General features: G+C 49.6%; 4 protein-coding genes and 2 long non-coding RNA genes across 11 annotated transcripts in view; 4 read left to right on the top strand and 2 right to left on the bottom strand.

Moving 5' to 3' along the window:
- The window catches only part of LOC135983060 (uncharacterized), a 10,983-nt gene extending 5,135 nt beyond the window's left edge, over positions 1-5,848 (top strand). Inside the window, exon 2 of the long non-coding RNA XR_010600550.1 lies at positions 1-5,848. This exon is cut by the window's left edge and continues 845 nt beyond it. This is a non-coding gene — a long non-coding RNA (uncharacterized LOC135983060).
- A 17,771-nt stretch (positions 5,849-23,619) lies between these two features.
- LOC135983059 (myb/SANT-like DNA-binding domain-containing protein 1) lies at positions 23,620-29,467 on the bottom strand. Its single transcript, XM_065592442.1, has 2 exons — positions 25,372-29,467; positions 23,620-24,377 (listed from the first exon to the last, which is right to left on the bottom strand). Exons 1-2 carry the CDS (start codon positions 25,946-25,948, stop codon positions 23,902-23,904), a joined length of 1,053 nt encoding a protein of 350 aa, XP_065448514.1. The 5' UTR covers positions 25,949-29,467; the 3' UTR covers positions 23,620-23,901.
- A 7,258-nt stretch (positions 29,468-36,725) lies between these two features.
- GPR61 (G protein-coupled receptor 61) lies at positions 36,726-45,704 on the top strand. 2 transcript variants are annotated; one of them, XM_042861855.2, is made up of 3 exons: positions 36,726-37,061; positions 37,140-37,481; positions 43,827-45,704. In XM_042861855.2, exon 3 carries the CDS (start codon positions 44,250-44,252, stop codon positions 45,597-45,599), a length of 1,350 nt encoding a protein of 449 aa, XP_042717789.1. In that variant the 5' UTR covers positions 36,726-37,061; positions 37,140-37,481; positions 43,827-44,249; the 3' UTR covers positions 45,600-45,704. The 2 variants fall into 2 exon arrangements, with proteins under 2 accessions (XP_042717789.1, XP_065448513.1); XM_065592441.1 differs by having other exon boundaries at positions 36,992-37,481.
- An 11,268-nt stretch (positions 45,705-56,972) lies between these two features.
- Positions 56,973-92,527, top strand: GNAI3 (G protein subunit alpha i3). The gene is made up of 9 exons (XM_005311003.5): positions 56,973-57,243; positions 76,842-76,884; positions 77,002-77,143; positions 79,286-79,443; positions 86,019-86,147; positions 89,064-89,193; positions 90,022-90,175; positions 91,063-91,261; positions 91,362-92,527. The coding sequence occupies exons 1-8, from the start codon at positions 57,126-57,128 to the stop codon at positions 91,251-91,253; spliced, it is 1,065 nt and encodes a 354-aa protein (XP_005311060.1). The 5' UTR covers positions 56,973-57,125; the 3' UTR covers positions 91,254-91,261; positions 91,362-92,527.
- On the top strand, positions 57,250-74,291 carry LOC135983058 (uncharacterized). Its single transcript, XR_010600549.1, has 2 exons — positions 57,250-68,126; positions 68,432-74,291. It is a non-coding gene; the product is annotated as an uncharacterized LOC135983058 (long non-coding RNA).
- Positions 92,528-96,761: 4,234 nt separating the features above from the next.
- Positions 96,762-139,923, bottom strand: GNAT2 (G protein subunit alpha transducin 2). 5 transcript variants are annotated; one of them, XM_042861856.2, is made up of 11 exons: positions 139,819-139,910; positions 122,405-122,562; positions 116,740-116,933; positions 115,446-115,646; positions 110,738-110,780; positions 109,322-109,463; positions 108,145-108,302; positions 106,449-106,577; positions 105,969-106,098; positions 97,504-97,657; positions 96,762-96,969 (listed from the first exon to the last, which is right to left on the bottom strand). In XM_042861856.2, exons 4-11 carry the CDS (start codon positions 115,561-115,563, stop codon positions 96,779-96,781), a joined length of 1,065 nt encoding a protein of 354 aa, XP_042717790.1. In that variant the 5' UTR covers positions 115,564-115,646; positions 116,740-116,933; positions 122,405-122,562; positions 139,819-139,910; the 3' UTR covers positions 96,762-96,778. The 5 variants fall into 5 exon arrangements, with proteins under 5 accessions (XP_042717790.1, XP_042717791.1, XP_065448511.1 ...); XM_042861857.2 differs by lacking the exon at positions 122,405-122,562 and having other exon boundaries at positions 139,819-139,838; XM_065592439.1 differs by lacking the exons at positions 122,405-122,562; positions 139,819-139,910 and adding an exon at positions 120,727-121,573.
- Positions 139,924-141,090: the final 1,167 nt, after the last annotated feature.

Genomic DNA, 141,090 nt, shown 5'->3' with positions numbered 1-141,090 from the left:
GCTCTAGGAACAAAGGATTATTTTGGGAAATGGTCTGAATCAGAGTTTGATACCGACACTTGGCCCATTGTTAGCTGGCAGTATCTGGCCATCATTAATTAACTGTCCGGTGGTAGTTCAGCCAGGAAGCGGCACGGGGTGATTGGAGCTAGGCCTATCCTGATGCTTGTGAGATGACCAAGCCCAGCCTGTCCACCAGCAGATGGTGTGTCCAAGAGTGGGTGTGCTCAAGTCTGCACTTTCAGCAGCCCGCTGTAGTGGTGTAACTACAGTCAACTAATGTAGACGGGCCAAACCACACTGAACAGGGATTTGCTTTCCTTTCCCTGCTCTTTGGAACTAGGGTGCAAATCCTGGGTGCAAATCAAAGCTCACAGTAGTTCTGCTTCTCTAGCCCACCACCACCTAACTCCTATTTAGCTTTCTTATCCATAGATCTCAAAGCCTTTTACAAAGGAGGCCAGTATCACTATCCCCATTTCACAGATGGGGAAACTGAGGCCCAGAGCCTTGTCGAGGGTCACCCAGTGGGCCAGTGGGCAGAGCCAGGACTAGAACCCAGCTATCCTGGTGAAACTGAAGCACAGAAAGGGGAAGTGAAGTCACTCAGAGGCAAAGATGGGACTAGGGCTTTAGCTACTAGACCACACTCCCTCAGAACAGACCACACTGTATCCTTCCCTAATGGAAATAGTTTGGGTGACTTTACAATCAGTGAGCAAACACTAATAATGCCTAGTTTTTATATAGCATTTTTGATCAGCCTACAGGCCCTTTACAAAGGAGGTCAGATTCATTATACATATAGGGAAACTGAGGCACAGAGCGGTGAAGTGACTCACCCAAGGTCCCCCAGCAGGAAGACACTTTGGGCCAGATATTCAGCAGGTGTAAATGGGTGCCGCTCTGTTGATGGCAATGGAGCTACTCCCATTTACACCAGCTAAGGATCTGGCCCATTTACATGTGGCCCCCTGCACCTAGGAGCTGGACATGCCAGACCCTTCTCAGAGCTGCCTGAGGTAAGCGCAACCTGGAGCCTAGCCCATTTACACCAGCTAAAGATTTGGCCCTTTCTTTGCTGCTGTGCTTGCCTGTTTGCACACAGGCAGCGGTGGGGTGGGAATGGTGCCAAGGGGGCTTAAGGGCCAGCTGGAGCACCAGGTGTTTGGCATTTCAGAGAGCCAGGCCCGTCAAGATCTGATTACTGCAAGAGCTGCTCCCGAGCTCTGTTTAAAGCCGTGCCTGAGAACAGCCGCACAGCTTGTTATTTAATGATCAGTTGCAGTGCTGGTGCCAGCGTGCTCCGTGGGCAGCAACAGGATGGAAGCTATGGAAACCAGGGGGAGGGATGGGCTCAGGGGAGCAGCGAGGGGGGTGCACAGTGAATTGGGCCCAGAGAGCAGTGACATGGCAGAGGTGCAATGGAAGGACAGGCGTGGCATGGGGGGAATCATGCAGAGGAATGGAGTGGGGGCTGCAGGTAGGGGAGTAGAAGAAGTGGGGCAGAGAATCAAGCTCTGAGAGGTGGCCGGAGTGTGGGGCAGGCTCAGGGGAATGAGACCCTGCAGGACCCAGTTTCAAACCCCTCCCCTGGTGGGTGGTTGCACAGAGCACTGGGTGGAAAGGTTTTGTTTCTGGATAAATTGCAGGGGCAGGTTCCCTCTCTCTGAACCCTGAGGGGCCTTGTTTCTGTCTCTCTCCCTGGCTGGCTTTTCTGAGCAGGATGGGGTGGTGGGGTGCAGCGCTTGCTCTGGGGATGTGCTGCAGACTGTGGGTGTTCTCAGCTGGCACAGGGTTCAGAGCCATATGCATAGCCGATGGTGACGTACCCTCCCCATAAACACCAACGCTGTGTCCTCCTCTGGCACCTTCTGGCTGGGAATCCTGGCCATTAGCTAGTTAACCCTCTTATCACATCAGTATCACCCCCATATCCAAATGGGGAAACTGAGGCCAAGAGTGGGGCAGTGAACTGCCCAAGGTCGCATGGTGTCCTGACTACCAGCTCCTTCCTTTATTATAGCCACTAGTCCCCTCTCCCCTCCCACAGCTAGGAATAGAACCCAGAAGTCCTGACACCCAGCCCCCACTGCTCTAACCACTAGACCCCACTTCCCTCCCACAGCTGGGAATAGAACCCAGGAGTCTTCACTCCCAGCTCTCCTGCTCTAATCACTAGCTAGTATCACCTCTATAAACCTGGGCTCTTCCTCATGCCCTGTGAAGCCCATCTGGTTCCACGTCGTGGAATGGGAGCGGGATCAGGCGCCGAAGCAGGAGTAGTAAGGAGGCCGGTGTCTGCAGGGGTGGCAAGGAACCTTCCCAGGGATTGAGCCATGATCACACAGCCATGATCTAGTATCTGCAGAAAGCGCTCCCTGGCCCAGCACTGGCCAGGGGTGCGCTGCAGATTTGGAAGCTCATGGAGCACTTGAGTCAGTTCTTACAGGCCCTCCTCCCATTGTAGGTAGCACTGGAGAGCAGGGACCTGTAGCCAGGGCCGGCTCTAGGTTTTTTGCTGCTCCAAGCAAAAAAATTTTTGGCTGCCCCCGCACCCTCCTGCTGCCCCAGCCCTGGGTCACTGGTAACTCGCTCCCAGGGCGGGTCATTCAGCAGGAATTTTGGATGTGCACAGAACACAGACAGGATTGGTTCCCATATGGTTACAGAACTGCAGTAAAGTGGAACAATTTTCAGCTTGTGTGATTGAAGGCTATCTGGATGCCTATTATAAGACTGTCCTACATAAATGAGAAAAAGTTGAGGTGCCTTTATTATTCTTTTCTTCCATTCTTTGTTTCTATGGGGAATTTGCCAATGCAATATCACTGTCTTCCTTTTAAACAAATAAAACTAAAACTTAAAAATAATAATCATAATAAAAAAAAAGCAATGGCTGTTGAAAATAGCAATTCCAGTCCTAATCACACTGGGAAGCATTTCTTGCTCAATTTATTCTACTTTTTCCTACAGCAAGTTACAGTGGATCAGTATATTTGATTTGGGAGAAATGAAGTAACAGCTGCCCAAATTGAGCTTGAGCACTCCTGAATTTTGAGGGTGTTCAAATCTGGAAGGCAGGTGCTGGATTCCCTTTCTGAATATTAGCTAAATCTGGAAAAGAAAAGTCAATTTCTGCTTCCATGGCTCAGAAGTGTAAATCCTCCTACGTGCCTGGTACTGTATCTAAAGCTGCCCAGTCTAGTAGAGCCTCCCCTCCCTTACTTTTCATTTTAAATTCTAGTGGGATCCACGTACCTGCCTTGCTAGGCTTCAGATAGAGAGGTGCAATGTCCATTTAGTCCACCCAATTCTTTCTTTGGGGGAGAGCCCAGGGCTGGGGCGGCAGGAGGTGCGGGTGCGGGGGGGAAAGAACCCAGGCTGGGGCAACAGGAGGTGCAGCTGGGGGGAAGAGCCCAGGGCTGGGGCGGCACGGGGTGTGTGTGTGTCGGGGGAAGAGCCCAGGGCTGGGGCGGCAGGGGGGAGTGGGTGGGGGGAGAGCCCAGGGCTGGGGTGGCAGGAGATGCAGGTTGGGGGAGAACCCAGGGCTGGGGCGGCAGGGGAGAGTCCAGGGCTGGGGCAACACAGGGGTGCGGGAGGAGCCCAGGGCTGAGGTGGGGGGTGGCAAAAAACATAGAGCTGGCTCTGTTCCTACCATTTACAGCAAGCTGCAGCATGAGGTTTCAGTTCTACACTCCTTCCCCCTCCCTTTCCTGTTAATTGTGGCCAAATGAATGCTGGGAAATGTAGTTCTTTCCCTGCTCCAGGGCTGGCTCTATAGGCAGGGAGCTAACCAAGGAACTACAGCTCCCAGGGCTCCCTGTTGGTTCTCAGCTCTCACTCTGGATTCTTGTGCCCCTGCAAATTTGCCGCCCCAAGCACCTGCTTGCTTTGCTGATGCCTAGAGCCGGCCCTGCCTGTAGCTAGCTGAGCTGCCCACAGTGAGCCCCAGTGGGGAACCCACTTGGCCTGTGTGGCTCTCCAGGTACCTGCAAGGCTCCCCCGGCTAGCAGCAGCCAGGCCCCGATTCAAAATCATTAGTAAGACTCACACAAAGAGGTGAGGGGAAGGAAAGGTGGTGCTGCACATGGGCAGGAGAGAGACAGGCTCTGGGGCTGGGATTGTTGGGGAACGGGGTACCCCAGCACATGTAGGGATGCTGGGTGTCCAGTTTACAACCAGAACGCCTGGTCGAAAAGGGACCCTGGTGGCTCTGATCAGCACTACTGACCGGGCCGTTAAAAGTCCAGTTGGCGGCGCAGCAGGGCTAAGGCAGGCTCCCTGTTTGCCCTGGCTCCGCGCATGTCCCGGGAAGCTGCTGGCATGTCCCGGCGGCTTCTAGGCGTAGGGGCGGCCACAGGGGTTCCACACGCTGCCCCCACCCCCGGTGCTGGCTTTGCAGCTCCCACTGGCCGGGAGGCAGGCAGGGGCAGCGCACAGAGCACCCTGGCCCCTCCACTTAGGAGCTGGACATGCCAGCCCCTTCCCAGAGCCGCCTGAGGTAAGTGCCACCTGGAGCCTGCACCCAAACCCCCTCTCGTGCTCCAACTCCCTGCCCCAGGTCGGAAGCCCCTCCCACACCCAAACTCCCTCCTGGAGCCTCACCCCCTCCTGCACCCCAACCCTCTGCCCCAGCCCAGAGCCTCCTCCCACACCCAAACTCCCTCCTGGAGCCCATCCCCCCTTACCCCAACCCCCAGTCCTGAGCCCCCTTCTGCACCCCAAACCCCACATCCCTGGCCCCACCCCGATGCCCACACCCCCAGCCAGAGCCGCACCCCAACCCCCTGCCCCAGCCCTGAGCCCCCTCCTGCACTCTGAACCCCTCAGCCCCATCCCAGAGCTCGCACCCCCAGCTGGAGCCCTCAACCCCTCCTGCACCCCAACCCTCTGCCCCAGCCCTGAGCCCCCTCCCACATCCTGAATCCCTCATTTCTGGCCCCACCCTGGAGCCCGCATCCCATGCTGGAGCGCTCACCCCCTTCTGCACCCCAGCGTCCTGCCCGAGCCTGATGAATGTGAATGGGGGGAGGGAGGATGGAGTGAATTGGCCTCAGAGAAAGGGTGGGGCAGTGGCAGGGCCTTGGGGAAAGGGCAGGGCTAGGGTGTTCGGTTTTGTGAGATTAGAAAGTTGGCAACTCTAACACATGCCATGCTAGGCCCAGAGCTCAGCTTTGCAAAAGAACTTTGCAGCTCCTATTTAGCTGGCTTTCTCCCTTTTCTCTTCCACTATCCCTGCTTTCTCCATCACCAAATTAATGGCCAGGAGAGCTCAGCATGCTGGATGCGCGCTGGGCCCTGTGGGCTTTGGAGAATCTGGCCTTTATTCAGGTACCTAGTGGGGAGATGATCTCTGTGGAAAATCCAGCCTCAGTTGTGGACACTGAGCATTTGAAAAATCTGGTCCGGAGCTCTTTGGAAAATCTAGCTTGGCTTTTTCCCAGCGGAAAGAGAGCCCAGCTCCTACATCAGCAACGGAGCAGCTGTGTTTGCAGAAAGCCAGCAACACATGCAGGTACCAGCCCTAGGGAATGGGAGCTTTCTGTAAACACGGACTGCAGGTAACTGTGCGCCTTGGCTACAGATTCACTGCAACCATTAGCAAGGGTGACAGGTTTCAGAGTGGTAGTCGTGTTAGTCGGTATCAGCAAAAACAACAAGGAGTCCTTGTAGCACCTTAGAGACTAACAAATTTATTTGGGCATAAGCTTTCATGGGCTAAAACCCACTTCATCAGATGCATGAAGTGAAAAATACAGGAGCAGGTGTAAATACAGTCCTTGCCTACAGGCAGCCCCCCAACCTGAATCAAATACTCAACAGCAACTACACACCACACCACAGAAACACTAACCCAGGAACCAACCCCTGCTACAAACCGCAGTGCTAACTCTGTCCACATATCTATTTAAGGGACACCATCATAGGACCTAACCACATCAGCCACACTATCGGGGGCTTGTTCACCTGCACATCTACCAATGTGATATATGCCATCATGTCCCAGCAATGCCCCTCTGCCATGTACATTGGCCAAACTGGACAGTCTCTATGCAAAAGAATAAATGGACACAAATCTGACATCAGTAGGAAAGCACTTCAATCTCCCTGGTTACTCAATAACAGACTTAAAAGTGGCAATTCTTCAACAAAAAACAACTTCAAAAACAGACTCCAACGTGAAGCTGCAGAACTGGAATTCATTTGCAAACTGGACACCATCAGATTAGGCCTGAATAAAGACTGGGAGTGGTTGGGTCATTACAAAACCTAAACTTAATTTCCCCAATACTAATTTCTCCCTACTGTTACTCACACCTTTTTGTCAACTGATACAAAATGCCGCAGCGTCTCCTCAGCAACACAGGCTACCACACGCACCTCCAACCTGGCCTCCGCTCGCTCTGCCGGCATCGCAGAGAACAGCAGACAAGGTCAAGGGCTCAGTCCTTCAAGGGAGATCCTGGGCCTGGGGTATGTATGAGAGGCTAGAGCCCACAACTCCGGGGTACAAACCTTGGCCACCAGCTCTGCTCCGCTGGTCAGCGAACTCGCCACAATCAGAGCAAAACTTGGCTGGGTGGGAGCCAGCGCTTTCGAGGGCTGTCCCCAAACTGTGGAATGAGCTTCCCCGGGAGCCAGCCCAGCTCCCACTCCTAGTGCACGGCACCTTTCTTTGACCTGCCTCCTCTACCACAAACACAGAGCAACGCATGTGTGTGAGTGTGTGTGTGTCCATGTGCGTTTGTCCATGTGCATCCATATTCTAAAAACATTCCCCAGCCCCCCAGGCACTCCCCATCACACATCTCTCCACCTGGGACGAGGAGCAGAGGACAGACAGGTGGCAGAGGTCAGTCATGCGTCATACATGGCTGGAAGGCACTCAGATACATGGTGATGAGCTCAGTACTAGAACCCAGACAGAACAGACCAGGAAGAGTAACAAGAAGAGTTTCTTCAGGTATGTTAGCAACAAGAAGAAAGTCAAGGAAAGTGTGAGCCCCTTACTGAATGAGGGAGGCAACTTAGTGACAGAGGATGTGGAAAAAGCTAATGTACTCAATGCTTTTTTTGCCTCTGTCTTCACAAACAAGGTCAGCTCCCAGACTACTGCACTGGGCAGCACAGTATGGGGAGGAGGTGACCAGCCTTCTGTGGAGAAAGAAGTGGTTCAGGACTATTTAGAAAAACTGGACGAGCACAAGTCCATGGGTGCTAAAGGAGTTGGCAGATATGATTGCAGAGCCATTGGCCACTATCTTTGAAAACTCATGGCGATCGGGGGAGGTCCTGGATGACTGGAAAACGGCTAATGTAGTGCCCATCTTTAAAAAAGGGAAGAAGGAGGATCCGGGGAACTACAGGCCAGTCAGCCTCACCTCAGTCCCTGGAAAAATCATGGAGCAGGTCCTCAGGGAATCAATTCTGAAGCACTTAGAGGAGAGGAAAGTGATCAGGAACAGTCAGCATGGGTTCATCAAGGGCAAGTCATGCCTGACTAACCTAATTGCCTTCTATGAGGAGATAACTGGCTCTGTGGATGAGGGGAAAACAGTGGATGTGTTATTCCTTGACTTTAGCAAAGCTTTTGATACAGTCTCCCACAGTATTCTTGCCAGCAAGTGGAAGAAGTATGGGCTGGATGAATGGACTGTAAGGTGGATAGAAAGCTGGCTAGATCGTCGGGCTCAACGGGTAGTGATCAGTGGCTTCATGTCTAGTTGGCAGCCGGTATCAAGCGGAGTGCCCCAAGGGTCGGTCCTGGGGACGGTTTTGTTCAAAATCTTCATTAATGATCTGGAGGATGGCATGGATTGCACTCTCAGCAAGTTTGCAGATGACACTAAACTGGGAGGAGTGGTAAATACGCTGGAGGGTAGGGATAGGATACAGAGGGACCTAGACAAATTAGAGGATTGGACCAAAAGAAACCTGATGAGGTTCAACAAGGACAAGTGCAGAGTCCTGCACTTAGGACGGAAGAATCCCATTCACTGTTACAGACTAGGGACCGACTGGCTAGGAAGCAGTTCTGCAGAAAAGGACCTAGGGGTTACAGTGGACGAGAAACTAGATATGAGTCAACAGTGTGCCCTTGTTGCCAAGAAGGCTAACGGCATTTTGGGCTGTATAAGTAGGGGCATTAGCAGCAGGTTGAGGGATGTGATCATTCCCCTCTATTCGACATTGGTGAGGCCTCATCTGGAGAACTGTGTCCAGTTTTGGGCCCCACACTACAAGAAGGATGTGGAAAAATTGGAAAGAGTCCAGCAGAGGGCAACAAAAATGATTAGGGGTTTGGAGCACATGACTTATGAGGAGAGGCTGAGGGAATTGGGATTGTTTAGTCTGAAGAAGAGAAGAATGAGGGGAGATTTGATAGCTGCTTCCAACTACCTGAAAGGGGGTTCCAAAGAGGATGGATCTAGACTGTTCTCCAGATGACAGAACAAGGAGCAATGGTCTCAAGTTGTAGTGGGGGAGGTTTAGGTTGGATATTAGGAAAACTTTTTCACCAGGAGGGTGGTGAAGCACTGGAATGGGTTACCTAGGGAGGAGGTGGAATGTCCTTCCTTAGAGGTTTTTAAGGTCAGACTTGACAAAGCCCTGGCTGGGATTATTTAATTGGGAATTGGTCGTGCTTTGAGCAGGGGGTTGGACTAGATGACCTCCTGAGGTCCCTTCCAACCCTGATAGTCTATGATTCTATTATTCTAAGAGCAAAGGGGATGTGAGAGAGAACTGGAGTGAGACCCACTGTGATCCAAGCACAGGGGCAGCATAGAGGGGCAGAGTGTGCCCCTGGATTGGCCAGCTAGCATGTGGGCTGGGGAGCTGTATAGCTGGCTGGGGTGGGAAAGGGCCCAGAGCTGCAGATGGCAAAGCAGCCCATGCTACCTGGCTGGAGCAAAGGACGTGCTCCACCCACATATCCTCTGCCTCCCCTGTTCCCCACCCGCAGATACTTAGGGGGCGATGCCCTCCCGCATGCACGCTGCCCCCAGGGGCACTGGTGCACATCCCGGCACAGCACTGTAATACACATGCATGCAGCAGCCCCCCAGTAGTGCAGCAGGCTGGCTGGGAGCACGGGACTCAGAGAGGAACAAGGCCCCCTCATGCAGGGTGGCTGGCTCAAGGGAGTTGGGGCCTTTCCCTGCTAGGGCGCTGGTTCCATCTGATGGCTGTTTGGGGGGAGTCTCAGTCCAGTTCCGGCTGTCAGGGCCCCTCGTTGGTAGCCTGAGGGCCATGGAGACTGTGCTCTCGTCCCCCTCGGGGGGGGGGTCTGTGACAGAGTGCTGGCAGGAGCACCCTGGTCACTGAGGCAGTTCTGTCGCAGAGAAGATGACAGGATTAATTGGAATGAATTAAGCTGAAATGGAGGCGATTGGTAAGGTCATTAGTGCCATTTGGGGAGGATCTATACTGGGCAGCAAGAGGACGTATAGGGGAGAGCCCAGAGGTGAGCTGGGCATGGCAGATAAAGTTTGGGGGAGGGCTGCGCTGTGTTCTGCAGTGAGTGGACTCTCAAAGTGCCCATGAGTAAAAGACATGGACTCTGCATGTTGTGAATAAGAGCCCAGGAAAAAGAGCCAGGCAGTGTGGCACAGCACAGTCATAGAATATCAGGGTTGGAAGGGACCTCAGAGGTCATCTAGTCCAACCCCCTGCTCAAAGCAGGACTAATCCCCAGACTGAAATTTGCCCCAGATCCCTAAATGTCCCCTTCAAGACTTGAACTCATAACCCTGGGTTTAGTAAGCCAATGCTCAAACCACTGAGCTATCCCTCCACCCAGTCCTCCCTCTACTGGGGATAACTATTCTCTGGGGCTGCTGGTCAGTTCTCCCCCCACACCCCAACACACCTGCCCCTTCCCCTGATCTACCAGCCCAGGCCAGCACGAAACCATCAGCTCTGATCCCAGTGCAATCTGCTCCCTGCAGTCAGGATGTCAGCACAGCTACATCCCCGGTGGGCCCGGGCTCCTGCTGCGCCCTCACAGCACGTGGCTGGGGACCTGTCATGCATGACAGGGCTGTGCCCTGCACAGATGGAGACCCCTCTGGATGTCAGTTGCTCAGTAAACACCCAGCGGCTGGCTCATGCAGGGGACATGTCATCTGCTGACCCTGTGCAAGCTGCTGTGAGCCTGGAGCTGTCGCAAGAGTGCCCCCTGCAGGCTCTGCAGCACAGAGCAACTCAGCCAAAGAGGCGTAGCCCCATAAGTGCCAGGACTGGGGGATGTCCCACTAAAGCAGGGCTGCTGGGGTGTTTGCTAGCATTGTGTCCCCGAGGAAAGGATCTGGTTCCTGCCCTCTGGTCCTGGGAGAAGCAGTCACAGCAGAGCGTGTCTGCTATGGGATTTCTGCAGTTGCTATGCCTGTTCACCCTCTGCCAGGCAGCCGGCTCTAATGCTGATCACCCTCAGTCTGTAGCTGTCTCCTTTCCCCCACAGCCCTGAGGCTGGAGGCTTGAACAGAGGAGCTGGGCTTTCTTTGGCTCTTGATGGCACAAGCGTCAGTGAGCAGCTCCTGCTTTCCAGCTGCGGGAGCCAGGAGCTGTCAGCTAAGCAGTGCCAGTAGGGCACAGCGCGCTTAGTGCTGTACCTCCTGTGGTTAGCAATCAGTCACTGACATGGTCGCCAGGTTTGTATAATTTTTGGTGGTGCCCAGAATGGGTCCAAGCAGAGTCGTTCCGTCCATAGGACGGATTGGGGCAACCGCCCCGGGCCCCATGCTTAGGGGGGCCCCACACTTCAGGGGGACCCGGGGTCTAGGGTGGCCTAGGAGGTTAGCGGGGGGCCTGGTGCCAGCAGCAGCGCGCAACTAGGCCCCAGCCTGTCCCACTCTGTCAAGGCTTCTTCCCCACTCTGAACTTTAGGGTACAAATGTGGGGGCCTGCATGAAAACTTCTAAGCTTAACTACCAGCTTAGATCTGGTCCGCTGCCACCATTCCCAAGTGGATTCCCTTCCCTGGGAAGCCTTGAAAACTTTTCACCAATTCCCTGGTGAATACAGATCCAAAACCCTTGGATCTTAAAGCAGGGAGAAATAAGCCATCCCCCCTCCTTCCTTTCACCAACTCCTGGTGAATACAGTTCCAATCCCCTTGGATCTTAAAACAAGGAAAAAGCAATCAGGTTCTTAAAAAGAAGGCTTTTAATTAAAGAAAAAGATAAAAATCATCTCTGTAAAATCAGTATGGAAAATAACTTTACAGGGTAATCAAACTTAAAGAGCTCAGAGGACCTCCCTCTAGCCTCAGGTTCAAAGTATAGCAAACAAAGATAAACACTTTAGTAAAAGGTACATTTACAAGTTGAGAAAACAAAGGAAAACTAACATGCCTTGCCTGGCTATTTACTTACAAGTTTGAAATAGGAGAGACTTGTTTAGAAAGATGTGGAGAACCTGGATTGATGTCTGGTCCCTCTCAGTCCCAAGAGTGAACGAACTCCCAAACAAAGAGCACAAACAAAAGCCTTCTCCCCCCCAAGATTTGAAAGTATCTTGTCCCCTTATTGGTCCTTTGGGTCAGATGCCAGCCAGGTTACCTGAGCTTCTTAACCCTTTACAGGAAAAAGGATTTTGGAGTCTCTGGCCAGGAGGGATTTTATAGTACTGTACACAGGACAGCTGTTACCCTTCCCTTTATATTTATGACACACTCCATCCTGCCCTGCCAGCTCCCGGTGTTGCTTGGGGGAGGGGGCAAAAGCCGGAAAGAGGCAGGGCAGGGGCTTGGATGAAGGGGTGGAATGGGGGAGGGGTGGAGGTGGAGAAGGGGCGGTAGGGTGACCAGATGTCCTGATTTTATAGGGACAGTCCCGATTTTAGGGTCTTTTTCTTATATGGGCTCCTATTACCCCCCACCACCTGTCCCGATTTTTCACATTTGCTGTCTGGTCACCCTAAGGGGCGGGAAGAGGCAGGGTGGGGCCGGGTCACTCGCTGCTGCCGGCACCAGGCCCCCCGCTAGTCCCCGAGGCCACCATGGACCCTGAGTCCCCCTGAAGTGCGGGGCCCGTGGCAGTCCACCCTATGGACGGGACAGCTCTGAAAATATAAGTCCGAACATTGGGGAGCTGGGCCCACATTCCTGAATATTGGTGGAGCATGGGCCCATATAACTCGCTGCCTATGCTCACTGAACTGGGCTCCAGCTTTGCCTGCAGATGGCACCGAACCTCCGCCCGTGCAGGAGGTTGGGGGGACTGGCTCTCCAAGCTGTGCTGCTCCTTGTCCATCTGTGGATGCAGGGATCCATCACCAGGGGGAGGGGGATGCAGGCCACAGGGAAATATCTTGTGTCCCCACCAGCCCTGCAGATTATGCCAGCAACGTAGTGCAGCTCGGGGCTGTAGTACAGCTCTGTGCCCCCCCCCCCGATGGGAACCCCTTTACAGGGTTAATATAAGCCAAGCTCTGGCTGTTTCTCTGTGCTGACCACCCTGGCGCTCAAATGCTCTTGTGCCTCTAGCCTGGCTACAGCGGTCGGTCACTACAAGCCAGGTCATTTCCAGAGCACTTCTAGAGGAGTCTGACCCAGCATCTGGCCCAAGCTTGGGGAAAGTTCACACTCCAATCCAAAGTGTGCAGCTGCTCCTCCAACTGTGATGGCCAAAGCCAGCCCCGGCCTAGCCCGTAATGGCATTTGGATCTGAACTTTGCAGCTAGGCGGCAGCTTTAGCTCTTGCCGTGTGTATCACTGGGCAGGTAAGTTACCCTGCCCGCTGCCCACCTACAAGCCCCTGGTGCTACCGAGGCTGCTTGCGGGGCTCGCACAGGCGAGGATTTACCTGCTGGCCTTCGTGCCAAGACTGCGGTAGAGTTGCCGCTACAAAGGTCATGGGCGTGAGTGGGAATCTCTCCATTGACTCCAAAGGGACTTTGGGTGTAGCCCTATGGGAGTAGGGTGACCAGATGTCCCAATTTTATAGGGACAGTCCAGATTTTGGGGTCTTTTTCTCATATAGGCTCTTATTACCCCCCACCCCTGTCCCGATTTTTCACACTTGCTGTCTGGTCGCCCTATCTGGGAGAATCAGTTGCTCACTGACTGCTTGGGAACAGACCACAGGGTCCTAGCTCCCCCATCCGCCCTGGGGAGCTGGGCTGCAGCTCCTGGCTTACACCACAGCACAGGCGCCGACTTTCTTCTTTCTGGCAGGGTGCTCCCCCCGGCTCCACCCCAAGGCCCCACTGCCACTCTGTCCCCTCCCCCCAAGGCCCCACCCTCACCATGCCTCTTCCTGCCCCCACTCCACCTCCTCCCCTGAGGCCCCGCCCTTGCCCTGCATCTTCCTGTCCCCGATCCACCCCCTTCCCGAGCGTGCCCCGCCCTCACTCCACCTCTTCCCGCCCCCACTCCACCCCTCCTCCCAGCGCCTTCCGCCCACCACCAAACAGTTGATCGGCGGGTGGCTGGTGGATGCTGAGCACACACTATTTTTTTTCCATGGGTGCTCCGGCCCCAGAGCTCCCATGGAGTTGGTGCCTATGCACTGCATCTCCTTCCTGCTCTCCCCCAGCACTGGGAGCCGACCACAGGGCCACGTGGTGAGTCAGGCATTGCTGTTAGCTGTGCCTGTTGCAACAAAGGCCCGACGCCAATACCTGGGATGAGCCAGAATCCAGCTCCCCATTCCCTACCTCAGTCCTGCCAGCCACAGAGCGCCCCCAGTGAGGTGACGGTGCCAGTCGTATCTGGTGTACATTTCTAACAGTGAGAGCGATCAATCCTGAGAGCTGACCGAGGGTCATGGTGGGTTCTCCCTCACTGACCAGATGAGCTGTTTGTCTCAAAGCTCAGCTCTGGGAATGACTGGGGGCAGTTCCCTGGCCTGTGATATGCGGGAGGTTGGACGAGATGATGACATTGTTCCCTCTGGTCCTGGAATCTAGGAAACCTCTGCATCCCTCTGCAGTGACCCCTGCTGGCTAGTGCAGGGCTTCGGTCTAGACACTACGGACCCTTCTCACACAGCAGGGACAACTCTCCCAGCACAGGGCCCAGCACTGGGGGCACAGGTCAGTAGCATGAAACTGACTGAGGCGGATTCTTGTGGCTTCAACAGACTCTCCCGCAGTGTGTTGGGGGGAAATCTGCCCCCAGTCCCAGAACCCCCTTGCACCCTGTGCCCCAGACGTGGCCTGTGGCCTGGTGCCCACTGAAATAAAGCGTGCCGGGGGTGCTGAAGCTGCAGTAATGCTGCCCCCCTGTGGCACAGTGCTGCACATGCAAGGTGGAATGCCCAGCAGAAGACTTGCCCCTGTTAGGAAAATGGTTGTCTGTCTGTTCTCGTGTTCCCCCACGATTCCTACCCTGGCACAATATCACCCCGGCTTCAGTGTTGCTAAGCCGACTCCTTCACCGGCATTTACACTGGCAGGAATGGATTCTTCGAGCAGGTGGGCAAACCTCAGCTGAAGCCGGTTAAATCACTTTAAGCTGGGTAACATTTTATAATGGTATCGTGCTATTATCCGAAGCATGGTAGGGGAGTGGATTTGGTCCTGTTATAGAAAGGCTGCTTTAACCACTGGCGTTTGCCTTGGGATTTCCTTTTTGCGTCCCTGACAGCCTGGATGAAGGGTGACCGAGTGGTTACAGGGCTCTGGAAACCTGCATTCAGTTCCATGCCCTGCTGCACACTCCTTGCGTGACCTTGGGCACGTCACTTAGGGTATATCTACACCACAACACAACACCAGCAGCTGGCCCAGGTCGGCTGTCTCAGGCTCGTGGGGCTTGGGCTATAGCGCTATCGAACTGCGGTGTGGATGCTTGGGTTGGAGCCTGAGCTCTGGGACTCTATGGGATGGGGAGGGGGCTCAGAAGCCAGGCTCCAGTCTGAGCCTGAGCGTCTCCATTGCAGTGCTATAGCCGTGCAGCCAGAGTCCAAGTCACCTGACATGAGCCAGCTGCCTTTGTTCCACTCAGGGCAGATGTACCCTTAGGCTCAGATCCTCAGGTGCCTAACTCTCATTGAAATCAATGGGCCTAAGTGCCTCTGAGCATGTGGGGCTGATTTCCCCTCCGCACAATGGGGAGAATAGCCCGGCTCAGCCTCCCAGGATGAGATGTATGGCAAGTCACAGGCAGTGATAGTACCGCTCTGCTCAGCATTGATTAGGCCTCATCTGGAGGACTGTGTCCAGTTTGGTCATTGCTGTGTAGAAAGGATGTAGAGAAACTGGAAAGGATCCAGAGGCGAGCGAAAAAAATGATCAAAGGATGGAATCATGAGCGGTGGGTATCATAGGCTGGGGAGGCTGTGCCTCCCCAAACAGCCAGGCGTGGCCCCGCCCACACTCTGCCTCCAGATCCCTCCCCCGCTTGCCGCTCGCCGCAGCTCCAGTCTCCCTGTCGTGTGGCCCCGGCTTGGGCCACGCCGCCCGCCCTCCCATCGCTCTGGGGCTGGGGTTGTGCTGCCTGCCCTCCTGGCGCTTGGGGGGGGGGTGTGCCTCTGGGCTCCAGCGGGGGGAGACACGGCATGGGTGAAAGGGGCGGGGCTGAGGGCTAGCTTCCCCCGGCTGATGATTCATGCGCCGCCCATGGATGGAATGCAAGTCCTATGAGCAAAGGCTGAAGGAACTGCGTGTTTAGTTTGCAAAAGAGGAGATTAAGGGAGGACTTGATAACGGTCTTCAGATACTTGAAAGGCTGCCATAAAAAAGATGGAGAAAAGTTGTTCTCTCTTGCCACAGAGGGCAGGACAAGAGGCAATGGGGTCAAACTACAGGTATAAATACATGAAAGGATGGGGGTTACTGTACCAAGTGTGAGGTCAGTCTAACAAGATAAATCAATTAACAGCAGGATACCAAGGGAGGAAAAATAACTTTTGAAGTGGTAAGAGAGTGGCCCATTACAGACAGTTGACAAGAAGGTGTGAGTAACAGTAGGGAGAAATTAGTATTGGGGAAATTAAGTTTAGGTTTTGTAATGACCCAACCACTCCCAGTCTTTATTCAGTCCTAATCTGATGGTGTCCAGTTTGCAAATTAATTCCAGTTCTCTCTCTGACACCACATTCTACAGGCCATTATCCTCTGACCCCACTGAGGATTACTATGTAGCCATGTTGCATCTGACGAAGTGAGTATTCACTCACGAAAGCTTATGCTCCAATACGTTTGTTAGTCTGTAAGGTGCCACAGGACTCTTTGTCACTTTTTACAAAAGAAACTACACCATCTGCTCAAGAAACTCCCTAAAGAAGCACAGGAACAAATCTACACTGACACACCCTTAGAGCCCCAACCAGGGGTATTCTACCTGCTACCCAAAATCCATAAACCTGGGAATCCTGGATGCCCCATCATCTCAGGCATTGGCACCCTGATAGAGGTTTATCTGGCTATGTAGACTCTCTCCTCAAGCCCTACACTACCAGCACTCAGCACTCCCAGCTATCTTCGAGACACTACTGACTTCCTGAGGAAATGACAATCCTTTGGTGATCTTCCAGAAAACACCATCCTGGCCACTATCGATGTAGAAGCCCTCTACACCAACGTTCCACACAAAGATGGACTACAAGCCATCAGGAATAGCACTCCCGATACCATCACGGCACACCTGGTGGCTGAACTTTGTGACTTTGTCCTCACCCACAACTATTTCAGATTTGGGGACAATTTATACCTTCAAGTCAGCGGGCCTGCTATGGGTACCCACATGGCCCCACAGTATGCCAACATTTTTATGGCTGACTTAGAACATCGCTTCCTCAGCTCTCGTCCCCTTACGCCCCTACTCTACTTGCGCTACATTGATGACATCTTCATCATCTGGACCCATGGAAAGGAGGCCCTTGAGGAATTCCACCAAGATTTCAACGATTTCCACCCTACCATCAACCTCACCCTGGACCAGTCCACACAAGAGGTCCACTTCCTAGACACTACTGTGCTAATAAGTGATGGTCACATAAACACCACCCTATACTGGAAACCTAGTGACCTCTATACTTACCTACATGCCTCCAGCTTTCATCCAGACCACATCACATGATCCATTGTCTACAACCAAGCTCTAAGATACAACCGCATTTGCTCCGATCCCTCAGACAGAGACAAACTCCTACAGAATCTCTATCAAGCATTCTTAAAACTGCAATACCCATCTGGTGAAGTGAAGAAACAGATTGACAGAGCCGGAAGTGTACCGAGAAGTCACCTACTACAAGACAGGCCCAACAAAGAAAGTAACAGAACACCACTAGCCGTCACCTACAGCCGCCAACTAAAACCTCTCCAGCGCATCATCAAGGATCTACAACCTATCCTGAAGGACGATCCATCACTCTCACAGAGCTTGGGGACAGGCCAGTCCTCGCTTACAGACAGCCCCCCAACCTGAAGCGAATACTCACCAGCAACTACACACCACACAACAAAAACACCAACCCAGGAACCAAACCCTGCTACAAACCCCGGTGCTAACTCTGTCCACATATCTATTCAAGGGATACCATCATAGGACCTAACCACATCAGCCACACCATCTGAGGCTCGTTCACCTGCACATCTACCAATGTGATATATGCCATCATGTGCCAGCAATGCCCCTCTGCCATGTACATTGGCCAAACCGGACAGTCTCTACGCAAAAGAATAAATGACACAAATCTGACATCAGGAATCATAACATTCAAAAACCAGTAGGAGAACACTTCAGTCTCTCTGGTCACTCAATAACAGACCTCAAAGTGTCAATTCTTCAACAAAAAAACTTCAAAAACAGACTCCAACGTGAAGCTGCAGAACTGGAATTAATTTGCAACCTGGATACCATCAGATTAGGCCTGAATAAAGACTGGGAGTGGTTGGGTCATCACAAAACCTAAACTTAATTTCCCCAATACTAATTTCTCCCTACTGTTACTCACACCTTCTTGTCAACTGTCAGTAATGGGCCATTCTCTTACCACTTCAGAAGTTATTTTTCCTCCCTTGGTATCCTGCTGTTACTTGATTTATCTTGTTAGACTGACCTAACACTTGGTAAAGCAACCCCCATCCTTTCATGTATTTATACCTGCTCCTGTATTTTTCACTTCATACATCTGATGAAGTGGGTTCTAGCCCACAAAAGCTTATCACCTGGATCAATCGGTCTTCAGCTGTCGTTAAGACTGCACCGATCACATCACGTCTGCCATTCTTCTCCCATTCTTGCCTTTCTTCTCCATGTTCATCCAAAATGTTTAACGATGTCATCTTCCAATCTTCTTGAAGGCCGACCAGGTGGTCTTTTCTGTTCTCGTGGGTACCACTCAGTAATGATTGTGGTCCACCTATTGTCTGTGAACCAGGCTATGTGGCCCGCCCATCGTATCTTATTATATCTGCTTTCCACGACAATATCTTTCACACTGCTGCATTCTCTAATCATTTCATTTGGAATATGATCCAGAAGGGAAATTCCCAACATAGCTCGTTTCATTGCCCTTTCAGCTACCGACAGCCGCTGTTCTCTCTTCGTCAGTGCCCACGTTTCACTGCCATACAGCATGGCTGGCAGCACTGTTGAACTGAAGATATTTGTACATGTGGTCTTGTTGATTTTTCCTTTGAGGACGTCCTTGATGGAATTAAACGCACACCATCCTGCCCGAATCCTTCGCGAGAGTTCTCCGTTCATGTCTTGGCGCATATTAACTTCTTGGCCCAAATATATGTACTGTTCCACTTCTTCAATTTCTTCTCCTGTTACCATTATTCAGGCTTTTTGTAAGACGTCTGATCGCATGTATTTCGTTTTGCAATGGTTCATTTTCAGACTGACCTGACTGCTTTTCTTGTCGAGTCTTCGTAGCATGCTCTGCAGTTGGTTGGTGCTTTCAGCAATTAGTACGATGTCGTCCACAAATCTGAGATAAGATAATCGTTCTCCATTTATATTAACACCACTCCTCCAATTGATCTTGTTCACGAAAGCTTATGCCCAAATAAATTTGTTAGTCTCTAAGGTGCCACAAGAACTCCTCATTTTTTTTGCTGATACAGACTAACACGGCTACCACTGAAACCTTTCTACAAACTGAAGCTCTAAACAAAGGACTGAATGACCCATCCAAGCTGTGGATGTATCCTGTCTTCCGACAGTGGCCAATGCCAGGTGCCCCAGAGGGAATGACCAGAACAGGTAATCGCCAAGTGATCCATCCCCTGTCGCCCATTCCCTGATTCTGGCAAACAGAGGCTAGGGACACCATCCCTGTCCATCCTGGCTAGTAGCCATTGATAGACATATCCTCCATGAACTTATCTAGTTCTTTCTTGAACCCCGTTATAGTGTTGGCCTTCACAACATCCTCTGGCAATAGCTTTGGGTGCTTCAAGTGCAGAAAAGTGGGGCACATAAGGAGGTTCTGCCCCTTGAGAGAGGGCAAGTCCCTGGGGGCAGATGCTGCGGATCTGGGAAGACTGGGCATATTAGAAGGCTCTGTCCCACCAAGAACTTGACTCGGGGGGCAAGGATGTTAGCCTGGGGAAAGGCAGGGCCCCAGGAACAGGAAGCTGGCCGAGTTCTAGCTGCAGAGGCTGCGGGCTTGTTTGCACATGCACTGATGTAGCTACACCGCTGCAGCTCTTAGTGAAGATGCTACCAATGCAGATGGGAGAGCTTCTCCACTCAGCATGGGTTCTCCACCTCCCCGAGAAGCAGTAGTTCTGTCGATGGGAGAAGCCCTCCTGCCCACATAGTGCTGTCTATACCAGGAGCTCAGTCAGTGTAACTGCATCACTCAGGGGTGGTGACTTAGCTATGCTGACAGGTCTGGCATGTGGACCGGGCCTGCGTCTGGAAAGCTATCTGAGGCAGGTGGAGGTTGAGAGAAACAGCTTTACCGATCAGCGAGCCAGGGTCGCTGGCCTGTGGAAGGAGTACCCTGGGCTGTGCTGGGCAAGGGTCGAACAAAGGGGGAATAGAAACGACAGGCTCTGCAGCCTTGGCAGTACCAGCTCCCAGTGCAGTGGCCAAGCTTCCGTGGTATTGGAGACCGTGGCCATTACGAGTCTAGTTGCTGTGAGGGACAGGTACAAAAGGGAGTTGCAGGAGGCACTCAGAAACAAACAGCAGCTAAAAAGAGACCTAGAGGAGACCAGGCTGCGTAAGAGAGGGCCCTGCACAGGCTGGAGCTGATGGTACCAGACAGTGCAGCGAGGTTGTGAGGTGAAGCTAGCTGCTGTGGGGGAAGCCAGGCCGTATGCCCTCCCAGGCAAAGAGGAGAACGGGGGCAGGGAGGAAGAAATGATGCTGAAAGAGGTGGTGGAGAGGTTCCAGCTCTCCAAGACAAAGAAGGTATGCCCAACAAGAGGCAGGCTGGGCTCAGAAAGTGCCCAGCTGAGAGAGGGGCCAGAGGGCTGGCCGAGAGGAAAGCAGCCTGTCTGGGCTCAGCAGAGGAAATAATAGGGAGATGATGTAGCACCTGCCTTGGGGATAGGATGGCTGCAGGGTGGGAGGACTGGTGCAGGGTGACCAGCCCCTTTAAAGGGAAATGGGCCAGCCCCCTCTGTGCCATAATTAAATAGATGCTTCCAAACAGGGGCCTCATTTGCTATGGGGCAAGGGGAAGAGTCTCCCCCACCCGGACCTTGGTTTGCTCCCTGCCAATGTTTCATAGGTCTGTACACTCCATTATGTCTTCCACTCTCCCTCCACCCCTCAGACTTGCAAGATATAATCATAGAATCTTAGGACTGGAAGGGACCTCTAGAGGTCTGTGACAGGTTTCCCCAGGGTGCAACCTGAAACCGGGGTACCACTGAGTCCTCTGGCAAAGCGACCTGGGCTCCCTCTCTCAGGCTAGGTCTACACTACCGGGGGGCGGGGGGGGGGTGTCGACCTAAGATACGCAACTTCAGCTACATGACTAGCGTAGCTGAAGCTGCGTATTTTAGGTCGACTTACCTGGCTGTGAGGATGGCGGCGAGTCGACCGCTGCCGCGCTGCCATCGACTCTGCTTCCGCCTCTTGCCGCGGTGGATTTCCGGAATCGACAGCAGAGCCATCGGGGATCGATTTTATCATGTCTTCACTAGACGCGATAAGTCGATCCCCAATAGATCGATTGCTACCCGCCAATCCGGCAGGTAGTGAAGACAAGCCCTAACTGTGCTGCTGTGACAAGCTGCAGACTGCTCTCCGTCCTGCTCTCCCACAGACATTCCCACAGGCAGGGACACACCCAGCTGCAGTTACATGAAGGCTTCTCCCCAGCCTAGGACCCCAGAGCTGTACCATCTTGTCCTGATCAAAAGCCTGACCACTGGGTTTATTACCCAGTCCATCCCTCCCTCCATGTGGAGAGGACAATGCAGCAGTTTTTGTTCCTGAGCAGATTCCCCCAAGCACTTCAAGCAAAACACACTGTTTTAGGTAAAAATATAAAACAGATTTATTAACTACTGAAAATTTTAAAGTGATTATAAGTAGTGAGCGTACATATATAAGCAGATTACCTAAGGGTATGTCTACACTACGAGAGTAGTTCGATTTTACTTAAATCGAATTTTTGGAATCGATATTGCAAAGTCGAACGTGTGTGTCCACACTAAGGACAGTAATTCGACTTTGTGAGTCCACAGTAATGGGGAAAGCGTCGACATTGGAAGCGGTGCACTGTGGGTGCACTGTGGGCAGCTATCCCACAGTTCCCGCAGTCACCGCTGCCCATTGGAATTCTGGGTGGAGCCGCAAATGCCTTCTGGGTAAAAAAAATGTGTCGAGGGTGCTTTTGGGTAACTGTCGTCATCCGTCCATCACTCCCGCCCTCCCTCCCTGAAAGCGCTGGCGGGAAATCAGTTCGCGCACTTTTCTAGTCAGTGACAGCGCGGACGCCACAGCACTGCGAGCATGGAGCACGCTGCGACCATCGCTGCAGTTGTGGCCGCTCTCAACGCCTCGCAGCTTATCATCCACCTTTCCCTGAGGCAGATGCAGATAAGTCAGGCGAGGAGGCTACGGCACCGCGGTGAGGGCCTGAAGTCTGAGAGTAGCACAGACCTCTCAGAAAGCACGGGACCCAGCGCCGAGGACATCACGGTGGCAATGGGTCATGTTGATGCCGTGGAACGGCGATTCTGGGCACGGGAAACAAGCACTGAGTGGTGGGACCGCATAGTGCTGCAGGTCTGGGATGAATCCCAGTGGCTGCAAAACTTTCACATGCGGAAGGGAACTTTCCTTGAACTTTGTGAGTTGCTGTCCCCTGCCCTGAAGCGCAATGACACCCGGATGCGAGCAGCCCTGACTGTCCAGAAGCGAGTGGCCATAGCCCTCTGGAAGCTTGCAACGCCAGACAGCTACCGGTCAGTCGCGAACCAGTTTGGCGTGGGCAAATCTACCGTGGGGGTTGTTGTGATGCAAGTAGCCAAGGCAATCGTTGATGTACTGCTGCCAAAGGTAGTGACCCTGGGAAACGTGGAGGCGATCATAGATGGCTTCGCAGCGATGGGATTCCCAAACTGCGGTGGGGCCATAGATGGAACTCACATCCCTATCCTGGCACCGGACCACCAGGCCAGCCAGTACATTAACAGAAAGGGCTACTTTTCCATGGTGCTGCAAGCACTGGTGGACCACAGGGGACGTTTTACCAACATCTACGTCGGATGGCCGGGCAAGGTTCATGACGCTCGTGTTTTCAGGAACTCTGGTCTGTTTAGACGGCTGCAGCCAGGTATTTACTTCCCGGACCACAAAATAACTGTTGGGGATGTGGAGATGCCTATAGTCATCCTCGGGGACCCAGCCTACCCGCTAATGCCCTGGCTCATGAAGCCCTATACTGGCACCCTGGACAGTGAAAAAGAACTCTTCAACTACCGGCTGAGCAAGTGCAGAATGGTGGTGGAGTGTGCTTTTGGCCGTCTCAAGGGGAGATGGAGAAGCTTACTGACTCGCTGTGATCTCAGCGAAACCAATATCCCCATTGTTATAGCAGCTTGCTGTGTGCTCCCCAATCTCTGTGAGAGCAAGGGGGAGACCTTTATGGCGGGGTGGGAGGTTGAGGCAAATAGCCTGGCTTCTGATTACGCACAGCCAGACAGCCGGGCGATTAGAAGAGACCAGCGGGACGCGCTGTGCATCCGGGAGGCTTTGAAAGCTAGGTTCCTGAGTGAGCAGGGTAACCTGTGACTTTTAAGTTTGTGTACAGAGAAGCTGAACCTGCCCCCGTTTCTTTACCCAGTTAATGTTGACTATCCTCTCCAGTTACATACTCCCTTCGCCCCCTTCCAACACACGTTTAGAAATAAAATCACTTCTACTTTGTTAATGAACACTGTTGTCTTTATTACTGTTTTCGCGGGAATGTTTGAAAACTGGGACGCAGACTGTGGTGGGGAGCGGGTGTAGTGTAGTGACACAAATGAAGCTTCTAAACTCAAGGATTGACAGGCTCCGCTGTGGTGGACTGGTTGTTTCAACGGAGCCTGTCACCCCTCCTGATCGGGACTGTGTGTATGGGGGGGCGATGTGACTTTGTGGCAGGGGGAGGACGGTTACAGATCCCCTGCTGCGTGGCTCTGTGATCCAGGATAAGGACCGCCGCATAAGATCTGTAACTGCCCTCCCCCGCCACAAAGTCACAGAGCAACCCACCCCCCACCACATAACATGAAAACCACCTCACAGACTGACCAGGGTAACTAGTCACTGCACTGTGTATGTGCCCTGCTGCTGTACCTGCCCCCGCCTATGTACCCTGCCAAAGGTGACTGTCCTGTCCAATTACCAACCCCCTTTCCCCTCCTCCTCCAAAAGAACATGATGGAAACAGTAGTTAACAGAAACGTATTTTTTATTATCAACTACACATGGAACTGGGAGGTGAAACTTGGACGGGGGCGTGTGTCAGGCGGGAAGGAAAGAACTTGTCAAATTTTGGGGAATGAGAGCCTTCTACTACTAGAGCTCTCTGCAGGGGTGGAGTGAGAGTTATCACGGACTCTGCCGCCCCTCCTTCTTTGGACTTTGGGTGAGGTGGGTATGGGACGTGGTGGCAGGGGAGGGCGGTTAGAGATAGACTGCAGCGGGGCTCTGTCCTCCTGCCTCCATTCCTGCAGAACATCCACAAGGCGCCGGAGTGTGTCCGTTTGCTCCCTCAGTAGTCCAAGCAGCGTTTGAGTCGCCTGCTGGTCTTCCTGCCGCCACCTCTCCTCCCGATCCATGTTTGCTTGGTGCATTTGGGACAAGTTCTCCCGCCACTGGGTCTGCTGTGCTGCCTGGGCTCGGGAGCAGGCCATAAGCTCCGAGAACATGTCCTCCCGTGTCCTCTTCTTCCTACGCCTAATCTGCGCTAGCCTCTGGGAGTGTGATGCCAGGCTAGGTTGTGAGACAGTCGCAGATGTGGCTGTGGGAATGGGAAAAAGGGAGTGAATTCCTCAGAAAGATAAATGTAGTTGTGAACAAAGAACATAGTCTTTCTCTGTGAACAAGACCATGCACAGCACCTATCACATGCGCACTCAGCACAAGGTCGAATTCTCGGCCTTCGCATTCAGTGCCTGGGGTCTTGCACAGCACATTTGAGAAGCGGGGCAGGACAATGGAATTTCTGTTGCAGGCAGACATGGTAAGCCGTAGACTTGTGGCAGCTTAAAACTTTAATATTAGAAATGGCCTCATTTCACATTGAAAGCAATGTCAGTCCCTGCTGCCAGCAATCCGGCAAGCAGGAACTCTGCCCCTGTCCCACCCCCTCGCGGCTGTCCCCGGGAACGATCCCTGTAGGCTGCCCCTCTCCCACCTCCACCGCATGGCTGCAAACCAGCGGTTACAGTTCTGTAAAGGAACGGGCAAGCAGTCCCAACACTAACATTCCCCTACCTAATTCAAAGCAGGTCACCATGAGCGACATCACCCTCATGAGGATCTCTGACAGCGAGAAAGAGAGAATGCTCCGGGAAAGCCTCCAAAGACCAGGGCCGTATGCCGCCCTGCTGTGCAGAGCAATGATTCCCGAGTACTTGATTGTCTCGTGGCGCGGCAACGTGTCATACTACGGAGGACCCAATAAGGCCGCTCTCCCCAGGAACCTGATGCAACGGCTTTCCAATTACCTCCAGGAGAGCTTCATCGAGATGTCACAGGAGGATTTCTGCTCTATCCCCGGACATATAGACCGCATTTTACTCTAGCTGCACCAGCAGTGACAAAACAGTAGAGCGGCTTGGGCAGGACATTCATGCTAAACCGGACATTGTTAGATTTTTTTTCAATAGTTGCACTGCCCATGACTGAACCGTTAAGCGCCTAGGGCAAACCAATCATGAGAAACTCATTTTTGTTATTGTTAATATTCCTGTTCTGTTAAAAATAAATGTTTAGATGTTTACAACACTTACTGGCTGATTCTTCCCCAGATTCTGTGTCCGGGGTAACGGCTGGGGACGGTTGGTAGGGGATCTCTGTAAGGGTGATGAAGAGATCCTGGCTGTCGGGGAAATCAGCGTTGTGAGCGCTGTCGACTGCCTCGTCCTCCTCATCTCCTTCCTCATCTTCCCCGTCCGCTAACATGTCCGAGGAACCAGCCGTGGACAATATCCCATCCTCAGAGTCCATGGTCAGTGGTGGGGTAGTGGTGGTGGCCGCACCTAGGATGGAATGCAGTGCCTCGTAGAAATGGGATGTCTGGGGATGGGATCCGGAGCGTCCGTTTGCCTCTTTGGTCTTCTGGTAGCCTTGTCTCAGCTCCTTGATTTTCACGCGGCACTGCGTTGCATCCCGGCTGTATCCTCTCTCTGACATGTCTTTAGAGATCTTCTCGTAGATCTTTGCATTCCGTTTCTTGGAGCGCAGCTCGGAAAGCACGGACTCATCGCCCCACACAGCGATCAGATCCAAGACTTCCCGATCAGTCCATGCTGGGGCCCTCTTTCTATTCTGAGATTGCACGGCCATCACTGCTGGAGAGCTCTGCATCGTTGCCAGTGCTGCTGAGCTCGCCACGATGTCCAGACAGGAAATGAGATTCAAACTGGCCAGACAGGAAAAGGAATTCAAATTCAAATTTTCCCGGGGCTTTTCCTGTGTGGCTGGTCAGAGCATCCGAGCTCGTACTGCTGTCCAGAGCGTCAACACAGTGGTGCACTGTGGGATAGCTCCCGGAGCTATTAGCGTCGATTTCCATCCACACCTAGCCTAATTCGACATGGCCATGTCGAATTTAGCGCTACTCCCCTCGTCGGGGAGGAGTACAGAAGTCGAATTAAAGAGACCTCTATGTCGAACTAAATAGCTTCGCGGTGTGGACGGGTGCAGGGTTAATTCGATGTAACGGCGCTAACTTCGACATAAACGCCTAGTGTAGACCAGGCCTAAGAAATAAACAAAACATTCAATCCAAGCTTTATAAATTAGATAGGATTTGAATCACAAAGCAGTGTCTCACCCTGTTAGCTACAAGCAGGTTGCAACTTTTGCATATACAGACAGGAATTCTTCTGTCCTGCCCTTCCCCAGTTCAGTCTTTGGTCCTCCGGTATTTTCAGGTGGTGTGTTATAGAGGGATTGAGGTCCAGCGATGATGTCATTTCCCCTTTTTATAGCTTCTTCCATGTGGAAGAAACTTCATTGTCCCAAACAAAGCCCCCAGCACAGTTTGTGGAAAAGTACAGGCACCAAAATGGAGTCCAATATCACATGACTTAGTCACATGTCCTTGCATGCTTGGATGAGTCATAGCAGCCATTACCTATATTTTGGCTGAAGTGTCCACAGGAAAGCTTATCAGGTGAGGCTCAACTTTTCCCGTGGCCCATTGTTTTCGCTGATGATCCATTACCTTGGGTAGCCCCCTCACAATGTGCTGGCTAGACCGGATGTAAACTACTTTGTGGGTGTTACCCAGGAGCAAACACATTTGAAATATAGATGTGTAGTCAATATTTATAACTCCAGATGCAAAAATGATAAGAACATAAGAACAGACATACTGGGTCAGACCAAAGGTCCATCTAGCCTGTCTTCCGACAATGGCCAATGCCAGGTGCCCCAGAGGGAATGAACAGAACAAGTAATCATCAAGTGATCCATCCCCTGACGCTCATTCCCAGCTTCTGGCAAACAGAGGCTAGGGACGCCATCCCTGCCCATCCAGGCAAATAGCCATTGATGGACCTATCCTCCATGAATTTATCTAGTTCTTTTTTGAACTGTGTTATTGTCTTGACCTTCACAAATGCATACACACATGATAATCATATTCAGCAAACCATAACTTTTCCATTGACACCTCACATGATAAATTTTGTACAAGCTGCATCATAATTATATTATAGCCATATCATAATCATATGACTATGGGGAATATGGGGTGCAGAGTGTCACAAGGTCATCTAGTCCAGCCCCCTGCACTCATTATCTAGACCATCCCTGACAAACGTTTGTCTAACCTGCTTGTAATCTCCAATGATGGAGATTCCACAACCTCCCTGGGCAATTTGTTCCAGTGCTTAACCACCCTGACAGTTAGGAAGTTTTTCCTAATGTCTAACCTAAGCCACCCTTGCTGCAATTTAAGCCCATCGCTTCTTGTCCTATCCTCATAGGTTAAGAAGAATAATTCTTCTCCCTCCTCCTTGTAACAACCTCTTATGTACTTGAAAACTGTTATCATGTCCCCTCTCAGTCTTCTCTTCTCCAGACTAAACAAATCCAATTTTTTCAATCTTCCCTCATAGATCATGTTTCTAGACTTTAATCATTTTTGTTGCTCTTCTCTTGACTTCCTCCAATTTGTCCACATCTTTCCTGAAATGTGATGCCCAGAACTGGACACAATACTCCAGTTGAAGCCTAATCAGCGCGGAGTAGAGTGGAAGAATTACTTCTCGTGTCTTGCTTACAACACTCCTGCTAATACATCCCAGAATGATGTTTGCTTTTTTTGCAGCAGTGTTCCTGATTCATATTTAGTTTGTGAGCAACTCATTGTTCTTTGCTAAGTGGAGTACTTTGCATTTGTCCTTATTGAATTTCATCCTATTTACTTCAGACCATTTCTCCAGTTTGTCCAGATCATTTAGAATTTTAATCCTAACTTCCAAAGCAGTTACAACCCCTCCCAGCTTGGTATCATCCACAAACTTTATAAGTGTTCGCTCTGTGCCATTATCTAAATAATTAATGAAGATATTGAACAGAACCGGATCCCTGCGGGACACTACTCGATATGCCCTTCCAGCTTGACTGTGAACTACTGATAATTACTCTCTGGGAATGGTTTTACAGCCAACTATGCACCCACCTTATATTAGCTCCGTCTAGGTTGTCTTTCCCTAGTTTGTTTATGAGAAGGTCATGCAAGATAGTACCAAAAGCCTAACTAAAGTCAAGATATACCACATCTACTGCTTCCCCCCATCCACAAGGCTTGTTACCCATCAAAGAAAGCTATCAGGTTGGTTTGACATGATTTGTTCTTGATAAATCCATGCTGTTACCTATGTCTTCTTATTCTTTAGGTATTTGAAATTGATTGTGCTAATGTAATCCCATAGCATATTCTATGCACTGACACAACTTCCCGCCTCCCTGAATTGTTCTGAAATGACACTTCTGCTTCCCAGCCTGATGGGGTGGGACTAAGGGGGTCAGGGACTAGCTGCATGGTCACCTGGGCTGTATAAAAGGGAGGAGAGACATCAGTGTGGGGTATGGAATGGCTGGGTGGCTGCTCGCTCCTGTGGAAGGCTCTCAGCCAGGGTCTGCAGGAGGCCAGGCACTCCAGAGGAACCAGCCTGGTGCTCCATACTAGAACAGAAAAAGCCTCTCAAAGAGAGCCCAGAAAGGGGGTGAGAACAGGGCTCAGAGGGTGGGCTGAAGAGCTACCCCCAAAGGGCAGAAGAACCTTTTTGTTTGCTGGGACTCTGGGTAGGTGACCCCAGAAGGTGTGGAGTTTGTTGGTGCCTTAGCTGGACAGCTAAGCCACATGCCCAACCCTGACCAGTGTGGGGAGAGCCAAGAAGACCCATCTTGGGGAAGAAAACAGAGGCAAGGAATGCTGGCAGTGCCTGCTTGGCCAGGAGGGGGCAGTATGGGCCAGGGCCAGAATCACAGCTGATATAAATGAAGATGGCGCCATCAATATCAATAGAGTTAAGTTGATTTACACCAGCTGAGGAGCTGGCCCTGAGTACGTAAGCCCCTGGGTCTCCTGAAGGATTGCATCCTGCCTGGGTCTGTTCCACCCTTCGTTGTCAGCCAGGTGCGTTCTCATCCAAGCCCTTGCGGCTCCCTTAGGTTGAGATGCCGTCTGACACCTCCTGTGTCAGCCTGCAGCACTTATAGAATCATAGAATCATAGAATATCAGAGTTGGAAGGGACCTCAAGAGGTCATCTAGTCCAACCCCCTGCTCAAAGCAGGACCAATTCCCAGCTAAATCATCCCAGCCAGGGCTTTGTCAAGCCGGGCCTTAAAAACCTCCAAAGAAGGAGACTCCACCACCTCCCTAGGTAACACATTCCAGTGTTTCACCACCCTCCTAGTGAAATAGTTTTTCCTGATATCCAACCTGGACCTCCCCCACTGCAACTTGAGACCATTGTTCCTTGTTCTGTCATCTGCCACCACTGAGAACAGCTGAGCTCCATCCTCTTTGGAACCCCCCTTCAGGTAGTTGAAGGCTGCTATCAAATCCCCCCTCATTCTTCTCTTCTGGAGACTAAACAATCCCAGTTCCCTCAGCCTCTCCTCATAAGTCATGTGCTCCAGACCCCTAATCATTTTTGTTGCCCTCCGCTGGACTCTTTCCAATTTTTCCACATCCTTCTTGTAGTGTGGGGCCCAAAACTGGACACAGTATTCCAGATGAGGCCTCACCAATGTTGAATAAAGGGGAACGATCACGTTCCTCGATCTGCTGGCAATGCTCCTACTTATACAGCCCAAAATGCCGTTAGCCTTCTTGGCAACAAGAGCACACTGTTGACTCATATCCAGCTTCTCGTCCACTGTGACCCCTGGGTCCTTTTCTGCAGAACTGCTACGTAGCCATTCGGTCCCTAGTCTGTAGCAGTGCATGGGATTCTTCCGTCCTAAGTGCAGGACTCTGCACTTGTCCTTGTTGAACCTCATCAGGTTTTTTTCGGCCCAATCATCTAATTTGTCTAGGTCCCTCTGTATCCGATCCCTACCCTCTAGTGTATCTACCACGCCTCCTAGTTTAGTGTCATCTGCAAACTTGCTGAGAGTGCAGTCCACACCATCCTCCAGATCATTAATAAAGATATTAAACAAAACCGGCCCCAGGACCGACCCTTGGGGCACTCCGCTTGAAACCGGCTGCCAACTAGACATGGAGCCATTGATCACTACCCGTTGAGCCCGACGATCTAGCCAGCTTTCTATCCACCTTACAGTCCATTCATCCAGCCCATACTTCTTTAACTTGGCGGCAAGAATACTGTGGGAGACCGTATCAAAAGCTTTGCTAAAGTCAAGGAACAACACATCCACTGCTTTCCCCTCATCCACAGAGCCAGTTATCTCATCGTAGAAGGCAATTAGGTTAGTCAGGCACGACTTCCCCTTCGTGAATCCATGCTGACTGTTCCTGATCACTTTCCTCTCCTCTAAATGTTTCATAATTGATTCCTTGAGGACCTGCTCCATGATTTTTCCAGGGACTGAGGTGAGGCTGACTGGCCTGTAGTTCCCCGGATCCTCCTTCTTCCCTTTTTTAAAGATGGGCACTACATTAGCCTTTTCACAGTCATCTGGGACCTCCCCCGATCGCCATGAGTTTTCAAAAATAATGGCTAATGGCTCTGCAATCTCACCCGCCAACTCCTTTAGCACCCTCGGATGCAGCGCATCCGGCCCCATGGACTTGTGCACGTCCAGTTTTTCTAAATAGTCCCGAACCACTTCTTTCTCCACAGAGGGCTGGTCACCTTCTCCCCATGCTGTACTGCCCAGTGCAGCAATCTGGGAGCTGACCTTATGCGTGAAGACAGAGGCAAAAAAATCATTGAGTACATTAGCTTTTTCCACATCCTCGGTCACTAGGTTGCCTCCCTCATTCAGTAAGGGGCCCACACTTTCCTTGATTTTCTTCTTCTTGCTAACATACCTGTAGAAACCCTTCTTGTTATTCTTAACATCTCTTGCTAACTGCAACTCCAAGTGTGATTTGGCCTTCCTGATTTCACTCCTGCATGCCTGAGCAATATTTTTATACTCCTCCCTGGTCATTTGTCCAATCTTCCAATTCTTGTAAGCTTCTTTTTTGCGTTTAAGATCAGCAAGGATTTCACTGTTTAGCCAAGCTGGTCGCCTGCCATATTTACTATTCTTTCTACACATCGGGATGGTTTGTTCCTGCAATCTCAATAAGGATTCTTTAAAATACAGCCAGCTCTCCTGGACCCCTTTGCCCTTCATGTTATTCTCCCAGGGGATCCTGCCCATCTGTTCCCTGAGGGAGTCAAAGTCTGCTTTTCTGAAGTCCAGGGTCCGTATTCTGCTGCTCTCCTTTCTTCCTTGTGTCAGGATCCTGAACTCGACCATCTCATGGTCACTGCCTCCCAGGTTCCCATCCACTTTTGCTTCCCCTACTAATTCTTCCCTGTTTGTGAGCAGCAGGTCAAGAAAAGCTCTGCCCCTAGTTGGTTCCTCCAGCACTTGCACCAGGAAATTGTCCCCTACACTTTCCAAAAATTTCCTGGATTGTCTGTGCACCGCTGTATTGCTCTCCCAGCAGATATCAGGGTGATTAAAGTCTCCCATGTGAACCAGAGCCTGCGATCTAGCAACTTCTGCTAGTTGCCAGAAGAAAGCCTCGTCCACCTCATCCCCCTGGTCTGGTGGTCTACAACGCAACTCCCCCACCTTTTCTGCCCTCACTTGGGTGAGACGCGGCCATTTAAGGACATAGCTCATCCTCGAGAGCAGCTGCCTCCTCCTCATCTGTGCTGGGTGGCTCTTGTTCTATTTATTGACGTTGCTCTGTGGGTGAGTTGAGCTAGGAAAGGATGCCTGCATTGCAGCATCTCTCTGGGTTTGCATTGTCCTCTCTGCCCTCCCAGTAGCTTGGGGATCGCTAGGGCATCCATAACATTTGTGGGCCTGACCCACCAGCGGAGGTCCTGGGCCATCAGATGGACATCTCTGCTCATTGCAAAGCTCCGACACCCACAGTGGACTCCACTGCACTTTTGCCAACTCAGGCCACAACAGCCTCCCAGGCCGAGCCCCTCTGGGAAGAGCCGCTCCAAAGCCTGGCCTGGTTCTTTCAGCTGCTTCGGTTTACTCAACTGTCTGCAGCATTCCTGCCTCCATGACATCCACCAGGTGCCTAGATTGGTTACACCAACTCTCCAGGCCTTGTTGGGCACAGACACTGCCTGAGCATTGTTTCTTATTGTGCACAGATAGAGTCTGACATCTCACTGCCCCACAGTCCCTGGCTGCTTATCAGGGGGCACTAGTGGCTTGTGGTTAAAGGAACCTCTTGTCCCTAGCTATGGCTCAGTCACTAATGATCTCCACGCCCAAATAGAAGCAAGAGAGTCTTGCTTGAAGCAAACATAGCAAGGCGCAATATCACAGTGTCCCAGGGCTTTATCAAACTATCAGGCCCTTACAAAGATGCTCCTCAATCAGTGTTACTGGTATCTCTGCCAACAACAGTCGGTGTCCCAGCATCATGGAGAGTCGTGGAGCCGTCTCACTCGCCACAGTGTCTGGTCTGGGGGGGCTCTCCAGGTCGAGGCAGAAGATCACTCTGAGAGGGTGCAGTGACTCGAGCCAGCCGGATGGATCGATCGCTGCCTAGGTTCAACTCCGTTCTGGAATGGATTCAGGAGATGTTCTTCGTTCCACGGCTTGTACTCCCAAATTCAGGCTCCTGCATTACTCATTTATACAGTATCCCAAATACCCTAGGTATTTCTGGTGCAGCATATACTGTTCTGTATCGACCTGCTTCTGGCTTCACTTAGTGACTCCTGATTCACACCGGAGTGAGAGGAGAATCAGGCCCAGTGGGATGACTCCTGATTCACTCCAGCGTGAGTGAGGGGGAACCAGGCCCAGTGGAGTGACTCTTGATTCACACCAGTGTCAGTGAGGGGGGGAATCAGGCCCAGTGGGGTGACTCTTGATTCGCACCGGGGTGAGTGAGGAGGGATTCAAGCCCCCTGTTAATTCAGTCATAGCCTGAACCCATGTTTTAAAAAGTTCGGCTAACTTGGTTAAAGCACCGTGCAGACTGACTTCCCGGATTTACTGGTGCTGGGTCTGGCCAGTGACCCAGGTCAGAACAGCACAATTACCATGTCCTCACACCTTATCCTAGCAGTGAAGTGGCCTGCGTCCATGACCTTGTGTTATTTGCCTGTCAGACCCTCAGCCATGCACATCAGAGTAGCAGGGCTGACCCAGTGCAGACACGGGGATTGGCACCAGAGGGGAGTCTGGCCCACTGACTCCAATGCAGCTATTTACATCAGTGGGTGTTTTGGCCCACTGATGCCAATGGAGTTATGCCGATTTACACCAGCTGGGGATCTGGTCCACTGACACATCAAGTGCATTCAGGTCGGTATGCAGCTGTTCCTGGCGGTACGGGTAACTGGCTGGAATCCTGCAGGGCCATGCTGTGCTGGGTGGGCTAGGTATGGGGCTGCCTGGGTCTCGCCGTCTGGAGGCGGGCAGGCAGATGGTCTGTAGAAGGGTCCGTGATTGATTTGCAGCCGAAGATGGTTTCCCAGTTGTGAGCCCGGTTAGCGCTGGTCCTTTGTGCCCCAGCTGGCCAGCCCTGATCAAAGCAGCCCAGCATCCTCAGCTGTGCATGAAGACTTGAGGCTGAAGGTCAGCAGCTGCCTAGGGGGGAGCAGCCCCCTTGTTTTGTCCAGGGAGGGCTGGGAAGGACGAGCCCTCCTTTCCCATCAGGGATCTTCCCCGTGTCTCCCCCTCTGCCACTCATTAATATCCCTGCTGCTAGCAGCACTCGCTCCCCTACTATGGTGCTGGGAACACAGGTCATTTGAGGTCCCTCTGTTTCTAATCTAGTTTGGAAGGATTTATTTTTGGGTTCTTGTAACCTAGCAATAGGTGCACGTGACCAGCGGCGGCTGCAGCCTGAATATGCATTACCTTCTCCAAGCTGCTACTCAGCAGCCGAGGAGCCCGTGCAGCCAACGCAGGCAGCTACAAAGGATTTGCCAAGCTCGGCCTTCTCTCTTGTTCTGACCGTGGCTGCTAGTGGCCTAGCCAGCTAGTCAGGGCCAGTGCTGCAAGGGAGATGGTTGAGCACTGGCAGAGCTGAGGACACTGCTGGGAGGAAGATCACAGCCCTGAGGTCCTGGCTGGTCCTGCCAGGGCCCTGCTATGAGGGAGCTCACAGCTGTAGTCTCACTGGTGCTAGCCTCGTGCAGTGGCAAAGAGGGAACAGATGAAAAGCAGCAGCATAAGCCCCCAAACCTATTAAAATGAATAAAAGGCCAGGCTGAAATGATGACCAGTCTGCTTGCTGGGGTCATGTTACTGGCTGTGTTGGGGGAGATGCCACGAAGCAGCCTACAGTTTCCAGGGGAGAAGTAGATGCTAAAAAAAGTCATGCTAGTGCCATGAAGGAAGCTAAGCAGGGCCAGATACTGTGCCCTTCAGGACCAGCTGCCAGCTGCAGCTCCGGGCAGGAGGAGACACACCTGTGCTGGGTGCCCCTACCCAGCTGCCAGGGTGCCCTGGGAGAGGTTGGAGGAACCAGAGAGTTTATTCTCTGAATGGTTTAATCTGCATCGTTTCTCCATTTCCATGTGCCGTTCCCAGAGCTGCTGCTAATCCTGTGCATTGTCGGCTCCATGCTACAGAGAAGGTTGCCAGTTTTGGTTGGACGTATGCCTGGAGGTTTCAGCGCATGACATAATCTTTAATTGCAGATTCATCTTTAATTCCTAGGGGAAACTGAGGCAAGGGGCGGGGACATGATCTGCGCAGGGTGCCCAGAGAGGCAGTAGCTGAGCTGGGAAGCAGAGGTCGGATGGTCCCATCATTAATCCAGCAGCTTGGGACTCGGGAGAGCTCGGTTCAAATCCTGCCTCTACCACAGGTTCCCCAGGAGACTTTGGGCCACGGTTAGAAGAGAGAGTTCAGGACCAGGAGAGGGGTCAGGGCTGGGAAGCCTGAGCGGGGTAGGCACCACCCTGTCACTAGGGTACCTAAGGCCCAGACCAAGGGGAGTTAGGCACTAAGTCCCTATGCGAATAGAGGCTTTAAGTCCCACCCCGTCAGCATTTCACCATGGCTGGCTGGCTTCTGCAAATGCCTTTCCGAGCCACTTGACTCTCCCCATGTGTCGGATGTGAGGCTGTGGGTAGGTTCCCCTGAGCAGCAGGGTGTCGAGGAGTTAGGTGCTGTGCTACCTAAAATCCCTTTCAGAACCTAGGCCTTCCACTCCCCAGGCTTAATTCCCCTTCTGTAACACGGGGCTAATTCCTTTCTCCCTCCTTGTCAGCTTGTGGGCTCTTCAAAGTAAGACTGTCTCCGACTCTATGTGTCTGGGCAGTGCCTGGCACGCTGGGGCCCTGATCTCGGCTGGAGCCCCTAGGGATGGCATGGCTGTGAGGCTACTACAAACAATAACCCAGGAGTCCTAGTCCCCAGCCCCATGCTTAGTCCACTAGCCCACAGCTGCTGCCCAAGCTGGGTGTTCCCTGGCTGGAAACCAGGGCCCCTGGCCCTCAAGGGTTAGACTCATACACAGTGCCTTGCCCCCAAACACTCTCCCCCTTTCCCTGTCACCATCTAGCCCCCAGTCCCAGACTCCTCCCTCACTCCCCAATGCTGCTGCTGAGACATCAGACCGCTCCCATTCTCAACTCAATCCTGCTCCGCCTCACTGGCCTTCCCCACTCCCCTCTCTGCCTCCTCAACTTCATTCCAGACAGGGCCCTTTCTGCTGCCCCCATCCCCCGCTCCTTGGGGGGTCACTACCCATCTTCCCCCTCTCCTGGAGGTTGCTCCTGACCCTGACGCTGCTCATCGTTTCAGCCCCAACCCTTCTCTTCTGATTCCCTTGTGTCCTTCACCCCCTGGGCTTTGTGCCTTCTTCCAGGCTGTCCCTACACGACATACAGATTCCTGATGGAAATGCCTCTCTCACCCACTAAAGCTTCACCTACCCCAGCTACACTGTGTCTGCCCCTGGGCTGGGCCACCAGGGCTGTGTAATCCCCATGGCACCTCATCTGTGGTCCCGTCCCTTACACAGGAGAGTAACAATACACCTGTCTTCTCTAGCAATCAGCTTTATGAAGGAGGGCAAGTATCATTGCTCCTTTGTTACACAGGAGGAAACTGAGGCACGGAGAGAGAGTGAGTGGGGAACGCAACTTGCAGGGTATATGTGGCCCTGCCAGGACTAGAACCCAGGAGTCCTGACTCCCAGGCCTGTGCCCTACCCATTGGATCATGCTATTGCCATTTTTAAATCGTTCGTGTGTGGTTTGGGTTCAGAGGAGTCAGCTGTGCTGCTGGAGTTTCTGACCTTCATGGTCTGGGCATGTTCCATTGCCCAACGTGGTAGTAGGGATATCTGCTCCTGGAAGTGCTGTCCTCCGTCACCTGGGCACGCCCCACCTCTGCAATGGCATTAGAGAGCACTGGGCACACTGGGCCATCAGTGGGGGTGTGTTTCATGCTCTGCCCCCAGCTCAGTGCTAGGACATGCTGTTCCTGATGCAGGCACTGCTGGCAGAAGCCGGACGCAGCCTGGAGGAAGCTGTTAAAGGCAATGGTTCTGACTCTCTTGGGAACGCTGTGGGGCTGGCCTGGCATTAGAAGGAGGCTGGATGCTTTGCAGGCAAGGCCTTGACCTGCACTCCTTATCCCTGGTGTGAGCCGTGGACAGGGGCAGGACCAGGTATATCAAACTGCAAATAAGGAGGCCTTTAGGACCCAGAAATCTTGATGATCTCCAAGCTGCCGGCTGCCTCTCACCCTTCACTGCAGTGGCTCTGTGCATCATCTCCAGTGGAGGAGCATCAGCTGAGAGGTCCCCAGTACTCTGGCAAGCTGCACAGGGAAAGGTAGGAGCTGATGCCTGGATTGGGGACAGGAGAGGGCTGGGTCCGGCTAGGCTGCAGCATTTCTCTCTGCATCCCCAGGTATCTGGAGTGTCTCAGTCGATGGGAGAAACGCACAGAGCCAAGTCCAGTCTCCTGACTGAAACCTCAAGGAGCTGGAGCGGAACCGGAGCTGGGCACCCGAGCTCTGGCCACCAGGGACTCCAGGATCCATTTTAATGGAGGGGCGAGGACCTGAGCTGGGCGGAGGCAGCCCTTCAGAGGGTCACGCTGGAAGCCAGTTCAGCAGCACCAGGGCGAAGGAATGAGCAGGGCCAGGCTGGATTTCGCTCTGCTCGCCTAGCCTGGCTCTCTTCCCTTCCGCCCCTGGCCGGGGCCTGCTGGCAGGATGCTGGGGCTCGCTGCGCAGGTGGAAAGCACAGGGTAAGAATCCTGCCCCCTGCAAGGGGAAGGGCGCGTGGACAGAAGTGAAGGGTCTAGTGGGAGGCTGTGGGGGCAGCCTGAGCAGGAACAGGGGAGGAGGGTCACCCTTGGATTGATCAGGTTGGCTCATGCAAACTGGGCACAGCATCACGGTGGGCATCCGCTGGGTAGAGAGCAGCCTGCCTAGGGGCCTGGGCGAGTAAAGCATCCTGTGTTCAGGGGCTGATCGGGATCAAGATCGGAGCAGTGAGAGTGGAGGGAGCTGGGGGTGGGCAGGGGAAAGAGAACACAGAACACACCAGCCAGCCATCTCGCCCTGTACCCTGCATCTCATGGTGCCCAACACCAGATGCTGCAGATGAAGGATAATGTTGTAATACCATTCCCCCAGAAGGGGGTTCTTCCTGACCCCCAACTGGCAATCAGCTGGCACCCTGAAGCACAAGAACTGATAGACCTCTGATCCCAATCAGTACCGCTACAGCCATGGTGCCTGTGGGTGTGACTCCAGTGAGTTCGCTGTAGTTGCACCTGCTCCGGCTAGGGCTGAGCATTCCCCAGTGTTATTATCCCAGTGCCTTTGCCTTGCCTGTCCCACAGCGCTATGCCTCAGGAATATGCACCAGTGTCGGGTGGGTCGGGCGGGGGAGAGATTTGCTGAATTTGAACAGGTTTCATCTGCTAGGAAAGGTGCTTGGTGACAGAGTTGCCCATTTACTACCATGCTGCTCCTCTGGGGGGGAACGGGCTCCTGAGGGCTGGTGGACGTCCTCCATTGTCATGGGTGGCTACATGGACTGGGGGAGAAGCTCCCAGCGTGGATCACACAAAGGTAGAGCTGCCTCGCAGTCTTTGTGATCTGGATTGCATGCACTTCCCCTTACTCCCTGCTTTGTGCCAGCTACACCCTGCAAATGCCAGCACTGAGTGCCCGCAGCCCCAGTAGGAAACTGCAATGGCCCATTTGTGCTGAGATCCCATTTACTGTTGTGAACTAAACACGGCTGGGCTAGGTGAGTCATTCAGTAGGGGGCTAACTCCACTGCTCCAGCATGGCCCTTGGGGGCAATGGACGGTAAGGAGCATTATGAGTGGAGTCCGTGCTGACCCCAATGCCACAGTATGGTGCTAGGTGTTGTGTTGCTGCTAGAAGTACTGTGGGTGAGTCAATGGGGGCGCTCTTCCCTCTGAGTCAGGGCTGACCCCAATTCTTCAGCCTACTGTTAGTGGGTGCTGTGCCCCACTTCTCATTTATGCTCTAGCCCCTTTACATTGCGGAGTAAATTACTCCCAATTTCAGATCCCTTCCCACTGCCAGAGTAGTACTGGGAAGACTTATGTTGCTGAGAGTTAGGCCTGACATTTTTAATCGGCAATAACATTAATTGTACAGTATCCAACCATCCTTTTTTCCAAGTCAATCCTACGGTGCAAGCCAGGCAGTGCGTTGCTGTTTCCCCATTTAGGGATGCTTGACTGATCAGCAGATTTCTGAGCCGGTAACAGCTGTATTACAGTAACTCCTCACTTAAAGTCGTCCTGGTTAACATTGTTTCGTTATTAGGTTGCTGATCTATTACAGAACATACTCATTTAAAGTCGTGAAATGTTCTGTTATAAGGTAGTTTGGCTCACCCTGCTCCGCCCGCCCAGCGCTCCTGCCAGGGAGCGGTGTCAGGGTGCGGGGGCTTGCCCCGTTCCACCCGCCCGGTGTTCCAGCCTGGGAGTGGGCAAGCCCCTGTCCCCACTCCCCGGCAGGAGTGCCAGGTGGGCGGAAGAGGGCCAGCCCCCATGCCCCAACCCCGCTCCCTGTCTGGAATGCCAGGTGGGCGGAGTGGGACAAGCCCCAGCGCCCCAACCCCACTCCCCGGGAAGAGCACTGGGTGGGCGGAGCAGGGCAAGCCCTCATGCCCCGACCCTGCCCCTGCCTCAACCAAGCTTCACAATCATCATTGGTGATACAGTATTAAATTGTTTGTTTAAAATTATTTAAAACTTATACAGGATACGTATATAATGTCTTTTGTCTGGTGAAAAAAAATTCCCTGGAACCTAACCCCCCCCATTTACATTAGTTCTTATAGGGAAATTGGATTCGCTTAACATTGTTTCACTTAAAGTAGCATTTTTCAGGAACATAACTACAGCGTTAAGCGAGGAGTTACTCTACTGATTTCCATCAGTGGTCAATATAGATATTGACTATTCAGACGGCTGCAAATGTTGTTGCTGTTTGCTGAAATGTTGCCCTGTCTGTTCTTTCCCTGTAGGTGCCCTCCTCCCCAGGTGCTGCTTTCAGCAGATCCATTAACCACTACTTCACCTGTTGGGGAGTTTTCCATCAGAGCAATTCCGTGTTTAGGAATCAAATTTAGGGCCAGATCTTCAGCCTTAGTTCCATTGGAGTCTATGGAGCAAAGCCAATGATCACCAGCTGAGGATCTGGTATGTCTGAGCTCTCCCACACCATTAGATTCAGGATACATAGCTCTGCTGAAGCTGCCATCTGAGCACCCAGAACTAGATCTGTGTGGAGAATGGGAATTCTGTGCTGCAAAGGATTTTGAGATTTCAAAATCTGGCTTCATTCTGAATCCGAGTGAAAACTGAACATTTTGAAATTCTCCACTCAGGAAAATTCTGAAAAGAAATTCATTTCCAGTCCCTTGTGCTTCAATTTTTTTTTTCAACTTTGTGTGATGTTAGAATATCGTACCAACCAAAATCAGCGAAAATGAAAAGTTATTTAAAAACAAAATATTGAAATGTTTTGTTCTAAAAATGTCAAAATGGAACATTGCAACATTGCTGCAACTCCTCCTACCCAATAAAATTGCAGCAAAATTGACCAGATTTCACAGAGTGTTTCAATTTCAATGGAAGTGCATTTTCCCAGGGAATATGATTCCATCAAAGTTCCTTCAACTGGCTCTCCCCAGACCCTTTGGTGTCACATGTGTTTCCACAGCTGGTGGCAATAAGTTCCCTTCTAAGCTTGAGGCTTAGCCCATGTCTACACTACTGGTGCTGCGGTGACATAGCTATGACGCTGTAGCACCGTGGTGTAGATGGTTCCTACGGCAACGGAAGTGGTTTTCCCATCACTGTAGAAAATTCACCTTTCCAAGTGGCGGTAGCTACATGGATGGAAGCATTCTCCTGCCGACCTAGCCACATCTAGACTGGAGGGTTTTCCACACCCCTGAGCAAAGTCACTATGTCAATCAGTGTTAAGTTTAGACCAGGCATTGAAGTTCGGTTTTTTTTTTTCCATTTTGGCTAATTTCATCAAGCTGCATGTGCCTGGTGCACTATTTTAGGTTGGGTGCATGCTGACAAGTTGTATTCCATCACTACATTGATCAGGGATGTGAAAAACCCACCCCTGAGCATGGGAGCTATGCCAACTAAAGCCCCAGTGCAGATGCAGCTCCGTCGGTGGAAGAGGGTCTCCATTGACATAGCTAGCTTTGTTCGGAGAGGTGGCGTTCCTAAGTGACAGAAATCCCCCTTCCGGCAGCATAGGCTGCGGCTATGCTATGGGATTATGGCAGTCTGGCCTCCATAGTGTAGATATACCCTGATGCTGGTGTCACAAGGTGAGGTGGCTCTTCAAGGCCTGGTCTACACTAAAAAGTTAAGTTGATCCGGCTAAGTTACCCAGGGGTGGGAAAAATCCACACACACACCCCCGAGTGATGTAGTCAGCTGACCTGACCCCCAGTGTAGACAGTAGTAGGGCAACAGAAGAATTCATCCGCTCTCGCCTCTCAGGGAGGTGGATTCCTACTCCAGCTGGCAAGCCCCTCTCATGGCTGAAGTGAGTGGCTACACTGTTGTGCTTGTGCCACTGTAGCAGTTTGTGTAGATGTGAAGCTGGGGCCCAGCCCACCTTCCCAGGTGGAGGGAATAAGTCCTGGGGTTTAGGGTTTACAGTGGACTTGAAGTTGAACCCAGAAGAGGTGGGCTTAGCTGGAGGGCTAAGTCACTAGTGACCTGACAGCACTGGGAGCTGATGAATGACTGACACTAAGGGGAAAGTGAGGCAGAGTCTGATGCTGGGTTTGGAGAACGCCTGCTATAACTGGATTATCCCATATGACCCATTGATTGGAACTGCTGTTATATTCAGAGGGGTAGCATGCAAGTAAGCCATACTTATTACAGAGATGTGTAAGGTGCCCAGCACTGTGATTCTCAGTGATACTGAGGCTCATTTATGAAGCTCTAGCAGCAAGATGCACTGGTAGAAATAACTGTATCAAGTATGGGGCACTGAAGAATCGGATCCCCTGAGTCCTGTGGGGTTTTATACCTCTCAGAAAATGGGCTCTGATCTCTGTTGTGAGCATGAAAGATCTTAGCGTGCTTTCTCCCAAAAGTAAGGATGTGAACCTGATGTCCTGGCCAAATTCCAGGTTAGGTAATTACATTCGGATGGCCTAAATTCCCCTTGTAGTTTCAAGTGGATATGGTCTTCTTCACTCTCTGTGCTCAGCAACGGGGCAGTGTTGTGGTGTGCTGTTAAACAGCTGCTGTGCTCCACTCCAGAAGTGTTTGCATTTCAACTGTGAGCAAAGTGATTCCTACCTAGCTAAAGCCTGTGAAATACTTTAGCATTCCCTTGGGATGGAAGGTGCTGTGTGATTGTAAGGTACTAGTTTACCATCTGACAGGGGAACAATCCCAACTCCTGTCCTTTCAGGGAGGTTATTTTTCTGGTATACTTTGTAAACTGGGCGGAGGCTCCACAGGGGACACTTCCACTCCCTGTGTGAGGACAACACCAGCCAGTTTCTGAGTGACAGGAAACTCCCAAACGCTGGGATGGCCAGGAACAGGAACCCGCTGACATACACAAGCCCATGAAATATGCTAGACCTCTGATAATGGGGGACTCCCAAGATTCACTGCTTCCCTGAGAATGGTAGGCAGGGGGTATGGAACACCCTACGCCCCCAATAATGAGGCTACCTCTCAAATATAATGGATGCCTAAGAAACAGGAGATCCCCTAGAATACGCTGAACATCCCCAACATCACAGACCCCCGGCAATACACTGAAGGCTCATACACCAGGGAATCCCAAGCACTCTGAAACATACAGGCCCCTTGGACGAGATCTGGCGAGCTCAGGCGCAGACCCAGCTGGCACAGCGGCCAGTGAGAGCTGGAGCCACAGGGCTAGGACCTGGTGTAAATCCACTTTGCTCCAGTGATCAATATAGAGCTATGGCCCTTCAGTGGAGTGGTGCTGATTACACCAGCTGAGAATCTTGGACAATTTCAGGGCTAGCTGAGAGCAGGGAGGTGGGGATGGCCGGAGGAGGTTGATGGGGCATCAGCCACCATGAGCTGGAAACACCACTGGCCCTCTGTGGATGGTTTCTTTCTGTGGGTGAGCATAGCTCAACCTTCCTCTGCCTTTCCTGGGATCTGGGGTATGGAACAGCCACGCACTATTCTGAGGCAGCCCTGAGGCTCCCAGTGCGACGGGTTGGTGGAGAATCCTGAAAGAACCCGAAACTCCTATGACATTGTTGCAGAGTCAGCAGGCCCCGCTGGTGAGGTGAAAGAAATGTAGGGACCTGGGGATCACCAGACTGGATCAGACTGAGGGCCCATCTAGTCCAGGATCCTTTCTGGGACAGTGACCAGCACCAGCTGCTTCAGAGGAAGGTGCAGGCAGGGCCGGCTATAGGCACCAGCGTTCCAAGCATGGGCTTGGGGCGGCACTTTTCAAGGGGTGGCATTCCGGCCCTTTGGGACGGCACCTTTGCTTCAGCGGCGGCACTCCGGGTTTTGTGTTGTTGTTTTTTGAGGCGGCACTTGGCACTCCGGATTTTTTTTTTTGCTTGGGGTGGCAAAAAACCTGGAGCTGGTCCTGGGTGCAGGAAACCCACAGTAATAGGCAGGCATGGGGCAATATGCCCCCCCACCCGCCCCGGGAAAATCTCGCCCATTCCCTAATAATGATAAAGGGTTTACCCCGTCCATTTTGGGATCTTAGGAGATACCCCTGGAGTTGGAAACCAGGGTCCAAAGCTGGGAGGAGCCCTTGGAGCAGCAGAGGGGCTGGAATCCTCCCAAACTCAAAGTGGTTTCATGGATTAGCAGCATCAGATAGGACCCTGGGGGGCAGAACCTGACCACTGTCCTCGGTGTGTACTCAGATCTGCGTCCCTGATTCAGCAAAGCACTTACGAACATGCTTGAGTGTACGCATGTGCTCCAGTGTGTCCGTCCTTTCAGCAAAATTCCCATTGTCAGCACAAGCCCAGGGTTTGGCCCTGGCTCTCGGCTTAGCCGATGCAGTGATTAACGTGGAATTACATTTCTTTGTAGGTGCTAAGCTTTGCTGCGGAAAAGCGAGCAGCAAGATGAGATACCAGGAGGGCTGAAAACAGGTGGGAGACCCTTAGCCAGCGCACAGCCCCATCTGCAATCCCATGGCCTTTCTGGACCAGAAGGCATCACTCACCCAAGCACAATCCAGCAGGACAGAGACAAGGGTGCGAAATTCGGTGCAGCTGAGCAGCAGGATGGCCAGTGTAACCCAGCGGCATCGGGAAGTGTAAATGCCCTTGGAGCATGGACTTGTCCTCTGGGGCTTGGCAGCTGGTGAAGGAGCCAGCCAGAATGTGAGTCTGTTGACTGGGATTGCTCCCTCTCCACTGGCTAATTCTCTCGGATTACTCTAGGGGACCCAGAATAGGATGGATGATGGACCTGTGAGGGGAGGTGCCGTGGGCGTCGACACCAGTCTCCATGGAGCCTTCACTCCCTACACAGTGGGCGTGGAATTCCTCCAGGCCTGGAAGACTGCTCCATATGTCCCAGAGCACCATGCATCCCAATTCCACCCTAGACACCAAGACCAGGGACGTGGCCTCAGAATCCATTGGGCTCTTCTTCATGCTCTTGATTGACCTGACGGCCATTGTAGGCAATGTGGCCGTGATGATCGTCATCATCAAGACACCAGCACTGAGGAAGTTTGTCTTTGTTTTCCACCTCTGTCTGGTGGACCTCTTGGCAGCCCTGACCCTCATGCCTCTGGCCATGCTGTCCAGCTCCGCCTTCTTCAACAGCACCATCTTCGGCGAGGCCATGTGCCGTGTCTACCTCTTCCTGAGTGTCTGCTTCATCAGCATGTGCATCCTCTCCATCTCGGCCATCAACGTGGAGCGCTACTACTATGTGGTGCACCCCATGCGCTATGAGGTCAAGATGACCGTTGGCCTGGTGGTCTGTGTCCTGGTGGGGGTGTGGATCAAGGCAGTGGTCATGTCCGTCATCCCTGTCCTGGGCTGGCTCTCCCTGGATCGTTTCAGCACCTCCCCAGCCTACAGCGGCCGGAGCTGCTCACTGCAGTGGAGCCAGAGCTCCTACTGCAAGTTCTTTGTGGTTTTCTTTGCCATCTTCTACTTCCTCCTGCCTGTCCTGATCATCCTAGTGGTCTACTGTAGCATGTTCAAGGTGGCCAGGGTGGCTGCCATGCACCATGGCCCACTCCCCACCTGGATGGATACACCGCGGCAGCGATCAGAATCCCTCAGTAGCAGGTCCACCATGGTGACCAGCTCGGGTGCCCCTCGGACTACCCCTCAGAGGACGTTTGGGGGTGGGAAGGCTGCTATCATTCTCCTAGCAGTTGGAGGGCAGTTCCTCTTCTGCTGGATGCCCTATTTCTCCTTCCATCTCTATTCGGCTCTGAGCTCTCAGTCCTTCCCTGGCCGGCAGGTGGAGAGTGTAGTCACCTGGATTGGCTACTTTTGCTTCACTTCCAACCCTTTCTTTTACGGGTGCCTCAACCGGCAGATCCGTGGGGAGCTCAGCAGGCACCTCACATGCTTCTTCAAGCAGCCGCCAGAGGAGGACCTCCGGCTGCCCAGCCGCGAAGGCTCCATCGAGGAGAACTTCTTGCAGTTCCTGCAGGGGACAGGCTGCAACACAGAGAGCAGGAACGTTCTTGCCCACCCCTCTCCCAAAAGGGAGCCGCCCGGCGTCGATTTCCGAATCCCCGGGCAGATTGCAGAGGAGACCTCGGAGTTCCTCGACCAGCACATCATGGTCTCCGACAGCTACATTCAGGCCGTGCCCAAGCCCGAGCTGTAGCAGACCTTTGCACTTGACAACCTAGTCTTTCTGACGTGTGGAATAATGCAGAACCCCCAGCTGTCGACAGGGCATGATTTCCTAATAAACACAACCATGGCGACTGACGCGTCCTCCCTCCACCTGAGCGCCTACGCTGACAAGCAGCTGGTTCTGGTGGCTGAGTCATTTTGGCTGGCTAAGATCAATATCGTAGCATTTCTATGATTTGTCCCTTTTCCATTTGGAGCAGAAACAGCCTCTTGGGTTAAAAATTCCCTGGAATTTCCTATTTGTCCCTTGTAAGTTTCCAAAAGGCCCTGGCTCAGATGTGAGGGGCTGGGCTAGCTGATCTCTCGAGGTCCCTTCCAGCTCTATGTTTCTATGAGTCTATGAAAAGAGCATTGATTTTTTAATCTCTAATTCAATATCCTCTAAACCCTTTATGATCTGATTCCTACCCTTCAACTGTGTCGTGTCCCTAGCCTCTGTTCATCAGAGGGTGGAGATGGATGGCAGGAGAGAGATCACTTGATCATTGCCTGTTAGGTTCACTCCCTCTGGCATTGGCCACTGTCGGCAGACAGGATACTGGGCTGGATGGACCTTTGGTCTGACCCAGTGTGGCCGTTCTTATGTTATGTTCTTAACTGCGTGAACCTACCTCCATCCCAGTTAAGGTTACCACCTTGGTCATATTTTAAAAATGGACACTCCAGCAGGAATGCCAGAACCTCCCCTGCCCTGCCTCTTCCCCCCAAGGCCCCACCCCTGCTCTGCCTCTTCCCCCCAAACCCTGCCCCTGCCCTCCTCTGCCCCCATTCCCTCCTCTTTCTCCCTCCCTCCCATCGCTCACTGCTTTTCCCCTCCCACCTTCCCCCTGCCTCCCCAAGGGTCAGGAGGGACTCGCCTGCAGAGCTCGGAATAGAATAGAAGATCACGGTTGGAAGGGACCTCAGGAGGTCATCTAGTCCAGCCCCCTGCTCAAAGCAGGACCAATCCCCAACTAAATCATCCCAGCCAGGGCTTTGTCAAGCCTGACCTTAAGCTTCAGAATGGGAGCTTCAGCCACCTGCGACACAGGTAGGAGGCGGCCCCGGCTGAGTAGGGGCTGGTGCAGGTGATGACCCAGCGCCTCCCCCGCCCACAGTAACCAGACTTTGGGTGTCCAGTCAGTAGTTCTGACTGGACACCATCAGGTCCCCTTTTCTACTGGACTTTCTGGTCGAAAACTGAGCACCTCGCCACCCTAATCTCAGTAGGAAAAGGGAGACCGCTGGGATCCCCGCCACCATGCCGCTTCCCTGATTTGACCCCACTGAGATCCCTTCGGGGAGGAGGGAGAGCACAAGCTTGGGCCAGGACGCTCCTGGCTGGGCCTTGGACAAGGCATGGCGGAGCCACGTGTCTGTGGAAGGAGCAGGTGGAGACTCAGACGAACCCGTTCAAGAGAATGTAGCTGAACTAGTGACCTTTGATCAGGCCATGAGACAAGGGTTTCCTAGGAGCCAGCCCCATCTCCTCCCACCCAGCCCCCAGACTCCAACACAGCCTCCCACCAGGCATGCCCTGAACCTAGCACAGGCTCCAGCACAATCTCCCTCCCTATCCCATGGTCTTCCAGCAACCCCTCCCCAGCTTGGCCCAGGCTCCTTGCTCTGTCTCAAGCTCCTCCAAAGTGCTGCTGGACTGATGACACCTGCCCAGCAGGAGGTGGGCTGTGGGTCTCTTCCCCCCTCCCCAGCACCTCAAGTGCTGGGCCCTACGCTCCCCGCAACCCGCACTCTTCTCCCACCCTGTCCCGCAGTGCTGCTCCATGGCCTGGGATTGGATCCCCTGCCCCTGAACCCAAGGGGAGCCCCTGCCCATGCATGGCCCAGCTCAGACACCAGATACAGCCTTCGCCCCAGAGAACAGAGCTGCTGCTAGATGGGAGGCCGTGCCCCAGGGCAGGCTGTCCCGGGCGCTGGGTAGGGGGAAGGGAACAGTGATAGTGATTTGTTTGTATTGACATTAATCATCTTTTCCCTTCCAGAACCGCCCCCTCTGGTCTGTCTGCCTGTGGCAGAGGGGACTCTAACGCAAGGAGCCCATGTGATGCGTGAGTGGGGCAGCCGCAGGGCTAAGTCATCCCCGCTGGTTGGTCCCCTCATGGGATCTTTGATCACTGGCAGAGACTTAGGAACCGTGATCAGAGCCAGGCTGAACCTGAGCCTTCGCCCATCACACGGCTCAAGGTAGGGGCGAGGTGGGATCCAAGCTGCATTTATCCAAACACCTTATCTGCTTGGGTCTGGCCCTGCCCCTCTCTGTCAAACAAAACGGGGGGGCGGGGCGGGGGAGGGTTTGAGTCTGGCAAGACCTCAGTGGTCAAACTTTGGGCTTGCTGAACAAGGGAGCGGTTCCGATCCCGGTCCTATTTATTTGACCCCACCCCCGCCCCCAGGCAATTCAGTGCAGGGCGATGGGGCAGGGGGAGGGGAGAGGGGTTCTGGTTTTGTCTCATCTCAGCTCTTGAGAGCCAGAGAGGAGAATGGCATTCACATCTCAGCCCGTGAACAAAGATCTGCTCAGTCAACCAGCCTCAGCCTGCTGGGATCCCTGGCAAAACTGCCCTGGGGCATGGACAGAACGGGGACAGAGCCCCATGTAATCAGCAAGCCTTTCCCAGCTGGGCTGGAGAATGGGAAATAGCCAGGAGAAGAGGCCCAGCCACCTTTGCCATGGGATTATGCACTAACCTCAGCTGGGGGGTATCCTGATCTCAGAGCCTGCAGGGGCTCGCTCTGGCTGGGAGCGCTCTCTCCAGGCGGGTCCTGTGCGCTAAGCTGGCGAGCCAGCACACCCAGCTGAGCAGAACCGTCTGAGCTCCGTCACCGCTTCCCGAGGGCTAGGACTCTCGAGGATGTTCATGTAGGACGGTTTCAACCTGGAGCACCAAATAAAACTCTTTATTATGAAACATGGCTCCCTGCCTGCGTGGGACCTGGTGGGCTCCGAGCCCTGCTGCTCAGAACAAAGGGTCCTGAACAGGACACCAGGAATGTCATCCTGCTCCGATGGGGCTTTTAGCTGTGGCCAGGTGGGTCTTGCTCTAATGGAAACTAGTCTCTCTCTCTCCTGGCCTTGTCAGCTGTAGCTGAGCTCAGGACAGGGCAGAGTCAGTGATTTCAACACAGGGCTCTGGTCACAAATCCGGAGTCAGGTGAACTGCATTCTGTGCCCCATGTGACCTTGGGTCCGTAACAGGCCAAGAGCCCCCCAAGTGGGCATGAAGCTAGATTCCCAAATCCACATTGAGGCACTTAAGGAAGCAGCCTGGTTGTCCCATGGTACTGAGTGCCCAGCAGCTCCCCTTGACCCCCATTCGAGCTTTGGGTGCTCAGCACCTGAGAAAATTAGGCTCAAGACTGCTCCATGCCTCAGTTTCCTCCTTTGCGGACCAAGGATGAGGATACTGACCTGCCTCGCCACAGGCTCGGAGCCTGAACTCAGATGCAATGCTTGGGTAGAGCAGGCTGGCAGAGCAAGGAGCACTCTGTCAACTGGGGCCGTTTCTCCAGAGATCTCAAAGCACGTCACAGAGGTGGGTGAGTGCTAGTACCGGCCCCGTTACAGCTGGGGCAGCGAAGACACAGAATTGGTGACGTGACAGTGAGCTCATAGCAGAGCTGAGAATGGGACTCAGGAGTGCTGCCTCCTCATCCATTCACCTAGCTGCCTATGTGCAGGACCCTGGCGGGCAGAGGGCTGCTAGTGGGCTGTGAGCTCTGGCCCTTGCTCTTCCTGGAGCAGTGGGACTCAGGCAGGCTGCTGGGCTCCCCTGAGACTACCCCACTGAAATGTGCCAGGGGCTAGAGCTCCAGGGCAGAGGAAGAGCTGCAGCCCTTCGCCCAGATTCACAAAGGGACTTAGGTGCCTCCATAGGCATGCACAGACCTGCCCGAGTCCTGGCACTGTCCCACAGCGAATGAGCTGCTCAGAGCCCTGGCAGGATTCTCAGACTAGGCATTCCCCACCTAGCTCACCTGCAGGCACTTGACCCAGACCCTTCCCCAGCCTAGCTGAGGGCCTGAACCACTGGGCTCTACTGTCAGTCTCTGGCCCAGTGAACACTATTTATACTCAGTGGAGCAGCAGACAGCCCCCGCCCAGTGTACCCTGAGGATTGGGGCACTCGCCAGCCAGCTGGCAGACGCAAGTTGGGCTCAAGTCCCAGCTTCCAATCAAGCAGAGATGAGACTTGAAGACAGGTGAGTGCCCAGGCTGGAACGGGGTGGGGTCTCTGCTTATTCCTAAGAAAGGCTTGACTTGCTGGCATGTTTAACTCCCGGAGGGAGCTCCAGCTGGGGATCTGGAGCAGAGAGGGGCTCCTCCCTTTGGCTCCTCAGTCAAGCACCCAAGGCCCAGATGAATTGGAAGTGTGAATCTGGGCTTAAGCCCTGCCCCTCCCCTCTGCATGTCAGCTGGCTTAGGCAGTTCCCCGCTCAGCGTGCTAGTTTCTGAGGCTCCCTCCCCAAGCACTCGTTCAGGGAATCTGGGGGCTGTGACTCACAGGGCAACTAGGAGCTAGGTCCTGCCTTCGGAAGGGGAGTTTGGCAACTGGCATCTGCACGCTTGGTAGCCAGTGTCCAATAGCCACAAACAGGATAATCATGAGGGAAGGCAGTAGTGTCTAGTGGTTAGAGCAGGGGAACGCTGCCTGAGTCTTTCTGGGTGAGTCATGGCCCTCTCTGTGTCTTTGTAACAATGGGCAGTGCCACTACAGGGGCCTCGGCTGTAATAGCTGGGTCTCGTTTTGGGCATTGGGCTGTGATACAGGCGGTTGGACAGTGATGTGGGGGTCCCCTCTGGCCTGGAGTGCCATCACCCTAAGAACTTTATGACTCATTTACACTCCTCCCCAGAGTGGTGTGCGATTCAGCCAGTTGGTCTAGCACCCAGGAGTGACATGGGTGCTAATGAGTGTGAAGTGCTTTGAGATCCCCAGGAAACAGGCATTGGGCTGGTGCGAATGATTGTGACAGCCCAGGCCTGGGGATGCAGGACAGCTGTGTTCTAGCCATGGCTCTGCTACTGGCTCACTCTTCTGCGCCCTTCCCCCCTGTCCATGCTGTTTGAGGCAGGGGCTGTATGTGCAGCACCCAGCACGATGGGGCTGTTGCCTCGCTCAAGGCCTCCTTGTTTCTCTGTATGATGAATAATAACTCTAGGGAGCTGCAGGGCTTGAGTTGTGACTGTGTTGCACCAGCAGACGCACTGCCAGCAGAAGCCCTCCATGCCCAGCTGGGGATCCCAGAGGAGGAAGATGTCTGAGGGATGCAGCTTTCATCTCCTGTTGTTGGCTGCAGCCTGGGCAAGTGGCCTTTTCAAAAACCAATCTTTGCACATTTTTGCTAAGGGGGCCTCACATGGGGGTGGGGGCAGCTCCATCTGGGGGGCCTGAGTCCCATGTGTTCCACATACACCCCTGGAGCCTTTTGTTCTCCTCCCCAGGCTAGCCTTGCTGGGTCTCTCTGGTAGAAGGTGCCTCTGGCCCTAGTACATGGTCAGGTTCTGAGCCTCAAGGCACTGTGGTGCATGGTCAGGCTCTGAGGCACCTGGCTCAGTTCCTCCCCTCTGGGATCAGGCCCCCTGGCTGGGAATGCACTCAGCGAGCACGGTGTTTGCAGCCAGAAAGCTGAACCCCAACCGCCTTGTGATAGATCAAATGTCCTGGCAACCCTGCTCTTGGGATCCCTCCTGGGGAGTCTCTCTAGGGCCTGCAGGCCGAGCCACCCCACATACGAGTGAGTCCTTCCTGAATGGAGCATGGCTCTGGATGCACCAGCCCAGGCACTGTACACATACGCACGTGATCTCATGCACACACTCCCAGCACCTCCTGCACAGTCCATCCTCCCCACCTCCCTCTCGTTCTAGCAGCTCTAACCTTTCACGCTCTTCAGAGCCTCCCTGTGCGCGCTGGCTCACGCGCTCATCCCTTGGAGCCTGGAGCCTCCAGAAATAGCTCTGCTTTGAAGAGCACTTCCCCCACACCTGGGCAGGGCAGAGCACCTTGTGTCTTGCAATTGGTGCGATAAGCTGCTCTATGGGTAATGGAGAAGGGACATGGGAGCCACGCCAGCACCAGGCTCTGCAGGTGCAAGGGAGAGATGCTGGCCTCTCTCAAATCTGGATGGAGCAGCTTCTCTTGGGATGGCTGAGGAGTTTAGATCCTCTGCCCTTTCCTCCTCCCCTGGGGATCCTGGCTCAGACACGAAGGAAGGGTTGGCTCCTGTAATATAGGGGGGAGCTCCAACTGCACAGTCATTTGGTCCCTGGCTTTCCTAGCTGCTCTGACAGCCTGCCTTAGCCCTGCGTGGCCACAGCTCACTCTCCATCCCCATCTCGCCATGTGATATTCCTGCCTTGGGGACTGGAGTTTTGCTCATTCCTAGAGCAGGAGCAGCAAGAGCAAGACCCCCACCACTCCTGGCCCTCAGCACCTCCCTGCCATGGAGTGAGGGGGAGTCCGGCCAGGTCTGAGACTGCCGAGTGCCACAGGGAGGGTCCCTGAGCCCCCCAATGCATTTCATTAGCCCACAGACTGGAACCTACTGGATACAAGCCCATGGCCAGTCCCGCAAGCCCTGCAGCACCCCCGGGCTGTGTCCGATTGAGTTCAGTGAGGCTCGGGAGGGTGTAAGCCAGGGCTGGCATTGCCCCCTTGGGTGTAAAATGCATTTGAAACCCACCTCCCACTACCAGGGCTGCTGGCAGCTTTCTGAATCAGGGAGGAAATGGGAGTTAACCACTTCATTACTGAGCCTGCAGGAGCAAAAGGGATGTCAGGGCTGACCCCTGGGCCACTTACCTCCACTTTGCTGAAGCACAGGGTGGGCCAGCATCAGGTCAAGGGTTAAAACTAAACACCCCTCCCCTCCCCCCCCCAGTCCTTCACACATGGTTGTTGCTCCATATGCTGCCTAACCCCCTTCCGGTACTGACAAGGTGCAAACACAGGTTAAGTTCCTTCCCTCTCCCACCCTCCCCAACTCTCCTGCAGCCTCCAGCTCTCTCCTTCCGCTCTCTCCCTGGCTACCTGAACTGAAGGCCTCCCACAGCACTCCACCTGGCACACGCATCCCCAGCCAATAGGCCCCTCCTGGGCTGGGATTTTACTGGCCACAGCCAAACCGGTGGGTCTATGGTTAAGCCTCTACACAAATGCCTGGTTATCAGAGGGGCTGCGCACTTCCAGCTCCCATCCAGTTACACCAGCGATGCACCAGGCCCATTGTTGTGCACCCCTGAACGGCACCCCCCCTCTCTTGCCTCTGATGGAATCCAGAGACCGGCTTGGGGTTTTCTTCCAACGGTGCTGGGTGTTATGGAGAGTAACAGGCACAAGAGGGCAGTAGAATGCCCTTTTTGGTGACTTCTTTTTATTTGGTGAACAGATTGGGGAAGGCCAGTGGCAGCCACAATATTTCCTGTGTTTGGTGGCTGTTCTGGGAGCAGCTGCAAGAGTCCTCCTGTGTGGGGAAGAGACAGGGGCTGCGTTCTGTCCCCTAATGCGGAGCTGGGCGGGTTTATACATCAGGGCTGGGGAAGAGTTAGATGTTCTTGCCATCCTAGTTTGGCGGGCATACTCCATCAGTGCTAGCTATTGGCAAGGGGCATTGGGCTCCTTGCTTGGGCGAGCACGTGACTTGGGGGTGGGTAACAAAGAGCCGTTCGCCTCAAGGTCACTGACTGGAATGCACCCATTGGCAGTGACTCAGAGGTGCTGCTATCGCAGGGTGGTTCTTTTCCCCAGGAGAGGTGAGTTTGGTGAATCTCAGGCTGGCTCCCCACAGACAGGCGTCTTCATCACAAAAGTTGGCACTAGGCTTGGCACTAGTGGGTGGCAACCTCGGCACAGCCACCAAGGACTTAATAGAGACTGAATACACCTTTGGAGGGTGTCCTTTGGGTTAGGACCAGGGCCGGCTCCAGGTTTTTTGCTGCCCCAAGCAAAAAAAAAAAAAAAAAAAGGATGGAGTGCCGCCCCTTGAAAAGAGCCGCCCGCAAAGGGCCGGAATGCCGCTCCTTGAAAAGGGCCGCCCCAAGCACATGCTTGGAACGCTGGTGCCTAGAGCCGGCCCTGGTTAGGTCTGAGACATGTGAGCAGGGGGCACTGTGGGAGAGTAGCATGTCTTGAAACTGCCAGGGCATTGAGGAGCCCATTGCCAAGAGCTTTCAGGCTGGGCATCAAATTCATACCAAAAATATAAGAGTCCCTCCAAGATGTAACATCTGCAGCATGTTACCTGAACCCTCCACAAGTTTAAAAGTGGGAGAAGACAATTGTACCTTCTCTGGGCACATGGTCTCCACTGCCACCCCTGAGTCCTCCAGATGCATTTACAGCCTGCTCCCTCTTCACTGTTGGTAAGGACATGGCCGTGAGGGGTACCCTATAGGAGCTTAGCTAGACTGCCACAAATGGGGTCCTGCATAGCAGCCAATGTGCCGTCAGCCCCTGGTGCTGTTGGGAGGCTGGGCCCAGCACAAAGGCGAAAAAGTCCCCTCGTGGCAGCCCCGGGACAGCTGCTCTGGCTCTGCAGTAGTCTGCCCATCTTGTGCCGCCCAATCCAGCTTGGTCACTCCTTTCTGTTCACCCTTTTCAGGGCACATAGAATCCTGCAATGGAGTAGCACCATAGGTTAGGAGATGGGTCTTCAGGGTCTTCCTTTGCTCAGATTCTTCCCTGTTCATGGGGAGGGTTTATGTCCGCTTCATTCCCCCGACCTTGGGGTTGGCAGGGGAACCCAGGCCATGCCAGCCCTCTTCACCAGGTTCCAATCCAGGGCGGCAGCTAAGTCCTGTGCCCAAAGTGCTACTCTGCTGCCTCCCTGGGTCGCTTCCTCACCAGTCCCATTTCCCAATGATACAACAATAACCATCAAATATCTGGTTTCAGAGGGGTAGCTGTGTTAGTCGGAATCAGCAAAAACAACAAGGAGTCCTTGTGGCACCTTGGAGACTAACAAATTTATTTGGGCATAAGCTTTCGTGGGCTATATCCCACTTCATCAGATGCATGGAGTTAAAAATACAGTAGGGAGGTATAAATATACAGCACATGAAAAGATGGGAGTTGCCTTACCAAGTGGGGGGTCAGTGCTAACACGGCCAATTCAATCAGGGTGGATGTGGCCCATTCCCAATAGTTGACAAGAAGGTGTGAGTATCAACAGAGGGATAATTACTTTTTGTAGTGACCCAGCCACTCCCAGTTTTTATTCAGGCCTAATTTGATGGTGTCAAGTTTGCAAATTAATTCCAGTTCTGCAGTTTCTCATTGAAGTCTGTTTTTGAAGTTTTGTTGTTGAAGAATGGCCACTTTTAAGTCTGTCATTGAGTGTCCAGGGAGGTTGAAGTGCTCTCCTACTGGTTTTTGAATGTTACAATTCTTGATGTCTGATTTGTGTCCATTTGTTCTTTTGTGTAGAGACTGTCCGGTTTGACCAATGTATATGGCAGAGGGGCACAAGATGGGATATATATCGCATTGGTAGATGTGCAGGTGAACGAGCCCCTGATGTTGTGGCTGATGTGGTTAGGTCCTATGATGGTGTCCTTTGAATAGATATGCGGACAGAGTTGGTAACAGGGTTTGTTGCAGGGATTGGTTCCTGTGTTAGTGTTTCATGGTGTGGTGTGTAGTTGCTGGTGAGTATTTGCTTCAGGTTGGGGGGCTGTCTGTAAGCGAGGACTGGCCTGTCTCCAAAGGTCTGTGAGAGTGAGGGATTGTCCTCCAGGATAGGTTGTAGATCCTTGTTGTTTTTTTCATCAAATAACTGAAATCAAAGGTGAAGTCTCTGACCTCCTGAGTCTCTCCTTGGTCTGGGAAAGTCTCTACAGAGTCACAGGCAGCAGGGCCCCTGGTGTATTCCATCCGACAAGCTCAGGGCACAGGTCACTTAACCTCCACTGCCTACTAAATTGGCTTGCACTAATCCTGGGCCATCTGGGCCCTGAGCACCTGCTTACCCCCTTCCTTACCAGTGTGGGGTTTGTATACCCTTGTCACACACTCCAAAGGGAAACAAGTGAGGAGCACAATGAGCTGGGCAGACAAAGAGCAAGCAGCAGATGATGTTTTGTAGCTCAGAGCCCTACTTTGTGTTCAGTCCATAGCTCATGTTGGCGCCTCATGTAAAAGGGCTAATGCATATCCCTTGCCAGCTGTGTAGCTGGAGACTTCATAGATTCCAAGGCCAGAAGGGATCACTGTGATTGTCTCATCTGACCTCCTGTATAACACAGGCCGGAGAACTGCCCCCAAATAATTCCTAGATCAGAGCTTTTAGAAAAAATATAGCGTTACCCTATCTCCTAAATAAAAAAAGAGGACACTCCACGGGCCCTAGCCCCGCCCATTTCCCCACCCCTAGCCCCACTCAACTCCGCCCCTTCCCCACCCTAACTCCGCCCCCTCCTCCCTCCCACTCCCAGCCAGGGGGAAAGGGCTGCCCCAGTGCTACGGGCTTCAGGGTTTGCCGGGTAGCCCCCAGACCCTGCGCCCCCAGCCAGCGCTTCCCCAGTGCAGCTGGAGCCCGGGAGGGGAAGCGCCCAGCCGGGAGCGCAGGGTCTGGAGGCTGCCCGGCAAACCGTGAAGCCGGTAGCACTCGGGCTTTGGGCAGCCCCTATGCCTCCGGACCCTGCGCCCCCAGCCGGGCACTTCCCCTCCCGGGCTCCGGCGGCGCAGGGTCCGGAGGCACGGGGGCTGCCCGAAGCCGGTAGCGCTCGGACAGCCCGGCTCTTAAACAGAGCCGAAGAGGAGCAGAGCCTCCAGCCGCGGTGGCTCTGCGTAGCTTACACTGTGTAAGTTACACAGAGCCAAAGAGGGCGGGGAAGTGCCCGGCTGGGGGCGCAGGGTCTGGAGGCACGGGGGCTGCCCGAAGCCGGTAGCTCTCGGGCAGCCCGGCTCTTAAACAGAGCCGAAGAGTCGGGGAGGAGCAGAGCCGCCATTTTCCCGGACATGTTCGGCTTTTTGGCAATTCCCCCCGGACGGGGGTTTGACTGCCGAAAAGCCGGACATGTCCGTAAAAAAGAGGACGTATGGTAACCCTAAAAAATAGCCCATCTCAATTTAAAAATGGTCAGTGATAGAGACTCTACCATGACCCTTGGTAAATTGTTCCACTGGTTAATTGCCATGCACACAGCCTCCCACTGCTGCCCACAGGCCCTGCCATGCGATGGTGCCCTTCAGCACATAAGACTACAAGTCCCAATATGCAATGCGGCGGGGGCGTCTCCGGATAGATCCCAGCATGCAACGCTCTAAGCCCATGGGCTGAGCCTGATGGGTGTGTGTGCAGAACTACATTTCCCAGGGTGCGCCGCGCTCCCAAACGCGGCTAGCGGGCAGGAGGTCCCGGAGCGGATATCCGGCCCCGCCTCACACACAGCCGCTCTTGGGTAGCCGGGCTGAGGAGAGCGAGTAGCGCGTCCCGGAGCCCCGCCGACCCCTAGAGCCCCGCGCGGTGCGGCGCGGCGCGGCCCGGCTCCGCCATGGGCTGCACGCTGAGCGCCGAGGACAAGGCGGCGGTGGAGCGGAGCAAGATGATCGACCGCAACCTACGGGAGGACGGCGAGAAGGCGTCCAAGGAGGTGAAGCTGCTACTGCTCGGTGAGGAGGGGCCGGCGAGGCGGGGGGCTCGGGCCGGACCCTGTCCCTGAGGGAGGGGGAGGGGCGCCGCGCCGTCCTGAAGTGGGGGGGCGCCACCGCGCCAGCTCCCTGTCCGCGCACAGCGCTCGGACTGCGGTCGGTCGGTCGGTCGAACGAGCCACCCGGGGCTGGTTGCCCTCCCCCGCTCCCGGTTAGGGGCGGTAGACCTGCAAGCTCATCCAGGACTGAATGGCTCCAGGGCCTCCCCCTGGCTGCCCCTGCTGGGATGGGCGGTGGCGCGGGGCTCCCCCCTCCCCCCCCCGGAAGCCCCCAGCGGCGCTGCTGGCCGGGAATAGCTCTCTGTGCAGTCAGGGGCGGGGGGACTTGGCAGCTCAGTTTGCTGTTGAGGAGAAAGGGCTTCAGAATCGGGCACTGATCCTTCGTGTGGGTCTGCTCTGAACGTGACTCTCCGGAAGTGGCCTTGTGTGTGCCCCTTCTCCAGGTGAGAGCGGCTCCTTTTCACAAGCAAAGGGGCTAGTACCTGGCAGCTGGTGGTCAGACTAGGTTCACCAACCGTTGTGATAGTAGCTCGATGCCTCAGTCAAAATAGAATCCGGCTCCTTTCATGACTAAGGCTATGGCTATGCTATGGCTTTTGTCGGCAAAACTTCGGTCAGTCGGGGGTGTGAAAAAAACATCTCCCTGACCAACATAACTTTCACCGACAAAAGTGCCGGTGTGGACAGTGCTATGTTGCCTGGAGAGCGTCTTCTGTCAACATAGCTAATGCTGCTCATTGGGGATGTTTTAATTATGCTGGCAGGAGAGCTTTCTCCCCCGCCGGCATAGAATGGCTACACGAGATCTTTCAGTGGCACAACTGTGCCGCAGTAAGGTCCATAGTGTAGACGTGGCCTAACTGGTCTCTGCAGTGCTTGCAGGAGTGAAGTATAATGTTTTATTGTCACCAAAGTCAGAGCTCTGGACATGTGCAGGAAGCATATCCTCTGAGTAAGATGCTATTTTTACATAGGGTCACTTTTCTGATGTTAACATTTTAATGTGCTGCAAGAATATTTGTCTGCAATCCAGTATTTACTTATTGGAGATTGCTGACTTGTGTTTTTTCAGTATAGTTCTTTGAACAGATTAATATTTTGAGGCTACAAATAAATTGCCATGTTCTCTGTTTTTTATTAACCCTATTGGAGGCTTGTGTGTGGGGTATAATGAAGAATACTGAGATAAAAGGAAGCAAATGAAAATTAAGGATTGCCTATTGGGGGAAATTGCTGAATAGCGACATCTGTCAAATCGTAATAGACTCCCAAGTGAAACAGTGGCAGTCCCATTTCTCGAGTCATTTAAAATGAGCTAAAGAATAAAGTGTGAGGAATAACCTTGCATTTATTGGGGTGGAAGGTGGATTAGCTGATGTCTGTATTTCATCATCAGTTGTTTGAAGTTTGCAATTTTAGTTAGAGACATGATATAGCTCTAGCGTGGGTATTGACATACTTAGAAGTACGTATACTAGTGATTTTCTCTCATTTGTGTGGGAAATGTTACACTAAGATTTCTGGTTTCCTAAGGGGAGACAGCCATGGGAATCCTGAGAGCAACATGTGTATTGCTTAACTTGTTTTCACCTGTGTGTATTGTGTTGAGGCACTGAAGTTCTTGGTCCTTTGTGTGCATAGAAAAGATTTTGATTGGCTATATGTGGTGATAGGTCTTCTTCCTTGAGGGTTTGTTCCTTTGTGTCAAGTGAAAAAATTCTCTACGTAGGAGTTGCAAAATCTGTAGAGAAGGGACTTTGAATGGGATTAGTAACCTTTTTTGATACTGTGTACATGGGTTTTTTTTATGTGCCATGATGCTGGAATGCAGCTAACACTGAAATGCCACTTTGAAAGGAATTTGCAGAGGTGTCAGCATTTATGCCTGTACATAAGAGGCCTAAGTAATATACAGAAAAGCTGTACAAATCAAAACAAGTAGCAATGTTCACGCAGAGTGGGAGGGACTTTTCAAAAGCATGAATTGTGGTTATGCACCTAACTATTATTGTCTTTCAGTGGCTGTTAGGCCAATTAACGGCCATTTGTGCTTTTGAAAATGTCTGCATATAACTCATTTAAAAAAAAAATCCTAGCTTAGTAAGGTCTCTGAATTAAAGGATTTTATGAAGATGTTTGCTCTCTATGTATTTGGTAATATACAGCAAAAACAACAATCAATTGCTAGGATAAAATGCATGCTTTAGTCATTTCATTAACATTTCAAAAAGCTAGACAAATAGCACGTGAATTTTAAATAGTTTGAGATATTAATTTTTAAAAGAAAAATGCTATAAAAATGTCTTGATTGAAGCAAGGTAGCTCACTTTGTTAAATTGTAAGAGACCCTTGAAGTGTTTAATAACCGGAGCAAGCCACTCAATGCTGATGCAGAGTAGTTTAGAAGAAATGTATTGCTTTATGTAAAGTCCAAACCCACTCTGTAATCCTCTTTTTAAAATTCAGGAATACTTTGAATGAAGGTGAGAAGACTCCATATAAATCTTCCCAGCATCTATTCAAATAAGTGGCCTAGTTTTGCACTTCTCTGCAGAATTATGTAGGTTGGGAAAGCTCACATAGGCAAGGTCTAGTCATTTTCCCCTGCCTCAGCCTTTTAACAGAATCTTCAATATTATGACACTTCTAAATCGCTACATCGTTCAACATGTGGGTGACACCATATCTCAGGATTCTAACTGCATTTGACTTCTTCCCCGCCCCTTTTAAAGAGAGAGATTCTAGAATTTTTGGACTAGCCTTATTTCAGCTACACATCCTGTTACTACAGGCTTTTTTTGTTCCTCTGGGTTTCTACTTTTCTTTTTTGCTGTTGATTTGGTTTTACCCTTATTGAGAGCAGCCCAGAAGTGGAAGAAAAATAGGATGCTAAATTGTCTAGTCTTGCTCACTAATCCCTTTCATGGCGGCTCTTGGGTCATCAGTGTAACCTGGTGAATTATATAACCATATTTGCATTTCTGTAGCACCTTTCATACAAGGGTGTCAGATTGCTTTACTTTACAAATAATACTCGTTTCACAACCCTGCCTGTTAGGTAGCAAAGTGTTACACCAGGGGTTGGCAACCTATGGCATGTGCCGAAGGCGGCATGTGAGCTGATTTTCAGTGGCACTCACACTGCCCGGGTCTTCGCCACCGGTCCAGGGGGCTCTGCATTTTAATTTAATTTTAAATGAAGTTTCTTAAACATTTTAAAAACCTTATTTACTTTACAGACAGCAATAGTTGTTATATATTATAGACTTATAGAAAGAGATCTTCTAAAAAACGTTTAAATGTATTACTGGCGTGCAAAACCTTAAATTAAAGTGAATAATTGAAGACTCGACACACCACTTCTGAAAGGTTGCTGACCCCTGTGTTAGACCAATTTTAGACATAAGGAAACGTAAGAATAGAGTAGTGACTTGACCAAGATCACGCAAGACCTTGTCTGCACTAGGTAATTGTCCTGTTGCTGACTGCTGTTAATGGGTCTCTTTGAACCAGTGCTGAAAATGGCTTTAACTGGTGGTGGATACTGGTCTTCAGCAACATTATAGAAAACATTGTTGACATCTATTGTCGGCAGAAGGTCCATCTCCGAGCATATGGGAGGCTGTGGGAGGGCAGGGAATAGAACCCAGGAATTCTTGCTCAGACGTCTACTCTAGACAGTACTCCTTCCTTTCTATTGGTTTGTTACCAGTGCCTCCAGGAAAATGCTACTGTGCAGGAACAGACATGCAATTTAGCTGATGTATAATTCTGTGGGATTTTCCTGTTATGGTGAGCCTCAAAGTGTGGGAGGGTATGGAAATTGTATGATTTTTGCCTACTCAGTTTAACTCTTACCAGTGCTGTAAGTTGGGCCCATCGTTTTCAGTTTGTTTTATTTAATTTTTCCTGGGAATTTCAGCGTTTATTACCACAACAACAAAAACGGGTGAAAATGCATGCGCAAAACTATTTATTTTTGGGGGTAAATATCTGTTTATTTTGGTGGATAGAAAGACTGGAATAAAGTATTCAGGAGATTAATTCTTTGAATTCCGTTCATCAATGTGGTTTGCTGCAGAAACTGAAACGGAACTTTATACACAATGCCACCTCTGAGTTTAAGAAAACAATGCATCTCTATCCCCAAACACAACTTTTCATTTGAATAAACAGTTTACTGTCGTAGACTTAGTCTAATACGTCTATAAATATTTACATTTAATAATTGGGCCATACCATTTGCAGCGCATACTCAACTTCATCCTTTTCTCCTTTTTTTTGTGTTTTTTAAAACTTTTGAATAATTCCTTGTGTTCTGAAACGTATTCCAATAAAGATTGTTTTCTTCACGTTTTAGTGTGTCAGATCTTTAAACCGTTATCTGCTAACAGCTTGAAATGTGGATGTGGTGGACATGAGATTCATCCGTACTTTCAGCTGTGCAGGCACTTCAGAGCTTGCGTGCGTGCTGCCTGTTTGTTGTGTGTATCTTCTAGTCTAATCATAACCTTCCTTCAACAGGCAGCTTTGCATATATGCACAGACTAGTGTATTACTGTAATGCAGATCTCAGGCACTGTATTATATTTTCCTAATAAAACAAGTTTTTTTAATATTTGAATATACAAAAGTAGGGTGCAAATTGGAAAAAAATGAATAATACTTTTTGTAAAACCTGGGAAATTTTCGGTAAAAATGAGTTTAAACTGAAAATGAAGGGGCTTAGCTGTAAGTTATGCCATACGGTATAAATTTACTGTATCGCTGCTTTTTTAAAAAAGTTCATCATATCAAGTGACAAATACATTATTGGCTGTAGAAGGCAGTTCTATTGTTGAATCCAGTCAGTATCACTCCTCTGTAAGGAACTGTAACCTGGCGCAGACTCACCCGGCGGTGCCTCCTGCTGGTCTCTTCCAGGAATTAGCTCTTCCAGTGTCCTGGAGCGCCTCCTGCAGGCCGGTGATCCGCCTTGCCACTGGCCCCATGTCCTTCCCAGGACTCCAGTGCTCCTTTCTCTGGGTGCTGCCCCCTGGCAGTACCCCACAGTTCTGTGTATCCCCCTCCCAGGGGAACCCCCACCCAGTATCCCCACTTCACCTCAGTCTTGGCTACTGCCCAGTCTCCATCTAGCCTCTGTTCACTGAGGCAGACTGCAGTATCAGCCACTCATCATAGGCAAAGGGATTTGGACCTGCTGCTTCTGCCTACCTGTGGGCTTGCCCCCTGCAACACCATACCTAATAGGCCTTACCAGGCCTGCAGCCTGGGGCTTTCCTAGGCCGGAGCTCCCCGGCTCCCTTGGCCTTTCCCCCAGCCCTGCTCCACTCCAGATACCTGGTTAAGCTTCCTGCAGCCAGGCCCTTCTCTCTCTGAAGAGGGGGGAGAGAAGAGAGAGAGAGTGAGTTCCTGGCTCAAGCCTTTATAGGGCCAGCTGGGCCCTGATTAGGGCGTGGCCCCAGCTGAGCCTGCTTCCTCCCAATCAGCCCAGGCATCTTGCCCTTCCACACCCCTCCTCCAGGGCTGTTTTAAACCCCTCAGGGCAGGAGCGGATAACCACCCCGCTACAGGAACATTCTGCTAGATGGCATCTTTTCCGACGCATCTTTCCCCTGTTTGAACTGTTCATGCATAACATGCATTTTTACCAGTCTTTTTTATCACTCCCTAGTTCTGTGGTACTTGAACATAATTCAAAAACACAATCCATACAAAATTGAAACCAAAGCCCATCCTAAAACAACCCTGATGTACGTAACCAGTTAACCCAAGAGACAGTCTACAAAGAACACCCCCCACCTTCTCTAGTGACCTGATCCACCAGTTATTTCTTAGCCCTTCCCTGAGCTCAAGATAATAGGCTTTGTGTTGTGCCATGAAGGTCAACAAGTTTTGGCTATTTCTGACCAAAGGGCTGGAGGATGAACTCCGAGGGTGAGGGCCATTCATTGAAAATGCCTTGCCACTACTTCCTTGTAAACTAGGAAGTCAAGTGTTTTAGTGCCACAGCTGATCAGCTCTGGACAGTATCTCAAAAACAGGACATCTAGGGTTTCATAGGGCAAAATTCTCAAACTCTGCCTAAAACTGGAGGGCAGACAGTGCACTAATGTAACAAGGTCATCTAATACAAGTTGGGTTTCTATACAGTACCTAAATCTCAACCCAGATTGTGAGGAGGTTTGTCTAAGGCATTCTGATTCATGAATTACAAGTTCTTCTTACACCTCCAGAACTTCATTGGGTGACACAGGGAATCGTCATGTCCCCTCCATATTGCCCTCCTATTCTATACTCCCTCTGCTTTCTCCCCCCCCCCCCCCCCGCCAAAGAGCTGAAGTATTTACCTACAAAACATTTAATCAGTCATCACAAAGTGAAAGGCTTTAGTTTTCTAGAGGTTCAGGAGATGACCCTGATCCATCAGGCTATCTGCCAATCAGAGTAAATCCACTGTCAGACTCTATGGCATAAGAATAAAAATGTGGTGAAGTCTGTGAGCTTTGGAATGAGACTTGTGCCATGGTGCTTTGCAGTCTTCTCTCTTGCTTCTTGTGTCTTAGGTCATCCGTAAACCATTTGTGTGGAAGAGCTAAGAGAGACATTTTTGGCGTCGTTATCATATTAATAGCTGAGGACAAACAGTTTATAAAGTACTGCTTAACCATTGGTGGATCTATATATCCTGCCCCTCAAAAGCTTTCTGGGCATGCTTGTTCCATTAATCTTCGACGTATAGCATCAAACAAGTTTTGTCCAACTAGAAACGGGTGCCCCAAAGACAAGTCCTCTTTTCTGTAAGTTAAACAAGTCACTACCAAGTTAATCCCCTGGCAGAAAGCATTTTATATTCCTTGTATATGTATGATTCAAAAGCAATCTCATAAGGATTTCAAAAGTGTTTACAATTTAAATATTTACAAATTGTTGTTACACATTCTGTTCTATAGTGACTTTGCTATGTCCCATTTCATAAGAAGTAGAATGGGGACATTCCTGTTACATCCAACTTCCTCAATTTTTAATGTCATAACTTTCTGCTGTTTCCAGTATTGAAATTAGCAGTAGTATGCATCTGATTTCTAATCTTATTTCAGTGGTTAAACTGGTCACAACCCCCAGGTTGGCTCATGAAAGGCAATGGGGGGTGGGGGGAGGGGAGGTTAGTCTGTGGCCATGTCTACATTTACAAGCTTACAGTGGCACAACTGTACCAATACAGCTGGGCTGCTGTAAGAGTGCTCATGTAGCCACATTATGCTGATGGGAGAGCGCTCTCCTGTTGACATAATAGCTACCGCCACTCATTGAGCTGGTTTTATGTCAGCAGGAGAGAGTTTCCTGCCGCCGTAGCGCTGTGCATGCGAGCGCTTATGCCAGCAAAACATATGTCACTCAGGGGTATGTGTATTTTTTTATTTTGTTTTTTTTAACACCCCACGCCCCGTTACCTTTTTAAGATCAAGTATTCTGTCTGTTCTTATAACAGACACAAATTATATAGGCTTAGCAATGCATTGATGTTGATACTTTTTTACTCTGTTTTTATAGTACTGTAAATGGTAAGGGGCTTGTGAATTTTTTTTTTTTTTTTTACTTCAGATAAGGGGTTGCCAACCTGAAAAGATTGAGAATAACTGCCTTATTTGATCTGGCTGTCAGAGGATGAGTGTGTGTGATTACTACATATGATGTGTTTAAGTTACTTCAAGAATGAATATTTTCAACTTAGTTCTTATGTCATTCAATAGAAAAAAGCCTTTGTGAAAGGACATTAAGAGGAAGACTTTAGTCATGTGATGGAGTAGATGTTTGAAGTACTTCCAACTAAAAGATGGACTAAAATGTTGCAGCATTCCTGAGTCACTTTCATTCTCCTGCATATTTAAGTTTGACAGCAGGGCTTGAGGTAAACCTGTGTAGGTGAGAAAGAGGCAGCTAAAGCAGTTTACCTGGGAGATGTGTTTATTTGACCTTTTGTCAAACAATCTGTTTAGTGCTTTTCATGACTAGTATCAATAGGTGTCTTGTGTTCCATGTTGGTAATGTTGGTTTAATTAGCTTAAACTAAGGCTGCAGTGTGAAGTGCTGTAAAAACAACTACAAAACAAAAAGGCAAGGATGGTGGTGGTAGTATGCATAGTTCAAGATGCATAGAAGTGGTCTATAATGCTTTAGTTGTATTAAAAAATCTTTCTCTGGAGAGGAAATGAGACCCTGCTGAGCTTTTGCGATCTTATGGATTTGCTCTGTTATCGACCATGGATGTAGTTGCGCTGGTGCAAGCCCCTAGTATAGGTAGGTACAGCTAGTATTTGCACTGGTGGAATTTACACCAGTTGGCCATTGATGGCTGGAATTCGAGCAAACCCTGGTGTGGACAAGGCCCTGAAATCCCGCGCACTTGAGTAATAAAAGTTACTACAGAGAACTTTTTTCCAGAGGGTCTGGCTAGAGAATCTTGCCCGCATGCTCAGGGTTCAGCTGAGTGCCATATTTGGGGTCAGGAAGGAATTTTCCTCCAGGGTAGATTGGCAGAGGCCCTGGAGGTTTTTCGCCTTCCTCCGCAGCATGGGGCAGGGGTCGCTTGCTGGAGGATTCTCAGTGATTTGAAGTCTTTAAATCATGATTTGGGGGCTTCAACAGCTGAGTCAAGGGAGAGAATTCTTCCAGGAGTGGGTGGGTCAGTTTTTGTGGCCTGCATCATGCGGGAGGTCAGACTAGATGATCATAATGGTCCCTTCTGACCTTAGAGTCTATGAGCCTATAATAAGGCTTTGAGCAATCTGTCAGGTTTGTGAAAGCCATTCTTTGCATTTGGGGCTAATTTTGTGTTCTAGAGATGTGCTCCATTGTCAATATTCATGTGTAATGTGGAAACTAACAATTCTGCTATAAATCAAGTTTTATCTATTTTCTATTACTTTCTGTTGGATTCCATCATCTTGCTGCCCATAACTAATCATTACGGTTTTGTAGCTAGTGATGGTTAGTAACAAGTTCAAACTGCTTCAGTGATGAATGCTGCAATTTAAATATTATTGCACATAGTTTTTTGAATGCAGAGAGCCTTCCGGCATAATCAAATATCCTGTTTTTGCTGATATGCCCATAGGCTATAAAGGGAATAAGCAACTTTACTGTGATGTAGAGCTTTAGAGTAGAATAAGATCCTCAGAGAATCATGGAAGAATATCCGCATCGGAGACCCTGTCTAACTGTAAAACTATAAAGCTGAACTGATTACAACACAATTGTTCCTTAACCCCATTACAACATGGCCAACAAGTTGTAATGCAGCTGAGACCTTACTTCATCCCCGTAACCATGTTGAAACCTGAGTCTAGGCTACAACTTTTAGTGCTTTTATAGCTGAATCTGGGAATGACTGTTCTGACCCAGTTCCCAGAGTTCGTTAAAGCATTCCACAGAAGACTGTTAGAATTGAATTAAGGATAATTAATACATCTTGTTTAGACACCTCCCTCCCCCCACATAATTAGTTTCCTGTTCTGCAGTTTTTATCTAAAAATCTATTTATAATGTTGTTAATTCCATATATCAATATTTCTTTCAGTGACCTTTAATTAGAGAGTAGGTTGTCTAGTCAACCCTAATAGTTTCTAATTGCTAAATCAAGTTTCCTAATCTGTAATGTCCTGATATGTCTGGATCCTTTTTTGAAAGGCTGCTTTGGATTTTACTTAAACATTATGAAAGGTCACAAGATGTAATATTTTTCACCACATACAAAGTGTAAATTTTATCTATATCTTTGAATTCAGCATTTTTCAGCTTCCTGTTGGCCATCCTGCCTTAAAGTGACCTCATTTGTGAAATAGTATTATATGGAACTCTTAAATAAGTTTCTAGCCTGTTTTTATGCTGGCATGGGCAAATTAGCTCTTGTTCTACTTAGTTTGTTTATTTATTGATTGATTGGCAGGCATGACCATTGCGCTCAAGTACAAGACACAATAACTATGTCAAGTACTTCCAAGTTTTTCTTGCAGGGCACCCTCTCAAGTATAATTTCAAAAGCCTTGAGGCAGTTGTTACACATTCAATCCCTTAAGTAAAAAGTAGGTTAATACAACAGTACTATGAAACTTTTGACTTTTGGGCATTTAAAATTAACAGTATTTTGAATGTTAACTTTAATGTCTTTGATACATATACAGTGTAATGGTCCCATAACCTGGCTTGTGCAATTAAAATTGAGATGGATTGGATGACCTATTGCTATATTTAACTTCTGTGCCTAATATTAACTCTAATTACTTGGATGCTGTGAATTTTCAATCAGTGTTATATGAACTTAAATTATTGTATTTAATTTCCTATCTCTGAAAAATAAATCTGTTTCCTGCAGAAATAAACACACATGATTGTGCATCTACCCTATTACTAACTGTTGGTGCAGATAAACTGTTTGCATGGGGCGATTTTTTAACCTAACACTTTTACAGAAGAGGAGGTGGTGTCTTGTTATGCCGTACTGGGTGGATGTAATAATTTTGCCTTTGGCCTCTGACTTGAGATCCTATCTGACTTAGAGAGATAGTGGTGTGATGAATGCATCCTGTCATATTATTGTGATTAACTTCCTTCCTAACAACCTCAGCTTTTAATGGAGCAGTGTGGGTGCTGGCCACTCTCTCAAACTATCTGATTAGCCCCTTTCCTATTTGACAGTAGGACTGGCTGTCTGACCTGCTTTACTCTCCTCCTGATGGCCTCACTTCCTCTGCCCTCAACCTTGTCTGCTTTAGCAGCAGTAGCATATGGTTTCTAGTTTTGTCACGGAAGAGTCTATTGCAAGTCACACTGATTCTAAATGCTGTAGTTGATTAAGAGCAGGGATCGGCAACCTTTGGCCCCCGGCTCGCCAGGGTAAGCACCCTGGTGGGCCAGGCCAGTTTGTTTACCTGCCGTGTCCGCAGGTTTGGCCGATCGCGTCTCCCACTGGCCGTGGTTCACGGCCCCAGGCCAATGGGGGCTGCGGGAAGTGGCGCGGGGCAAGGGATGTGCTGGCCGCCGCTTCCCACCGCCCCCATTGGCCTGGAGTGGCAAACCTGCGGACGCAGCAGGTAAACAAACTGGCCCGGCCCACCAGGGTGCTTACCCAGGCAGGCTGCGTGCCAAAGGTTGTCGATCCCTGATTTAGAGAAAAGAATGCTGCTTTTAAACCTTCAAGTATTTTGGGGATTTTAAACCAGGAAAGTAGTGTACTGGAAAGTGTAAGCCTTTCTGTGTTTGAAGGGAAGTATTCAAGTTCACTTGCTAGGGAGAAACATTGAATAAGGGATGAGAAAGGGAGATAAGTCATCAGACCCAAAGGGATGTTAAGTCACTCCCACTTCGCACTTGTAATTTTTCTCCAGATACTATAGAAAGACACACATTAGACTCTCCAGAGTTATTGGAAATCTTGTTACAGCAATATAAGGCTGACTTTGGTCTCTGTTAGCATACCAGAAGAAAAATTGTGCATTTCAGATCATGCGTGTGGCCTGTGACCAAAGCAGGAGAATTTGGCATAATTTGAGGCGAATCAAATAAGCTGTTTCTCACCTATGGGCCTTAGAGGAAAAATGATGCCATTGACTTTTTAAAAAGTCTACCCCCCTGCTGCCAATCCACTCACAGGTGTTTTTGCAGCTTCTAGGAGAAAGTGGTCTGAACAAGGACCAGATTTCTCTGTAAAAATTTTCCAACCCTGTCCAGCTTTGCCCACTCCCTTTCGCAGCCCAGGTTAATGCAGTCTTGAGTTGGTTCCCAAACAAGGATTTTAGACTAATGATTGGTCACTGCTTCCAAAGCAATAATGTTTACTGGGTAAAAAGTGAAAGTGTCTAAAAGGCATATTTAATTTCTGGTCCAACACAATGGGGTGGTTTCAAATATTTTTGATACTATTGCATTCATTTAGTTTTCTATACCCAGAATATTGGAACACCCAATCATCTAATTGCTACCCAAAGCGGTTTCTTGGCAGTTTACTGATCAATTTTGGCTTCTTGTGAGGGTTGGATTTTTCTTCATGTTTCAGAAAGGCATCTGGCTTCCTTTAAGGAAGTGGTTGGTTAATAACGTCCCCCTTTGCATAAATGCACCTACTGATGCTATTACTAATATGGGGCTGACCACGAAGCTGCAATGTATAGTGCTCCCCCCTGAAGCCGATGGGAGTTCTGTGCATGGGCCTTTGTTTAGCCTCTATGGGTATATCTACACTGCAATTAGATACCTGCAGCTGGCCCATGCCTGCTGGCTTGGGCTGCAGGCCTGTTTAATTATGATGTAGATGTACGGGCTTGGGCTGAAGCCCGTGGTCTGGGACCATCCCACTTTGCAGGGTCCTAGAACCTGGATATCTACACTGCAATTAAACAGCCTCTTAGCCCAAGCCCCACGAGCCTGCCCGAGTCAGCTGGCATGGGACAGCCATGGGTTTTTAATTGCAGTATAGACATGCCCTTAAATAGCTGTTAAAGAAATGTGGTAACTAGAGGTAGACTTGCTGTTCTACCCCTCAGCATAGTGGTGAAAGAAGCCCTACAATACAAATTCTAATAGTTGACCGTGTATAAAATATCCCATTAAACACCTTGGTGCAAGCTCTTGGGTTTTTTGTGGGTAGAGATGGAATGGATGTCTGCCTGTGGGAGCACCCCAGGTTTTGGCCTGGTTTCCATAGAGAGCTAAAGCAATTCTGTCATGGGCTTCCTGATTACCTGATAACCTAGCAGTGATGACACTGGTTCTAAACAAGCTACCCTTTGATGTGAACCTGTGGTTTTTCCCCCCCATTGTTTGGTAAATTGAGTTCTCTCATTTTTCAATCACCTCTTCTTTGTACTTTTGCATAGATGCGAACAGAGCCCTGGGGTTCATTGTCCTCATACTGCTAATTTTGAAGAAGGGAATTGAGACTTCTATTCTCCATGTAATTACATCATCCCTGCTCTGAAATTGGTTAACCAGAGTCAGCTTAGATTTCTCATGCTGAAATGCGATCTTCTGGGTAGCTGTTCTAATCAAAGCAAAACGAACAGCCTCACTTATATTTTTGCTAGTGAAAATGTCTAAATAATGCTTCTGAATTCCAGTTATTTTTGAGCCCAGTAAAATACGGACTCTTATTTCCTGAGCTCTAAACCTTTGAAAGCTTTATAATTTTTACATCTGGTCAGGATCTGCTTCTTATCCCTAACTAAGAGGATGCATGCAGGACCCACAAGAACATCCGATGTAATGTTATCCAATCACACTAGCCTACTTGGAAAACTGATATTTGTCATGAGAAATCACAGTGGAAAAGTTTTTTCTGTTGTATTTAAATTCCTACTTTGTTAATAATTTGGAGGTGGTTGGGTACGTCCAGACTACCCACCATATTGGCAGGTAGCGATCTATTTATCAGGGATCGATATATCGCGTCTTAACGAGACACAATATATCAATCCCCGAACGTGCTCCCCGTCGACTCCAGAACTCCACCGGAGCGAGTGGCGGTAGCGGAGTCGACGGGGGAGCCGCAGCCGTCGATCCCGTGCCGTGAGGACCCAAGGTAAATCGATCTAAGATACTTCGACTTCAGCTACGCTATTCATGTAGCTGAAGTTGCATATCTTAGATTGATTTCCTCCCCCCTCCACACCCCCAGTGTAGACCAGACCGTTATCGTGTACTTTAGGATTAAGTTTTTCAAGTCATGTTTAAACAGAATATACATCATAATGACTGAAGCTGGCTGAAAGCAATAAATAAAGTAAATTAAAAAAATAAATTAATCAGTTTATTGGTTGGGACAGTCTTGGTACAGAATTGAGTCCACTTCTAAGTGATCTGGAAAAAGAAGGAAAATTGAAATGTGAGAGGCATGCTAATCTTTGCAGATATCTAACTAGGAGGAGTTGTGAATGCCCCTGAAAACAAAAATAACACAGGGACCTAGCGAGATTGGAAACGTATGTGGAAAATGTAATTAAGTTGGGAAAATGCAAGCTAATACATCTTGGTTGAGGTTGTAGGGGAGAGAAGAACAATCTAAAGCACAGATATTCAAAGTGAGAGAGAAACCTGAAATGGCCTGTACAGAAATACAAGTTATAAAGCAGAGCACAAATAGGCCCTCTTTATGCACCTGCAGTATAGCATCTGGTGCTGGACATCTCATTACCAGGAAGACTGGACTGCCACATTGGAAGGAGCACACAGGGCAAAAAATCACTAGGGGTCTGGAAGGTTGTCTTGAGGGCAGGTTTAGAATGGTTATTGTGATACTTGGCACAGAGTGGCTGTTACAGGTGCTGAGAGGTGAAATTGAGAGGGAGAACTTGGACTCAATATCAGGAAAGACTCCTTCGGGGGAACAGTATCCCAGAGAAGGTGGTAGAAGCCCAGTCACTTGTGAAATTTGAAGCTAGACTGGCTGACCTAGTGTGCTGTAGGAGACAATCCTGCCCCTGGCAGGTGGAGAGGACCAGATGGCCTAAAATGTTTTCTCTGACTACTTTTTTAGAAGGAAGCAGATGACAGATGCTCTCATCTGATACAGTTTGAGGACCACTTTTTTTTTTTTTTTTTTTTTTCCCTTTTAAGATACATTGGGTCTGACTTGGTGGATGAGGGAAAGATTTAAACAAAAGGAAATATACATTATTTTTTTAATTAGAATATCATTACAGCCTACCTTGGCCCTATAGTGAAGTTATTGATAGTGTAATTTTATGACACTTTGTCAGTGAAATAACCGGTATCACACATTCGGTATTGACTGTGTTGCAGAAATAGATAGCTTTAAGATAAATTGAGGAAACTTCAATAGCAAACATAGTAATGAGAAATGAGTGTCATTTGAGAATGCATCATTTGAATCTGCATGAGAATTCCTGCTACCAGAAGTTTTTGTGATGGGGATAGTCCTTTTTTTTTTTATATGAAACTGTATACACTGCTGCTCAAAATACATTGAAGCTATTCTTCAAATATCCCCTCTATTTGTAAGGGGAATTTAGAGGATCACTGTCAAAATAAAATGAATCTGTGTGTCCCCTTGCTCCCAGTGTGAAAATTCCAAAAGGGAATATATAGAATATTGGAACCACTAAATTCTTAGGCTTAACCTTAAATCTTTTTCTTTATTGAAAGCATGAGGAGCAGTGGAAGAAACACACAGCAAAGTTCTCAGAGAAATAGACATTCCTGATATCATCTCTGTTGAAATGCACACTGCTCAGAAATGATGGGCAGCCATTTTGGCAGTACAGAGGGAAGAGAACAAGAGAGCTAGCTTACTAAATGGAAGATATTTTTGTAAGGAAAAATCACATTGATTCTTAAAGGAGCATTACTAAAGTCATCTGTGAAAGCTGAAGTTTTTAAGTGTTTCATTAGCCTCAGTGCTTTTCAGTCTTGCAGTATCTTTTGTAGCAGATGTCTGTTCATAATCCTTGGAGAGAACAAACATTCTTTGAGACCCGGTGTAAAGTCCTCTTTCTGTTCCCATTGTTTGCCATTTATTGTTTGCCTTAGCAGCAGGATCCAGATAGATATCCTGTACTGTCTGAGACTGAACCGGAAGTATCTCAGTATTTGATGTTTAAGTAATGAATGAGGCTGAGCCACATGAAATACTGTTTAAAATATTGAGCTGCCTTTCATTACTTCATGCCTTGGGTTGGGTCAAAGACAGAACAGCTGAAAACTCATTACTGGTACTTTGCCTCAACAGAACAGAGCTGCTCATGATGAAATACATCTAAGTGAGCATTTCCCCTCACCCCCAGACTAATGACTAATTGAGTCTGATTGTACTACCCATGCTGCCTTGGAAGCAAACTTTCTGTCCTGTGGGACAGCTATCAGCATTACTATCCGGATGGGCATTCTGAGGCAGGTAAACAAGTAGCATCTTCCAATCAGCTCTGAGCATTTTAGGGAGTTTACACTCTAACTTGGGATGGCCTCAGGCAGTAAATCTGATTAAATCAACATATGTGCTCAATAGCAGAACTCGTAAAGAATGCATGTACCTGAACTACCGTATGGATTAAGGCTTACCCTTTGAAACTCCGTGGTTTTGTATTACAGAGGTACCTAGAGGCTCTGTTGTGCAGGACACTGTGTAAGTGCATAGTAATAGATGAGCCCCAGGAGTTTATAATCTAGATAAACTAGTCACCCAAAGAGTGGGAAAAAGAAGTGGTATGCCCATTTTGCAGGTGGGGAACTGAGGCACAAAGATGAAGCGACTTGCCTATGGACACATGAGCTCTGTAGCAGAACTGCAGATTGAACCAGATCTCTGGAAGCTCAGTGCCTTCACCACAAGAGCCATTCTTCCTCTTGGTAATTGTAAACACCATTAATTAAAGCTTTAGGCACTGAATCAATCTACTGTCAAATACACTGAGGCATGTAGAAGCTGGTCTGTACCTACTGTGTTCAGCCACCAAAGGTTTTCAAGCAACACTGTGACCACTTGTTCAGTCCAAAACAATCTAAACTACAATTGGGAAATACAAACTTGAGTATAAAGTTACCCTGGCAGATAATGGGAAACTTAATTTTGTAACGAATTGCTATTATATTACCTATGGTAGACTTTAATAAAGTGGTTGAATCCAGGGATAAATTTCAGTTTGTCCTGTTGCCAGGGCAAACATGGTAGAAAAAATATAATTTTTATTATCCTCTAGAAAGACTGCAGGTATTGTCCAATTCAATTTCTGGCATAGTTATTGTCTGTTATCCTGCTTCCAGGGCGACAACAGTTTTCCCTGTTCAAGTTTGCACAATATTTCCATAACTAATGAATAGCTGCTTGTATTTGGCTATTGCGTAAGTGTTTAGAAAATCAGGTAGTTGTATGTTTGCTCTTTCCATTTCTCTAACTAATCGCCATTTGTACCTTGAGACTTAACGTTCTCATGCAAGTACTCTTAATTCTCTTCCATACTAGCTCAACATTTTATCCTGGTTTAAAAAAACTGTTCAAAATTATAAAGGAACTGGAAAAAGTTCAGCAAAGTTGAAACACATCTGTAAAATTCAATACAAAGTAATTTTTATCTGTTATACAAAAGTTGTTATAACAAAGTCACCTCTCTAATCTTCAGAAATCCAAGCTGCAGATTTCCTCATTTCTCCGGCAGCATGTGACATCAAGTACCAAGAACAGACGGAATGTACCAAGTTACTCTTTCAAACCTTGTTCATGGTTCTCTCTGGGAGTTCAGCTTTCCTGACATCTTAAGGATGTAATAACTAAACTTGAATTCAGCAGTTTCTCTATCAATGGCTGTCCTCTTTATCTCTATTTGAATCTAGCAAAAAAATTTGGAACTTTTATTCTGGAGGACATGCCTCCCAGGGGAAGCATTAGAAGCTTCTGCTATATCGATAGTGACAAGAACATATATAAAAGCCCAGATTTCACTTGACATAATTACCAAGATTCTAGAGACCAGATGATCTGGCATACTTATGCTAGAAGTGAACAGGAGGTTGGGTTGTATAATCAGTCTTAAAATACTGAGAACACCATGAGCCACAAGTCCAAACCTAGGCAGGCTTCTCTTCAGCCTTCTGTGGATAATAGAATTCTAGTTTACTGAGTGCTTCTTTTAGATGAGACCTTAAACTGATGTCCTATTTGCTCTGTGTGAAAATTAGAACCGTTAGCACTTTTTATTGAAAAGTACTGTTTGCTCCAGAATGTTTGTCTAAAGCTTACCTGCCACTCCACTTCTGTGCTCTTTGCTCTGAGAGTTGGTTATCACCTCCACTCTCCAGGGGGCTGCCTTTCTGCAGGGTGTGTATGTCACTTGTAAAGCACTGTGGGATGCTCCAAAATGAAAAGCAAAGTATCTAAATGTAGAACATTCTAGAGGCAAATAGTTAAGACGACTCTGGGCTGGATCTGTGAACTTCTGGGAAGGTGAGTAGTCTTCACCGTTATGTAATCAGCAAAATGATTCCACACGAAGACAAATTCTTGAGGAGGGGTGTGTGCCAAATGGTACAGCTGGGAGGCCTGGTATCTAGCCAAGAAGATCATCCTGAGGCAAACTTTCACTTCTCATTATCTTTGGAACCTTCTGTCCTAAAAGTTTCCAAGACTGCTGTCCTAAAATGGGGAAAAGTCTTCCTTGCTTGTGACTGCTTTATGCAAAACAAGATTATGATCTGACATGTAAGGAATTCTTTAGTTCAGTCCTATCCTATCATTACAACAAACAGTGTTATTGCTATTTTAGGTTAGGTTTCCATAAACTGCCGCAGAATAGAATCTGGGCTTCAGTAGACTCTTCCACTTCCAGGAAGACAGACCGCTGGTGCAGAAGGTGGGGATGCTGGAACTTGTCAGTAGACTGGGTTTCTATCACATCTTGCTTATGATCCATCATTTTGATGTTTCAGAACTAGCAAACAAAGTGAACCTAGGCATTGATTTTAAGATTAGACAATGTGTAAATGCAAGTTAGCACGTTGGAATATTACTGTGACGGCTGTTTGCCATCTGATTTCCCTTGGTGCAGCAGTTTTTTTTCTCTTCTTGCCCACTTGCACTGCTAGGAATTATCCTCAAGACCAAGTGTAGTAAAGTCAGAGTATAGTCGTCTTGTGCATATTGGCTTCTGAATCACAGAAGATCACGCTGCTTGAAACCTATGGCCCAGATTGGCGTGGGAAATGAAAGTGAATACAAACATTTCAAACTTTGCTGTCTCATGTTCTGTACATAATGGGAAGGTGCAGGAATATTTTGCCATGGTGAAAATCTTGAACTTCCTTGGTGTGCCATTTGCACATGGGAAACTATTGACTAATACTTAGATGGCTAGAGCAGGGGCCTAGGAGTCTCTGCTGCCAATTTGCTGAGACACCTAGGTCATCACTTAACCTCTGTCCCAGGCTTCCTCATCCTTTAAAATAGTAAGATAGCGATCTACCTCACTAGGTGGTTGAAGCTTACTGTCATAAAGTGCTATGAGATCATTGGCTGAATGGTATCTTAGCAGTTCAAAGTCTTAATGCCTGTTACTTACACTGCTCTGTATCCTTCAAATTCATGTGCGTAATGGGAGCACTGCCTTAGGAGATCATTAGTGTATTGCAGGAAGAGGTGATGGATCCGCCGGTGTACAAACTGAAGTACCTTCGCCCTCCCTCCTACCCCTCCCCCCCATTTTATAGTCCTATCTGCCTGGAAGATGGAGAGTAAATAAGTAGTCAGCACTTTGGAAATTCAGAAGTGTAACCTTCCTTGTTCTGTGAACAGGTGAGCACTTGGTTGTCAGCATTCATAAACAAGCTGAGAATACAAACTGAGCATTGTGTACTGGTGTCTGGTCTCTCCAGGGAGCCACTGTCAGAGGTGGATCACTGCGGGGAATAGCTGTTGTGGAGATGTTTAACTATTGAGTTTGCACAATTAAGTTCTTCACTTTAATCCCAATCAACATCTAGATGTGGGGCTACATCTCACTTTGGCTCTTAGTTTTAACTTCAAATTAAAACTAACATGAGTTTGTATGTACTTTTCAGGTGCAGGAGAGTCTGGTAAAAGCACCATTGTGAAGCAGATGAAGTAAGTAGAAGCCTAAATATTTAAATTGGTATAAATTGCATTTCTGTATTAGATGAAATAAGAAATCAACATTGTCGTCCTGATTTCGCTTGTGATTATGGCTTGTTTTTGTTTCAGGATCATCCATGAGGATGGCTATTCAGAGGAAGAATGCAAACAGTATAAAGTGGTTGTCTACAGCAATACTATTCAGTCTATCATTGCAATAATAAGAGCCATGGGAAGGCTAAAGATAGACTTTGGGGAAGTTGCCAGAGCAGTGAGTATTTCACTCATTTCCTTTAGCTTGCTTCTGTAATGTAGATCATGTTAATGAAGATCTGAAGTTCAGTCCATGGAACATGTGGTGGAAATATTTTTAAGCCACAAGATAGCAGTAGTGGAGTATATCTGATAATCTATAAAGTATTAGTAACACCCTGCATGGAGTATCTTATTGCAGATACAGAAAGGAGCCCTTGACAACTTTTTGAACTTATTTCTAATACAAAATACTTGGATTCAGCTCAGGTTACTACATTTTTAACAAAAGACTCTTATGGGTTAATTTAAAATATGTGGCCTCCTGCATCAGTGTTCAGTAGTATTTCAGAAAGTTATGCCCCTTTAAATTTTTAATCTAAATCAGATTCTAATGAGTTTTCACAACTTAAAAATGATTAAGAGCATCACAAAGATAACTCTGACTTTCTCCTTTCCAAATTATATGGTTTTCTCCTCCGTGATATCACTAAAATTTCCCCCCTCTGAGTCCCTCCTATCTAGCAAACTTGCTGGCATTTCTTCTCTGCTTTCTCCCCCCACAAAAGTCAAGAAAGAATGAGACCAAATGAAGGAAATCCCAGGAGACACTTGAAAAGGTGGCACAAATACAAAAGAGCAGGAAGTAAATAGTGTAATTGTGGGATAAAGCCCCCCAGGATGTCCCTGTCCACAAACACAAGCCTCTCTCCTTAGTCCAGTTGTGCTTTCAGCCTGGGCTAGCTGGCATGGCTGGGAGTGAGGTTAGAGCCCTGGTTCTGCTTTCACTATGGCTGGTATCCTGTCCATTTTGCAGGGGTGATCCAGGCTAAAGCACTCAAGTGCTGATAGTCCTCCAGTGCCTTCGTACAGTTCTCCTATGTGCCCAGAAGGACAGGCAGTTCCTCCCACAACTTACTGGGAAAGAATCCTAGAGCAGCTCAGTGTACTGCAGCCCATAGAACCCTGGGATATGCCCCCAGCTGTCCTAGTGAGACACAGAAGAGTGCTGGACCAGGGAAGGCTCTAACTCGGGTAGGGATTTGCAGTGTGGTTGCATAAACCCAGGCCTGATATTGATCAGTTGGACTAACTCTGCAGTGACATGCCCAGGTGCCAACTCTAAGGGTATTACCCTACAGGCTACCTTGGTTCTTCATTAACTCTATGCCCTGCAGCAGCATTCTAAGGACTGATTTCAGGAGAAAGTAAGTATCGGGAGCAGACCGGCTCTTCAAGTTGGGGGACTTGCTCGGAGAGTAAAAGGGCCTTGCAACATTACCCCTTAAATAGAACTGATACAAGTTGCATCATCACAGAAACCTCAAAGTAGGTCAGCCTATTTCTCAGTTGCAAATCTGGCTGATAATTTCCCTATTGAAAAGCGAGAGCCTATATTAAATTTTCTGACAAGTGTTTCATGTAATCCAATGCAAACAAACACTGGAATCCTGAGCGGTCCCTATCCTTCCTCCCTGTGAAATGTTCCCAATAAGAAATTGGAATTCCTTTCTTTTGACAGTCCTTAAGAGAGATGGCAATTCTTCAAAGCTCTAAAACCTTTAATCACCCAGTATTTGCTTTTGATGCTGGATTTTTCCCTGCTGGGGTATTATACAGTATGGCCTCTAATAAACAGTAAATTGTAGTTTTAGACAGGAAAAACTTTAATTCCTTCTGTAGCGTGTTGTACAGGACTGGTATTCTTTTGAAAGCCAGCAGCACTTCTGAGGAGATGTGCCATGCACAAGATGTAATGCTGAAGGTTCATATTGCCCCATGTACCTCATTAAAAACGTTAAACATTGCCTGTTAAGTTGGAACTATGATCCTCCTCTCAGAAGAGAGGGTTCACGGTGCTATGGGCATGCTGTATGCCACAGATGACCACCACCTCCCTCTGATTAACACATCCTGCTTGCCTGAAACCAGGTGCTCTTGGGCAGTTTGCCTCTTGCTCGGTCCATGTGTTTCTGGTTGAAGGAGGAATATTGATTTAACAGAGTGGGTAGACGGAAGGGGGAGGGGAATCTAGCTATGCCCGTCACGAACCTATCACTGGTGCCACTGCAAGCGTTTGTGGTGGTGAAGGCTCATTTTAGCTTGTAGTGGTGTTAAGTATGGAGTATGACTGAATCTTCCTTTCACCCTCTTCCTGCAGGACGATGCCCGTCAGTTGTTTGTGTTGGCTGGAAGTGCTGAGGAAGGAGTGATGACTCCTGAGCTAGCTGGAGTGATTAAACGATTATGGCGAGATGCTGGGGTCCAAGCCTGCTTCAGCAGATCAAGAGAGTATCAACTTAATGACTCGGCATCCTAGTAAGAGATCTTTACTGGCAGTGTTTTGTGTAGCAACCACACGACTTATGACTGTTGTGGGCACAGCAATGGGTACTTCCAGTGCCGAGGTGCTCCTCTAAAGGACAGTCAAAAAACACTTAATGGGGGTACAATTCACGCTTCAGGAAGTGTTTACCTAAGATGGGTAGATTGGCAGGATGGGATATGCTGGGACAGGAGGGGATTGGCTCTAAATACTTAGTCCTGCCTCAGGTCACCTAGTCCAGTCGCCTGCTCTGTTGAGAGCTCTTCCAGTCCTACATGTCGATGATTCTGTGGCTCCATGCTCTAGCTGATCAAAATAGATGTTGCAATGAAAAGGAAAGGGATCAACTGCCTCCATTATAGAATTTATTGCTGTCTTCCCCTTATCACATGAAAAACTTACTTGTATTTCTAATGTCATGAATAAATTAACTTTGTCAGTTTGCCTTCCCAGTGTAAAAGTAGCTTAGTCTGTTTGTAAACGCCAGTGTAGTGAGACAAGTTGTTGTAGCTTATCTGGAAGATGATTTGAGATCGCCTCAGTATTAATGTAAGGATTAGTATTTCCTGGAAACTAGACTCATAATTAAGCTACCAAATATGTAATGAACAGCGTTTAAATGTGAGGTCCTAAAACCAGTATAGGAAAATACATTTTCGTGCAGTTCTTCATTTTAGTAATTTTTACCTGGTTTCTTCTGGTGTTGTACCAGATGGGAAACAATTTCAGGCAAAAGGGGTAGTTCTATATTTTCGCCCATTCTGGCAGCCCTGATGCTTCCCATTATGAGAACCTGTTTTCGGTTGCTTACAACTTTGCCAAACTTTAACTGTTTGGGTTTAAGTTTTCCATGCTGGGTGTCTGGAATTTTGGTGACCTTTTCTTTGGAAAACTCTACTGCCCCCTTGCTTTTTGCAGGGATTTTAAAATTTGGCAGGGGTCTAGCCTTTGTGCCAGGGATGTGGCTTTTGCCAGCCCTGTGAAAATCCATTGAAAATCCACCAAATTATAAGCCTTTGAAAAATTGCAGTTTGCACATGCTCACTAGAGACTCCTTTCTGGCAGCCAAATTCCCTGAAGATTCTGTCCATGCTGAGTAGAAGTTTCCCTGCAGTTGCAGTTTTGGGCTGCTGGGGATCATGCTTTGGTCCTGTGAGCAGGGAGCCTCTCTCTGCTGTGCTCTCATTGACCTCCTCTTCAGGGCCAGTGTACCATGGAAGAAGCTGCCTGATTCAAAGGCTAGAGCTGGATTTGTGGGGTGGGATGTCAGGGAAGTAGGTTGGGACAAAGAAGTGGGGTGGATGTAGACTTGGAATTAGGGTGAAGGGAAAGACCTGATGAAAGCAAGGGAAGTGAGTCGGTATGTTCAGGTGGGGGTGGGGGAGACACTGAGATTGAGTCGCTGAGGGGGGTGGTGATTAGAAGTGACTGGAACTGAGAGGGAGGGGAAGAAGTGTGTGTTTTTTGGGGAGAGGGGGGAAAGGAGATGACACTGATCTGATGAGGAGCCAGGTTGCTGAGGTCAACTGGGATTGGCTGGGCAAAGAGAGCAGGACAAGGAGCTGGGAGGGTGATGACTGCTTTGAGAGTAGATGAGAAGTCTGGGTAGGGAGATTGCGGGGCGGGGGACAAATTGGCTGAGGAGCTGAGGTGTGGGGAGTAGTAGGATTGGCTGAGGTGGGGAAGAGACAGAACTAGAGGACAGGGCTGGGATGGGGTGGGAGGAGAGGAAATGAGCTGAAGAGTCTGTGCCCACTGGAGCACACTCCCCTCCTGAGTCTCACCATTCATCTGCTATCAGTAAATAGCTGGAAACCTTCTAAATGGCAGTGTCCCATTCTTCTCTAGGGCTGGTCGGATTAGCGGATGACAGTTTAGTCCAGCTATCAAGTGTCAGAAGTCTGTGTGGTGGATCTAATGGTTCCAACCCTGCCAATGACCTCTGTGGGTGTCAGTATGATCCCACATGATGGAATTTCTGTTCTTTCATTAAAAAAAAAAAAAAAACACACTAGGAAATTACACAGAAAAATTACAAGAAATGAATGCTAATGTTGCAAAGTTAATCACCCCAAAGTTGGGAAATGCTGGAATTAAGATTACCTGTGCAGTCTGAATCCAGCCTCATTGTGCATATGCATTATGGTGCAATCTAATTATGTGATCACATGGTATTTTCTACACTTCAGTCTCATTCAGTTTACAGGATCAATCTGTCCAGCAAAAGGTGGGTGTTGTCTGTAATGCCCTCTGCTTCAGTTGTTGCAGAAGTTGGAAGATGTGTAGTGAATGAGACAGGATTGCAGGAAGAGAAAGGATGGGCTCCTGGGTAAAGCAGTCGAATGCTGCCCTGGGGAACTGGATTGTATCCCCTGCTGTGTCAGAGTCCCTATGTGATGCTGGGCAAGTCACTTAACCCAGGCTTTTCAGAGGTGGTTGGTAATCGCACGTTCCTACCTTTCCATTTGTGCTGTTGTACTTCGTGTACAATGGACTTTGTATTGTGTAAAGGGCCATCGAAGCATCACCTTACCTGGTTGGGCGCCAGGCTATTTGCTGCCTCGGCTTCCCCTCACTCATGCACCTTACCTTCCTAGGAAGGACTCGCTGCCACATCAAATCATCTTTTTTTTCCAAGCAGTTTTATTCTTTATACAGAAACAAAAGCAGATCCTCCACCCAGCTCCCAGGGGCTTTCTACCTTGGTGCTGAAAGGAGAACACACCTTCCCTTTGTTCCCCCTGCTGCAGGGCGTACTTCAGGAACCCTTCCTCCCTCCTGCAGCTCCTCTCACCTGAGCTGGCCCAGCCCTATATAGGGATCTCCTGACCCCTTCCCAGCTGGGCCTGGTAGTTGAAGGGACATATTCAGTTTGACAAAACTAATTAAATAAAATCTGTCCTTCCCTTCATTGGGGGTGCTGAAAGTCATGTTGAGTTTGGTGCATCCATTTCTACTTTTACCTAGCCACAACAGCTCCCTAACTTCAGCTAACCACAGCAGGGAAGGCACAGCCTATTTCTGCATACAGGGAATTCAATCTCCTATCTCAATGCCTGGCTCATCAGAACTTTGTCATGGGGCTGTTTTCCCTGAATATTATCTTCAGTTCAGGAAGGACTGGCTCCCGAGGGCTGCATAGGAAGGGATGAATGGATATTCTTTGGTTGTGAGTAAGAAGAGCTATAACTAGACCAATATCTAGGACTTCTGTGAAGAAGAGCTTCTAGCCAGGCACTGAAAGATATTGTACCTCCCTGGTTCTCGTATCTTATGGGTGTTGGCCTTTTGGTACAGCCTTTCTAGAAAGCTTGTAGTTCAGTGGTCCCAAATACAGAACTATCTGAATACTGTCATGGGAATTTCATGCCCTCTTATACCCTCTCCTCAGTGTGGAGTCAGAAGGCAGTCTTCTGTGTTCTCTGCTTTTCCCTAGAGATATGTTAGTGACAACTCCTCCCTTAGCTCAAGTTGTGACTACTCAGTATCCTACAGCCTCGTCCATAATGAATGCTTTGTATGAAACTTTGAGCTTTTAGCTGTTTGTTTGGCCTTGTAACCGTTCTTCCCAGTAGTTAAAGGAAACATAACTGCATTGTTAGGAAAATACCACCCTGGTGCTCATGTGAACATGCGGAGGAGGTAGAGCCTATTGTAGCCACCAACTGAATCCTGTCCAACTCATTGACGTCGTCTGCCAAAACCTACCTGTCTCCTGAGCAGCTCTGTGAGAAATCAATGTTCTGCTTTGTACCGTGAGGTTCCTCCTGAATTTTGGATTCGGAGTAACCTGAAGCTGCCAGATTTTATTTGATTTCAAGTTGGAGCTATAAATCTCTGGACATGTGAGCATTGGGGAGCAGCCCCAAAACTAGTATGGGTTCTCCTGGGAAACCTCAATGGTGAGCCAAGTCCTGGGCTTAATTATGAAAATTTCACCCCCTCTGTAGCTGAAATCTTAATTTTAGGACGTCCAGTTTTACAGGGGATAGTTGAAGCATGAAAACAAGCTTCCTCCGAAGAGAGGATGTGGGGTAGGGAGCAAATGTTTGTGTCAAAAATAGTGAAGAAATTATCTAACAAGGTGCGGGAAAACCTTGGGCGCTCACCCAGGGAGGGAATGTTGTTAAACCAGGTAGGATATAGAAAGACTCTCATATTGGGATAAACACATCTGTTCTTTGAATGGTAGATAAATTTGTCTGGTCTTAGTTTGTCTTAACTTTTACCCACATAGTAGTGGGAAAACTGGATTATTAATATTAAGTCTCCTAGTGTGGTCTCTGCATCATTCTCTTGTCCCCCACTTTCTCTTCTTGCATTTCTACTTTTTTTTTTTTTCAGGCTGACAGCTTTTACATGGTGTGCTATACAGAAGCCATGCGCACACAGATCTAGTTGCAGGTTGTAACTGACTAGGATTCTGCAGCTTTCCTCTGTAGAAAGCACTTCTTTGCAGGACAGTGCTGCATGGGTGTGGCTGCAGCCACTTCCCACACAGAGCAAACCACATCTGTCAAGTCATGGGCAGCTGATGCCAGATAAGGAAGTGCGATGAGGGAGCTTTTGTTTGTCGCTACATGCGTAAGGGGAAAACTGAAGAGCGAAGGCTTACTTCCTGGTGTCAGGAGGGTCCTTTTGATGCTGCCAGTGTTCTGATCATTTTAAAATGCATTTCTGCCGACCAGGGAGGTTCAGATGAGTATTGGCCTGTAGCATTGTTCATTTCCACCTTTTTCGAATGACTTGGTTAAGATCTTTCATGGACTCTTAATGTAGTATTTTGTAGATTCTCTCCCCAATCAGTTGGACCAGGTTTGTCTGATCATTGTAAGTCACACTTCAAACACTAATGGAAACAAGGTGCTTACTGGACTAAAGTAGCTTTGTGTTGTAAGCATACATGTGGGATTTCTCAATTCATTTGGTGGTAGATATTGACTGAAGTTATTTAACTCCTCCATCTGCTGTAGAAAGAGCTAATGAGAGAACGAAACCAGTTTTACTTCCAATAGGTCTTGTGCTAAAACCTGACAATGTAGTGAGTAGATTACAAGTGTGCTAATTGAGGAAGCAGAGCATCTGTTTAAATAATTTACTAGTTAGTCATATGCTTGTTATCAGAGCCAAGCTGTTACGGTGCCAGCTCTTGAGGTAGCACTTGCATTCTTCTACCAACAGGACACAGCTTGTTTAAAGTTTAATACTTATTGCCAGTGCTGTTACTTAATTCACTTGGCTCTGCTGTCTGGTTTGTGTAACTGCTTTTCCATTTCTGCTTTGCTGTTAAATTGGCTGCGTTCTGGTGTGTGTGATTAGCAGTTACATTTTCCTGTGGTGTTAGGCTAATCTGGACTAGAAATTCCCAAGATCTCTATTTCCCAGCAGAAATACACTTTAATCACAAGTCTGTTAAAGGTAACACTACCTACACCAAATGCAGTTATATAGTTTTTCTAAAACCTCATTAAAAATATGCCAGGGCACAGAATAGGGTATCTTGTAGACGGCTGAGAAGTTTACTCTTTGAACTAGTTGGCAACTTGTCTGTTTATGCTACTGAGTGGAAAGAAGGACGGTGTAGAACCAAACTGTGACAAATTATCCAATGGGGGGAAGAGGGAGGGTCTAGCCAGAAAATTTATCTACCAATAGTCCAAGACCTGGCAGGGCTAGAAGTGGGGGCAAAGGCTAAAGCCTGCTAGTTCAAAACCCACAGTTATAGATTACTCTGAGGTTGCCAAAGATAGAGGAGCTTGTGGTTAACACCTTCTCTGAAATGGATGAAAGGCAGGAGCAGGATTTGTGGGTCCAGACTTGAAGAGATGCACCCATTACATGCCTTGGAGCTCTAAAGGGGATGTTTGTATGAAGCTGGGAGTTGAAGGTGGTCTCAGTAGATACGCTGCTGCAGAGTGGCTGTGATGCTGCAGAGAGGAAAGGATTCCGCCCAGCAGCCTCTGGGGAGCTCCAGTGCATAGCCCAGCTATATGAGCGGGTTGCTTGAGCAAAGAGTTGGGCCTTTGGCAGTTCCGAATTCTGGACTCAGAGGGCCTGGAGGCACAGGAAGGCAGAAGTGCATCAGGTCACAAGTATTTTTGCCCCATAATAGCTAGAGATTGAGAGGTTGTTCTCCAGACATTTACTGTTTTGCCACATTCTGCCTTTTACCCTTTACAATGAGCAGAAAACTGGGCTTTATTCACTTCTCTTCTGGTATGTTAGTGTTAGTCTTTGGAGGCCTCCAGGTGAATTTCTTTAGCAAAAGGTATTAATTACAGTGGGAATTTTGTGATCATTGTTTCTGCACTCTGTCTTCCACACTCTTATTCTATACCCCATCTTGAGCTTATGTCTAGCTGAGCACCATCTGTTACTGACTGATGCTATGTTAGCCTGGATAGTAAACAGCTATAGGAAACCCTAGAATAGAGGTGTGTGTTGGAGGTCTGGGCTGTGCTAACAGAACTAATGCACTTCACCATGACTTTCTTCTGCAGTTTATAAAAGATTCATAGGAAGGAAGCAGACTAAAAAAAGCATGTCTTGGATTGTCTCTTTGGTTTAGTTACCTAAATGACTTGGATAGAATATCCCAGCAGACCTACATTCCAACTCAGCAAGACGTTCTGCGGACCAGAGTGAAGACTACAGGCATTGTGGAAACTCACTTCACCTTCAAGGACCTGTACTTCAAGTGAGTATGGTGCAGGCTACTGCAGGATGTCATTCCTCCCTGCAGATTGCATTGCTTTCTTCTGCTGAGTGCACTGGTGCTTGCTTTCTTCTGCTGAGTGCACTGGTGCTTGGTGATGGTTGGTATCCAATTTTCCCTTATTGTGGAGCCTTGTTCTCATTCAGCACTTTAAGTAAATTGTGACTAGATCCCCTTTGTTGTTGATTACTCTGTTCTTACTGGAGTTGCTCACTTGGGGGACTGCTGACTTTTTATTTACATTCTTTTGTTCTTTTCAGCTGCTTTTCTGTTGGAATCGCAAACACAGGTACTGAATGCTTGTTTACAGGATCAAAAACTACTAAAAGGACACTGTTGGCTACTGGTTTTAGTTTGCATTTAACCCCTTCATTTGATAAGATAAGAGCCCTTCCCTATAGCCTTGGTCTCCTGTCATTTGCAGTGCATTGTTTTCCTGTGTTTCTAAGGGAGCTGAAATTAATTTGGCTCTGACTGGCCTGCATGGCATTGTTAGCAAAACTCGAGATATAATAGTGCTGACTAACCCTTCTGCAAAGCAGCAGGGGGCATGCATAAGTGTTGGCAAAAATGGCTGCCTTTATTGTGCAAGAGTGCAGGGGCAGGGACTTGCCGTCTATTGTAATACAAGTAAAACCTTTTGAAGTGGCACAGATACTGAGCCTAACCTTGACAGTGTCCCTTTAAGTATGATGAATCAGAGTTCCTTCTTTATCCTCCATACCAGCTGTTGTAGGGGGGGGAAAGGGTAGAGTTAGCCCAGGCTTCCCCAGCTTCCTATTTACTCTTCTAGCTAACCCTTGCTTTGGATTCTGAGCGTGTTCATTGACACACAAGCTAGAATTCTAAGTGGTAGACATTAGTGCTGTGTAACATTGTCCTAGGAAACTGGTGTTTGTATTATGGACCAGGTTCTTCCCTGTCTGGAATGCTGTTGTCAAGTTTTAGTTACATAAGGTCTTTAAATAAGCATTAATTTGCCAGCTATGATTTTGATCCTTCTGTGTAACGAGGTTTGAATGGGACTAGGAACAATCTAAACACTTGTGTATGAAATCTGGCTCCGTGCACACTTCTTGGGGATATAGTGGCACCTTGGCTTCTGAGCTGTCTAACCGGTGACTTGATAACAGAAAATGCTTGCATACTTTGCATCAGAGCTATTTTTATTGCTATTGGTGAGCTCAGGGGAAACTTGTCTTCTTCCATCACTATGTACAGGGATTAACATTGCTATGCTGTGCAGTGCTTTTTTAAAAAAGCCACTTGTTTCTGACTCCTGGGAAACTGAGGTCAACGTAGCAGACTTTTATTTTCACCATTTCTGTGAATAGGGAAGATAGCTGGAAAGTTTCCCTATCTACTGTGCAGTAGATGTTATCTAAGGCACTGCAACCCTCACCCAACTTCCTGTTGGGGCCTACAATCATGACTATATCCCTCTGTGTATCCATATGAATGGGATATAGATGTGAGAGTAGATACATGATGAGGGTAGAAGGGACCAGCCAAGATTTGGCTAAGAGGCAATTTCAGATCATATGGGCTTGGGTAGAGAGAGTTGTTATATTGCTAAATATATATTTTTTAATTAAATCATTAAGGCTGAGCATTCATGCCTCCCTTTAGGAGACTGGCTTATACAGGGCTAACAAGGCCTGCTTAGACTAATTGGGCATCGATAGAAACTGAGACACAAGGCATCTCATTTCAAAGGGATGGAGCCTGCTTAGGGAAATGCTTAAATAGATTTTAAACGCAAAGCAGCAGTCTTCTCTCTTGCAACCTACTGTATCTTCCTTTCATCCTGCAATGAAGTCACAATGTTGAATCTGGGACTGTGCTTCCCTACTGGGCTGAGATGTTTTAAAGGCATGACTGTGAATTCAGGATCAACTTGGAGAAGTGAGGTTGAGAGGCACTGTTCTTTTTTCAGATATCTTTGCAATAACACTGAAGGTAATGGAGAGCTTTACAAACTAAATAACCTGTATCTTTATACAAAATTCCCTCTTTCCTAGTGTAGTCCACTGGGACAGAGTGTTTTAAATAAAAGCATGGAATTGCTGAGCCACAATTCTAGCCCTTTTGATCAGAATCATTAAATTGTGTTCCTGTTGGCAGACGCTGAATAGTCCCTCTCTTTGTCTGACTGCCTGTTTTCTCTGATTGTCAACTTGGATTTTGGTTTTGTACCTCTTGGATATTGACTTGTATCTGACCCAATTTAATTAATGATTGTGGGAAACCAGCAGAGAATACTGCCTCTCTTCAAAACACTTTGGAGAGGAGGGCATTGTAACTTTCCAATAAACTTGCATATTTTTGTTTTATAGCCAGAAATCTTCCAGCAAAATTTAGGAATGTTTTGCCCCAAACTTTCAAACCCCTGTAGCTCATTAATTAAACTGCTGCAACACCCAATTTCTTAAATGTTCCATCAGCATCCCAATAGTAGGTCCAGGTCATGTTACCTCAGAACCAAGCAGAGGTAATTGGAAGAACTGACCTATGCAGTGTGGGTGCTTTGCATCCAGTGAAGCCAATGGGTTACTGCTGCAAGGAATGTGAGATAACAAACAAGGAAGAGTGCCAAAGTGAAGCAGCAGGTCCTATTCTTTCCACTCGAGATACTGTTGAGGGTTATTTCCAACTGGGAGGCATAGAACCTTCATATTTTAAATTAAAACTTGAGTTCATTAGAAAAAATAATTAAAATCCCCTAAATTGGAGGATTTGAGTTTCTTCTGGCCTTATCGATGGAAAGGCTTTGTATCTCTACATTTCCCTTGCAGTCTGCTTGCTGAAAGTACTTTGAAAAGTTTTCTTTGCAATTTCCTGCGAGTAGGAAGGTGAGTGCTGCATGACATCTGAGCCACTTTCCCTTCATTCTTCCAGGATGTTTGATGTTGGTGGCCAGCGATCAGAACGAAAGAAATGGATCCACTGCTTTGAAGGCGTGACCGCGATCATATTTTGTGTAGCCCTCAGTGATTATGACCTTGTCCTTGCAGAAGATGAAGAAATGGTATGTCACTGTCGTTACTAACACGTGGAAGTTAGCTTCAAGCTGCCCGACAGACTTTGTATCCAAGTTTATGGGACTCTAACCATATCTTGTTCTGTGCTAGTAGTGTGTTTGAGATGGTGCTAGAAAGCAGTCTCTCCCCTAAGTCATATGTCAGTAGCACTGTGCAGGGAATGAGCTTCTCAAGAGCAGCCTCTAGCCTCTTCCTCTACAAGAGCACATAATAACAAACACTGTAGGAAGTTAAGTATCCAGGGGGTAGCCGTGTTAGTCTGTATCCACAAAAATAACAAGGAGTCCGGTGGCACCTTAAAGACTAACAGATTTATTTGGGCATAAGCTTTCGTGGGTAAAAAACCTCACTTCTTCAGGTGCATCTGAAGAAGTGGTTTTTTACCCACAAAAGCTTATGCCCAAATAAATCTGTTAGTCTTTAAGGTGCCACCGGACTCCTCGTAGTTACTGTAGGAAGTGGGACTTTTCTCCGGGACCTATTGGCTGCTGTGACAACCACTACAAATACATGCTATCTTCGGAACCCGTGCCTCCCTGACAATCTGAGAAAGATTATGGGGTGGGGAAATGCTGAGGAAAATTTAAGACCTGGGGAGTTTCAACCTTTCCTGGACAGACCTCTGATCAGGGTCAAGCACAGTGCAGAATTACCTGACCACTGCCTGATGCAGCACCACTAACATTTGTGTGGTTGCACAGCAGTGACATGTCACATTTTGAACACTAGTAGCTTTGTTCTAAAGCTCATCAAAGAAAAACCCTCCTCCCAACTTACTGCTAGAATGATGCATAGTTTTTTTAATTACTTTTCAGAACCGAATGCATGAGAGTATGAAACTGTTTGACAGCATTTGTAACAACAAATGGTTTACAGACACGTCAATCATTCTCTTCCTGAACAAGAAAGACCTGTTTGAGGAAAAGATTAAGAGGAGCCCATTAACAATCTGCTACCCAGAGTACACAGGTGAGCTGGGCTAACAGGAATGAAGAAATAGAATGAAGGTGTCTCCCAGAGCCAGGCAGTTAAAATGCTCAGGAAATCCAAACTCACTTGAGCCTGTTTTTCCTTGTCATTCCCGTCCTCTGGACTTCCTATACAGGCAAGGAGAGGGCTCTGTCTTGTGCTGGGCCAGTACACATCTAATGATTTAAAGGTGGTCAGAAGAGGCAAGGGCTAGCCCATCTGGGACATGGTCAGCACTGGTTCTCTTCTGAGCGGCTTTGGCTCCATGTGGAACCCTTGTCCACATTTTCATATGGCTTGGAGTATGGATAGAACAGATATCTGACCAGTTCATGTGCTCCCCAAAGCTGGGTCCCTTTGCGAGATGCAAAGGGTGGTGTAAGGATAACTGCGTTTCAGCTCAATGGAAATTCTGGAGACACTATAAAAGGAATCTGGGTAAATGCTAGAGCATTCATTTGCCCTAGCAACGAAAGTCCCCAATTCCTCCACTAGAGTACCCTTTGCAGTCACCTCCCTAATCCAAATGGTGTGCAGGCAGGTCATTCTCCCTAATCTATCCCTCTATGCCTAGTCTTTTAAAGGTCAGACCCACATCTGCCCTCAAGTTTGACCCTCTTGGGGTTATGTCTAGTCATAGCCCAACTGATGGGGCCTCCATTCATACCGGTCACTTATTTCATCCCCTACTTCAATTTAGTAGTTTAATCTAGTGGGTGAAGCTGTACTGGTATTAAGTACTAGTGACCATTGACACAAAGGGGCTAAAGATAAGGTTGTAGCTTGCTAAAGCATGTGGTTGCACGAAGCTTAACTTCTGCTTGAAAGATTTGAATCAAGCTGTCTCCTGCAAGCTGCTGGCTAAAGTCAGGTGTCCTATTTTCCAGGCTCTAATACCTATGAGGAGGCAGCTGCATACATTCAGTGTCAGTTTGAAGATCTGAACCGAAGAAAAGACACCAAGGAGATTTACACCCACTTCACCTGTGCCACTGACACAAAGAACGTGCAGTTTGTGTTTGATGCCGTTACAGATGTTATCATTAAAAACAACCTGAAGGAATGTGGACTCTATTAAGGAGGAAGGTAACACTGAGCTATCTAACTGCTTTGAGTTCTAGTATTACACTGACAACTCAATGTGGGTCTGGAATGTGCTTTTGCTAACACAGTGTTCTTCTTTCAGTTTTTAAGACGTGGCGTTTTGAGAAGTAGACTGTTTTCTTTGCTGCCTCACGGACAGCTGCAAGCATGAACAGGACCAGGGGAATGAAAACAGCATGCAAAATTCTTGCATTCCTTAGCACAATCTTCTGTATTAGGACCTTTTTATTGATATGGGATGTTGAAGTTAAAGATCTCAAAATGGAACAACTGTTAAGTGTGACTTGATCATTCAGGCAGCAGTTGGATTGCATAATCTCAAATGTGTACAGCTGTTGTGAAATTGAGGTGCTGGATTCCAGAACTTCAGTATGTAGCTTTTCTCTTTCTTTGATTAACAAGCCACCACTAGTTTGTTTTTAAGATTTTTTTCCATCAAGAAAACTATATAACTTTACTAAATTTTATTTCTTTATTTGCAAATGAATCTTGTTTTAAAAAACAAAAAATCACTTAACTATGCACATGTGACCAGATCATGCAGAAAGTATTCCTCTTAGTAGGAACTCTGTTTTTAATGCTTGGTATGGTCAGTTTAATATTTCTGCAACTATTTAAAAGATCCATAGAACTCTTATGACTATAGCTTCAGTTTCTTCTGATGTGTAACTTGTTACCATCCTGCTACAAATACCTTAAGGCTTTTAAAAGAGGTAGTGGAGGTTTCTGCAGCAGGATAACACGTCTTAACTTGTGGTTGGGGTTTATCTGGGCTATGCTGGTCACCAGATTACTGAGATTTGTACTGGGGTAGTAAGCTTTAAAGACTGCTTCTTGGGTGAAAATTTACCTAGGAATGCTTCCATCTGAAGGGACAAATTGCTAAATTCCAAACTGGATGGAGCATACGTGCTGCTACAAAGCTACTAAATCAACCACTTAGATCCTTGTATGTTTGTTTTTTCTTGATCTAAAGCAGTGGGGAATCTTGTAAAAGATGCACCTTGTTCTGCATTTTACCATGGCCTTTTCTGTTCAGACTTCTAAACTGTATTGACAGCATGCCTTTACTTTGTAAATGTGGTGCCAAATTCCTGTTTGCCATTTGTTTTTTACTGTAGTAATATTCTTAACAAGTCAGTGCATTCCTTTGCTGAAACCATTGCATTATGAGACTTTTCCCAATTTGTCATGTGTACAGTTTCAACCTGTTATAGTTGTTGGCAGTATTAAAATGGTGAGTAAACAGTTTAGCCTTTTTCTCTAGTTTATTCCAACTATTTCTGGAAATGTGCTCCCATATTATGTGCTCTGTCCACATCGGTCTGTTTGCAAAAATGAGATGCGCAGCTACTAGTGAATAAGATGGGACTAAGCAGAGAGCTACTAACTTTTGATTACAGGACCTCTAGACCTACTGGTGGCTTGTACAGGGCTGTCTTCTGCTGCCAGTGGCTTGGATAGAGATCAGCAGACCTCCTATGTCGCTCATCACATCTACATCACATCTGATGGCAAGTCTCTTGCTAGAGTCCTAGTTCCTCACTTGAATGCAATGGAAAAAATAATGTCCAAAGCCAATCTGTTACAATAGGTGGATATGTGTCAGCTTGAAGAATGTTTGCCTGGAAGTACAGCACCACTACCCTGCTAGCACTTCAAACTCCAGGGGAAGAACCTCAGCTGGTCCAAGTGGTCATTAACCCATACTCTGTGCCTTGCATAACATTCCCAACAAGTGGCAGCATTCAGTAGTTGTAAACGACTCGTTTTAATCTGGAAATCCCCTTCAACTGTCAGTGTATATCTCACACTTTCCTTTTAACCAAACCTTGTAGGATTCATTACAGCATCACAGTGATGCCAGGAGTAGCTCACTCTGTTCTTAAAGCATACATGCATGCTGACCCTTCCAGTAACATCGTATGCCAACATCGTGCCACCTGAAGGAACTGTTGAAGCTGGAGTTAGGGCCTGATCCTGCCAGGGGCTGTGCCTATAAATACTTATTTCTTCTTTCAGTGTGACCAAGGGTGCTCAGCACTTTGCAGCCTCAGACTATTAAAGGTGAAGTGAGGTCGGGGGAAACTTGACTGCAAATGGCACCCACGCAACCAGCCAAGGCAGCACTGACTGGAAGTTCCACAGCATGGCCAGACTAGTCACTTGGCTTGACTCTGTGGCCACTGTGCACATGGAGCTCTTGTTGGCTGCAGTGGGAGGTCTGTGTGTGCAGCTGCTACAGGACAAGGGCCAGTATGGCTGCTGCTTCTGAGCTCTACTGTGGTTCATGTTTTCAGAATCAAGAACTTGTGCTTTGAGGAATCATCATTTTAAAACCAGCTAGCCCAGAACAAAAAAAGCTAGCCCAGAACAAATGACAGCCAGCCATTCCATGCACATTTCTTTATTTTGGTTTTACTACAGTTTAGTTGAAGCCATATACGTGATTCTCTGCAGTACATGTTAAGATACAAGAAACCTTCTTGTCTACAGTAATAGCATAGACTTATTTACAAATGAGAGCAGATACAGCTCTAAATAGCAGAATGAGAATCTTTTCAAGTAACCATTTCCTCTTCGTATCTGACCTGTTCTTCCCCCCCCCCTTCTAGATGTGAAATGTTTGCCAAACTCTAATAAATTCAACGCTGTCTCTCACTGTCCTGTGATCTTCTACAGTACACATCAATGAGACGGCATGTGCAAAAGTCTCAGCAGCCGCAGGTACCCAGTGAGCTGGGATCAGTACTGCTACACTGTATGGATAGAGAGAGAACAGGTCTAGACTCATAAGCCTTCCAGGCTATCTAATACAGAGAGAAAGTTGGATACCAGAAATAGTCAATCGGCTACTTAAGGCTGTGGGGACAAATTGCACCAGTTGCAGGGAACTGCAAATGTTAATTTTTCCAATGGAAGGTTTGAAAATTTCACATAATTCTTGGGGGCTTATTTACAACTGGTAAACTGGTTAGTTTCTAAAACAAGGAAAGAGGGATTAGATACGTTTGAGTTAAAATTAAATCCATTCCATTGTCCACTTTCAGCAATACCTTTCAGTTCACACTACTTACGGAATTTTTTTTGATTTCCACAAAATATAATTGAGGGGTGGTTTTCTCTAGGATTCCACAAAACATTGCTTTCACCTTTTCCATGTAGGTTTGTAATACATTTTTTACGTGCAGAGATGTGAAACTTCAGTATCAGTCCTGATGACTACTTGCTCTTTGGGTTCAGATCACATTGGATCTCTTGTAAGCAGCAGTTTTAAAGCGCACACAGACTGCAGAGAAACTATTTTATTAAAAATGAGGAAATTACCCTGGAAGACAGCTGGGCTGCAGTAAGTTTAGCCTCGCTGGATGGTTTGTTCTTGGAGGTGTGCAGCCGTGTGCTGGGCAGGTGTTAGTGTGGACTCGGAGTAATTTTTGCTTAGTCCTCTGGCTCTGCTCTGCAGAACAGTGATGCTAAGTGGAAGTCATTTTCTTTTCTTGAGGGAGGTGTCAAGGGAGAGAAAAGGAAGATAAATACTTCTACAACTTTAAAATTAGGAAGACATTTTAAGAGAATTAAAATGCAATGCATAAATCCATTGCATAAATGCCTGCAGAATATCAATATTGAGGGCCAGATTCTGATTTATGCGAACACCAGAGCTGTATAAACATGCCTTGATCTAAATGAGAATCTGACTCAGTAGCAAACAAAGTGTGAAAATACAATGGTGGTGGTAAAGTTTACAACAATTATTCTCCATGTAATCAACTGCTACTAGAAGAGCTGCGTTCATTGGTGTTTGTAACCCCAATACAGTACTAAAACCCTCCAAGCTACTGTCATGACACAATATCATCCTTTATGCTTAAAGTGGGCGTTCCTGCATGTGTGCTCTGATTGGAAAGTTGTTTGGTTTTGCAGCGAACAATGCAGAGGTGAAATCAAAGTGGTTTTTGTCCCTCTGCCCTTCTGCAAGCTACTTTATGCCTGCAGAGAAGCCTTTAATTTCCCTGCTTTCCTATGCATGTGCATGGAGAGTGAGAGCTCCAAGATTGCTCATTTTGCTCCCCGGGAAACAAACTGTTGGAGGATGCTGGCTGGATGTTTTGAAGGTAGGGGGTGGGCAGAGAATGCTTCAGAGATTTTCTGGGCAGTTGGTACAAGCGTACATCCTCATAAACTGAAAATAACATTCATGTTTGTTAAAAACAGCATGGTGGCTATAGCGAAAAGGCTGTGTAAAGCTGAACACTGCGCATAACTCATTTCCTGAGCCCTGCCCACACTAGCATGCTACTCATGCTAGGTTCTGTTTAAGCTCTAGTGCGAGCAGGATTTGGGACCAGTTTTCCTGAGCAGTGATAACTTATGGACCAGGTTATAAGACTGCCTCAGACTAGCAAGGATACTGTGTTGTGACAGTGTAATGCCCTGATCTTGCCTGACTCGCAGGGCCAGGCCTGTATTACAATAGGCACCATATCTTCACGGACAAGGCTGAACAATTTTGTAATACAGTACCTTAAAACGATACTTTACTACCCAAATGGACCCTCTAACCTACTTTGGCATACCAGATTCAGCTAAAACCCCTTCTACATGCTGAGTAGGGAAATCAACCACTGCTGGGGCTAGCAGGGTTTAAGTAGTTTGTTTCATGGGTTCTTCAAGAGGATGGCTAGTGCTCGCAATCATCCTGCCATTCCCATACTATGAAGGAGGAGGAGGATACTGCCAAGATGGGGGAGGGGAAAAGGTTGAGAACCAGTGGTTTAGTGGTAATACAGCTGCTTACAAGGGCAAAAAGTGCTGAGCGCTCTGGAAAATCTGCTCTATCAGTAGGGCCCTACCAAATTCACAGTCCATTTTGGTCAATTCCACATTCATAGGATTTTAAAAATAATTTTCAGTTTCAGATATTTAAATCTGAAATTCCACAGTATTGTAACTGGGGGGTCCTGACCTGAAACGGGGTCGCGTGTGTGTGTGTGGGGGGGGGGGGGTGTCACACAGCTACTGTAGGGGGGTCACGGTATTGACACCCTTACTTCTGTGCTGCTGCCTTCAGAGCTGGGCAGCCAGAGGGCAGCTGCCTCTGGCTGCCCAGCTCTGAAGGCAGTGTCACTGCCAGCAGCAGCACAGAAGTAAGGGTGGCAATGCCATATCATGACACTGTCACTTCTGCACAGCTGGTAGTGGCAGCTCTGCCTTCAAAGCTGGGCTCTTGGCCAGCAGCCGCTGCTCTCCAGCCACCCTGCACTGTGAAATCTGGTCCCCTCTACAATAGCCAGATTCCACAGGGGAGATCTGATTTCACGGTTCATGATATGTTTTTCACAGCTGTGAATTTGGTAGGGCCTGAACTATCGTGAGGAGTCAGACCAGTTGTCTCCTATCCCTCACAATGCCAGTTTGGTAGTAAAGTGACTAAATTGTGACTTACAATAGGCGTTTAGTTCTCTGCTTGAAGTTACAGTACCTGCAAAAGTTGGAGTTCTAGAAGAGACCACAGTCCTTGAGATTCTCTTTGATGATGACATCCGTGACTGCGTCGAACACAAATTTAACGTTCTGTGTGTCTGTGGCACAGGTCATATGACTGTAGATTTCTTTCACATCTTTTCGCATGTTGAGATCAAGGAACTGATTCTTGATGTAATTTCCTGCATCTTCAAATGTATTGGGACCTATTTGGGGGAAGGAAATAACTCTGCTGCTAAGTGTTGCTGATTAGGAAGACTGCACTAATTAGAAACTCCTCAAAGCCCATTGTGATTAGGCTGGATCTGTGGCCAGCAGAGGAAATGTGATCCTTTGCCATGTTTTGAGAGAATTAAATGCATGTTAAAGAACAGGACTGGAGTGACAGCCCTGGGCAGTGATGTGCTTTCTACACAAAAGCTGAAGAGCAAGCAGACCTTTCCTTGGGGTGGTTCAGCCTTGAGTCATAACCTCCTTATTCCTACCAAATCATCCCACGGTGGTAATGCTTAATACAGATCCTCTCCTTTTCCTAGCTGCAGAGGCCTAGCTTGAGCCTAATGACTTTTTTCCCCAAGAGAACCATTTTCTATCCCTTTGTGGCTTTTGTGCCACTCACTTTTTCCCACCCATTAATCTGGTTTGATTTTTTTGTTTGTTTCTTTTTAGACTTGGGTGAGGATAATTTGGGCCTAAACACTAGAACAAAGGGGGAAGGTAAAGTTTTTAGACCAACTCACCATCGTAATCTGGGAAGCAAATGCTGAGGTGGACTTTCTTGATCTTTTCCTCAAAGAGGTCCTTCTTGTTGAGGAACAGAATAATGGAGGTGGCAGCAAAGAACTTGTGGTTGCATATACTGTTGAACAGATGCAGGGACTCATGCATGCGGTTCTGAAGACAAAAAGACCACATCACTTGTAAAGAAATTTCAGAGGTGGGTGTGTTGTAAAGACCCTACTCGTTCTGGTTTCAGAAAGTAGGGGTGGGCAGGTCCTTGCTTGGTCTAACATTCTGAAAGCTCTCCCCCACTCAAGTTTCTGTGGCTTGTTAGCATCTGCAAGTCCCGACTCCTACTCAAGCTTGTTCCTCAAACAGGCTGAAGCTCTACACCAGCCATTGCCTGAGCTGCTGCTAATTGTACTTGCTTTTTGATCGCCACAGTTTTTGCAGCTGTAAAGGTGAGGGCAGGACTTTCTGCTGTTACAATGGTGAAGCCTTTGCAGGTCATAAAGCCGTGATGTTTCCTGTTTGTTGTAGCCCAGGTAAGGACTCTATGGTTGGCCAGAAGCTTTAGACCAACTGGATTTTAAACAAAGCAAATCAGCATCCTTCCATGATGGCTTTTTTGCAATTTCAACAGGGCTCCAATTTTCAGATGATGCCAGGGGAACAAATTCACTCGACTAAGCTCGTTCAAGCAGAGACTGTTCTGTGCCAAGCACAGTGGGGCCCAGATCCATCACAAGGCCTTCCAGCTGCTACCGTAATACCACTAATAAAGCTCTCTTGAGACACAAGAAAGCGTTAAGGAGAGATTTACTGTTGCTGAACTTAAAGTATTCTCAGCAGCGAGGGGGAGAGTACAGATACAGCAGCTGGAAACCAGCAGCCAAACCAACTGTATTTCAGCAAGTTGATTTACCTTTTGTCTTTTGCAAACTCTCCTGTTCTTTTGCTGTAACAAGCACCCGTGTTGCCAAAGAGAAGGTTGTGGGTGGTTTCTATGGCCAACAATAAGGAAGTCTTGAACTGCTTGGTTAGAATTGTCGGAGGATTCTTTTTGCCTTGAGAATCCTCATGTTCCTGCTCCTCAAAGCCAGGTAGTGTGGTAGCCCTACTTCTTTCTGTTGCCACACCGTAGGCAGCTGGCTGTTTCTATGGGTTGTCACAACAGCTACTGGGGAGTCCAGAATGAAGGATTTCTGTCACTCTGCACCCTCACCTCCTACTGACAGAATGCTAATGCCAGATTCCTAATTACTGCAAGGCAGGCTCTGTGTGTGGGGAAGAATCAGATGTGAGAAGTCACTGTCTAAATAACTGACCTCAGACCCCATTACTAAAATAATGGCTAGTTCTTGGAATGCTGTGGGAGATGGCAGTGAGTATGTACTCTGTCTCTCTAATGAGCCATCGCCTATGGGTCTTCCTGCAGCAGCCACAAGAAGAGTTGCAGGTGCTTTAGGATAGGCAGGCCCTTCAGAAATCACCCTCTCTGATCACTACAGTGCCCTCTACAAAGCAAGATCGTTCTCTTAACCTCTGGGTTTGCAAGTCAGTTGAGAGAGTTTTCTCAAGGAAGATAGTCCTAGTACACGCTGGCCCAAATCTCTGCTATGGGACTATCACAAGCCGCCTCCAACTCTACCCCCTGGTAGTATGAGCACCTCCCAAATGTTAATGGATCAAAACACACCCCGGAGGCAGAGAAGTCCTATCCCCACTGTATAGAGGAAACTGAGCCATAGGGTAGATCAGGTGACTTGCCCAAGGTCACACAAGGAACTTTGAGGTGACAACTGAAGCCAGATTTCCCCTGCCCTATCCACTAGGCCTTTCTTCCTCCTTGCTCTCCTTCCCACTCCTAAGGGCTTGACTGTGCAGTCTCCCTCATGCCCCTTGCCTGTCTAGAAGGGTACCAGAATAGGGACTTTTTCCAGCATCTTGTGAAACAGTCTAAAATGATGCCCCCTGGTTTGTCCCTTCTGAATCCAACCGAAGAGAGGGAGGAGTTCAGTCTCCCCTGTCCATAGTCTCTTGTCTACTGAGAAGAGAACTCTCCACAAAGTGCTTTGGAGGAGATTTGCAAATCAGAGAACATGTTCTACATGTTCTCTGATTTGCAAATCTCCTCCAAAGCACTTTGTTTTAATAACCCGCAGGGCCGGGGAGCCCTTCTGCATGAATCCATCCCGAGGGAGGAAGAGAAGGAGGTGCCCTGTTTGAAGGACAACTATCTGCATGCGGGAGGGCTGCTGGTGTGTTAATGAGCTGGCTTCCCTCATAATGAGGGAATCATAATGAGGGCTGCTCCTAGCAGGGGCAGACAATACCAGAGGCATCTTGTTACTGTTTTCTGCCTCCTTATGGCCAGCTTTCTCTGCTCTTCGCCCTCTGTGTGGTTGAAGGAGAGGCTGAGCCCCCCTCTGGAGCCAGCGCCCTGCCTGACTAGTGGCATCCGAAACATTCCCCACAGGCTGCACTGCTCCGATTTCCTCTTGATCCTGTTTGTACATGAAATGGGGGCTCTGGAGAAACTCTTGGTTGAGGAAGCTGGAGGCTGAGCATCATGTTAGGGGGGAGCTGCTGTGAAAGTCCACCAGCCCTTGGATTGGCCTGCGGGAGCCAAATGGCTGGCACTGCAGGAACGAGCCTGGATCCTAGAGCTCGTGCTCTCTCTTCTTGTCTTCTCTTTAAGGAAATCCCAGAGCAAGCTGACCTGGATGGATGCTCTGTGGGATCCCAGCTGTCAGAGATGGATAAAACCCTCTCCCTGCTGGGGGGGGCATTAGATCACCAGTGTCTGATGGACCTGGAGTATCAGATGCTGGGGCTAAGGAACTGGACTGCAACTGAGGAGATGTGGGTTCTGTTCTGTGCTCTGCCCTACACTCCCTCCCTGTGTGAATGTGGGCAGGTCTCAATCTCTCTGGTGTTTTAGGCCCCCACCTGTGCAAGGGGGAGGATGATCTGTTGATTCCACCATGCTGTTTGCCTGTTCAAAGGGTCAGCACTTTGGGCCAGGGGCTGTCTCTACTGTCAGTCTGTGCAGCATGTAGCACCATGGGGACCCTGGTCTTGGTTGGGGCTGCTAGGTGTTACTGAAATACAAATCCACCTAAGAGTGGTGGTGATCTGATTTAGAAAGGCTCTCTGCTCTTGCTTCATCCATTATAAACCAAAACCAGAATATGCTCCTCCGTCCCCTTTGGGCCCTGTTTGAATGACAGATCTCAGGCCTTGTCCCACAGTGAGGTGTTGACAGAGGAGATTTGGAACAAATTGACAAACAGTAATAAGTCACCAGATCCAGATGGGATTCACCCACGAGTTCTGAAGGAGCTCGAATATGAAGCTGCAGAGCTACTAACTGAAGTATGGCTGTCATACTGAAGTATGTCGCTTAGCTATCCTCCAGTCATCCAGTAGAGAGGATGATTTAACGTAACACCGATTTTTAAAAAGGCTCCAGAGGCAATCCTGGCAATTACAGGCTGATAAAACTAACTCAGTACTGGGCAAAGTGGTAGAAACTACAGTAAAGAGCAGAGTTATCAGACACACAGGTGAACATGATTTGTTGGGGAACAGTCATTACAGCTTTTGTAAAGGGAAATCATGCCTCACCAATCTATTAAAATTCTTTGAGGGAGTCAACAAGCATGTGGACAAGGGTGATCCAGAGGATATAGGGTACTTGGATTTTCAGAAAGCCTTTGACAAGGTCCCTGACCAAAGGCTCTTAAGCAAACTAAGTAGTCGTGAGATTATAGGGAAGGTCCTCATAGAGCAGTAACTGGTTAAAAGACAGGAAACAAAGGGTAGGAATAAATGATCAGTTTTCACAGAAGAGAGAGGTAAACAGTGGGGTCCCCCAAGGATCTGTAATGGGACTTGTGCTATTCAACATATTAAGTAATGATCTGGAAAAGAGAGTGAACAGTGAAGTGGCAAAATTTGCAGATTATACAAAATTATTTAAGATAATTAAGTCTACGGCTGCCTGCGAACAGTTACAAGGGGAGCTCACAAAACTGTGTGACTGGACAACAAAATGACAGATTAAATTCAACATTGGTCAGTGCAAAGTAATGTACATTGGGGAAAAAATAATCCCAACTACATGCATATAATGATGGGTTCCAAATTACTTGTAATCACTCAAGAAAGAGATCTTGAAGGCACCGTGAACACCGTGTCTGGTGTTGGTTGGAAAGGATACATGGAACTGGCAATGGTTCAGAGAAGGACAACAAAGATGATCAAGGGTTAGGAACGGCATCCATACGAGGAGAAACTACAAAGCTTAGGGTTGTTCGTTTTAGAAAAGAGATGACTGGGGGAGATATGATAGAGGGCTATAAAATCATGAATGGGGTAGAGAAAGTAAATAGAGAAGTGTTATTTACCCTTGCCCTCAATAAAGAAACCAGGGATCACCTGATTGAAATTAATAGGCAGCAGGTTTAATATAAACAAGAGGAAGAACTTTTTCACACAATGCACAATTAACCTGTGGAACTCGTTGCCTTGGGATGTTGTGCTGGTCAAAAGTATAACTGGGTTCAAAAAAGAGTAAGATAAGTACATGGCTATTAGCCAAGATGGTCAAGGGATGCAACTCCATCCTCTGGGTGGCCCTAGCCTCTGAGCGCCAGAAGGGAAAGAGGGGTGGATCTCTCCAACTGCCTTGTTCTATGCACTCCCCCTTAAACTCTGGCACTGGCCACTGTCGGAAGACAGGATACTGGACTAGATGGACCCTTGGTCTGATCCAGTCTGGCTCTTCTTGTAATAAATGCTCCATGCTAGCTCACAAAGGCTCAACTCTGCCTCCGTTTACTGATGATCTTAGTAGAAGTTCCACATGTGCAGATGAGGGCCCAGCTGGGCCTGTAGTGTTCCCCCACCTCAAATCTAGTGGGCCTTAAGGGTGGGCCATGTGCAGGCCCTGAAGGGCAAGGGAACTGCTTGGGCGACAAACTCATCGATTCCACAGCCAGGGGGTACCATCGTGATCGGCTAGTCTGACGCCCTGAAGGGCACAGGCCAGAGACCTGCTCCAAATCATTCCTAGAGCAGAGCTGTTAGACAAACAGCCCATTGGTGATTTAAAAATGGTCAGTGATGGAGAATCCACCGTGACCCTTGGTCAGTTGTGCCAATGGTTAATTACTTGCACTGTTAAAATGTTATGCCTTATTTCCAGCTTGAATTTGTCAAGCTTCAACTTCCAGCCACTGGCTCGTGTAGAGTGAAGAGCCCGTTATTAAATATTTGTTCCCCAAACTGGTATTTCTAGACTGATCAAGTCACCCCTTCACCTTCTCTTTGTTAGACTAAATAGAGCTCCTTGAGTCTGTCATTATAAAGCACATTTTCTAACCCTTCAATCATTCTTGTGACTCTTCTCTGACCCCTCACCAATTTATCAACCTCCTCTTCGAATTGTGAACTCCAGAACTGGACACAGGGTTCCAGCACCGGTCCCACCAGTGCCAAATATGGAGGGAAAATAACCTCTCTGCTCCTACTCAAGATTCCCCTGTTTATGCATCCCAGGATCGCATTAGCCTTTTTGGCCACAGCATCGTACTGGGCGCTCAAGTGCAGCTGATCAGGGTTTGTGGTGGACAAATCTTTTTCAGTCTCAGCTTCCCAGTGTAATGAGGGTGCCCCTTGGAGATGGGGCTCCAGCTGCAGTTGGGAGCCAGGTTCAGAGTGGTGGGGTGGATCGGGCCCACTGCCTTCCCCTGCATTGCTACACAAAGCAAGCAAGCAGTGGGTGAATGGACAATGATTTTTCCATCCATCAGTTATGAAACTGCACATCTAAGCAGCAGAGTTATGAATAGCTTTTCATGGTAAAACTGCAAACTGTTCTAAGGGATTTCTTCAGCTATGGGCACAACTATTCAGCTGCAGCTTGCTAGTTCTGCAAGCCATTGCTGCCTCTCTGATTCACGTACGTTCATTAGAGTTGCATCACTTCCTATGGGTTTAATTGTCATAAGACTCAATTCCTCCCTACGCTGACATCTGACTTTCAGCAGCCAGGGCAACCACTGACTGAGGGGGAATCCTAGCCCCGTGAAGTCAACGGGAGCTTTGTCATTGACGTTAGCGGGGCCAGGATTTCACCTGTACTGTCCCCACACAGGATGTGGTAATTCTCCTGGGGTTTCTCAAAGCTGCAGTCTTGGCCATGCTGTTTGGCTGTTGTCCTTTTTCTAGCTCCTACATAGCTACATAGGTTTTAAAAACAAAAGGTCATCTAGTCTACCCTGCACAGCACAGGCCCGAGAAGCCCACCCAGGGATTCCTGCACCCAGCCCATAGCTTGTGACTGAGCTAGCGAAGAGCTTTTAGGAAGAGACACCCAATTTTGATTTAAAGACTCCAGGCTAGATCCATAAAGGAATTTAGATCCTCAACTCCCTGCTCACCTGCTGCTTAACCCTGAATGGGCCTAAATTCCTTGGCACCACAGCTTCCACTGGTGGACATGTGCAAAGCCGCTAATTCCTGAGACTGCTGAGCTGCCTGGTCCGATCCTCAAACGAGGTGTTACCCCACCTGTCTCGCTTGCTGTGCCCAATCCTATGGACATGCTTGGAGCACGCTAACCCACACAATACATGGTGTGGGTTCACCCTGTACTCAATCGCTCAGTGGTTCGAGCACTCAGCTGGAAGGCCTAGGTTTGAATCCCCCTCTGCTTGGTTCAGAGCAGGGACATGAACTTGAATCTCCCCCACCTCAGCTGAGTGCCCTGACTGCCAGGCTCTGGGGCAGGGGTCTCCATTTCTTCTGGCGAAGCTGTTCTTTGTGTGCGATATTGAAACAGTCACTGGTCCAGAGAGAGAGAGCGACTGTAGCCCAGGGGTTAGTGCGCCTCCTGGGAGACCCAGGGTCCCGTCCCTGCTCCAAGGGCAATTTAAGTGTTTCAGACAAAGTGGGACAGCTTCAGCAGGAGAGGTCGAGAGAGACCTGCCCTGGAACACACCCCCTCAGGGCACATAGCTGGGAGATGGATGATGTGGGTCCAAGTTCCTGCTCCGGATTAGAGTGAGGATTCAAAGCTGGATCTCCTATATGTCAGGTGAGTGTTCTGCCTATTGGGGATGGCACCCCAACCCCATGGAGTTAGATCACTGAGGCAATGCCAGGCCCCTGCTCTTCTACTGGCTGGCTTGGGTAGCTCCCTGCTCAGGTTGCTGGGTTCTGTGAATCCCATTCTTACCCAGCTCTCCAAATGCAGTGCTTAGTCTCCAAGCCCCCCACGCCAGCACGTGCCCAGGTGGGTTGTTCTAACGATTAAACATCCTGGCTGCTAAAAATATGCACCTTCTATCTAGTCTGCAGGTGTCTAGCCGTTGGGTCTCAGTCTGCCTTTGTCTGCTAGATTAACGAGTCTCTGCCATTGGAAATCTCCTTGCTCAGGAGCTTCTGGGCTGGGTTCAAGTCACCTCTTAACCTTCTCTCGGGCAAATTAAACAGACTGAGCATCTTTAGTTTCTTGCTGTGAAGCAGGTTTCCATGCTTGTGGCTCACATCTGAGCCATTCCCGATTTCTCCTCTGAACTTTCCACCTTCGCTTCCTAGTTTACAGGTTCTGACACCGATGTGCCAACATTCTGCAATTGCTCTGCAGCAGGGAGATAGGGCTGAGGATGAGAACGCCATTCCAGATGTTCCATTGAATTCAGCCCCATGCTAACCTTGAAAGGTCGGTGCTATGATCCCTCACTGACAGAGGCGGAAGCTGCAGAACAATTGAGTGTTTTTTCCAGAGGGGCCAACCACCCACCACGCCTATTGAAATCAGCCAGGAGTGTGGGTACTTCTGAAAATCCAGGCGTCTGTTATCTGTCTAAGGTCACACAGGGAACAGAGCTGGGAACAGTATCCATCTCTCATACCTCGTGCTTTAACCACAAGCCCATCATCCTTCTCCTATTGATTTCTCATGCCCTCTTGACGGGCAAGCCGTTGGGCAGCCCCCCTGAAAGAGCCTTTGCCTCAACCAGCCACGGGATGTCTCTGTGCTACATGAATTAGCTTTAGATGCTAGCTGCACTGGCTGGAAGGCAGCATTTATTTTCAGACATAGGTTAATCTGATGTCAGGCAAGTGCTATTTTGCTTCCTGGATTTGTGTCAGAGCAGCACAATGTAAACTGCGAGCTGCCATTCAAGGATATTCATGGCTCTGTTGCCTGCCGGAGTCCCCCTGTGTTCCAGGCAATACAGGCACTTCATACCAAGCAAGAGTTGGTGCTCACCCCTCTCCTTGACGCTCTCTGTGCTAGGGAGATGCTATTTTCTTAAAATCTGGGTGGTGGCTCCCAGATGAGCTAGGAGTTTTTTCCGTTTCCTGGTGCTCTGAAAAAGGGGGGAGCAGCCACCCAGCTGTGCTCTGGTGGCAGAGGAGCAGTGGTCACAGTGCCATCAGCAGATAGGGATTAAGAGAGAGAACATACCACTTCATCATCCTCTACTAGCACCATGTCATAGGCGCTGAGGGCTCCACAGAAGATAATGCAGGTCACGCCTTCGAAGCAGTGGATCCACTTTTTGCGCTCTGACCGCTGTCCTCCCACGTCAAACATCCTGTGGAGGGAATAATTCTGCTGCTGTTAGATAGCCCCTTCCCACCCAGAGCACTGAACACACAGGCAGTCCTAGCACCCATCACAGAAATCCAGCCCCCGCCGGGTTGGAATGTGGCAGCTGTTTACATGAGTGCAGAGTGCCAGATCCTTACCTGGTGTAAACTGACAGCACAATGGCGCTCTGCAGATTTACACCAGCCAAGAAACTCAGCCGTTTAGGATAGGATGTGAGGCAGGCTCTCCCAGCCAACTGAAATAAATGGCATTATCCTGGCTGGAATTTGGCCAGGATACCTGGGTCAGTGATGCCACCAAAGGGGAGAGGGAAACAAGTGCATATGCACTCACCTGAAGTTAAGATCTTTGACAGCGAACTTGGTCTCTATGATCCCAGTGGTCTTCACTCGAGATCGTAGTACATCCTGTTCGTTGGGGAGGTAATCGGGGGCTGTGATCCGATCCAGCTGGTTCAGGTAGCTAGGCAGGAATGCAGAGAGCTGTTGGGAGCAGTCCTAAGGGACAGGGCATATAGCTATCGGGCATGGGGAAGGAGGTCTGGGGTAAGGTGTTATCAGTGAGCTAGCAATTGTAGGAGAGGACAGTGGGAAGGTCCAAGCGATTCCGCTAGCCTGAGGGAGAGGAGATGTCCTTCTAGCCCAACTGTAGAGTAAGAAAATCTCAGTTCATGACTAACCAGGGTCAAAGTGTGCACATAGCCTTCTTACCTGCATTGCAGCAGCACCTAGGAGCATGGACCATGACCCCGTTGGGCCAGGTGCTGAACAAGCAGGGTCTGCTATGGCCCAAAGAACTAACAATCTAACAGTAAGACAAGAGATGACAGATGGAGGCAGACAGACAGGTGGACCCTGCTGGTGGGAGGTGATGGAGCAGCTCTGTTAGTGCTGTGGTCTGGAAAGCCCGTAACCTTAAGTTCCAGCATCCACAGTTCCTCCATCATGCTGTTGAATAGGACTGTGCAGCTGCTGCAGCCTACGAGGGAGCTGCGTGGCAGGCCGGGGTTTATGAAGTCAGAGAATGGCCATGTTTGGATCAACAGAGTGAAACAATGAAGTTGTGTTCCCTGCAGCATTCCCTGTAATGTGCCCATGCCTCTGCTCTGCAGCTGTTGTGCCAGGCCATCATGGCTCTGGGCCCTTGAAAACTATGTTCATCTAACCTGAAGGGACAAATTGCGATGGTGTTGACACCAGCGTGTGTCTGGAGTAACCACAGTCTTCAGTGGATTTATGCTGCTGGGAGCAGAAGCAGCATTTGGCCCTGAGGCTACAGAAAGTCAGAGCCTGAAATACCTCATTGTCCTTAGATAGTGCAGCCTGTAATAGAACATGAGGCAGATTGGTGCTCAGATGCCTGAAATACCCTGGCATGTGGCATCAATTAAGGGTACAGGAACTAGGCTGGTAACGAGGGGCGGGCAGCCCCACCGCAGCAGGCAGTGATAGTCGCATGTCAGTGGTATTTAGGGGCTTTGTCTGACACAGTAGCACTATCTTGGCCATGGGGGATAATCCCCTCTGTTCTGTATCTCACATGGAGCCGTTCTGGGCTAAGTGGGAGCACAGAGGACCTCGCTTGTTACATAGTGAATTATGAGAGTGCATGCAACTTGATGCTTCAAAGCCATTCTGGTCTGTCTTGCTTGTTTTCGAAAGTCCTTTAAGGGGCATGTACCCTTCCCTTGACAGACAAGGCTCTCCTTGGACTCAGTGCTAAAATTTCCACCGGCTTCAAAGGGAACAGATTGGCCCCTTCACCTGGAATTTCTCCTTCCCTTCCCCTTGGCTGCTGGTGAAAAGCTGAGTCCTCAAGTTTTTTTACATGTCAGTGAGGGGTGGTGGTGGTGGTACCTGCTCCATAAAGACATCAGTCACTTCAGCACCAGCAAAGGGGAAGATTCACGGTACTAAGTCCCAACGATGGATGAACCCTCTGTGTCCCAATAAGTTCGTGTCCATCCCTGGAGGATCTTGCCATCTGGCAGTTGCTTTTCCTAATGACTGGGCCATAGGCACAGACTTACTAGGAAGCGGAGTCGTTGAGCTGGTACTCAGCTGCTCTGTCAAAACAGGCCTGGACTCCCGCATCTTTCCACAGCTTTTTTATACAGTCCACTAGTTCTGGGGGCATGGTGCCCTCCTCGATGGAATCTGCTAAGTTGCACAGCTGCCGCCCATCATCCTGTAAGAGACAGAGACAGTGAGCAGGCTGGGGCCAGAGACGGGCATGAATGGCAGACCTGCTTTGGGCCCATCTGATCAGGGTAAGGTTTTGTGGGATTTTAATGTGGATTTTGAAATTTAAATTCTACCCCCACCCAACCCTGCTGATTTTCAAGAACAGCTTCCCCAGAGAATGTAGGGAAACATGCCCAGAATCCTGTCTGGCCAGGCCCTGGAGTGGGGAACTCCAGTTGCTCCCAGAATGCTTTCCTTAACCAGTAGATGGCAACACACCCATAGCAGTGTGGTTCCTGAAGGAACGGGAAACCAAACTCCTTGTTCCTCTGTGAATAATGAAAGGAGCAGGACCCTCGTCTCTGGACTCTCCTTCCCCACAGCTCCTCTTTCCCACACTTGGAGGTCTTGCCCTTCCCTTCCAATCTACATCACCTGGGAACCAGACGACTGCCACTTGCCCACCGAGTGGCAGTGGTGTCTATTAAAATATTTATCTGCTGTTGTAAGGAGCAGCTGGGAATGTTTGGCTTCTAGCATGCGCTAGCAGGAGTGAATGAGACACACAGGGTATGTCTACACCACAGCCTCCCAATCCCAGTAGACAGACTTGAGCAAGTGTGCTAAAAATAGCAGTATGGATGTTGCAGTTTGGGCGCGGGCTTGGACTAGTCCCCTGAGCTCAGACCCAGGGGGTCAGGTGGGCTTGGACTCACACAGCTATCCTGAGCTTCCGCTCGAGCTGCAGCGTCCACACTGCTATTCTTTACACGCTAGCTCGCTCAAGTGAACACCAGTGAACCCATCTCCGCCCCGGGGCTCAGAAGGAACAAACTTCCTCTCCAACCCAAGAACAGCATCCTGCATCCCAGGCTACCCTGCAGCCTCTCCCAGGACTCCTGCATATAACTGGGAATTGCAAGCACTCGAACAGATGAACACGTGGGGACCCCCTCCCCACCTGCCTTCCCCTGTCCAGGGGCCAGACAGATGTTCCAGTGGTGGCAGGGGCAGCGTACTGACCCCTCGTCCTGGTTCGACGTAATCTATCCCCAGCGTGGACATCGCTCGGATGATGGCCAGGATTGACTGCAGCACGTTGCCGTAGATGATGGACTTGAATTCCAGGCACTCTTCTTGCGTGTAACCATCTTGGTGGATAATCCTGCAGAGGGAGGGGAATGAAACACAGCCTTTAGCAGGGATCACAGCCTTGCTTCCCTGGCAGGCCTCTCCCTGCAGCACAGACATTGGCACCTTGCCCTCCAGCCCGAAGGAGGCAGTGCAGGGACTGAAATGTGCCAGCTTGAATACCTGCTGTTTTCCTGGCATAGCTGACTTTCCCCTTGGTGCTGGCTGGGGTGGGGTGCAGAGCTGAGGAACCACACCACTGCTCAGTATTGTGGGGGGGAGCAGCCTGAGTGGCATCTGCTAGCAGTGTCTGACAATGTGTCACCCCATGCAGGGGAGAAAGGGAGCTCCTTACACCCCTATCTACCCCTGTGCTGGCGTGCAGCCCGGCTCACAAATAGGCCCATTGTGATCTACGCAGGTGCCTGGCAGCCAAGTCCAGATGCAACGAGGAAATGCCATCCATCAGCTGGCTCAATGAAGACCAAGGTACCAGCTTTGAAAGGAAAGCGGTCTGAGACCCATGGCACAGATTAGCTCGCTGGCTCCTGGGCTGACCACGCATGGCTCTGCCTGTGACAGAACCTCAGATTCATAGGGGAAGGTCAGATCACATGGGACCTTCTGCGACTGGACTCTGCTGACACGTAGATCTCACTTGCTCCCTGTGTAATTCCATGATGGTTTGTGTTCCCTGCCCCACGGGGCTTACATCAGAGACCCAGCACAGCAAGGAGCAACGCACAAAGGGGGTGTGGTGGTTTCCTACTCCCTTGTGCCTGGAGACTTGCAGCCTGCTGTTTGGTATGGCTGGCCATCAACTTGCCACCAGTACCCCACATGCCAACAGCTCACATGGGATGTACCCGCACTCCATCCACTCCCTGGGATGTTCCACAGGGCATGGGTGCTGAGATGCTAGATCCACTGTCTGTCTAGGCCAATCTCCTTGTCCTGAGAGTGGGCTGTAGCAGGTGCGTGGGAGAAATGAAACTTCCATCCCCACCCATCACTTGTTACTGAGATGACACATGAAGAGACCCCAGCTGATGATCAGTTCGTGCCTCGAAACAGAAGAACTGGGCACCTTTTCCTCCTAGCTAGCATAACTGCAAATGCTATTTTTATTTAGTTGTTTAATCCCTTTTTATTAATCTTGCTAAGCTATTGCCAGCGGGCAGGCAGCCTGGCCCAGCAGCAGCGCAGGGGTTAATCATGCTACATTCATGCCTAGATTAGGCTCTTAGAAGGAAACCGCCTTGGGCTGTGTTCTGGGCAACCGACCCTCAGCCCTACCACGGTACTCACTTCATCTGTTTGACGATTGTGCTCTTGCCTGACTCCCCGGCACCTGGAAAAGAGCCGGAGGAAACATTTGAGTGCCAGCATCCAGAAAGAGAGAGACATGTACACCTTAGAGGGGACCATAGCTCTGGGGCATTCGGATCCTACAGCACTGGGACGAGCGTAAGGACCTGGATACGCAGCACTCCGTATGCAGCATCTATTCTGCTCTTCACTCCTTTCCCCCATGCGCTTTTCTCTGGGGTTGGCCCCTCAGACACTTTAGCATGGATGGATTTCTCCAGTGCGGGGTTATTTAGTGGCATATTAATGTGGATCAAACAGGTCAGTTGATCCGGGCCCTGGGCTCCCAAGAGCTCATCAAGAGCCCAACCCAGGGAATGGCCTTGTTTTGAGGGAGTGGTCAAACTGGCTGTCTAGGAACCAGGGACTGAGCCTGCTTTTACATAACCACCTGGCCTCTCCCCTTCAGCAGCCACCCCTGGAGGTGTTCAGCTCCCCTCGCTGGGCACTGGTGCATTGCCTGGGCTCTGGGAAGGGAGAGGCACGCATGGGTCAGCTGCGCTTCCCTTATCGCTGCTGTTCACCAGCACGTGTGCTATTCATTGGAGGCTCCGTGCCAGCCAGCTGCACCCCAGCTCATCTCCCAGTTACCGAGTCCTCACCCTGTGGAAGCTGGGACAGGCGCTTCCAGCCCAAACCTGACCCCCCTGCCCAGGGTTCAAACCATCTTGTGCCCTGCAGGGTAGGGGATGAGGAAAGAACTGGGCACGTGTGGTCTAGAGATGAGAAGGCTGAGGGAGAAACATAGCATGTAAAGGTGGTTACACAGGGGCCAGCGATCAATTGCTCTCCATGGCCACCAAGGGCAGGACAAGTAGCAAGCCACTTACTGGGTAGCCAGGGAGGCTTAGGTTGGATGTTTTAGGAATAACTTTCTACCTGTAAGGCGAGTTCAGCGCTGGAACAGGTGGGCTTGGGAGGCCGGGAGGCAGGCTTAAAAATAGGTTACACCCGTTGGGGTGGGCCTGCCTCAGCACAGGAGGATAGATTAGGTGCTCTGAGGTCCCTTCCAGCCCTGTAGCTCGATAAGGGTATCTAGCCTCCACAACTCTCCTGCCCCAACGATCCCTCTTGCCTGGCTGCCCGGTATTCAGAGCCTTCGCTATGCCACACATCCAGGATACATCCGCCAGAGCAATATCCTGCAGCTTCCATCATCCTTCCACACCCCCTTGCCTGAGTTTGCAACCCCCACCCTCCATCCACCCAACCTGCCTGCAGACTATCTAATGCATTGTCACTGAGCCCCTCTGCTCTGGCTCCTGTCCCACCTGCTCCTCTCAGTACTGGGCCTTGCTGGTCTGGTGGATCAGGGGAACCCCTGGTTATATACCCCTGCAGTCAGCAGGGCCTGAACAGCTTTCTCAGACCGAGGGAGACCTCCTGTGCCTTGCTCATGCACCCTTTTTATTCCTCAGAGGCTCCCCCCTGGCTCAACTCATTTCCCTGGCCCAGGAAGGCTGGAGATCCCTCCCTCCAGAGCCCATCAGCAGTGCTCAAAGCTAGCTGCTGTGCGGGACACTTGAGTCTCATGCCCACGGCTGCCGTCAGCATGAAGGACCTGTCATTGCTACTGGGTCGGGGGACCTAGTTACGTCATAAGCCCCCCACAGTGGAACCCTACACAGCAAGCCTGGCCCATGTGTCTGTCATGCTGGGACCATCATACTGCGCCCCAGCAGGGTACCGTAGAAAGGACCATGTCAGTGGGCCTGGACTCAGCCTGGAGCTGGGATTCCCTGCACGCTAACATGGCCTCAGCCCTTGGGCACACCCAGCCCAGCCCCGGGCTTTGCTTTTCTTAGCCTCCCCCTCTCGCTCTCCCGCCTCCGTTCTCGTCGCCTGCCCTTCGGTTCTCATCTGCAAGCGCCGGGCGTCGCCTCATCTCATCGCTTTAAGCAGCTTATTCCAAACCAGGAAGCTGCTTAGAATTAGGGCCTAATCGCGCTGATCCCAGCCTCCCTGCCGTCACCTGGATGAACCTTTTGGTGCTGCGCAGCGTCAGGCGTAGGCTTCCTGCCCCTGCAGTGCAAGCGGCAAGGCAGTCATGTTGTAACCTAGAACTCCGGGGAGCATTAGCCCCAGGACCTGCGAAGGGTGGCTCTGGGCTAAGACGGGCTCTGCTGGCCTCTCTCCTCTCCCAGGAGATGGGTGGCAGGCTGGGTTTCCAGCAGGGGCTTCTAGCCTCAATCTCAGTTCTCCGCTCAGGTGGCATCTTTCCTACAACCCCCCCCAGTCACCCTCTGGAGCAAGGGTTTATTCTGCTGCCTTCACATTGCTGCGGTTCTGGCACAGGCTTGGAGTTCTCTCCAGGCACGGGGAGCAAGCGTAGGAATCACAGAGGGTGGCTTAGGGCACCCTGAGCTGCAGACCAGGATTGACCCCCAGTGACCAGTTCCTGGGCTGGAATGGTGCAACCTGGTGGCCCCCCCAGACCATTGTGCACATCTAGTCTGAGCTGCTGCCATGCCCAGGCCAGAGACCTCAGCCAGATATTGCTATATCGATCCCATCTCTTCGATGTGAGCAGGAGCCTTTCTTTTAGGAGGAGACGTCTGATCTTGATTGGAAGAGGGTGGTGGTGAATTACCCTCGCTGATTGTGACACTAAGCGGGGATTGGTTGGAGGCACGTGTCACTGGGGGTTTCCCCCACCCATGACCATCCACTGGCCTAACCTTCACCCTCGCACCTGCTCCCTACCTTCTGGATAGGTCCTCCCTGGAACCTATCCATCCCTCATGCTTCCCCGCAGCTGCCTTGAAGTAGACACTTGGGCCCCTGCTGTGACCAAGCAGGGCCCCTCCTTGCTGACTTTACATGCACACGTATAAGATTTGGGTGCCCCAGATTTCGCCACATGCCAGAGTGAGCAGCAGCTTCACCTGGGCAGCACAGGCCCAAAGGAAGCTGTGCTCTGAGCTGGAGCCCAGGGAACCGGAGAGGGGACACTGTAGGAGAATGAGAGCGGGCCGGAGACTCCAGCTCCATCACAGCTTTAGAAGGACTAAACCGTGTGTGTCCTTGGCATCTCCTAGCAGGCTCCCTTCCCTCAGCAGTGCCGGGCTGACAGTGAGAACTGCCCCAGCATTCTGCTGTTTTCAGTACTCAGCTCATGTTCTAGTGCCCGTAAAAGGGCTGAGAGAGGCACCCAGTCCAGGAGTAGGATCGCCCCATTCACTCCAGCTTGCAGATCAGCAGGCTTGTAAAGTCTCTGGCTAGTGACTCAGTAATGCAGACTCAGAGCACAGGCCCTTCTGCAACTCGGATATTAGGCTAAACTGAGGCTTTTAGTAGTCAGGTAAAATCAATGTGTTCAGAAATAAAGTCCATCCCTTTCTCTTCACACTGCTCATGGAGCACCGTGGGTTTTCTACAAGCAGGTAACGGACCCAATCATCATCACCCTCTGCCTTTCTCTAGGCCAGAGATCTCAAAGCGCTTCATCAGTGTTAATGAGCTGCGGTTTGATCCTGCAACGCCTTTCTCACCAGAGTAGCCTCGCTGCCAGATCCAGACCTTACACCTCACACACAGTACACGTGGGGGTAGGGATAGTACTGCCATCCTGTTTGACAGCTGGGGCCTCTGTAGGTCAAACTGTGAGGCTGCAGCAGAGTTGGGGCTAGAACCCAGGTGTCCTGATCCTCTGTCCTGTGCTTCAGCCACTAAACTCTCATGTGAAGTGAAACATTACATATACATCTTTGCTTGTCGTTTTTTGGCCAGAAAAATGACTCTGATCAATTCCCTTTTCACATGTGGCCCTTGGTGAGTCACCAAATCAATCCAAAGCCCCCCCTCCTCCCAATGCTGAAAGACCCAGGTATGTAGTTACCAAGTGCTGACACTAGCCACAGCATTCCTATTCCCCCCACCCCTCCACCACCGCCCCTTCTGGAAAATTACAAATAGATTTTAATCCCTACTGAGGTGCTGCCCCCTACACCCAGGCTTTTCTCAAGCGGGTGTTTGTGACCTCTTGTCACGTCCGATTGGCTGAGAAATCTCTGTGTCCTGGCTAATCGCTTCAGTTAGGAAGTCATCAAGCTAATGAGAGCCCATCTGGTGCTACTTAGGAACAGATCCTCCTCTCAGTTGGAAAAAAATGAGAAAAACAACAAAAAACTCAGGGTGACCATATCTCTAAACCCAACGTGGACTGAAATGGCCAGCCCAAGCCCAACTGCCTTGGTCCTGCACTGCATTTCATGCTCCCTCTTCTCTTTCTTCTGTCTCCCATCACTTGGCCACCAGCAGATACTGCCACTTTCTAATCCCTTCGCATAAACTGATTGTCCTCAGGCCTGCAACAATAACCCCAGTTTCGCCTTTCTTGCCCCACCTCCCCTAGCTTGGCATCACCATGTCTCCTCTGAGGGTTGCCTTCGTCCCAGGCTCCGCTTAGCCAACTCAGAACTGAAGGCTGGGTTGGCACAGGCTAACCATCCCCCTCCTACCCTGCATTCATCCTGAATCACCAGGATCCCCTGTTGGGCCATTCACCACAGACTGTACATTTATTACATGCATGGAGACCAGCTCTGAGTGGTACAGAACCGCTTCCCTGCCCACTCATTTCTGGATCCACCCTAGGAGCTGAAGGTGCCCCAGCCAAGCTGCAGCGTTGCCCAGCTCCCATGCTTACCTAACAGCAGCAGTTTGACCGTCTTCGCCTCCTTGTCTGCATCTTCCTGGAGTTTCTTCTCCAACTCCTTGGACCTTTTGGCCAGTTCTTTATCTTCAGCGCTTGCTCCACTCCCCATCTCGTCGTCGTCGTCCTCCTCTAGCTCCTCTAACTCCTCTAGCTCCTCTGTCTCTTCCAGCTCTTCACCCTGGGTCACTCACCCTTTACGGGGTGGGGAGAGAGAGAGAGAAAAAAAAATATATCTATGCCCGACCCTTCACGGCCCCAGAGAAGGGCCGCACGCCGCAGCCTGGCTCTGGAGTTCCACACAGGATGGCTGCCGGCTAGAGACTGCTACGAAGGCAGCATGGGAGCCCTTCACCTTGCCCCTCTCTCTCTCTCTGCTCTTTACCTTAATTCCCTATGGATAACCCAATTTCTGTCCTACGGATTGGGGACTTTTTATCTCACCATGTGACCTGGGAAATCCAATTAGATTAGCCCAAGATGGCAAAGATTAATACCTGGGAAATGAGAACACTGGTGAGGCTGCGGGCGGGGCGGAGAGGGTCATTATGTAAGAGGGAAAGAGAGAGCGACTCCCATCCTGCAAGCACACAAGGGAAGAAATCCCGCTGCTGCAGGGGCCCTATGGTGTGTGACTTGGGGGGCTCCAGGCCAGCCGCATAGAGCTGGAGAGCTCTAGATGAAAAATGTCAGCCAGGGCTTGCTGCGTAAACCAGCCTTCTCCTTTCTGTTGCTCCAGATCTGGAAGAGGCTGTTTAAATAGCAGCCGAGAGGGACAGCTAGCACCCTAGCAGCTGAGACCCTAGTACCACGGCAATGGGTGCATTAAAAATTCATTGGTCATTGGCTAATTAGACGTTTGCACACTTCATAGCTTCTGTCAGCTGAGCTCCTTGCCCACCCCAGGGGCTCCTGGCTCCCCTCCATTCTCCCCACAGACTCTTTGGGTGCCATTCTCCCAGCCCTCTCTATTTCAGGGACTCCTCCCACCCCTACCCCATGCCAGCGGCTCTATGTGCCCCCCTCATTCCCCTTTCCTCCCATGTCCTCCATTCCTCACTTTCCCACCATGGCAGGGACTCTGTGCCCCCCTTCCCTCTCCTTCTTATGCCAGTAGCTGTGTGTGCCCCACTTCCCCCATACCAGGGTCCTCCATTTCCCACCCCCAGCCAGAGGCTCTGTGTGCACTCCTATGCCCCTTCATTTCCCCCGTCTTATTTCTATCTAGGAGATAAATAATTCAAGGGGTCACATGTTAAAGTCTCTTGGGAGGATGGGCAGAGCTGACCTGGCTAGCAGGGGTTGTGCTGGAAGGTAGCAACATCAACTGGTTCTTTGATCTGGGATGATGATGGCAGAAGTGGTTGAAATGCTGGGTCTGCTAACCAGATGCCAGGGCTCCATGTGTTCCCCATTTTTTCCCCTTCCAGTTATTGAGTTTTCACCAAAATCTGCACAGTTCTGCCCATGAAATTCCATTTTCTGAAATTTTGGAATTGGTCAGATGCAGCATTCAAATATTATCACGTTAGAAACATACTAACAGCCAAACAAAAGCCAAGAGCTTCTCTACACAGATTGTGGGTCCCCCCCCCCCACATTAACTATTGTTTTGGACTAAAATGGCCAGTGTCCATCTAACACAATCTCTGTCTTTCTTTTCTTTTTGTTTTTAATTATCTGGCCACTTTTTGCAAATTGGCTAATCCATTGTGCAAGTGGATTGAGTCCATTTTGAGATGAGTTAGTCCAGCACAGGTCCGTGTGGACATATCTGTATTTTGAATGAACAGTTCTGCCTCTGGCAGTCCTCCCACTGCTATCCCACACTGCACTGCTTTGTACCTGGATTGGCCTGTCTTTTTACCTGCATACCTTCTACTACTCTGGCATCATATTGACTGGATGTCACCTCCGTTTAAACACTGGCATGCAGCCACCTGTGTTCCATCCATGTGTATACACTGTCAGAGTCACATATCCCTCTCAGTGGTGCAGCAGCCATGCCGCATGGATCCCCAGGGAGCCGTGCAGAGATCATGGATTTCCTTATGAGCTGGGGAGATGGCCTAGTCCTGCCTTAGTAGCTACCCTCAGAATACCAAGATATACGAGTCTGTATCGAATCCAGTGGACAGGGGTCACTCCCAGGACAGGTTCCAGTGCCACTCCACAGGAAAGGACAACCAAGCCTCTGGAATGGTCCCAGCCCCTGCCCCTCCTATCACAAGCTGGACCAGATTTTTGCCAAGGGGAGGCACCCTGTTGTTCTGTGGACAGCATTGGAGGCCCCCAAGAGGCCATGTAGTGAGGTAGAGTGGCCTCCCACTGAGCCAGAGAGGGAGGAGCTGCTCTCTGAGCCCTGGTGGGCGGAGCCAGGCCCAGCCCGACCCTCCTGCTGGAAGCTAAGGGGCGGGACAGGAAGTATAAAAGTTGGGCATGGGGCCACTAGCTCAGTTGAGCCTGAGCCAGGGAAGGAGATAGATATCTCAAGCCTGCTGCAGACCCTGGGCCCTGCTACCCAGGTGAGGAGCACCCTGACCCCTGAGGAAGCTGAGAGTGGAGAGGAGCAACCCGGAATGCCGGCGGCCGAATACCCCGATGAAACGGAGGACCCCATGACTACGGAACCCCTCTCCCAGGAAGTAGCCCAGGGAAACCAGTTTTGCTGTCAGAACCCGAGTCAGTGTGTTGTGGTGGGATCCCTGCTGTCCCAGTGGAGTAGGGTGGGCCCGGCTCTCCCAACCCCTGCTGCCAACCCAACCCCTGAGGTGGCAGTCTTCCCACCTTAGGTCAAGAGGCCTGCATTTGTCTGCCATATGCCTGAGCCAGGATGTTGCTCTTCTGCACCCACCTCCATTACTGCACAGTTATCTTAGCGGTGGAGTTGAGGGCAGAATGGTGGGTGGGGGAGGAGCTGGTGTAGGGGCGGAGCTGGTCTGTTGGCAGAGCAGGGAGCAGAATGGAGCTGCGGCTGGGGGCGGAGCTGGTCTGTTGGAAGAGCAGGGGGCGGAGTGGAGCTGTGGCTGGGGGCGGAGCAGGGGTGGAGTGAAGCTATGGCTGAAGCGGAGGTGGTCTGGGGGCAGAGCAGGGGTTGGAGTGGAGCTGTGGCAGAGGGCGGAGCTGGTCTGTTGGCAGAGCAGGGGGCAGAATAGAGCTGCGGCTGGGGGCGGAGCCGGTCTGTTGGAAGAGCAGGGGGCGGAGTGGAGCTGTGGCTGGGGGCGGAGCTGGTCTCGGGGCAGAGCAGGGGGCGGAGTGGAGCCGCGGCTGGGGGCGGAGCTGGTCTGGGGGCAGAGCAGGGGTTGGAGTGGAGCTGTGGCTGAGGGCGGAGCTGGTCTGTTGGCAGAGCAGGGGGGCAAAATGGAGCTGCGGCTGGGGGCGGAGCAGGGGGTGGAGTGGAGCTATGGCTGAGGCGGAGGTGGTCTGGGGGCAGAGCAGGGGGTGGAGTGGAGTGGAGCTATGGCTGAGGGCGGAGCTGGTCTGGGGGCAGAGCAGGGGGCGGAGTGGAGCCGCGGCTGGGGGCGGAGCTGGTCTGGGGGCAGAGCAGGGGGCGGAGTGGAGCCACAGCTGAGGCGGAGGTGGTCTGGGGACAGAGCAGGGGATGGAGTGGAGCTGGTCTGGGGGCGGAGCTGGTCTGGGGGCGGAACAGGGGGCTGAGTGGAGCTGTGGCTGAGGGCGGAGCTGATCTGGGGGCAGAGCAGGGGTTGGAGTGGAGCTGGTCTGGGGGCGGAGCTGGTCTGGGGGCAGAGCAGGGGGCGGAGTGGAGTGGGGCTAGGGGTGGAGAGGGAATGAGGCAGAACTACTTTGGTGTTGGAGCCAGGGCCGGCTCCAGGGTTTTGGCCGCCCCAAGCAGCCAAAACAAAAACAAACAAACAAACAAAAAAAAAGCCGTGATCGCGATCTGCGGCGGCAATTCGGCGGGAGGTCCTTCGCTCCCAGGCGGAGTGAGGGACCGTCCGCCGAATTGCCGCCGAATACCTGGATGTGCCGCCCCTCTCCGGAGCAGCCGCCCCAAGCACCTGCTTGAGAAGCTGGTGCCTAGAGCCGGCCCTGGTTGGAGCAGAGCTGTGGCTGGGGTCGGAGCTGGTCTCGGGGCAGAATGAGGCTAGGTGGCGCTCCCTCCCCGCCCCCTGGGGTTGGCAGATCCCCTTTGACGCCGGGATCCAGGGAAAAGACCATGTTTGCCACGCCCTTTGGACTGCACCAACAATTTTCCAACAATGCCGTTTGGGTGGCAGGGGCAGTGGCGACCTTTCAGAGATTAATGGCTCATGTACTCCTTCCACGTGGGCAGTACGCCATGGCTAATTTGGATGAGAGAGTCACATATAGCCCAGTTTGGGACAGCCTTCTCCACCATGTTTCTGCAGTACTACAGTTGATCGCCAAAGCCATCCTGACTACCGACCTGGGTCAGTGTCAACTGATCGGGGGCAGGGGAGAGGTCACCCTGAACGACTCCCGAAGCCACAGGGGGAATTCCCATCCAGGAGATCTCCACCCCAGCCCTACAGGGAGTGCCGCGAACTCCCAGGGTAGTGAGCCTGATTCAGCTACCCAGCCAGAAGGGCTCCTAGAACAGCACCACGCAGACAGCCCTAGAGTAAGACGACGCTGCTGGGCTTTTCCATGTGACTTGGCTCCGGGAAGAAGTTATTCTTGGGGGCTGTAGTAGGTCTTAGCCGGGGCTCGACCCTTCCGGGCAGGAGGGGAGCCACACCGACTCACTACTGTGGGAACAAGCAGGCAGTTACTCCCGAAGCTCCGGCTCTTTGGTGCAGGGCCGGAGCAACCACAGTTAAAGCTCAGGCCCTTGACTGCAGGGGCGGAGCAAACAGTTCAGAGCCCAGGCCCTGGATCAGGGCGGGGCAAACACAGTAGGCTCAGGCCCTTGTTGGCAGGGGCTGAGCGAGCAAGCAGTCCAGAAGCCCAGGCCCTGGTTCAGGGCGGGGCAAACACAGGTAAGCTCAGGCCCTTGTTGGCAGGGGGCTGAGCGAGCAAGCAGTTCAGAAGCCCAGGTAAGGCACGCCTAGGCTTTCTGTAGCAGAGCGTTGGGGGAGGGGGAAACCTGCCACCCGTGAGCGGGGGTGGCAGGGGGGAACGCAGGCCCACCCACTCCACTGCATTCCAGCCCGGGGCCCTAGCAGCGGTTACTGCCGCTGCTGGTCAGTGGGGTATCCAGACCGCAACACACTGACATAGGCTCACACTCGGTTGCAGCCAGACCAGGGTCGGCTACCCCCGGGCTACTTCCACAATCCCCCTCAAAGCCTACCTCGTTCGTCGCGCCGGGCTCGGGCCAGTCCATCTGCATGGGCTCCTCTCTGCCAGGGCTCGGTGGCAGGTCCGGTAGCTCTGCCGGGAAGTCAGGCCAACGGTCCTCAGGCGGCTCCTCTGGGTAGCAGCAGGGGCGGAGGGGTTCGGGTACAGTCTCACCCTCAGGGTTGGTGGGGTGGGGTTCCCAGGGATTCTCCCAGTGACGGGAGCGGACGGGCTCCGGTGGCTCCTCCTCGTAGCGTGCCCCGGGTAGCTCGGGCCAGCTAGGGTCCAGGCCTCAGTATTCGGCGGTCTCCTGGCCGGGAGCTCCCAGCCACACGTCTGCTCCCTGCGGTGGCTGGCCGCCGACTGAGCTCTGGCGGCCAGCCTTTATACTTCCTGTCCCGCCCCTTGACTTCCGGGGGGCGGGGACAGGCGGTGGTGGTCCCACCCACTCTGGTGCCTGCACGTGGGCTCCCTCTTCTGGGCAGGAGGGGAGCCACACCGACTCACTACAGGGGCACTGGAACATTTATTTTCCTTTCGATTCCCCCAGCAGAAGAGACACAAGAAGAGTCGCAAAGGGCGGGGTTCCTCTTGCAAGGACAATGGGCATGGCCAGGGACTCCCACCATTGGGGAAAAAAATGCGGGGGGTTCTTTTACAGGGTGTTAAACAACTTTTGTTCCAGGACTCAGTGGCTGCGGCCGTTTTGGGCAGTTGTGAGCTAGGAGCCTGAACCTGCTCAGATTTTATCGTCCTCTCCTTCCCCTTTCCCCTGCTCATAATAGCATGATCCATGGTGGAGAATTTAAGCTCTGCAGTGTTTATTTCTCTGAAATGTAAATCTCCCTCAGCCATCGGCCAACCCAGCACTCACCCTCCCCTGTCCCTCTCCCGCTACGTTGGCCCCATCCCCACGTACTCAAAATGGCACTGGTAGACTGTGACCTACGCACTGTGTATTTCTCTGAAATATCAAAAACTTCCCTCTCCGACCTGTGCAGCCGCTGCTCCCCATACCTGGCTGGCGCACCACGGGGGTTAAAAATCTAATGCATTGTAATGCAGGCTTGTTTATTGAAATGGCAAATGCGGAAAGAGAGAAATCAATATAAAATGGCCCTTTGCTTCCAACTTTGAGTGGTGCTCTGAGCTTTCTGCGACCGTAGCGTTTGATGAAGTATATCTCCCAAAGTGAGACAGTTTAAAATGCATAGAGATGACAGGGCACTGGGCTAGCTCAGACTCTCGGCATTGTTAACCCCTTGGGTTCAGAATAATTCCTGCAGAGGTCTGTTTATTTTGCCGTGCATTTTGTTCTGGTCTGAAGCTGTTGGAGACTTTAAGGCAAAGACAGTGCGTTTTGGCACTCACATTACCAGGCAGCACAGCCTTTTCAGGGCTGCCTGCACAAGTAGCAACTTATGCAGGGGACCATTCTAGTGACTAGTGCCGCTGCATATCGTGCTGGCCTGCCTAGTGCCTTCTCTGTCTCTTTGTGGCATGCCTCAGGGCAACGTCCTCCAAAGTAGGGACAGGCTTCAAAAATGTAATTAGTAACCTGCTGCCCAATTGATCTAGCAGAGAAAGGTCTAACCTGACACAAGGGCTGGATGTTGAGGCTAAACAAATTCCGATTGGAAATAAGACATACATTTTAACAGGGAGGGTAATTAGCCATTGGAACAACTGACCAAGGGTCACGGTGGATTCTCCATCACTGACAATTTTAAATCAAGACGGGATGTTTTCTAACAGATCAGCTCTAGGAATTCTTTTGGGGCAGTTCTTTTGGCCTGTGTTCTACAGGGGTCAGGTTGGATGATCACAGAGGTTCCTCTGGCCTTGCAATCTGAGAATCAGAGATGCACATGAAATTAGTAACCTGTCCCCTGCTGCCACCCCTTAGCCTTACCATCCAACCCCAAGCCCCAACCCCACAGCCTACCAGCGACCCAGGATTGGTTTGGGGTCCTATCTGACGGTGAGGGGAGGTGGCAAATGTCTTACCATCTCCAAGCCCACCCTAGGCTGGGAGAGACGACAGGAGTGGTATTCCAAAACTGAAGAGACAGCAACATTTTCTCATTGTTGCCATAAAGACTGGAATTAGTACAATAACTACTTGTTCTGTTTTGCAGCTCCTGCACCTGGCGCCCCTCCACGCCCCCCAAACACCGGCCTGGAGTGTTTTCAACCTCTAACTGCCCAACAAATTTTCAGGTTAGCAAAAGGAAGACCAGAGATGAGATGTTTGGGGACCTTGTGTCTGCATCTCAGAAGAGGGTTAAGAAGGCACGGATGTAGAGATAAGGTCTCCTCGCAGAGAAGGATAGAGAATTGACAAGGGACAGCCGTGAGAGAGACAGGGACATGCAAGAACAGCCCCTGGAACTGACATAAGCAGATGGTCCTGCTGGAGAACATTTTGGTGCATAGTTCACAATCTCAACCCAGCCATGTCATAGAATCATAGAATATCAGGGTTGGAAGGGACCTCAAGAAGTCATCTAGTCCAACCCCCTGCTCAAAGCAGGACCAATTCCCAACTAAATCATCCCAGCAAGGGCTTTGTCAAGATGGGCCTTAAAAACCTCCAACTCCAAGGAAGGAAACTCCACCACCTCCCTAGGTAACGCATTCCAGTGCTTCACCACCCTCCCAGTGAAATAGTGTTTCCTAATATCCAACCTGGACCTCCCCCACTGCAACTTGAGACCATTGCTCCTTGTTCTGTCATCTGCCACCATTGAGAACAGCCGAGCTCCATCCTCTTTGGAACCCCCCTTCAGGTAGTTGAAGGCTGCTATCTAATCCCCCCTCATTCTTCTCTTCTGGAGACTAAACAATCCCAGTTCCCTCAGCCTCTCCTCATAAGTCATGTGCTCCAGACCCCTAATCATTTTTGTTGCCCTCCGCTGGACTCTTTCCAATTTTTCCACATCCTTCTTGTAGTGTGGGGCCCAAAACTGGACACAGTATTCCAGATGAGGCCTCACCAATGTCGAATAAAGGGGAACGATCACGTTCCTCGATCTGCTGGCAATGCCCCTACTTATACAGCCCAAAATGCCGTTAGCCTTCTTGGCAACAAGAGCACACTGTTGACTCGTATCCAGCTTCTCGTCCACTGTGACCCCTAGGTCCTTTTCTGCAGAACTGCTACCTAGCCATTCGGTCCCTAGTCTGTAGCAGTGCATGGGATTCTTCCGTCCTAAGTGCAGGACTCTGCACTTGTCCTTGTTGAACCTCATCAGGTTTTTTTTGGCCCAATCCTCTATTTTGTCTAGGTCCCTCTGTATCCGATCCCTACCCTCTAGTGTATCTACCACGCCTCCTAGTTTAGTGTCATCTGCAAACTTGCTGAGAGTGCAGTCCACACCATCTTCCAGATCATTAATAAAGATATTAAACAAAACTGGCCCCAGGACCGACCCTTGGGGCACTCCGCTTGAAACCGGCTGCCAACTAGACCTGGAGCCCACACCAGCAATGCATGCTGGGAGTAGCAGTACCCTTCTCCAAGTTCCAGCTAGAGTCAGTTCCTTCCCCACGCCACAGCCCATGACAATGAAAACAGTGGATCCTGGGCTCCCACATTCACTCCTGCAACTACAGTACCAGGGATGGTTTCTTCCCTTGCCATTCTGCATCGCAAGGTAAGGACAACAGTCACATTCTGCACTTATAGACACTGGTGCCTTGAACAGCACAAATGCGTGCACTCAACACCTTAGAAGTGTGTGCCAGGTGTGCATTGCTGTTTACCCTGCACTTCCAACTGTCTCATCTTGTGTCTTATGTTTCACTGGTTTTATGGTTGCACTGTGTTCTGCCCAATAGAGATTGTATTATTTGCACTGTTTGAAGTTCACAGAAGTTTCTTATTGACACAGGTTCAGTCCATGTGTATAAAACTACACATATGGCACAGTCATAAAATCGATGCACAAAGCCTAATAAAAGCCCGACAAACGTCCATTTCGTAAAGTCATTATGCCCAGCCTGACACAGTGTGTAATCAACGTTCATGTCACCATTTCACCCTGGGCCCTGACGCTTTGCTGTAATTGGCAGACACTACCTCTCCAGCTGTTCCTAACATTCCAAAAGTCTCTGCCCCTTCACCTCTCCGCCATTAGTGAGGCTCCACACTAGGCTTGCACAGATTGTGCCTGACTCAGCAACCAGCCATCCCACCAGGCAGATACTGCTTAGCAGCCTCCATCTCTTGCCACCAGACTTCTCTGTTTCCCTTTCAGCTTGCCAAATGCACACCCCGTTGTCATTCTGCAGCTGCTCCAGAGAGAGTGAGACAGCTCTTTTCTCCAGTCCAAGTGCACGGGAAAAGGGGTGGTCAGTCAGGGAAGCAGAGGGTGAGCTGGGTCTCCCAGAATGACAGGGGAATCACAGAACCGTTGATGTCCAGAGTGGCCCTGGGAGCAAAGTTTCTCTTTCTCATTACAGGAAACAGGCTAAAGGGACCATGGCCCTTTCCAGACCACCCCACTTTAATATTGGCAAACCTGCCACGGTGATCAGCCAAGGCCTTGGAGCACCCTGGAGAAATCCCCCTTTCTGTTGATGAACTCTGAGGCCTTGTGTGGGGCTCAAAGAATGGGCACATGTGGGTCCCATCTATGGTGCCAATACAATTTTGGAACCGCAACTGTGCAGATCCATCCATAACCTCCTGTGCATTGCCAAGCTGTCTGACCCAGGCATCAGCCTGCTCTTTTAGCAGCACACACCACAGTGCGCCTTGCCATGAGAAGAATCCTGATGGTTGATCTACTAACCCCAAATTGGTGAGCTACTGACCAGGGATGGCAAGCTACAAGATGGCGATGGCCACACACTTTTTCACATCACGGGGAGCTCTCCTGTTGGTTTGCCACCACTGCCACTCCAGGGTGAGCTTCTGCACAGATCTTTAGGAAAGTGGCCTTTGTCGTCCTGAAATTCTGCCCTTGGTGGTCATCCCAGATCTGCAGCACTGTCCCATCCCGCAGTCAGGGCTAGTTGGCCAAGCCCAGAAACAGCAGTTCCCCGAGTGAAGCTGCTCCAGGAAAAGTTCAGGCACAAGTAGCTGCTTGACTTCATCCTCCTCTTCCTCCCTTTCCCAAACTGGCTCAGCAGCCCAACGGCATCTCCCAAAACCAAACCATCTGGCTCTGCAGCTGCAAATACAAGTGCAGCAGCTGCTGTATATTAATGATTGCCAGGATCACCGTGTCCAGCACAGTCCCCTCCAGGCTGGCTGATGAAAGACAAGTGAATCATGGGAATCATGGGACCCCCAAGTGGGTATCCCACAATGCGCTGTGAGAAAAATTCCAGAATTCATAGACCCCGGGAGCAGGACAATGCTGTCAGAATGCTGTGCGCTTATTCTGAAAAAACTCAGTGCTGTGTGGGCACACTGATTCCAAGGGGCATAGGTTAAAGCTGGCCATGTGGACCCAGTTATTTTGGATTAGTTACTTTGTGAACATTTATACACAAACATATGTTCTGCTTGTGAACTGTGGGTCCTCCTTGCCTTACTCGGCCAATTAGAAACTCCCTCTGCTTGTCAGACTGCATTCAATGGGGCAGCCTGGAACTCGCCTACTAGTCAACCTGCCCCATCCAAAAGGGAGCCAATGGGAGCTCCGTCTCCCCGCCCAAAAAAACAAGCTGCTCTTGAATGAATTAGGACAATGCACATCCATGTGAAAGACACTTGCTGTGGGCCCTTGGCACCTGCAGAGCTTTCATCCAGCATGGGAGAGAAGGGATCCATTTCCAGGAGCCACTCCACAGGTGCAGGGCTTAGAGTGGACGTAGTTTCCAGTGCGAGCGCCCTGTCCTCTGCTTGCACAGGGTTCTGTGCAGTTGACCTCAGGCCTGGCCTCTCAACTTCTATTAGGCAAGATGAAGCCTGATGGCTTTTGTGATTTCTGACCCATGCCTGCTGCGGGGTGCAGTCAGGGAGGGAAGGAAGCCAAGTTTGGGTCCATGCCAGCTGGGGTCTGCGGGGCTCAGATGTCAGACTGTGATGCCATGGAGTGTTCTGCTCTGCAGGAATGGGGAGGCATGCCAAGGGTTAATAGACCTGGTTTCTCTAGCATACTGCTGGCCTCATGGTTCCTGTCCTCCCAGCAGTTTGGACAGTGCGGGGTGAGAGTGAGGAAAAACGGAACTGGATCTCCTTTTGTTTTCTTCCTTGTGGCACTGGCTGCTCTGGAGGATGAGGCAGGTAACAAGTGCTCTTAATCCCTCGATGCCAGGAGAAGGACTACGCTGGCTAATCAGGCTCCTCTATCCTGCCACTTAAGCTCTTTAAAGGGTTAGCTTTGCTAACCAAATCCTCCTCCTCCTCCTCCTCCTCCTCTCCCTGCTGCAGCCAAATCCCTCCCCTCTTGCGTCTTGGTGGGCCTGCCTCTAGAAGGATCAGAAGATCTCTGCTCCCAGCCTTCAGGTGATGCCTGCTAGGTGGGTGCCAGGAAAGCTCACAGCAAGCTACCCTTCCCCACCCCCCACAGTGTTACAGCATCTTTCTTATCCTCTCTCCTGAGCCACTTGCTCGCTACACCTTTCTCCTGCTGATGCTACAGATTAATCTGGTGAGTTCTCAGCCGTTCCCCTCTGGCACATTCCCAATCTATTGCCTGTCCCCAGAGAAGTTGGTATTTCTCCTAGATGGCTGGTCTGACACCTTAGCCAATGCCCCAAGGTCACTACTCAAGCTTAGAAGCCCTGGGGCTCACTCCAGAGGCTAGTGCAGGATGCTCAGACAAATCCTCTCCCTGGTTTCTCCAAACTCGGCAACCCGGCATGCCTGATGGTAGATCCGTGGGGAGCTGTTGGGGAGAAGTGAGCAAAAGGAGAGAGGATGCCCTGAGAAGAATTTAAATTTGTGTCCCATCATGGCCATTTCTTGCTCCATCGTTTGCTACTAGTTCTTAGGGTTGGATGACAGCCACTGTCTTGGCTGGCACCAGGGACCGCCAGAGCTGAAAGCCTGAAGCTGTAACAGACACACACAGGGGGACCCATAACACACTGACCAGTGGATTGTGCTTGCTTTCTCCAGGCCTAGTGACAGGGCAGCTTCAGTCACAGGTCTCTGCCTATGGAGCCAGCTTCTATCTCTAGTACTTATCTGGCCCCTAGTGCCATTCTGGGACCACTGGGACCATCCAGTCTGACTTCCTGTATAATACAGGCCAGAGACCTGCCCCCAAATAGAGCCCATCTTTGAGAAAAACATCCCATCCTGAGTTAAAAATTGTCACTGGTGGAGAAAGCACTACAACTCCTAGGAGGGAGGGCAGGGCTGTTATCCTATTGAACAGATTGGACCTGAGGCCAAGAGGGAGCAAAGGACTTGCCCAAGGTCACACAAGGCATCTGTGGCAAAGCAGGGAATTGTCCCTTGGTCTCCTATCCTAGTGCCCTAACCACTGGCCCATCTTACCTTGTCTGCCCCTCATGCTCTGCCAAAGCACAAGCAGGGGATTTCAAAGAACAGTTTGAGGCTTGTTTTATTTTCAGTCAGTTTCTTGAGTTACACTTGTTATGCTCATACAAAGCACACGGGCTCTTTATAGAGGAAGGCAAATACGCAGCATTTATTGAAAACACACACACTCTCTCTCTCTCTCCTGCAGTGATGTTTATAGTTACCAGTCTGTTGTAGCTCGAATCAATCTAATGGCCAGTTAGATTGAGCACAAGTGTGGAGCTGGGCTCTTGTCGGTCACGATCCGATGCTCTGAGGCTTTGCAGGACTGAACCCAGAGTTCCATGGCAAAACACCCCGGCTTTATAGTTGTAAATTCCCATTTGAGTCCATGCATTTTGCAATGTCATCCTGTAATCATTAGTCCTTAAGTGGTGTTATCATTTGATGGTTATTGTCCCGCTTCCCATCGTTATCTCCTATTTGTTGTCTCGCCTTCGGGGGTGCCTGCCTCACTTCTGAGGTCGTCAATGCTGCTAACATGTTTAGCACCGGGTACAATGAATGTTTTCTGATTGTCTCCTGGTCTTTTTAAAAAGAACAGGAGTACTTGTGGCACCTTAGAGACTAACAAATTTATTAGAGCATAAGCTTTCGTGGGCTACAGCCCACTTCTTCGGATGCTGTAGCCCACGAAAGCTTATGCTCTAATAAATTTGTTAGTCTCTAAGGTGCCACAAGTACTCCTGTTCTTTTTGTGGATACAGACTAACACGGCTGCTACTCTGAAACCTGGTCTTTTTAAGTCTCTCACTTCTTCTTGACCATGTGGACATTTGTGATGGCTTTCACACCTTATCTTTTCCTGATGCATGCATTCCTCATTCACACAAACAATCTCTTACAGAAACCTTCAAAGGTATACAGACAGCAGTATTGTATATTCAGCAGAATACATTGTAAATCAAGCCTTGCTAAATCTTATAACTAAAACAATTCACATTGGGGCTTCAGGCCCTCAACATTCCTCTAATCTCCTTAACATAGATACAATACAAAATCCTGTCTCTTATTTACTAAAACAAAGAAATGTATATTTAACTAGAGTGCCTAATTTGTAATACATATAGGAAACCATAGTAGAGATTATAACTTATCCTAAAACAAAAGGGTTACCATAATCAGACATAAGGATTGTTCTGGTCTGTCATTTCTTTCTGCTATTCAAAAAGGGTGGCTGACAGGATGAAATCAAATCATACATTAATTCTCATGGGACATTATAAAATCCTGCTCCTACACACTGACTAGAACCACCATGTGGGAGTGAATCTCCTGTGTGTAATGTACATGCTTTGGTGGCACGTAGGCTGCCAAGTACCAAAAAAAGTAATTAAGGCCAAGATATTCACAAGTGACTAGTGATGCGGGGTGTCTCAAATTTTTAGTGCCCAGTTCAAGATGCCTTAAAAGGGCTCAGCCATTGCCAAATACCTAGCCTCTGCAAATCACGTCACTGCAGGGGGTCTCACGGTGGGTGCCAGATATTGTTTCTGGAAACCTGGGCCTAAATAAAGTAAATTTATTTATTGAGGGATAGCTCAGTGGTTTGAGCATTGGCCTGCTAAACCCAGGGTTGTAAGTTCAATCCTTGAGGGAGCCATTTAGGGATGAGGGGCAAAAAATTGGTCCTGCTAGTGAAGGCAGGGGACTGGACTTGATGACCTTTCAAGGTCCCTTCCAGTTCTAGGAGATGGGATATCTCCCTTAATTTAAAAAAAAAAATTATAAAATAAATCTGTATTGGCACAGCAGGATTTCCCTTTTGCATTCCAGCCCATTCATAGACTCATAGACTTTAAAGTCAGAAGGGACCATTATGATCATCTAGTCTGACCTGCATAACGCAGGCCACAGAATCTCACCCACCCACTCCTGTAACAAATCCCTAACCTATGCCTGAGTTATTGAAGTCCTCAAATCGTGGTTTAAAGACCTCAAGGTGCAGAGAATCCTCCAGCAAGTGACCCGTGCTCCACGCTGCAGAGAAAGGCAAAAAACCTCCAGGGCCTCTGCCAATCTGCCCTGGAGGAAAATTCCTTCCCGACCCCAAATATGGCAATCAGTTAAGCATGTGGGCAAGACTCACCAGCCAGCACCCAGGAAAGAATTCTCTGTGGTAACTCAGATCCCGCCCCATCTAACATCCCATCACAGACCATTGGGCATATTTATCTGCTAATAATCAAAGATCAATTAATTGCCAAAATTAGGCTATCCCACCATACCATCCCCTCCATAAACTTATCAAGCTTAGTCTTGAAGCCAGATATGTCTTTTGCCCCCACTACTCCCCTTGGAAGGCTGTTCCAGAACTTCACTCCTCTAATGGTTAGAAACCTTCGTCTAATTTCAAGTCTAAACTTCCTAATGTCCAGTTTATATCCATTTGTTCTTGTGTCCACATTGGTACTAAGCTTAAATAATTCCTTTCCCTCCCTAACATTTATCACTCTGATATATTTATAAAGAGCAATCATATCTCCCCTCAGCCTTCTTTTGGTTAGGCTAAACAAGCCATTCATATTTAAACTGTCAACTAGAGTACTTTAGACCCAAAGTTTAGGTTTTCTTTAGAGCTAGTTGGGACTTTTCTGCCAAAGGTATTTTCCAATGGAAAATGCAGTTTCCACAAAGTCAAAATTTTCTATGTGAAAAATTCTCAATTTTGCCAAAAAATTTCTATGTTTTTTCGATTGGGGAAATTTAAATGGAAATATTTAATTTTGGGTTGGTTAAACCCAAATCAGAATATTTTGTTTTATTGCACTGACCCAATAATTTTGTTTCATATCAGTTGAATACAACATTAAACTTCACTTGCCTATCACTGCAATGCCTTATGGGATTTGTAGTTCAGCCCTCAAGTCTCTCCTATAGGCTGAGCTCCCTAGAGAACCACATTTCCCATAATGCAATATGATTTTCCCTCTGACTAAACTCTGTGTGGTGCATCATGGGAGTTGTATTCCAGCCAAGGAGCCTGACCTATAAGGGAAAATGGGGGCATGTGACTCCCAAACTGTAACTCCCATGAGACAATGTGCCACAATGGGAAAATGCAATTTAATGTTGAAATGACCTGAAATGAAGTGTTCAGGTCATTTCAACAAGCCTAAAGGAAACATTTTGATTTTTGGAACGTCAAAATGTTTCATTTCAATTGAAAATGTCAAAACAATTTTTTTTCTGTCCAGTGAAAAATTCCAAAATTTCAACTTTTTTGTCCCAATTGGAATGAAAACAAATGTAGAGCTGTTGGAATTTCCCAAGGCACGGCAATGCTCAATTTTGCTCACCTCTAGTTGTGTTTAAAAGTTGTGTTTAAAACAGCGGAAGAGGGGTAATGATTGGAAACTGAACAGAAATGTTCTGGTTTTCCATGGTTTTTAGTAGCCTGAGCTTCCCCAGAAGTGTTGGCAGAATTGCCAGTGTCTGTAATGTTTTCCTGGGGCTCACCGTACATTTTCATTTTCCTTTGCGCACTTTTCCCCTTATCTAGAATACTAATAATGCTTTGTTCTTACCTAATGCTTTTCACGAGTAGATCTCAAAGCACTTTACTAAGGAAGTTGGTATCATTATCCCTATTTTACAGATGGGGAAACTGAGGCACGAAGCAAGGAAGCTACTCACCCAAGATCACCCAGCAGACCAGTGGCAAAGCTAGGAATAGTACTTAGGTCTTCTGCATGCCATGCTGCCTCCCCTCCAGCTGCTAGTACTTTCACGGGGAATGAAGGCAGGCAGGCCCTTAACGAAGGCTAGCCACACACTGTTCGCCAATGCCCATTGAAATCAACTGAAAGATTCTACACAGGCTTCGTGGGTTTGGAATCAGTCCAACCACCCCCCGTGTGCAGACAATGAGGAATGTGGGAGAGGGAAGAGAAGGAGACTGAGGGGGGCACAGAGGGAAAATGTGGGAGCCAAGAAAGACTGGGAGGCAGTGGGATCAAGGGAAGGGAGGGAGGAGCTTACTAGGGGAGGGGTGCAAAGAGGGCTAGAATGGCAGCTCCCTGCACTGAGGGGCTAGCGGGGGTTAGGGAACAGCAGCTAGGGGATAAGCCCTGCATTTCTGTGTGACCATTTTCACCCTGAAATGATCAGACTGGAGTTGGGAGGGTTAAAAATCAGAAGGCTGCTGGAAAAAAACAATACAGCTTTTGCTTTTTCCCTCCCATGGTCATTGTCCAGGTTAAGATTTTGTCATAGTTACTTTTAGTAAAAGTCATGAACAGGTCACAGGCAATTAAAAAAAAAAAATCATGGAAGCCTGTGGCCTGTCCCTTACTTTACTAAAAATAACTGTGACAAAATGGGGCTGATGGTGGGATTAAAGCCCGAGCCCTGTTGCGGGAGGGGGGCGGAGTCCAGGATCCACCGCCACTGTGGCTGGGAGCTGCGGGGACCCCAGCGGTGACTCAAAGCCAGGGCCGGTGCAAGGAAGTTTCGCGCCCTAGGCGAAACTTTCATCTTGTGCCCCCCCGTGCTCTGCGGCAGCTCCCCACACACCCCTCCGCCCTGAGGCGCCCCCCTGCGGCAACTCCTCCCCCCCCTGCCCTGAGGCACCCCCGCCATGGCAGCTCCCCCCCCCCGGGGAGCCGTGCAGTAGCTCACCTCTGCTCTGCCTCCTCCCTGAGCACACCGCCCCCGCTCTAATTCTCCTCCCAGGCTTGCGGCGCCAAACAGCTGATTGGCGCTGCAAGCCTGGGAGGCAGGAGAAGCGGAGCAGCGACGGAGTGCTTGGAGAGGGAGCGTAGGAACGCTGTAAAAAAAAATTGGGGGCAATGCTTTTTGGCGCCCCCAAATCTTGGCGCCCTGGGCAACCGCCTAGTTTGCCTAAATGGTAGCACCGGCCCAGCTCAAAGTTCTGGGGCCAGAAGCTGGGAGCTCTGGGTCCCACTGCCACCTGCAGTGACTGAGAGCTGCAGGGGCTTCCTGCTCGCCTGTGGTGGTCAGCGCTTCAGGGCATGGGCGGCACATAATGGAGGCTAGGGGAGGTTAAGCCTCCCCAAACCTCTCGCCGCCAGGAGGGGGGCAGTGGCGGATTACTCCATGGGGCCCGTGCCCAGGAGCCCAGGTCAATTTGCAGCCCCTGGAAAAATTTCCCTCAACCACAGCCTTGGTGCTGGAGGAGTTCTTGCTCCCAGCTGTGGAGCTTTTCCGGTCTCGGGGCCGCAGCGGGAGGAGCAAGTGGGGGATGGGGCCTTGGGGCAAGAGGTGGAATGGGGTGGGGTCATGGGCGGGGCTGCGGGTGGAATGCGGGAGGCGCTCCAGGCTGGGACTTCTGGCCAGGACCAAGAGCTTCATGGTCCCCGCCCAGGCTAAGAGCTTGACCCTAGCCAGGGTCGAGCTCTCAGCCCCCTGCCCTCCATGGCCCTGACCAAGCTCTCTGGCCCCTGCTGCCCAGCCCAAGGCCATGGGGGGGGGGGGTGAGAGCAGCAAGCGGGGGCGGGGCCTCAAACAGAAGAGGCAGGGCAGTACAGACCTCTGGGGGACACCACTATTTACCTCTCTTCATTCTGAAAACTGACCATTTGTTCCTACCCTTTGTTTCCTGCTATGTTTGTTACCAGTTACCAATCCATAAGAGGACCTTCCCTGTTATCCCATGACAACTTACTTTACTTAGGAGCCTTTGGTGAGGGACCTTTTCAAAGGCTTTATGAAAATCTAAGTACACTATATCCACTGGATCCCCCTGTGATGTTATCTAATTAAAATATGACCATATAGCTCATTGTTGCAACCACTGTTATATATTTGCAGCAAATATTGTACAAAGGTTGTCAAGTGAAGTGTCTATGAAAAGGTTATGATTTGCTGGTTATGATTATGCTATCTGTATGCATGTATCATTTTTGTATATGAAGTTATAAGTATTGGCTCTATACTTGGATTTCAAATGTTTGCTCCTGAGGTAACGCCCACAAGGTAACGCCCAGCACATCTTGGAGGGACTATTCAAATTAAGTGGCTCATCAAGAAACACTTGGTTGACAATGTACCATGGGAGATGCCCATCTACACTGAATGGACTTTCATGTAAACGTGCTGTCTGGTGTGTAGGTAATGGCTTCCTGCAATGACTGAGGCGAAATGCATGGACATGGGACTTGCCCATGTGACTCCAAACTCCATCTTGTTGCTGTAATTTTCCACAGTAAGAACAATGGAATGCCCTCCACATGGCAAAAGCTATAAAAGGCCCTGGAAACCCCTCCATTTTGTTTTCAATCCTACTTCTTACCTCTGGAGGAACTTTGCTACAAACTGAAGCTCTGAATAAAGGACTGAATGACCCATCCAAGTAGTGGATGTACTCCAGAGACTTGACTTAAGCCAGTAGTTTATTCCATCACTGCTACAAGCCTGAACCAAGACCTATGCCATTATTGTATGTAATTGATTCCTTTAACCAATTTTAACTCTCACCTTTCTTTCTTTCTTTCTTTTTTATAAATAAACCTTTAGATTTTAGATACTAAAGGATTGGCATTAGCGTGATTTTTGGCTAAGATCTAAGTTATATATTGACCTGGGTGTGTGGCTGGTCCTTTGGGATCAGAAGAACCTATTATTTGATGAGACTGGTTGTAAAGAACCACTTACCTCTGAATCCAGTGTTTTTGGTGGTGATATAAGAACTGGAATGCCTGAGGAAACTGCCTTTATGTTTTCTTGTTAGCCAGTGTGGTGAAACAGGAGTTTACTTTTGTGGCTGGTTTGGTATATCTTATAAAAGAATAACCATGAGTTTTGAGTTGTTTGCGCCCTATTTCTCAGCAGTTTGTCCTGAATATGGCATCCTCAGTTGTGACCCACTAAGGCACGGTTACACCCCTTTGTCCACATGCTTGTTGACTCCCGCAAAGAATTGGTGAGGCATGATTTCCCTTTACAAAAACCATGTTGACAAATCCTAACAAATCGTGTTCGTCTATGTGTCTGATAAATTTGTTCTTTACTAGAGTTTCAACCAATTTGCCTGGTACAGAAGTTAGGCTTACTGGCCTGTAATTGCCAGGATCACCTCTGCAGCCTTTTTTAAAAATTGGCGTCACATTAGCTATCCTCCAGTCATCTGGTACAAAAGCTGATTTAAATAATAGGTTACATACCACCGTTAGTAGTTCTGCAGTATCACATTTGAGTTCCTTCAGAACTCTTGGGTCAATACCATCTGGTCCTGGTGACTTATTACTGTTTAATTTATTAGTGTGATGGGTTGGATCACAGAACCGCCCTTGGGAACTGCCAACTGATGTGCCAAGACTACTTCTGCCCCTGCTTTCCCTGCCAGCCTGGGAATCCAGCACCCTGTCTTGTTGAGCCAGACACACCCATCTGTTCCAACATAGACCCAGGGTCTGAATCACGTGCCCCAAAGCTGCAGACTTAACTGAAAGCAACTTACAGAAGTGTTCCTGTCTTTAACACTCAGATGCCCAACTCCCAATGGGGTCTAACCCCAAATAAATCCGTTTTACCCTGTATAAGGCTTATACAGGGTAAACTCATAAACTGTTCGCCCTCTATAACACTGATAGAGAGATATGCACAGCTGTTTGCCCCACTCAAACAGGTATTAATACATACTCTGGGTTAATTAATAAGTAAAAAGTGATTTTATTAAATACAGAAAGTAGGATTTAAGTGGTTCCAAGTAGTAACAGACAGAACAAAGTGAATTACCAAGTAAAATAAAATAAAACACGCAAATCTAAGTCTAATACAGTAATAAAACTGAATACAGATAAAATCTCACCCTGAGAGATGTTTCAATAAGTTTCTTTCACAGACAGGATGCCTTCCTAGTCTGGGCACAATCCTTTCCCCTGGTATAGCCCTTGTTCCAGCTCAGGTGGTAGCTAGGGGATTTCTCATGATTAGGGTGACTAGATCACACAGGTGAAATATCGGGACGGGGGGGGGGCAGAGCAAAAAAAAAACGGCCACCGGGGCGCCACGCCCCGCCCCCCCCACCAGCTTGCCTCCACTCCATCTCCACCTCCCACCTTCCTCCAGCGCTTGCGCCACCATACAGCTGATCAGCGCAAGCCTGGGAGGGAGGGGGGAGGAGAAGGAATGCGGTATGCTTGGGGAAGAGGCGGGGCCAGGGCGGGGATTTGGAGAGGGATCCAGTGGGGCAGTGAGGGAGCGGGGCTGGGGGCACGGGGCCATGGCGGGGATTTGGGGAGGGATCCAATGGGGGAAGGAGGGGGTGGAGTCAAGGGGGGGCGCCAGCCCCCTCCGGGCTCTGCTCCGCCTGTGAGCGGAGGCAAAATATCAGGACAATTCGCGTCCCAACCGAAGGTAGGTCGGGATGCAGGACAAATAAGCAAATATCGGGACAGTCCCGATAAAATCGTGACGTCTGGTCACCCTACTCATGATGGCTGCTTCCCTTTGTTCTGTTTCACCCACTTATATATCTTTTGCACAAGGCGAGAATCCTTTGTCCCTCTCTGGGTTCCCACCCCCTCCTTCTCAATGGAAAAGCACCAGGTTAAAGATGGATTCCAGCTCAGGTGACATGATTACATGTCACTGTAACACTTCATTACCCACTTGCCAGCGCACACGTATACAGGAAAACTTACAAGTAAAACAGATCCATCTGCAGTCAATTGTCCTGGTCAATTACATCATATAATGGCAGACAGTGCTAAAAAGTGACAAATTCTTAAAGTGCTTATATACAAATGCTAGAAGTCTAAATAATAAGATGGGTAAACTAGAGTGCCTCGTATTAAATGAGGAGATTGATATAATAGGCATCACAGAATTTTGGTGGAATGAGGATAATCCATTGGACACGGTAATACCAGGGTACAAAATATATCGGAAGGAGAGAACAGGTTGTGCTGGTGGGGGAGTAACACTATATATGAAAGAAAGCGTGGAATCAAATGAAGTAAAAATCTTAAATGAACCAAACTGTACCATAGAATCTCTATGGATATAATTCCATGCTCAAAGAATAAGAATATAACAGTAGGGATATATTACAGGCCGCCTGATCAGGATGATGATAGTGACTGTGAAATGCTCAGGGAGATTAGAGAGGCTATTAAAATAAAAAACTCAATAATAATGGGGGGATTTCAACTATCCCCATATTGACTGGGTACATGTCACCTCAGGACAGGATGCAGCGATAACCTTAAATGACTGCTTCTTGGAGCAGCTACTCCTGGAACCCACGAGATGAAAGGCAATTCTTGATTTAGTCCTGAGTGGAGCATAGGATCTGGTGCAAGAGGTGAATATAGCTGGACTGCTTGATAATAGTGACCATAATGTAATTAAATTTAACATCCCCGTGGTGGGGAAAACACCACAGTAGCTCAACACTGTAGCATTTAATTTCAGAAAGGGGAACTACACAAAATGAGGAAGTTAGTGAAACAAAAATTAAAGGTACAGTCATAGGCAGGGGGTATAATAGGGCAGGGAGGCTCTGCCTCTCCTAGCGAAGCTGCTGCCGCGGGACCCCAGTTGCGGGTTTGGCGGGGGAAATTTTTGCTTTTTATTATGCCCCATGCAGGTTCTGGGGCTGCTGAGGTGATGGTATGTGCTATTCAGCTTCTGGGATTCATTAGTAATCTCCCTCTTGAACTCCAGAGAGAATACTGATGAACCCAGGAAGCTGAGTAGCAAATACCACCTCCTCAGCTGCCCCAGAATCTGCATGGGGCATAGCAAAAGCTCAGGTTCTTCTTCCAGAAGAGAGAAGAGAAGAGCTTTTGAATTTTCGTGGAGCAGCTTGGGGTTTCTGGAGGGGAGGCATGGCTGCAGGGGCACTGGACAGCCCAGGGCTCATCTGGCCGGGTGGTGGGGGGTCTCAGGGCTCCAACCGTGGAGGGGGGTCTTGGGGCTCAGGCTACAGGGCAGAGGGCCTTGGGGGTGGGGCAGAAGGTCTCAGAGCTCTGGCTGCAGAGGGGGGAGTGGGGCTCAGGCTGTGGAGCAAAGGGGGGCTCGGGGCTCCAGCTGCAGAGGGGGACTGGGGGGTCTCAGGGCTCTGGCTGGGGGCATGGGAGACTCTCATGCACCTGACCCAATCTGAAAGGTCCTTGAAAGAAAGTACATCCTCCCCTACAGTGCCACAGCTCCATCTCCCACTGAAGAGCGTCTTTAAGACACAGGGTAAGTAATTTCCCTCCTTCTCCCTGTGCAGCCTGAGCGCTGGAGTTCTCAGTTCCCAAAAATTTTCTTTCCTGAAATCAAACCCCCCTCCTACAGAGGACGTAGGTGAGCCTGTTCCATACAGTGATGAATTCAGGTAGAATCATAGAATATCAGGGTTGGAAGGGACCTCAGGAGGTCATCTAGTCCAATCCCCTGTTCAAAGCAGGACCAACGCCAACTAAATCATCCAGGTAGCTCACAGTCACAGGTACCAACCTGCCTTATTCTTCTCACTCAGGCCCACCTAGCAGGGTGAAGTAGAGCTGAGATGGTTGGCTTAGGGTCTCTACTCTCTGCATCATAAAGTTGTCTTGTATGTAACTTAGGAGCCACTTTGATTATGCATGTTTGGCAAGTCTCCTACCAGCAGACAGCTAGGTAATTAACCCCTTGTGACTGTAGTACAGTAGCTAGTGCTGGCCTAGGAATACTTTGCTGCTATTTCCCCCCATTCCTGGGGCTCTGGGGCAGATGCCCATTATCCTTGCTCCCTTATTCCTTGTATTAGTCTAGGGTATTTCATTATCACACTCTCCATTTCTCGTTGCCACTGTAAATACTTTTGATCTACAACATCACTTCTCCGCCCTTCCATCATACACCGCTGGATGAGAACATAGAACCACAGAATTGTAGAGTTAGAAGGGACATAAAGGGATCATCTAGTCCATCCCCCAGCACTTGACCAGATGTCAGGAATGCCTGAGATGGTGTCTATATTGTAACGTTCCTAGATCTCTTTGCAAGTTTCCCATGCTGTTTGCGTTGTCCTTTGACAGCCTCCTTTCCGGCCTAGGAGCTACAACTTCTATCCTGATCTTAAACTGTTATTTTGTCCTCTGTTGGAATACGTGGCCGAGGAAAGAAGGAACCCGTTTGGACGTTGGTGGAATGATAGAGCAGAGAAACACAGTCCCAGTCAGCAGGGCCTTTCCCTCAAGAGCTAGGGACTGGCCTGTTTTGCCTTCTTGTTACAACGTGATCAGAAAGGAATCTGAAAATCTGGAGCCCATCTTCCTCTCCCCATGTATCTCAGCCTCCCAAGCAAACACTTTTATGGGTCATGATTAAGGCTGCAAGTTTGTCACGGAAGTCATGGATTCCATGACTTCTGTAGCGGCTGGCTCCGGGGCAGGACCGGCTCTAGGCACCAGCAAATCAAGCACGTGCTTGGGGCGGCACAATTCCAGGGGTGGCACTCAGAGGTGACCTAGAGCCGGCCCTGCTCTGGGGCTGCCCGAACAGCTCAGGCAGCCCCTGGGCCAGTCACACCAGCTGCTGCCAGGGCAGTCGCGGGCCACCGCCCCCCTCCACCCCAGCAGCAGCAGGAGGAGGAGGAGTTGGGGGGGGCGCTCAGGGCTGGGGTTTGGGGTGCAGGAGGGGGTGAGGGCTCTGGGCAGCGCTTACCTTGGGGGCTGTCCTACAAGCAGCAATATGTTCCTCCCTCAGCTCCTACCTCTGTGCACCGACTCCACACACAGGCATCTCTACCACAGCTCCCATTGGTCGTGGTTCCTGGCCAATAGGAGCTGGCAGCACATGGAGCTAAGAGATTAGAGAGGGACATGTTGCCACTTCAGAGAAGCTTGGTAGGGAGCCTGCCAGACCCAGCAACTGCCCTCTCCCCCTCCCCCCCAGCACCAGCGGGGTCCTGGGCTGTCCCGTCCCCCCCCCCCCCCCCCCCCCGCCCCGAACACTCATGGCACCCCCAGTTCTCCCCAGCACTGCGGCCTCCCCCATGCACCTGCAGCGCTCCCCGGGCCACCTTCCCTCCAGCACTTGCGGCCCCTCCACAAGCACCTGCGGCACTCCCAAGATTTAGTCGGGGTATATAGTACAAGTCATGAACAAGTCACAAGCTGTGAATTTTGTTTATTGCCCGTGACCTGTCCATGACTTTTACTAAAAATATCTGTGACTAAAACGGAGCCTTAGCCATGATCCAAAACACACTGATGCCAAGGGGCTTTGGATTATGGCCAGGTGTCTGTCACCAGCAGCTTGGCATCAGCCTCTTTCATTTGATGCAGCCACGTCAGAGGAGAGTGGTCGTTGTACACGGTAAAGTGCTGCCCAAATAGATACGACTGCAGCTTTTTAAGGGCCTGCACTATGGCCAGGCAGCATAGTTCTGCTCCCGGGGCAGCTGCTTCTTGCTCAGGTACCCGATGGGACATCTCTCTCCATTAGCATCGGCTTGCATCAGCACCGCACCCAGCCCTGCATCGGTGAACACAGTAAAGGGCTTGGCAAAGTCTGGGTTAACCAGATTTACCAGGCCCTGGATTAGAGCCTCCTTCAGTATACAGAGAGCCCTCTGGCACTGCTCATTCCAGACCACCTCGTCTGGCTTCCCCTTCTTACATAGCTCAGGGATGGGGCAGCTAGGGAGCTGAAGTGGGGTACAAACCTCTGGTAGTACCCTGCCATCCCAATAAAGGCCTGGATCTGTTTCTTGGTCTGGGGAACGGGCCAACCTCTGATCGTCTCCACCTTGGCCGGCTCTGGGCTTGGGCAGCTGCTCCCCACCTTGTGGCCCAGGGACAACACCTCTGCCACCCCGACCTTACACTTTCCAGCTTTTGCCATCAGTTCTGCCTCCTTGACGCAGCCCAGCACCCTCTTCACCTGGGACATGTGTTCCTCCCAGGTCTGGCTAAAGACAGATATCTGTGTATG

This window comes from Chrysemys picta, chromosome 4 (assembly GCF_011386835.1).
Source record: "Chrysemys picta bellii isolate R12L10 chromosome 4, ASM1138683v2, whole genome shotgun sequence".
In the NCBI taxonomy this organism is placed as follows: domain Eukaryota; kingdom Metazoa; phylum Chordata; order Testudines; family Emydidae; genus Chrysemys; species Chrysemys picta.
Note: the sequence above shows the minus strand (reverse complement) of the source record. Positions and strands in the feature narration are given on the sequence as shown.

What these genes read in the sequence shown, in the direction of transcription:
- LOC135983059 (XM_065592442.1), bottom strand. Translation starts at nt 25,948, where the DNA reads ATGCAGAGCTCTCCAGCAGTGATGGCCGTGCAATCTCAGAATAGAAAG. An exon ending in ATCTGGGGAAGAATCAGCCA is followed by an intron (nt 24,378 to 25,371) that starts GTAAGTGTTGTA and finishes CCATTCCCACAG; the next exon opens with CCACATCTGCGACTGTCTCA.
- GNAT2 (XM_005311005.4), bottom strand. Translation starts at nt 115,563, where the DNA reads ATGGGGAGTGGAGCAAGCGCTGAAGATAAAGAACTGGCCAAAAGGTCC. An exon ending in ACAATCGTCAAACAGATGAA is followed by an intron (nt 109,464 to 110,737) that starts GTGAGTACCGTG and finishes CTCCCTCTGCAG; the next exon opens with GATTATCCACCAAGATGGTT. An exon ending in ACGTCGAACCAGGACGAGGG is followed by an intron (nt 108,303 to 109,321) that starts GTCAGTACGCTG and finishes TGTCTCTTACAG; the next exon opens with GATGATGGGCGGCAGCTGTG.
- GPR61 (XM_042861855.2), top strand. Translation starts at nt 44,250, where the DNA reads ATGGAGCCTTCACTCCCTACACAGTGGGCGTGGAATTCCTCCAGGCCT.
- GNAI3 (XM_005311003.5), top strand. Translation starts at nt 57,126, where the DNA reads ATGGGCTGCACGCTGAGCGCCGAGGACAAGGCGGCGGTGGAGCGGAGC. An exon ending in CTTAATGACTCGGCATCCTA is followed by an intron (nt 79,444 to 86,018) that starts GTAAGAGATCTT and finishes TCTTTGGTTTAG; the next exon opens with TTACCTAAATGACTTGGATA. An exon ending in TTCAAGGACCTGTACTTCAA is followed by an intron (nt 86,148 to 89,063) that starts GTGAGTATGGTG and finishes TCATTCTTCCAG; the next exon opens with GATGTTTGATGTTGGTGGCC.